This window comes from Ictidomys tridecemlineatus, chromosome 10 (assembly GCF_052094955.1).
Source record: "Ictidomys tridecemlineatus isolate mIctTri1 chromosome 10, mIctTri1.hap1, whole genome shotgun sequence".
NCBI classification, from domain to species: domain Eukaryota; kingdom Metazoa; phylum Chordata; class Mammalia; order Rodentia; family Sciuridae; genus Ictidomys; species Ictidomys tridecemlineatus.
In genome coordinates, this window is record NC_135486.1 from 35,345,761 (window position 1) to 35,489,939 (window position 144,179).

General features: G+C 38.4%; 4 protein-coding genes and 3 long non-coding RNA genes across 19 annotated transcripts in view; 5 read left to right on the forward strand and 2 right to left on the reverse strand.

Annotated features, from left to right (window-relative positions):
* The first annotated feature begins 12,388 nt into the window (after positions 1 to 12,388).
* On the forward strand, positions 12,389 to 17,796 carry LOC120887542 (apolipoprotein R-like). Its single transcript, XM_040278141.2, has 4 exons — positions 12,389 to 12,616; positions 15,647 to 15,817; positions 16,795 to 16,970; positions 17,484 to 17,796. The coding sequence occupies exons 1-4, from the start codon at positions 12,532 to 12,534 to the stop codon at positions 17,655 to 17,657; spliced, it is 606 nt and encodes a 201-aa protein (XP_040134075.1). The 5' UTR covers positions 12,389 to 12,531; the 3' UTR covers positions 17,658 to 17,796.
* Positions 15,775 to 64,248, reverse strand: LOC144367202 (uncharacterized). The gene is made up of 3 exons (XR_013426506.1): positions 64,029 to 64,248; positions 20,914 to 21,017; positions 15,775 to 15,906 (listed from the first exon to the last, which is right to left on the reverse strand). It is a non-coding gene; the product is annotated as an uncharacterized LOC144367202 (long non-coding RNA).
* LOC101965159 (apolipoprotein R) lies at positions 50,012 to 54,628 on the forward strand. The gene is made up of 4 exons (XM_013360386.4): positions 50,012 to 50,250; positions 52,423 to 52,593; positions 53,547 to 53,722; positions 54,336 to 54,628. Exons 1-4 carry the CDS (start codon positions 50,166 to 50,168, stop codon positions 54,489 to 54,491), a joined length of 588 nt encoding a protein of 195 aa, XP_013215840.1. The 5' UTR covers positions 50,012 to 50,165; the 3' UTR covers positions 54,492 to 54,628.
* Positions 64,249 to 90,197: 25,949 nt separating the features above from the next.
* LOC144367204 (uncharacterized) lies at positions 90,198 to 112,733 on the reverse strand. Of its 2 annotated transcripts, none has more exons than XR_013426508.1 (2): positions 112,473 to 112,733; positions 90,198 to 94,702 (listed from the first exon to the last, which is right to left on the reverse strand). It is a non-coding gene; the product is annotated as an uncharacterized LOC144367204 (long non-coding RNA). The 2 variants fall into 2 exon arrangements; XR_013426507.1 differs by having other exon boundaries at positions 98,340 to 112,733.
* A 50-nt stretch (positions 112,734 to 112,783) lies between these two features.
* On the forward strand, positions 112,784 to 132,548 carry Cd55 (CD55 molecule (Cromer blood group)). Of its 12 annotated transcripts, none has more exons than XM_040277192.2 (12): positions 112,784 to 113,022; positions 113,744 to 113,929; positions 116,570 to 116,761; positions 117,294 to 117,393; positions 118,726 to 118,811; positions 120,195 to 120,383; positions 123,373 to 123,588; positions 124,603 to 124,686; positions 125,252 to 125,272; positions 128,667 to 128,739; positions 130,698 to 130,803; positions 131,664 to 131,831. In XM_040277192.2, the coding sequence occupies exons 1-11, from the start codon at positions 112,932 to 112,934 to the stop codon at positions 130,798 to 130,800; spliced, it is 1,341 nt and encodes a 446-aa protein (XP_040133126.1). In that variant the 5' UTR covers positions 112,784 to 112,931; the 3' UTR covers positions 130,801 to 130,803; positions 131,664 to 131,831. The 12 variants fall into 12 exon arrangements, with proteins under 12 accessions (XP_040133126.1, XP_040133131.1, XP_040133124.1 ...); XM_040277197.2 differs by lacking the exon at positions 130,698 to 130,803 and adding an exon at positions 131,369 to 131,399; XM_040277190.2 differs by lacking the exon at positions 130,698 to 130,803 and having other exon boundaries at positions 131,664 to 132,548.
* Positions 123,594 to 124,598, forward strand: LOC144367241 (uncharacterized; the record flags this gene model as incomplete). The annotated part of the gene is made up of 1 exon (XM_078022896.1): positions 123,594 to 124,598. A coding segment is annotated over one exon (1,005 nt), but the record flags the coding sequence as incomplete, so codon positions are not given.
* A 4,562-nt stretch (positions 132,549 to 137,110) lies between the features above and the next one.
* Positions 137,111 to 144,179, forward strand: part of LOC144367205 (uncharacterized) — a 9,464-nt gene continuing 2,395 nt past the window's right edge. Inside the window, exon 1 of the long non-coding RNA XR_013426509.1 lies at positions 137,111 to 144,179. This exon is cut by the window's right edge and continues 440 nt beyond it. This is a non-coding gene — a long non-coding RNA (uncharacterized LOC144367205).

Here is a 144,179-nt window from a genome sequence, read left to right on the forward strand (position 1 = left end):
CAGGCTTCCCAGGGTGGGTGGAGGAGTTAGAAAGTGGGATGCAGGATGCAGGGGGCCAGAAAGATTTTGCTTCTGAGCCTCTTTCCTTCAGTTGGAAGTATTCAGCATGCCAAGGCCATTCTTGGTAATATTGTGTTCTGAGCCTTAACAGAACCTAAACTAGCAGTAAAATGATAGTGAAAATAAAAAAGTTAGAAGAAATAGAAGCATCAAAAATTAACCCCAAATAAGTTTAAAACTAAATGAGCCAACTCCATAAAACTATTAAAACAAAACATGGGAGAAGGGGATCCAAGATGGCGGTCCAGAGTGGGGCAGCATTCTGTGTCGCTCTGTGACCTGGGACTCAATTTATGAGAACACTGTTTCTCTGTGAGCAAAATTCCTGCTCCCACATGGCCACCATGCCTGTCCAGGGCTCCAGGTCTCAGCATCAGAGTAGGTCTCCCAACTACTTGCCCACACAGGACTATTGGGTGCCCCAGCGAGACCATCAGCACCCACCCAGAACTTTCAGCCAACCACCTGAGCAGAAATCACCAACACTACTCCCACGCAGGACATCCGGCAGCTTCACACACACACACACACGAATTCTGGCACCACTCCCACGTGGACCCCATCTACCAACATGGGCCTCCCTCGGTCGCAGCCATGTTGGGTCTCTGCAGCATCAGAGATAGTCCCCTATGCACGGTAGCATGCCTGCACCTGGGAACCTGACACTCTGAAGACAGCCGAAACCACACAGTGCATGCCACAGAGCTCTCTCTGAACACATTGTCCATGTCCAATCCCATCACCCAGCTCCCCCCACCTGACCCAACACCCCATCGCTGAAAGCAGCCACCTCCATCTGGGGCCACCTTCATCACCATCTTCCATGGGAGTAACTCCCAGTTTGGAGTTCTGGCTGGCCAGGTACCCAGTTTCTAACTCTCCCATTCCCCCATTCCTTCCATACCCTGGCACAGTGACACCCTGGTTAACTTCACCACCCTGAGGCTGAAGATGATATTGCTGGTTTTCCGTGATGAGCCCTGCTTCCCCACATGTTGAAGTTTGAACATTAGAGAAGCACACCGAGGCAAGCAAATGAAGCAGGGTTTATTTAAAAAGGGGTAACACAGACTTCTCCCTATGAAGAAAGAAGAAGGGGCCATAGCTGGTATCCTGGTATCCCACAAAGCGAGGGTTCGGCCCTTTTTATATGTCCTAGGCTTCCTTTGTTCTCCTGCCTTTCCCCATATCTTTCTCCTTTGTGAGAAGGTGACTAGGCCCAGGAAGGCTCAGTGGGATGGCCAAAAGGTGGGAAATAGGTGGGCTGAAGGGGGAAGGGCAGGATGGAGTAGACATGGACACGGTAACAACCTTATAGCTCCCTGTAGGGCAGGGAGATTCTTGGGACAGGTTACCTTGGCTACAGGTTGGGGCAGGTTCTTGATAAAATCTCTCAGTCTCCAACTTCCCAGACTCACTCAAAATTGGCCTCCTTGACCTGACCTGCTTTGATTTACCTATCTACACTGACTGCCTGTCTAATTCTGGCTTCAAAGATACCAGCTAACAACAGACAACCCCACCTATTGGATGAGAAGGGAAGCAGGAAAGATACTGATCTCCAACCAAAACAATCCTGTTTCTTCCTTCAAGATATTTTTTCCTCCTCTCCCTATTTTCCCACCATCACATCCGCAACATATGTGAAACCAAGGACTTTGTAAGAATTAGGATTTTAAGGACTGGGATGTTGGAATAGTATAATACAGCTGTGTTGTATATGTGTGTGTGTGTATATATATATATATTTTTTTCTTTTATCCCACCAATTTCTACTATTTTAACATTTTTTATTTTTCTCAATATATATGTGTGTTTGTTTTATGTACTCTACTGTCTTCCCACTTACTTGTCTACCCAAAATTACTCCCTCTCCCTTCTCCTGATACTAATCTTCCTCTTTAGATTTCTCTTTCACACTACCTAAGATATAACAACTCTAAATCCTCACCTCCTGCCTCCTCAGCATATCATCCTACTCCTCGCCCCCAGTTCTTTGTCTACTATCAGAAATTGTAAACTCTTTTATAAACCCACTGTATAGATTGTAGATAATAATTGAGTTTACCATTTCTGTACATTGTGACCAAACTGTAAATGTCTTACTAGCAAACATTTGTTTCTAGGGTGTACACTGTTTATATTGGGATCTGATAACATTGTTCTATACCTCAAGGGAGAGGTATTGGATCACTACCGGGGCACTATAATCCTATAAGGTAAAAACAGACATCTGGGTAGGTCACACCCAAGGGCGCAGTAAGAGAAGGGGATGAATAGTATATTACAGCGTATTGTGTATGTGTGTGTGTATATACATATATTTATGTATATATACACATATTTCCATAAAAGATTCTACCCTAAACAGGGCAAGGGGTTATATTACAAAGGGACAGGTGAGCACAGCTTCACCCATGGGGCTGTAGCAAGACACACCCATGCACAAGACACCCGACTCTCAACCCAAGAAGGGTGGGGAAAGCTCTGCCACATTTCTGTGACTGAGCGCCTCAGCACCCAGCCTGGGAGTGTGACCCAGTCACGTGCAAAGTGGGTCTCCCACACTTGCTAATCCCTTGCCCCCTCCCTTTCCATCCTACCCCTCTTCCTTATCTAGAATTCATCTAGTCCTCCCATGCTCCCCCTCCCTACCCAACTATGAGTCAGCCTCCTTATATCAGAGAAAACATTCAGCATTTGTTTTTTGGGGATTGGCTAACTTCACTTAGCATTATCTTCTCCAACGCCAACCATTTACCTGCAAATTCCATGATTTCATTCTCTTTTATTGCTGAGTAAAATTCCATTGTGTATATATGTCACATTTTTTTAAATCCATTCATCCACTGAAAGGCCTCTAGGTTGGCTCCATAGTTGAGCTATTGTGAATTGTGCTACTAAGCCGAGTTCTTTTAACAGAAAAACGTTGAACAGACGTCAGATCACACACTCCCCCAGGAGCTCCAAGGGGGCTCCACCAAAGCTCTGCTCTCCACAAGAAAGGGAAAGTGGCAGCCTGGCCATCCCTGGGCTGTGGAAGTTCTCTGGCCCAACTCGCTTCTAAATGACCTTGGTTGCTGCTCTGCTGGATTCTGTTCTTAGTGAGTAGTAGGGTGACAGGCCGGACGGTCACTAGTCGGTCACAGCACAATGAGTTCCTTGCACAACTACTTTCAAAGATGCCTAACAGATATCCTTCATGTACACCATGGGGCATATATGTGACCTGGAGTTTAGGGAAATTTGCTATAAACCCACTGTATAGATTGTAGATAATAATTGAGTTTACCATTTCTGTACATTGTGACCAAACTGTAAATGTCTTACATTTACACAAATCCCACAAATAGGCGCTTCATAGATGTTCTTGATATTCTCTTTAAGAGCTTCCTCTCTAGCAATCTACAAACAATTCAACCTCAAGCAATCATGACTTGGAATAAATATATATTACCTGCCAACCCGACCATCAAGAATGCTCAGTACTTGTGTGGGTATGCAGAATGTAGGGCAGGTGGGGATAATCTGCTGGGCCTCTAAAAGGGAATTTAGTACTTTAATTCTTGCTAAGGAAGTCGAATTAAATTTTTATTTCCCAAGAGTTTGGCACAATGTGGTGCTTCTGAAAAAAAATCTTCATTTTTGAGTACGCAATCTATTCAAAACTCAAACGTCAAAAAAAAAATGTAAACAAAATGGCTTCTTTTAGTCTCAGACTCCTGAAACAATTAAACTTACATAATGCTTTTTATTAGTAAAACAAATGTTTTGACTAAGGCAAGTTAGATGGCATGACATAGACATCTGGATTCTGAGATGTGGGCAATCAGAGAATAATGAAATTCCGTTCTATTCACCTATTTTTTGACATATTATCATTTATTCAGGGAAGGATGGATATAATCTTCTTTGACTTTTTTATTACTCTTGATGTTGTCATTAATTTTTTGGTGATCACTTGCTGTATTCATTTACCTCTGGGGACAATGAGAAGGATGTGAAAGAGGAAAACAGTCCTTGGTCTGAAAATCTTACTATTCAAACAATGAGATGCCATTTTCCAAGACATAATGTTTGGCCTGACTGTGAACACTTGCTAGAGGAAAGTCTCTCCCAATTCCTTTTCATAGACCAGTCCTCAGGTCAATCTCACTTTTGCCTGTTATTCCTCTCAGAATGTACCCCCTCCTCTAGGTTTATGGGGATTTTGTTTGTTTTGTTTGTTTTGTTTTTGGTACCAGTGATTGAACTCTGGGGCACTTGACCGCTGAGCCACATCCCCAGCCCTATTTTGTATTTTATTTAGAGACAGGGTCTCACTGAGTTGCTTAATGCCCCACTTTTGCTTAGGCTGGCTTTGAACTTGTGACCATCCTGCCTCAGCCTACCAAATCACCGGGATTATAGGCTTGCGCCACTGCGCCTGGCTCCCTACTCCTTTCTTTCAGTCACCTTTAGGAAGTTTTCAGAAGACTGTGAACATGTGGCCATAAACATAAAATTCATGCAAAATCTCCAAACCCAGAGTAGATGAAAATAGCCCTGGAAATATATAAACTGTCTCTAGAGATTGAACAATTAGAACAAGAAAAAATAAGTGGATGAATACTAATCAAAATTTTCCAAGAAAGAGGAAGCAGAGGGGTCATTTTTGCCTCTCAATCAATATATGGAAACTTCATTCAGCAATTCTACTCTTCCTTGAGCACCATGTTTCTGGGCTTGGAGAATTTAATTGATTATCATCATTGAAAATGGGTAATTATTGACTATCTTGCAGCTGTGGCTCCAATGTCTACTTAACTCACTGTGCTGGTTAAATAATCATCCATCAAATATCAGTTTGCCTGTGTTGTCATCTTAGCATGTCACATAAATATTGCACACCCAGTTCACAAATCTGCTGCTTACATTGCCTGGAATTAACGTTATGTCCTTTAGAAAGGATGAAAGCTAGAAAATTCATAATGTTCCAGCCACCACCTTCCCCTGTTGCTTTTACTGCACATCTCTTCTGTCCAGAACCTGCCTCTCTGTGCCTTCAGGGAAAAGGTCCCAAAATTTAATGGATTTTCAAAGTAAACACGCCTTTGTAATTAAAAACCAGAGAAAAAAAGAACCTCATTGAAATTTCATTGGTACTTGGTGCCCCCTTGTGGTCACTCTACTCCACCCCTGTCAAGACTTGAATTCTCACTTGTAGCAGTTTTACATGTTATTGCACTTTATATAAAAGGAATCATACATTATGCATCCTTTCACTCATATCTTTTTTCTAAATCTTATATTTGTGAGACTTATCCATATTGCATGTACTCAAAGGCATTCATTCCATTTCTATTTATATAACATTCCAATCTGGAATATGCCACTATTTACTTGCTTATAATATTGGGATAGACATTTGGGTTATTTGGGGGGTTGTTTTGGATATTATTAATAGTGCTTCTATGAAAATTTTTGTACATGTCTTTTGTTGAACATATATATTTACATACATAAAGGATGAACTGGTTGGGTCATAAGGAGTGCAGTGTACGTATGTGTTCAGCACATTGCAAAATGGTTCCAGGAAACTGCACTCACACATGCATTTCTCCACCCATCCATGGGCTGTGTGTGTGAGCACAAGAGGGGACTGGACTGACCTTGCTGCTCTGACTGGGCTGTGCGACATATGTATCCTTTTTGCTAGCTCAGCCTAGGATCCCCACACAGCACCTGAGATGGGTGTGACTTTCCAAGATGTCAGCCAAACTGCTAACCACAAGATATCACCAAGCAAGACTCCACCCTCCAAAACCAACCCTTTGTCCTATTTGGATGGAATGTTCTATTGAACAGCTCTCCCCAGTTAAAAAAAAAAAAAAACAGGGTTCGGGGTGTGCTCTCTCTCTCTCTCTTGCCTGCATCTCTTGCCTTCCTTTTGGGAGCTGGGGCAGAGGAGCCATCACTGCACTCCAAAAAGGTATTTTCTGTGTCTGTGTGGTTTTTCCTCGATAGCCCAATTCACCTGGAGTGACTCTGACTGATTCAGTCGTGTGTCATGGCACAAGCAGAAAGTGAGCATTCTATGCAACACTTACTGTTGTTCATGCTTTTCCTTCCTTAGAAAGGATTAAAGTGTTCTCAAACAGTATTTTAAATTTGTTCTTCCACCATGACAAGTGAGGTTGAATGATATTTCATAGATTCGTTGACTGTTTAGAGATTCCTTTGCTGTGAATTTCTAGTTCAAATCTTCTACATTTTTCTTGTGCAGCATTTGTCTCGCTCAAATTCATTTGTCATAATTTTAATACAGTCTAGATTAAATTCCTTTGTGAGATATGCATTGCAAATTCCTTTGACAATCCTATGGCATGTCTTTTAACTTCAATACGACTTTTATAATGCGTGTTTTATAAACACGAATTCCCAGTTTTAATGTTGTACAAAATGCCAAGTGTTTCCCCTTTGATTAATATTTTCTGGGGGATTCTATTAAAGAAATCTATACTTACTTAAATATAACACATACATTTACTCATGTTTTCTTTTAGGATTATTTCATAATTTTAATTTTGCATTTCCGTCTATGGTCCACCTAGAATTACTATGGTATGAAGCAAAGGACCAAGATTCATTTCTTCCTTACAAATATGCAATTGATTTGGCCTTCCATTGTCATTTCTCTGTAGAGTCACTTTGTCATAAGTCAATTGAGGACATATATTGGGGTTTTGTTACTTGATTCTGCATTGTCAATTCTTGATGAATTTGGTTAGCTATACAAATGCCACAATGCCAAAGATGGCGGGCCAGTGGAAGGCAGCATTCTGTGTCACTTCAAGTCCTGGGATGAAAGCAGTGAGAATATTGTTTCTCTGCAAGTGATATTCCTGCTCCTGTGCAGGAATCATGGCCACCATGCCCATGCAGGGCTCCAGGCCTCGGTGTGAGACTAAGTCTCCCAACTACTGGCCCACAAAGGACTACTAGGAGCCCAAGGGAGACCATCGGCATTAGCACCTGCAGAACTTGTGGCCACCCACCTGAGCAGAAATCCCAGTTGCCGCTCCCATGCAGGACACCCAGCAGCTACCCATGTACAGGAACTCTGGCCACCACTCCCGTGTGGACCCCCATCTACCAATGTGGGGCTCCCCTGGTGGCTGCCATCTCGGACTCTGCAGCAACAGAGATAGTCCCCTATGTGCGGTAGCATGCCTGCACCTGGGAACCTCACACAGGCTCTGAAGACAGCCGAAACCACACACTGCATGCCACAGAGCTCTCTCTGAACACATTGTCCACGTCCAATGCCATCACCCAGCTCCCCACCACCTGACAGGACACCCCATGGCTGAAAGCAGCCACCTACATTTGGGGCCACTTTCATCACCATCTTTGGTGGGGGCCACTCCCAGTTTGGAACTCTGGCTGGCCAGGTACCCAGTTTCTAACTCCCTCTTCTCCCCAGCAGCCACCAACCTGGCACAGTGACATCCTGGTTACCTTCACCATCCTGAGGGCAGAGATAGCAGCTAACAACAGAGGACCCCACCTACTGGATGAGAAGGGAAGCAGGAAAGATACTGATCTCCAGCCAAAACAATCCTTGTTTCTTTCTTGGAGATTTTTTTCCGCCTTCTTCCTTTTCTCCCGCCCTCACATTTCCAACACATGTGGAACCAAGTACTTTGTGTGAATTAGAATTTTGAGGTCTGGGACGTCTGAATAGTCTATGACAGTTGTGTTGTATATTCTTTTTTTTTTCCTCAAATTTTTACTATTATAACATTTTTTATTTTTTTTAAGATATATGTGTGTTTGTTTTATGTACTCTACTGTCTTCCCACTTACTTGTCTACCCAAAATTACTTCCTGTCTATTCTCCTGCTATTAACCTTTTTCTTTAGATTTTTTCTTCCACACTTCCAGGGATATAATAACTCTATGTCCTCACCTCCTACCTCCTCAGCATATCATCCCACATCTCACCCCCAGTTCTTCATCCACCATCAGAAACTGAAAACTCTTTTATAAACCTACTGAGTATATTATAGATAATAATTAAATTCACCATTTCTGTACATGGTGACCAAACTGTAAACATATCAATTGCAAATAATTGTTTTTAAGGTTGTATATTGTTTATATTTGGATCTGTTAACATTGTCCTATACCTCAAAGGAGAGGTATTGGAAATCTACAGGGACACTATAAGTCTCTAGGGTAAAAATAGTAACCTTGGATCCACAGTGCTAGAAGGGCAGAAAAGACAAGGGAGAAAAGTGCCCCAAACAAATCAAGATACCACATTATTAGAATCCATGGCCAACACAGCAGAAGAAGTGATAGAAAAGGATGTACATAATTAAAATGATCTGTGAATTAAAGGATGATATAAGAGAGCAAACACAGGCAGCAAAAGATCATTCAACAAAGAGTTACATAAACAAATAAAGAAAGCAAAAGATTGCTTCAATAGGGAGATAGAGGCTCTAAAAAGAAACCTCAGAAATCCTTGAAATGAGAGAAACAATAAACCAAATTAAAAGTTCAATTGAAAGCATCACCAATAGATTAGACCACTTGGAAGACAGGATCTTAGACAATGAAGACAAAGTATATAATCTTGAAAAGAATGTGGACCACACAGTGAAGATGGTAAGAAACCATGAGCAGAACATTCCAGAAGTATGGGATAGCATAAAAAAGACCAAATTTAAGAGCTATTGGGATAGAGAAAGACATAGAGTTCCAAACCAAAGGAATGAACAATCTATTCAATGAAATAATATCAGGAAAATTTCCAAACATCAAGAATGAATTGGAAAACCAAATTTCAATGGCTTACAGGACACCAAATATACAAAAACAGATCCACACCAAGGCACATTATAATGAAATGCTTAACATACAGAATAAGGAGAGAATATTAAAAACCATGAGAGAGGAGGAAACCAATTAGGTCATGTGCAGATTTTTCAAACAGACCCTGAAAGCTAGAAGATCCTGGAAAAACATATATCAAGCTCTGAAAGAAAATGGGTGCCAACCAAGAATCCATTTCTGCCCTTCATTTCTCTATCTTTCTATGTGTCTGTCTGTCTGTTTATTTATCTCTCCCTATCAATTGGTACTCTATTCCCATGGATAGAACCTACAGTTCCATATGAAATAGAATTGGTGATCACAGCAGCCCTTATCTTATTATTGATTTCATGAGGAAATCTTTTACTCGTTTACCTTTATGTAGGATGTCAATCATAGGTACTTTGTAGAAACTCTTAATAAGATTGCAGAAGTTCCCTTCCATTTATAATTTTCAAAGGATTTTTCTTTTCTCATGAACGTGTGTTGAGATTTATCAAATGCTTCTTCTGCATCTATTGTTCAAAAACATTTTTCAGGTCATGGAGAGAATGCTTTCATGTTATTTGTTGCAGTATAATAAATCCCAAACCTACAACTTAAAATAGTAACACTATTACTTTATTCATAAATGAAACTTGAGCAGCGTCTGGTGGGTGATGACTTTGCTCTACTCAGCATCATCTGCAGTGATATCAAAACTGGGGACTGGAATCTTCTAGAGATGGGCTGACTCACTAGCAGGTCTGATACCTGAGTTGGAAAACTCCACAAACTGTGGACTAGTCCCCAGGGGTCCACAGCCATCTCCATCTTTATGTGATATCTGCCCTTGTTCTCACTAGTTGGGCCACTTCAGGAATCTCCTACTACCAGCTGCTATTTTAGAAGATATAGTGTCTATATGGGTTGAAACTCCAGTCCACATGGTATCTTTTCTCAGTTGCCTGGTCATTCAATAGGCCATCCACTGTCTTCTAAGGTCAGTTCCTTCTGTGGTATGGGATAGCAGGTAAGACAGTGAAGCTCCTGAACACCTGTCCATTGACTTTCTTTTTGCTTTTATCGAGTGAATTTCTTGATCAAAGGCAATGCTGTGTGTTCTACCATGACAGGGAACAGGCATTTAGTAAGCCCACAGATGGCATGTCTGGAAGAAGCCTGGCCTCAAGGATGTAAGTCCAAATCCAGATTAATACCTCCTTCTACAAAGGCAAATCACTCTCTGCCATGATATCAGCTGATTGACCAGACTCCTTGAATGTGATGCCATAATGGATTTCAGTAGATTAAAATGCCTGCTTTTATTCCCAGCAGGAAAGATATCTCTGTCGCATGTTCTACACTCTCTGCCTGAAGTTACCTGAGCAATAAGTTCCTGCAAAGGCAACTTACCAAACCGCATTCATTTTTCTGCTCTTCCATTTTTTCACCCCTTTTCTTTTAATGGTGCATTGTGGGATTACCTCTCAGATAAATTTCTTGAATTCAAGTCATTTCAAGAGCTGCTTTATGGCAGACTAGAGCAAATAGCAGCACCTTTTCCATTGATATCTTTTGCTCACTTAGATGAGTCCTGATATGATCCTTTATGGTGAGTTGGGCTATTGGAAGAGCATTTCATCCCTCAAGATCTTAACCCCATTCCTGTCCTTCTGCACTTTAAGAAAAAAAACCCTATTATTATTATTATTATTATTATTATTATTATTATTATTTCTTTTTGTGGAGGTTTCTAACTCAAGTATCAGAGCAGGAATTTCTGAAGTAAATATGTCATAATGATCATTGTAGTCTCAAACTCCTCTTTAATTTATGGGGATACTAGGGCCTGAGTTATTGGGACTGCTGGTTAAACCACACGGTTCCTGATAGATGTTATGTGGTTTGGGTTTCCTGATAGAGCAGACAGTCTACAGTCTTTCCCATCATACTAGAAGCAGAGTGTTCCTAGGAATATACTCTCGTAAGTGACGGGCTTAGGGTCACATAAAAGAAACCTTTGTAGTCTGATTCAGTGAAAACCAGTTTTTCATACTGGAAAGAATTTAGGACTTGATCCAGACTTAGAATCTGACCTAGCCATTGATGAAAAAGATATTAGGAAGTGTACTTAGTCATTCTGAATTAGTTTCCTCATCTGTAAAATGTGACTAGTAATTCCGATGCTATAATGTTTTAAGAAATTAAGTGCAATAATTTAGTAAGTTTAGAACATGATTAATAAGCAAGAGCTATGTTTTTAAAATGATTTTCTGTACAATTATTTAGATGTCATTTTTTTTCTCTGACATACTCTTATTTATTTTAGTTCTTCCTTATAAAACGAAGGGACCACATGATGTGTTTAATTGCTTTTCTTTCTCTCTAGACAGTTTGAAATTTATTTGCACGGTCACCAATATTCCTGAGGAGTCCAGTCATTTACTTATGGGGAATGTTCCTCTTTATTTCTGAGAGCTAAGCATTTGGTTGTTACATCCCTTTTGCACTCATGACAGGTCAACTTGGTGTCAAGGTCATTGTCGGACATTTTCTAGTGTTCACTATCATCTCAGGATAAATATCTGTGTATTTCCAAGTAACCAATATCTATAGCATGTTCAAAGAGCAAAACATGAAGTGCAGGTTGATAACTCCCTCTCCTGCTTCATGGCGACTAAAATAATCTGGGCATAAGACCCAGGTAGCTCTTTAGCAGACCAGCTTTAACACAAATTGTTATTAATGAACTAAGACTTGGGGTTAACAAATATGTCTTCTATAACTCTCTTCATGCTTTTACCAGAAGAATAAGTCTAGTATGGAAGGTTCTTCCCTCTGACCCAGCACTACTGAAAATTTCTTAAAATTGTCATGAAACTTTCTCCATTAATTATGCCCCATACTCCACCTCTTTACTTTTCCATGCATGCTTTATCTGACTCTCAGAAATTTCCCTTTACCTTCCAACTAGGCTGATTAATTTGGTGCAATAAGTACTTCAGGAAACACATACCTATTGAGAGAATAATTGTTTTTACTGAACTTCTGCCTTTTCATAATTTTAAATTTGTATGCATTCTCTAATCTAATTAGGCTGTGAAATGTTTAGGGGCCACACTTAGCTATGAACCTTTTCCTATCCCATTTTCCTACTGGGAATTCACACACAACTGAAGAGCTGACACCTACAGGAAATGGTGCAGAACATGTCTCCCTCAGCATCTCAGCCTCCTCCCTGAGGAACCTGCCTCACCCACCCTGCCTCGACTACCTGGAGAGAAATGAGGTACATGTGGAAATAACAACTCAATGAGTGCTCATATTGCCGGGGGAGAAAATCTTGGGGGTGTGAGTATAAATTGCTACAGAATCCCAGAGAGCCCTCAAGTGGAATTCACATTATTCTCCCTCGGGTTTATTGGATGGCTTGGATCGGGTTCCGTCTTGTACCTGGTCTTCTCAATTCTGCCCCTCCTCTTCAGTGACTCACTATTGTGACCTTGCCAGGACTTAGTTCCTTGACTCAGGCGCCAGTGTGCTAGTGGTTTAGAGCTTCAACTTTAGTCTGATTCAGGGCATCTGAGAACGCTGAGCCCCGGTGCTCTGCCTCTGAGTTTCTGTATAATGCCCTCTAAATTCCAGAGAATTTTTTCAGCACTATGGCTCCCTGGGGTCCTGTCTCTGTTGTGGTGCCCACCTGTCCTGTGTGGTGAGTACAGAACTGTGAGAAAGAGCAGATAGTTTAAATCAATATCCAGAGAATTCTGATTAAGAATTAACCAAATGGCTCTAAATCAGTACAATTTTGGATAAAGACAATGAAGTACATTATCAAGAAATGCATTTAAATAGTTTTATTCCTTTCAATATGGGCTATAATTACTTGAAAAGCTTACAAATCCTTGAGGAAATGATCTAGCAGAAAAAAATTAATTTTTTGTGTAAGCGTATGATATTTAAATGAATACTCATAAATATAGAAGTTAATTTTTCTGTAGGCTCTACTTCTTTTGCATTAAGGATTGTGCAGAACATATTCATCATTGAGAAAGTAAAATTTTAAGTTATTATAAATAATGAGTTCATTTACTAGAGTAAAATTACAAGGCATTGCATAAACTGATTATATTGTTTAAGTGTGGGGTATTGAGTTATAATTTAGAGAAGAATTGTCCCTAACTGATAAATACTGAAAGGGCTTGTGAGGACCTACGGGTCCCACTAGGATAGAACTGGTTATAAATACATGTAATTGTTTTTATTTATAAACAGAAGTATGGTAAGAAAAAGTAGTATTTCTTATTTTTCTGATATTTATTTTTAAGAGAAAAATTACTAAGCATATTAAAAATATTTACATACATATCCCTTATGCTATCTATCACAGCATTTAAAGTAGATCATTTTATATTGGATTTCAAACTCACCCAACAGAGAAGAAAATATTGCATCAATAGCTTTGTGGGTTCCTATGGAGACTACCGTTCATATTCAAGTAATAGAGGGTATTCTCCAATTCTGATGATGAAAGAATTAAATGCCAAGCCTTTGGAGTCTTTTTGTGTCTCTTTGTCATAGAGACAATTTGTCAGGATTTTTAGGGCCCCAGAACGCCACGATTCTATGTTGTCCAGACTTTGAACTTTTCTAATATCGCAGAGTGACTTCAGAGCTATTTTCCTAAGGATGGCATAAGAGTATTTTACATTGAAAGATTTTTACACCCAAATAAATTTTGTTTTAAGGGAAAATTAAGGTTAGGTAAAATAATTCCTTTACTCTGGATGATTCTGCTGTCTTGGGAATTCAGACAGCCGAATCTGCTATTCTTCCAAAGCCCTTATCCAGTCTAACCCTCATGGTCTTCCCTGAGCCACAACCCCTTGACCTTCCAGCACTCCTCTTCCTTACTAAGTCAGGGAAGGAAGAATACATCCAACAGGTCACAGAGTGGCATGATGCTTGAGGTTTCTCTGCATTTATCCTTCACCCTTCCACTCCCTCAATATGCCACCTTATCCTGGTCCATAGCCCTTAACCCAAATTAGTGTAAGTTATCCCCAAATTAGGGTCCATTTGGTTTCTGAGCTTGCTTCCTTTTCTTGCACCAATACCAACTTTCTGTGGTCTCTAAGCCTTTGCTCAGACTACTACCTTGGCATGAATACCTGCCATATCTCACCCATTTAAGCAGTTTTATCTAAACCTCAGAATATACTTCCATACTCGACTAGGAAATGTTATCTTATCCTTTTCTCCCTTTGTGCATTATTTCTCCTTCCTTTCTTCCTTCCTTTCTTCCTTCCTTCCTTCCTTCCTTCCTTCCTTCCTTCCTTCCTTCCTTCCTTCCTTCCTTCCTTCCTTCCACTTTTCTTGCTGGCCACCTTTGTCTTTGGACCCATATTGTGGTTTTACTATTCATGTGGTCATTTCTTATTTTCTTACATTATGACAATGGTATGGCTTGTTGAGTGCTGAACAGACTTATGTGGATGAATTACAGAAATATTTTTTGTATTAATTCAGAAAAAAAGGCTTTTTCTATTAAATGTGTTTCATTTGATGTTTAGGAAATTCCATTTGTGAACCTGAGACTGGTACATAGGTGCACACTTATTTTGGACCTTCAATGTCAAGAACAAAGATATACAGAGACTGGACACATATTCCCTGTTCTCCCTGTAGTTGGATATGAGATGTAATAAGTAGTTGGATACAATATGTAATCTCTTCCTAATAACTGTTGTAGAAGCTCGGAGAAATAAATAATGACTGTTTACTGGAGAAGTTAGAGAACCCTTCATAGAACAAATGGGCCTTGAGGGGCAGAGAAAGAAAGAAGAACAGCATCTAGGTAGGAGAGAAGATATGAGCACAGGTAGAGATTTGGAAATTTGATGACATACTTGGGACCAACGGCTAGATGAATCAATTAACCTAGGAAAAAGACACCTATAAAAATAGTGATCTTTAAGGTTGAGGTATCTATGAGAAAGTCCAGGAAAGCTTTTTCTAAATATTAATGTGCTGGAAAATGTTTTTAAATTTTTGTTTCTACTAAATTTATACTTCGGAAACAATCGTTACTTGGTTTCAACTCTAAGAGGGAATCTTACAAAGTGCTTCACCTGACATTCCTATTCCTCTGTTTTCTTAGCTTTCTCATGCAGTGTCTGTGGCTCCTGACAGTGGTCCCTTTCAGAGAGGTGCTCGGCACCTTGTCTTCTTTACTATTCCAATGTGCAGGTTGCCATTTTTATTCCTCTTATGAGCTCTCCTTTAAAAGCCAGTATCTTCTTGGTGGAGGTGCATGGTCAGCTTTGATTGGGCAACCAGGACTCAGGCATTGCGGATTGATTTAACATCTTTACAGTTTCTCATGGATGAGCACCTTTACCTTTATCCTGAAACAGATTAACCATGCCCCTGGTAGGATATGATTTAGGGCTGAATCCAGTCTTCATGCTAAAAATGGTTCCTAAACAAGGTGAAGTTGGGTAGATACATGAACCAACTGAACAAAAGGGAGCCTTAGGGCTCCCAGCTCTAACCTTGCTAGTTCCTCAGGCCGAGGCTCACAGGAGGGCAGCACAAGTGTACTGGTTTGGCCAAGTGATCTTATAGGAGGGGAAGTTGGAAGGACAAAGTGAAGCCTTCTAGGAACTACACAAACCCTGGGATGTGCTGTTTTGCACATTCTAGAAATTCACACTCTCTCACTTTCATGTCTCATCATCAGGTTGCAATTTTCCACCTAGCATTGCCCACGGACGTCACAAACGAGTTATTTCATACAATTTCTTCAAATATGAGATTGCATATGAATGTGATAAAGGATACCGACTGGTTGGACCAGCAAAACTCTCCTGCAGTTCTTCTCGGTGGTCACCGGAAGCCCCTCAGTGTAAAGGTAACTCAGCTCTCTCCTCAGCCCATGACAAATTCTGGTGGAGCTGTCGTGAGACAATCAAGATGAACGTCCTTCCGTATGAGAGGCAGCTATGAAAACATTTGATTTGATTTGATTTATTTAAAATAATATATGCATACGGTACAACATGCACAAAGCACAAAGAACCTACACAAATATGCCTCCCCTCCACTTTTTTCTCCAAGTCACAAAGTTGAACCTCGAACAAAGTTGGCTCTTGCTCTTGGTTTCTCTTATATATTTCCTGATTTCAGAAGCATCATTTTTTATGCACGAGTGTACCTGTGGTCCTGAGAAGAATCTTCAAGGAAACTTGTTCAAACATGAATGTAGGCTCTCCTGGAATAATTCCAAATTTCATAAAGCGATAGATATTTCCATCAGAGTTATACACAGGATACCACCTGCTATGATGCAGGTGTGTATGTGAGAGAGGGACTTCTGGTTCACAGGTTATCGGGGGTCAGGAGGAGTCACGATGAAGTCTGACTTTTGCAGGCATCACTTATTGGCCAGCATTGTCTCCATTGCACATGGAATAAGAAGCAAGAGGGGAAATTTGAAACAGGCTGTGAGGGAGAGCTACTTTGATAGTTAAGAACCTGGGGTCAAATATATTTATTTACCTTTCATCCCTTTATTAAAAAATCTCTATGACCTAGGGCAAGTTTCTTACCCTCTCTGTATCTCAACTTTCTCCTAGATAAAAATGGAAATACAACAGTACTCATTTCATAGGGTTATTGTGAGACCTAAATGAGACAGTCACATAAGGTACTTAACGTGAATCTGATTGGTGGCTATGCTTAATAACAATAATATCATTGTTACAAAAATGGAAAAAAAGAACAATTAGCACCTAAACAAAGTTCATTCTTATTATTGTCTACCATTGTTATTATCATATCTTTTTTTCTTAGATTTACAGATTGCCTAAAAATGTGTTTCCATTATAGCTCTCTGTTTGAAACCAGAGATTGAAAATGGGAAGCTGTCTGTGGATAAGAATCAGTTTCTTGAAATGGAAAGTGTCACCATCCAGTGTGACTCTGGCTTTCGAGTGGTGGGTAGCCCAAGGATCACCTGCTCACAAAACAGAACCTGGCACCCGGAGGTGCCTGAGTGTGAGTGGGTAAGTGGCACAATTCAAGGAAATTCTGTGCTGTCGAACTATAGAAATGGTGGCCCCCACCAAGCTCTCTCCCAGCCAGTAATGCTAATATCTGGCTTTTCAGGATTCCTTTCTGAGTCATTCAAAAAGCTCTTTGTTTTTACCTTGAAGCACCTTTAGGAGTGGTAAGTTTTCCAGTCCTTGAGAATGGGAAACACTAAACCCCATAGAGAGCAGGGCTCATGGACCCAAGAGTACTGACTCCACCCTATGGACTTTCTAGAGACCACACAATATACTATTGTTCTCCTTCTGGATGGTCAGCAGAAATAGCCTCTGCCCCTTTTATCTGGGCAGCAATCTCAGAATGTACCTGTGTTTTCTGGGAAGACTTTGGTGGGCCCCAACACGATTTCTGGTTTTCCCTGCTCTACCACCAGTCAGGGATTGTCTTGGTTCTGAGCATCAGGATGTACCTCCTCATGGTTTGGTGAGATGATTCTTTACCACGCCCACCATCTCTGTCTCTTTCAGGAGGTCCCTGAAGGCTGCGAGCAAGTACTTTCTGGCAGAAAACTCATGCAGCGTCTCCCAAGCCCAGAGGATGTGAAAGTGGCCCTGGAAATGTATAAGCTGTCTCTGGAGACGGAACTACTAGAGTTACAGAGACACAAAGCAAGACAATCTGTTCTGGAGACACCGCTGTAATTTTCCCAAAATAAATAGAAAAAAAGATGGCTGACTGGCTTGCTGCCTGTCAGTTCAATGTGAATCACTTCAGTTTAGCAATCCTACTATGTCTTTGACACCAATATTCAAGAAATTAAATATTCTTATATCAGAACTACTTCATCTTTGTGGTCATTTAAGATCCCAACAAATGATTATCCCAAACAATCCCATTATATAGCTTAATGTTTTTATTTACTGTGTAGACCTAAGAAGTATGTAATTGGGGGTCACACCTAGGTGACCCTGGACTCCACAGTTCCACATGTGCTCATCACTCAGGCCTCCAGGACACAGATTGAATGTCAATGCACCCTAACCCCTGTCTACTCCTCCCCACTTTAGAGAGTCATACCTCCTTGAACTCACGCCGCCTCTTTCACTCCCACCACATCTCAACTTCCATAATGGGGATTTGCATCTGGGTCTGACCTCCTTCTTCCCACCCCAGGGAGGGAACTCCAAAGGACAAATAGGTGTGAAGCCCACAGGTCAGCCACCTCCTGTTCCCAAATCTTCCATTCTATTTGGTCACCACTTGCCTTAATATTAAAATGTATTCTTGAGCAACCTTTGCACACATGAGGAGAAACCCCAACCCGGTGCCAACCTCCTTCACGTCTCTGGGTACCCTGGAGACTTGTATTTCTTCCAGGCATCACTCCCTCGGCCTCTTACTGCCTCTGAAGTCTCTTTTGCCTTCCTGTGCCAGCACCTTCTGCTGCCTCTTCTCTCCTTTATGCAGAAATCTGGAGATCATTAGTCTCTTTGACTTAATTCCCCCAAGCATAGTAAAAGGGGGCCATGGTTTCGCAGGCTTCACTGAACTTCAGATGTGATGTTGTGGCTTGAAGGGCTAGAGAATCCCACCCACCATAGAAGGTATCAACCCATGATCTTAAGAGCCACAACCTACAAGGCTGCAGGAATGCCTTTGATGTTCATCTTTGGGTTTTCCTGAGACAATAAGTGGTGGGCCACTAGTTTCTTTGGAAGGTGGCTCTAGAAAGCACCTGAGTGACTGGATAGCAGGGAAACATGGAAAGGTAACAAGAAACCACTATGGAGGGGGCTGCTGCTGTTGCTAACAGAGCCTCGGTCATGCTGTCAACCCTCAGGGAGTGTGTGCATCCATGGCAACTTGCCCTCCTGATCTTGAGGACCTGGGTGTTTCCCTCCCTGACTGGTCAAGAGCTGCTCCAGCAGCCCTGACCCCCAGGCACAGGGGACTCACACTGTGCACCAGCAAAGCAGGCTCTGGGGACAGGGATCACCCTCAGGCAGAGGCACTGATAGCCAGTGGTGCCCATGGCTATATGCAGTGACCTCCAGGGTAGGCCAAGGGCACAGGAGCAGGGCAGAGAGGGCCTCCTCTACAGTCGCCTTCTCTGTGTGGTCTATTGATTGACATGCTGTTCCAGCCCACCACGCTCTCCCTGCACAGATCTCATTTCCCTTGTCAGATCCTGGGGTCATTAGGCCTTTTCTTTCCCCTGACACAATCGCTTCACTTTGTAGAGTGAGCTGTGTAGTTTCTCATCTCACATTGTGCTCTGGGCCCAATAAAAAATTTATCAAAGCGGCCTACAAAACAACTTAATTAAAATTTACTGGCAAGTCAACAGTCTACTGTAACAAACTTGATTCCCCATCTTTGCTTTTTTTTTTTTTTTTTTCTGAGCAAGAGGATGTATCATGAGCTTCCTTGGCACCTCAGACCTCCTCCTTATCTTAGTACCCGAGATTGAATTAGGGGCCCTTGACCACTGAGCCACATTTCCAGCCCTATTTTGTATTTTACTTAGAGACAGGGTCTCACTGAGTTGTTTAGCGCCTTGCTTTTGCTGAGGCTGGCTTTGAACTCTTTATCCTCCTGTCTCAGCCTCCCAAGCTGCTGAGATTACAGGCCTGCGCCATCACACCTGGCTTCAGACTTTCTCTTATTAGGATCTTCATTTCTTCTCAATGTTTAAATGCCTTGTGAAGTGTAATTTTCACCCTTTGAACATTATATATCAAAAATATGATATAAAAAAGTGAATGGCGGCTGGGGTTGTGGCTCAGTGGTAGAGTGCTGGCCTAGCACATGTGAGGCCCTGGGTTCAATCCTCAGCGCCACATAAAGTTAAATAAATAAAGGTACTGTGTCCAGCTGCAACTAAAAAAAATTTTTAAAAAACCAAGAGTGGATGAAACTATTTATGGTGGAGGAAATTGTTCATCTTATTGCTCATTAATACAAGGAAGGAGGTGATTCTGGAGATTTTACACTAAAATTTTTGAATAAATTTTAGAATGCACAGAAAAATAACCACCATTGGCTTCACCAGGAGGTGGGCAGATATACTACTTTCAAAAAACTGAATTGCCAGCACAGATTTCCAATAGCAGGAGCTGCACAGTTGTAAACAAAGGCAGTGAAATGTGTATCCACTGTGCCTGTGTCTGTGGCTTCTTGCAGTGCTTGTCCTTATCTGCTTCCAGTGACTGGAGGAGAGGACACTGGCCAGTTAATCAGGGTTAGATGTGGATAGGAATCTGTTGCTGTTCCCCTCACTCACTCTTGCTAATTCTCACTCACCTTCTCCCACCAAGAGTGACCACCCCCTCTTCTCCCTCTTCTTTCACCACACCTCACCAAGGAAAGTCTTCATTCATTAAATAAAACTTTTAAATGTTAACTTCTTTTTTACCTCCTTTTTAAGTGCTAATAGAATTGGTTTTATATCTTTAGTAATCTTTAAGTATTTCAGTGCTCATTTACATTAGAAGAAATGTTTTTCGAAGAGTGGAATGAAAACCTAATTTGTAATTTATATTACCATATCATTATCTTTTGCATGCAAAAAACTCACTGAGTTCCTTGAGGTGAGGTAACAAGATAATTGATATTTTAAGTAGATTATATATTCAGACATCCTTGGTGGATTGTTGTGTGTATATTCAAAAATTTTTGCAGATATGTGATTAATCAAGTGGGGGAAGAAGAAGAAAGAGAAGGAGAAAGAGAAGGAGGAGAAGGAGGAGGGGGGAGGAAGAGGAAGAGGAAGAAGAAGAAGAAGAGGAAGAAGGAGGAGGAAGAGAAGGGAAGAAGAAGAAAAGGAGAAGGAGGAGGAGGGGGGAAGAAGAAGGGAGAAGAAGAAGATCTCATGAGGGAAACTATAAAGAGGTATCATATGGACATGGGACAGTTATGTCATCCAAAGGGCAAAAGATCTGTGATATTGATAAATACCTTCCATCATCCAGGGAAAGTGAGGTCTTCCGGGCGGTGTTAATTACCTTACTTCCGGGACTCTGTAAGAGGTCAGAGTAGCTGTCCATGGTTCTGGTAAAAACCTGGGCAAAACAGCAAAGAGTGAGGAGGGGAGGTTGCCCAGGGGTGCTGAAGTGGAGGGGCCCCAGTGACACTGACAGGACATGGGGAGTGTCTGCTATGCCACACACCATGCCACACACCATGCAATGGATGCTCTCAGGTCTGTAAACTCAGCATAGTACTCTGTCTTTGTTTCTAGGATATTGTTCTCCTCTTTCTTGATTTATTTCCTTATTTTATTGGAGCAGGAGTTGCCTAAGAAATGATGCACAGGAAGTAAAATATTGAACTTGTGCATATTTGAAACTCTCTTAGTCCTCACACCTGACTGATAATAATGGCTGGGTGTAGAAAACCGAGTTAAAATAATTTTCTTTTACGGAAGATCTTTGCTTTATGGTTTCTAATATCTCAATGGAAGAGTCAGAAGCCATTTTAATTCCTGATTGCATAAGAGTGTTTAAATCCTTTCTCTTGAACAAAGAAGCTAAGCATCTCTTATTCTGAGAAATTTTGATGCTACAGTTTGTTCAGTCATTTTCTCTTCAGGTTTCTTATTTATTTTGAAATGTTTTTTTTCTTTTATAAAGCATTTTTTGTTGTGTATGTTTGAGGTTTACAACATAGTTTGAAATACTTATACATAGCAAAATATTTACTATAGTGAAGCAGAATAACACACTTGTCTTCTCATATAGTTACTTTTGGTGTGTGACAAGAACAGCTCAAATCTACTTATTTAATAAAAACATAGATTATAACACAATTTCTTTTCTTTTTTTTGTTGTGTGGGGTGGGGGGGGTACCAGGTATTGAACTCCTTTCCCCTCCTCCTCCTCCTCCTCCTCCTCCTCCTCCTCCTCCTCCTCCTCTTTGTATTCTTCTTATTCTTCTTCATATTCTTCTTCTTCTTTTTGGTCCCGGGTACCAGGGAATGAATCCAGGGGCACTTAACCACTAAGCCACATCCCCAGACCTTTCTATTATTTATTTTGAGACAGGTGCTCACTAAGTTGCTTAAGGCCTTGCTATGTTGCTGAGGCTGAACTTGAATTTTTGATCCTGCTGCTTTAGCCTCCTGAGTTGCTGAGATTATAGGTGTGTGCCACCATGCCTGGTGATGATAGTTATTTTGAGTACTTTTTTAAAAATGGTACAACATCTTTATTTTTTTTAAGCATCAGAAATTTATTGGTTGCTCAAAACATTACGTTGATCTTGACATATCATATATCATACATTTTGAGTACTTTTTTATTTAGGATATTTTTCAGTCTTCTTTGGAGAAATGGCTATTCAGATTCTTTGCCCATTTTTTCAGTTAGCCTATTTGTCTTTCTGTGTTGAGTTATAAGAGTTCTCTAATATAAATTTAGGTACTGACCTCTTATCAGATATGTAGTTTGCAAATATTTTTCCTAGTCTATATGTTGCCTTTTCTTTTTTCATTATTTCCTTTGCTATACAGAAAATTTTTAGTTTAAGGTAGTCCCCTTTACTTATTTTTGCTTTTGTAGCTTGTGCTTTTGGTATGATATCCAGAAATCATTGTTAAAGCCAATAGAAAAAAACATAAAAAATTGATAAACCTAAAAAAGATGGTGGAATGAGATTTACATCATTACCTTAACATATAGTATCTTCTAGGATTTTTATAGTTTCAGATCTTTCATTTAGATATGTTATTTATTTTTAATTGATTTTTTGTGTATGTGGTAAGTTAAGGGTCCAGTTTCATTCCTTTGCATATGGAAATCCTGTTTTCCAACACCATTAATGAAAGAGACTACCATTTCCCCATTGTACCCTCTTCCTTCTTAATGTCCTTGTTGAAAGTTAGGCTTGGATTTATTTCTGGGCTCTGCATTCTGTTTCATTAGTCTTTAGATTTGTTATTGTTTCCTATTTGTTGGTCTTTGTTCCAAAAAGCTGCTTGGGACGCATAACATCTTTCCCATAGCAATGACTTCTGTGCCTTGCCCCGAGAGCCCAGTGAAATGGTTATGACCCTAGTACTCATATCTACATGATGCCATCATACCCAAGGAACAGAGACTCTGCCTTTGCATGAAGACTGCACTCAAGCAGGTGGAGTAGCCAAGCCCATTCATGCTTGTTATCAGCCTAGTACACTGCTTCAAGAATAACTGAGCTTTGGTCGAAGGATTAACCATGATCGTAATACCCTGCCTCTGAGACTATGTACTCTAGTTTAGCAGAGAAGCGATGGACACTTACTACTTGAATGATTTGGTGCCTTGGTTTCAGGAAACTAAAGATTTTACCAATGGCAATACCTATGACCCTAGTGCTCAGTTTACATGGTGCCTCTCCTTTCTCCCAAGAAAACATAGCCTTGGATGATCTGTATCATCCCGTGTTCTGGGCTGAAAAACCACAACAGAAACTTAGCAGTTGAGTAGAAAAATCAATGATATATTCAAGGGTATAAAAAGAAGATGAATTTCCAGCCTAGATATTATACCCAGATAAGCTATCTTTCAGAAATGAAGAAAAAATAGTCTTTCCCAGACAAGCAAAAGTTGAGAGAATGTATCACCATTAGGCTAGATCCACACTTTAGATCAAATGAATCTAACAAGGTTATATAAAACTTTCCATCCATCTGGGCTGGGGATGTGGCTCAAGCGGTAGCGTGCTTGCCTGGCATGCACGTGGCGCTGGGTTTGATCCTTAGCACCACATACAAATAAAGATGTTATGTCTGCCGAAAACTAAAAAATAAATATTAAAAAATTCTCGCTCTCTCTCTCTCTTTTAAAAAAAACTTTCCATCCCAAAATAGCAGAATATACATTCTTTTCTAGCATGCAAGGAACATTCTTCAGGATAAACCATATATTAGCCCAAAAAACAAGTCTTAACAAATTCACAACTAAATCTATTGCAGGAAAAATCTTGGAACATTCACAAATACGCAGACATAAACCAACCAGCTCCAAATAATTAGTGGATAAAAGGAGAAATCAAATAGGAAATTATGAAATATTTTGAGACAAATGAAAATGGTAATAACATATCAAAACTTACAAGAAGCGAGGGCTGGGGTTGTGGCTCAGCGATAGAGCACTAGCCTCACATTGTGAGTCACTGGTTCGATCCTCAGCACCACATAAAAATAAATACACAAAATATCTGTATTTTTCCATCTAAAACTAAAAAAAAATTAAAAAAACTTTTAAGATGCGGTAAAAATAGTTCTAAAAGTGAAGCTAATAACAATAAATGCATATATTAAAAAGGAGAAAGAACCCAAGTAGTTAGCCTAACATTATGCTTCAAGGATCTAGGAAAGAAAGAAGCAAACTACACTCAAACTTAATAAAATAAAGGAAGAAAATTGAGAATATCAGAACAGAAATAAATCATATAGAGAAAAAACATAAAAAAATTAATAAAGCCTAAAAAGATGGTGGAATGAGATGAACATCATTACCTTAAGCACATGAAGACATGAATGGTACGAATATATGTTGTATACAACCAGAGATATGAAAAATTGTGCTCTCTATGTGTAATATGAATTGTAATGCATTCTGCTGTCATATAATAACAAATTAGAATAAAAAAATTAGAAAAAGAAAACCAAGAACAAATAATAAATAAAGTATATAGTTGACATTTGTTAAACTTTGTACCCTGAAAACTAAGAATACATTTTTTTAAATGTCAAATAAAGCATTTGTAAAAATAGACCAAAAAATTGATAAAACTAAGAATTATTTCTTTGAAAAAGCAAACAAAATTGACAAACTCCTACTTAAACTAAGAAATAAATAGAGAAGACTCAAAATCAGAAATAAAAGTGAGGCATTACAATAAATACCTCAGAAATAAAAAATCATAAGGTACAATTATGAAAAATTACTTGCCAAATATCTGGTTAACAAAAGAAAATTGGTAAATTCCTAGAAAAATAAAACCTACCAAGACTGAATCAGGAGAAAACAGAAAGCATGAACAGACCACTAACAAAGAAACCAAAGAAGTAACCAAAAATCTTTTCACAAAACCAGAACCAGATGGATGCACTGCTGAATTCTACCAAGTACTCAAAGAAGAATTATTAGTTTTTTTAACCTTTATTTATTTATTTTTATGTGGTATTGAGGATTGAACCTAGTGCCTCACACATGCTAGGCAAGCATTTTACCACTGAGCCACAACCCCAGCCTATTAGTTCTTTTTTCTTTTATTTAAAAAGTTATACTGGTCAGTTATTGGACCTCTTTGTCAATCTTCTAATTTTTCTACATTTTTCTCTGCTGCGTATATCATCATATTTGTCTCATCCTCCTCCATGTCCTTTGAGACTATTTCCTGTCTTTGTGGTTTTTTAATCATTTTATTAACTGAAATGTTTCCTTCATTTTAAAAATATATTCTGCTCTTTATGAATACAATGTTAACTCACGTTAATCAGAGGATGTTAATAGTTTCTTTGGAAGTTCTATTCTGGTCTCTTGAACTTCTATTAATGATGATTCTAGGTTGAATGTTCATTATCTGAGTCAGTAATGAACTTGAGCTGATTCAAGTCCTGTGGACACAAGGACATTAGTCAGTGAGCTATTTATTCTTTTGGGGAGTTGTAGCAGAGATTATTAATTGTTCCTCATTATCCATTTTCTCATACTTGCTTCAAGCAATACCACTAAAACTCAGCAAGGAATGCATTTGGCTGCTCAGCTAGATCCTGCCTTGAAGCAACCTCCCATTGTGTGCAACTTCCTAGTCCCTTTCTTAAAAAGGAAGTTGCTTGCCTTCCACTTCCTCTTGAACCTTGCTGAGGGCTGAAATGCTGATAGAATGTTAGTGAGCCAGCTTCTGCCATGCTGAGGACAATGTCCTAAGGGATGCTGAAGTATCAAAGAGGAAGGAACCTGACCCCTGGCTGACTTTGTCATCTGAGTCAGAGTTACTGATCAATCTGAACACACTTCTGTCTCTGGACAGTTCATGAGAGAGGTGTAAGTTTCTGCCTGGCTAGCCATTGTGTTGTTGGATGTGTTCATTATGGAAGCTTAGATTATTGAAACAAATTCAGAAGGATCCCTAAATACCAGTTTTTATTAGTATCTCCTCTGTTGCGGTCTAGTTTCTCCAGAGGGGGATCCTCCAGTTCCCTGCTTGCTTATTTATTAACTTGGATTTCTGCCACAGTATGAGGAGATTACTGCTTCTATATTCTTGTTGAACTCTGCTTCACTCTTTGCCCTTCAGCTTGTTTCTGCACACTACTTTTGCACTGTCAACAGTGATCTGTACCAGTTAAACACATACTGATGTATTCCTGCCCTCTGTTTTCCCCCAGTGATTTATATGTTCCTCCATGACAATCCTAGAATGTCTTGTTTATTATGACTTTATAATAAGTTTTCAAATAAGGAAGTGAGAGTTCTTCAACTTTTATTTCTTTTGCAAAATTGTTCTGGCTATTCTAGGTCCTTGTCATATTCATGCACATTTTAGAAACCATTTGTGATTTTTTATGTAAACACTGAATGAGAATTAGATAGGGATTCTTTGACTGTAAATCAACATGGAGATGTTTTTCATCTTAATAATGGTTTTCAATCCATGAACATGGTATGTCACTCCATGTATTCAGGTTTTCTTTGATATTTTCATGAATGTTTTGGAGTTTTCATATCAACATACCATATAGAGATCATATCTTTATTTAAATTTTACACTTTAAAGGAATTATATATAGATTCACGGAAAGTTGCAGAGTAGCAGAAAAATGTCCATGTTCTCTTCACTCAGTTCCAATCCCGTGGTCCCATTTATCAAACTATAATATAGTATCAAACTTCTGTAAACTGATAGTATATATGATTAGTTCTATGATATTTTATCAAATGTACAGACTCATGTAATCATCACAGCAATCAAGATATTCACCACAAAGATACCCTTTAAACTACCTCTTTATAGTCACACCCACCCTTCTCCCTGGCTTTTCACCCCTAACTCTGGCATTAAGTAATCTTTTCCTTTATATAGTTTGACATTTTGAAATTGGAAAATCTCATTTTGAAAAATGATCACCTGGCGGGTTTACAGAACTAATGGATCATTGGAGATGACCATGAATTCTTTTATTGCTTTGTCCTTGTAACTTCTATTTTAATTGAGTCACAGTAATATTTTCTGTTTTCAGGTACCAAAGACAGCTCAGACCCAAAAAATCTCAAAAAAAAAAATTGCTGAAGTCAATTACTGAAGGTCCCGATAAGGAAGAACTGGAGTATTACTACCTGTTGCAATAGTTCTTTTCTCATATGATCATGTCTTCACTTTCAGTCTGAGAAGCAGTGAATAAACTTTTCAAGAAAATAGAAAGTCCTCAGCAAGGTAAAAGGTGAGATATCATACTTGTCTATTAGAATGACTGACCTTAGTCTTTGGATTTTTCATTCTTGATTTCTTTTTATTGCACATCAAGCAATACCCAGGTTGGCTAGTCCTTGCCTTTAGGAACATCAGAATCTATTAGCTTTCTTCATAGACTCCTGCATGTCAAGACATCCCACTCTACCCCATCCCCTCTCCCAGCTGCATCCCTACCTATTGGCCTATTCCATTATCCTTAAGGAAGCATTCATTCTAATGATCATGCAAGTGCAGAATCAGCACTTCCACAATCCTGAGAATGAATACCTTCTTAAACTTTTGCAGACTAGCTACATTTCTTGTATCACCCAAGTCCTGATTCTGCTGTTCAGTAGAGCATTTTTTCTACCTTCCCTGCTTTTGAAGATAAATTGCTGCCACTTAACTCTGCTGTTCTTGAATTGGCTGCCAAGTTAGGTAGTAGAATCTCCTACTATAAGGTTCACCCTTCAGGGGCTAGCCACTATTGAGATTCACAATGATGTTGTCCCTGCCATCACTGGTACATTCATGACTGCCTCAGTAAATGGTACATCTTAGGGTTCTCATGAAGAAAATGGCTGTTGGGTCTTATGATCTTAAAAAATAAGTCATTACAACATGTCTATTTCTCTGAGCATTTAATGGCTTTCTACTTAGTCTTCCATGGCAGTCTGACATCTCTACCCAATTTAATGTTGACTATCATTTTTCTATGCTTCCAAAAGTCTTCCAGCAATATTTAAGAACTGACTCCCAGAGTACCTATTATGGTACTAAATCCTGTGCTATGGGCAAGTGTACCCATGCTGACAGACTCTGCCTAAATCCAGCTTTATGATCCACTCGCAGGAATACTCTCCAGTTCCTGCAAACAAGTGCTAGGTCCTTCAGCTCCTGAGTTTAGTTTTCTTCTGTCTAGCAGAACCAGCATTTTCTCAGTCAGTTCAGGCTGAGAGTTGACCCCAGTTATTGGTTTTAATGTATTTCCTAAATATTCTTGTTCCAAATATGAACAAGAATATTTTTTTTTCATCAAAAAAGAAGAGGGGGAGGAGGAGGAGGAAGAGGAGGAGGGGGGAAGAGGAGGGGGAGGGGGAGGAGGAGGAGGGATTTTTTTTCTTTTTTAAATACATTACACAGTATGGCAAATATGGTAAACTATAATGTATTATATATAAGGACCTTGAATTATAGTAGGAAATTTGCCAGTGCTAAGGATTCAACCTTTACTGAAAGGCTATTTTTTTTTTTTTGTGGTTAGGTTCTGAGCCTGTTTTTTTTTTTTTTTTTCTTGCATGATTCCCCTCCTGCCCCCAACTCTCCAGCTCCTAAGATTAAGAATTTCTTTAAATACTAGGAGATCTTTCAGGTTTCACACTTGGATTTGACTTGTGATTGACTCCTGGAGTCTTCATTGTTGCCCCGTCAGCCAATTTCATAATTCTTATAATGATTATGTCAAGTGGGGGGGTCTCTCACCAGTCTACCTATCACCAGCAATGGATGATTGAGTGCCAGTTAGCTGGTAGTTTGCCATCTAGGCCAATTTTTGGTTCAAACTGTCTTTAGTCGGTTTCTCTAGAAGGGATACAGGAGCATGTGAATTTTTTGAGGATATACTGTTCAGAAAAAAGCAGACAAATAATATTAAGGACATGAAGTGGCAAGATGAGGAGGGAAAAAGAGCTGATTCAGGAAAAGCATACCCTTTGTGAAACTATGAAACAAGAAGCTTGAAGGCTCAGGAATGTAAACAGCACCAGATTCATCCAGACCTGAATCCAAGGATCAGGGCTTTTGAACCCCAATACCAGTCTAGCATTGATTGCTCCTAAAGGGGTAATACATAACTTCCTAGGTAATGCCATCCCAGGGCTCTGGGGACTATCACAGGAATAGTCTGCTAACTGCAGCATCAGCAGCACCTGGAGAGTGGGCATTCCACTAAACCCCAACAGTGTTGGTGTACTACCAAGTGACCTGGTCAGTGTCCTGACAGGTGTCCATTATTGTCTAACACTTGAAAATTATTTTGGTATAAAAGAAATTTGGATTTGGGGTCAATCTTGGGTTTAGAATTCAGTTTAACTACTAATTATGTAAGAAGTTTGAGGCAGTTTATTTAATTCTATTTGAAATTGTTTCCTCATCTATGCAATGTGGAAAATCAGAGCCATGTCACAAGGTTTTCTGAGATTAATTATAATAATTTATATAAAGTTCTGGTTCGGTGCATGTTTAAAATTGAAACCAGGTTCATAGAGTCTTTGGTTAATCATTTAAATTATTTCCCTTCGTTGTGGTTTCTCTCTCTTTTTTTTCAAATTCTTCTTTCTAAAAAAAGTAACCATTTAGTGAATTCATTTTTCATTTTTTTGTCTTCTCTCTTTAGGAAGTTTAACTTTGTTTTCATCAATATTCCAAAGAAAATTGCTCAGCTATATTTGGTAATTTTATTTACTTATTGAGAAATTAGCATTCTGACTCTTATTGTTAGGAAGCAGTCATTGCAATTTAGCTGAGTGGTGCAGATCACTGTAGGCCAAGATCTGGAGCTGACTCTGTTGTTTGGATAACTATTTTTGTCTCTTCCAAACACAGACAATCACCATTGGTAGGTAAGGTATAGAATTCAGATAGACTATTTCATCTCTCTTACTTTAGGAGACTAAATTTAAGAACTGGTTTATCTGATAGCTAAGCAGTTCCAGATGGTTAAGGAAACTTAGTCGTGGGATAACTATCCATAAACCAGCAAGTATGCTTTTAAAAACTTGTCTTTTCGGGACTGGGATTGTGGCTCAGTGGTAAGCACTTGCCTAGCATGTGTGAGGCACTGGGTTTGATCTTCAGAACCACATAAAAAATAAATAAATAAAATAAATAAAGATTTTGTGTCCATATACAACTAAAAAAGAAATTCTAAACAAACTTGTCTTTTCATGCTTTGAGACAAAATTCCAGGCTACAATTTCATCCACTGTCATTCAGACATTCTAAAAGCCATAATAAATCTCTTTCTTCTGAATTCATCATCTCCAACCATTTAAGTTTCCATGCAAGTATATTTTTATGCAAGCATGGATTAGAATAGTTCACAGACTATATGGTATCATGTAGTGAATAATATTATTTTGTGCTTTAGATACAGAAATTCAGGAAAAGAAGCTCCCATTGAAGTATTACAAGAATAATTGTTATTTGGGCTAGATTTTTCAGTATTTTAACAATTTTAACAACTTACTGCATTCTGGCAAGGACTTCAGGAAAAGAATTTTAACTTTTTGAATTTTTTTTTTTTTAAATCCAATTCATGCCTCTGATTGAGAAACCACTTCTCTGGGCAGGCACTGCTTCTCAGCATGGGCCTTCTCTCATGCTATGACTTCTGATTCCTGTGGAGCTCACCACATATCCTGTGCATCCTAAGTCCCAGTCCCTTTTGCCTTTTACTCTTGTTGAGTTGGAATTGTGTTTACAACCAATCATGTTTACAATCGTGTTTACCTCTCCCCCTGTCCCAGCTGAATGGCGATGAAGTCCGGGAGTTATAACAATAAATAGGAACAGAGTCCCAGAGGCCTCTTGCATAAAGCTACAGACTCTTCTCAAAAGAAGGGGCCACACCAGCTTGCCCCCATGGGAGCTATGCTCAGCACCTGTTCTTCAGGTCACTCTCTTTGACCTTCCTTCTCCATCAGGGACACATTGCAGGGACCTTGCTAAAGTCGTTACTTGTCTTTAGAACCAGTTCAATTGTAATTTTTCATCTTTGTGATTCCAGGGATCTGACAATGCTGAGCCCCAGTGATTCTGGACTCATGAGATTCTGCACCATGTCTCCCAAGTTGCAGAGTATTTTCCCAGCATGGTGACTCTTCAGAGTCTCAACTTTAATGCTGTGCCCTATGTTTGTGTGGCGAGTACAGTGGTTAGTTCTCCAAAATACAGAGAAAAATCCCCAATGACACCTTCATCAAATGGAGTCAAATTGAGGTAAGTTAGAAGATTTCTGAGAGAGTAAAATGAACTATGTAATTAATAAAAATGGAGGAGTTTTAAAATGTTAAGGACATTGTTTTAATTCAGATAGAGGCTGTAATTACGCCCAGAATAACATAGTATTCACATACAAAAATCTTCACAGGAGGCTGCTTTAGAAATGAAAACCCTTTCATTTTCAAATCAGTTTCTTATATTTAAATGAATGCTCCTAAATGCCTAAAACACATTTTATTTTTCAATTAGGTTAATTATACTATCTAAAATTTTTGTTACAATAATTAGAAAAAAATTCTATTCCTAAAACAAAAATATTCTGTTATTGCACATAATAAGTTAATGTTATAGTGTGAAAACAAAGGACACTTCTGTAACTCTTAGGCTTTATATAAGTGTAAGTCATTGCTGTTAACATGGAAGGAAATTTTTACAAATGTATAAGAAATGTATAGGAATAAAAGAACTTGCCAAACTGGTTGAAGAGATGTCAGTGGGTATGAAAATTAATTGTTATTATATTTATATCTAAATAAAAATGTCTTTTCAGTAAAGTGAGATTTTTCTCTTTCATTAGTCAATCATGTTTCTGAGAGAATTAATATCTATAACAAATAAAATTATGTATAACCTATTACCTAAAACACTTAGCATCAAAATGTAGGATTGAATAGTTTAGGGGGAAATTCTGATCCTAAACTTATAACTGGAGTGACGGAGGGAGACCTTATCAAATTTGCCAACAAGTCTTCCAGATATTTCTCCACTTCTCAACTTATCTTTCCTTTTCTTTTCTGTTTCATCAAATCTTCCCATGACTTAAAATCCCAACTCATTGAAAGGGCAATTAAAGTCTACCAACCCCAACCCCACTTTCTGATCCCACTCCCTACTTCTCCTGCAAAAATGGCCTTCTGATGAGTTTCTCATTGTCTCAGTAGAGTCTGCTTCTCCCATTTTATCCACTATTCAACTTCTATCCATCCTGCAATGTACTCTGCAAAGCCTTTCCTTGATGCCCTGGTCTTCTGTTCTGTTACCACCTTTTCCTACAGAACTGTTCTCTGTCCTGATCTTCTGGAACTTGTGTGACTAATGTTATTTATTCATGTGGCTGTAACTTACCTTAAATACCTTAAGTAGAGGAAACAGTGCTTAACCTGACCTGACTCCTGGCATCATGGATGTTTGAAATTTGCCCCTTTTCCTGTGAGAATTCCTTGTGTGTGTGTTGGACAGGGAGATTCTTCACCATCTTTGAGGATCTGGTGACTATAATTCCCTGGGTGTGGTCAAACCCGTCTGATTCTGATTGACCACTTGCTCTTTTCTATCCTAAATAGCTGGGAATTCCCAGAGCATTTGCTTGTTTGCTGTTGTTTTTTACAGAGGTCGTCCTCCTTACAGTGGGTTGTTTTTGAAGACAATCCACTGTAACAGATCTTGTTATAGCCTTAATCTCTAGTCCACAAGAAGAACACTCACATCCTTCCTTCCAAGTAATGTCAGGAATGTAGGCCAATCTCAAAGCAACATAGATCTTTATTGGTTCTCAAATACCAGAGTCACTAAAGAGCCTATCTTTTATATTTTAGGTTTTCCCAGGAGGAGTCTAACACCAGTACACTGTGTTCCCATTCAAATTGAAAGGGGACAGACATATTGGGCTTTTTCAGTGAGCTCCTTGAACTCCTCTCTTTTGATGTAAAAGACAGATGCACCTGCACATTGGCTTCACCTGAGGTGATGCGGTAGTATTCGCAGGATAATAAAAACTTCACTCCAAAGAAACTTCCCCAAATACTCTAATTCCTGACCTTTCAATGTCTTTGATTTGGGCGAGGGAATTCAGAATTCTTTAACTGGTTCTGAGCCACCTACTCCATCAAGTATAGAGTGTTCTTTGACTTAAAAAGTAATCAAAATTGTTACTTCAGCCAAAACTTCCATTTTACAACCATTTAAAATCCAATAATGCCACCTAAGATAACTACCCAATGAGTGCTAGAGCACAAAATAGTAGCGTTTGAGAAAGTATCAGTGGATTTTGAATTGATACAAACCTTAATATAACCTGTTGGACAGGCTCAAAATGACTGTAGTTAGGCTCCCTTGCTGAAGCTTCATCATTTTATTGTGTAGTTAAGGTCATAAATACTCTGATTCAGCTTAAGTACTCAAGGTCATAAACATCTGCTTGTGAACATGTACCCATTAATGTAACCTGTTGGCAGTGTGCTTTCTTTGTCTGGTCTGCAAATAAAACAAGCCCATAGAAATGACTTGGTGGGTGGGGCTGGCTAAGAGCTATTGCTGCCTCTAAATAAGAAATGACTACCATCCCAACTGTGTCTCCCATCTTCTTTCAACTTCTTGGAGCCTCAAACCTTGCTTCCCAGGCCTGAGCCACTTCACCAACACAACAAATCCCCACATTGGATTTATGTCGCTGGCACTTAGTAGCTACTAAGAGCAATAGCTTATAAACTTAATAGCTTAGTGCAATTTAAATTTCTGCTCTTCGAAATGTGTGTTGTATAGAATGAATATATACTAATGCTAATTCACAGTTATTATTAGGATTAAATAATATATACAAACAATGCTTAGAAATGTGCATTTTGTATTTGCTTTATTTGTTTGAAGTATCTGTTATTTCCACTAGAGTTCATGCATGCTGCAACTTTTTCATAATGAAGTTGACCTCATAGGAGATCTCAGGTTGACCACTGAGGCAGGTCATGGTCGTATTTTCTTACCACTCTGCTAACAGCAACTCAAGGAACTAATTTCCCATCTCAGCGTCCAGGTAGCATAAGGAGATATTAAGATTATAAGAACAAATACTACGTACTTAGGATACAGATACATCCACCTTTTAAGATACTGTAGCTTTGAAAACCCAAACTTGAGGACCCAAATACCCAAGTTTAAGTTCATAATTATGCCACTTAAAAGTTATGCAACTTCAGAAAAATCATATGAATTATCTGAACCTAATATTCTCTCTGGCAAAATGGGGATAATAACAGCATTTCAAATTGTACTTACAGTGATATATAGCATGCAAAACATTATTATTAATCTTATTGTTGTAATAATAAAATAAATGGAAGAAAAAAAAGAAAGCTGGACATTTGGGTATAATTTATCAGTGTTTCTCATGCCTCAATATTCTTTATTATTGTAGTATCTTGTCCTGAGAACCAATGGCTGATCAAAATTGTTTTTCTCATGCCTCTGTGTCTAAAGCTAGAGAAAGAAAATAGAAAGCTATTTATGAATAAGGATCCATATTTTGAGCATGAAGTCATATATAGTTTGAGTGTGGCTATGATGTGGTCAGTCCCCAAAGCATCACTTGCTCAGAGAACACAGCCTGATACCCAGAGATTCTTAAATGTGAGTGGGTAAGTGGCACATATTTCAGGATATCCTATGACATTCTAAAAATGATTGCCTCCTCTAGAACACTGTGTCAGCCAATGCCGATGAGATCTGACTTTTGTTAGGATTGTTTTCTGGAAAAATCATAGAATTTGCATTATCACCCTGAACCTGCTTTAGTAAGTCACTAAGGAAAATTCTAATGATTTCATTCAAGAATGGACCAATCCCCTAGAAGAAAAGTTCTCATAGATCCAAGTCACCTGGTCCAAACCTGATTTTTTTCTACAAATGCTCCATTTCAGAGGGGGCCATTAAAATCACTTCCTAATGCTCTTCTTCTATCCTTTAACTGTACTTCAGGGTATACCTGATCCTTGGAAATGCCCTTTTTTTCTGAACTAACTTTACCCTACATCTTCTCTAACTCATCCTGACTTGCCTCCTCCAAGTCTTCTCACCCTATTTGATTGCTGGTATTTCTCTGGAGCAAGTTCTCATTTCCACTTAATATCTAAGGTTTGTTTGGTTTTCTTGGCATCATTAATAACAAGTTTGAAAGGGTCTGAAAGCCTGAACGATGTTTAGCCCAAGTATGACTCTTGGATGTACCCAAATTCATTCTGATCACTCAAATAAAATGGTTTTACTGTCTTTCTTAAGTCAGATTACTCAGAAACAGAGAAATATGGAAGAGAGTTTATATGTACATAATTTATTAAGGAAGAGCTACCAAGAGAAATAGGAGAGAGAGTAAGCAGGGCTGGAAAGTGAAGGGACCTTGCAATGCCACCAGGCCATGTCCTATGGAGGTGAGGGCTAGTGGAACTTCATCTCAAAGTGGAACTTTGGACTATAAATTATACCTGAGTTTGCCCCCATTTGAGCGAAAGGAACTGGGCTTTCATTCTGCTGGACCATTCCATCACTGACAAAGGAACACCCTGAGGATTATTAATAAGCCCTAAAGCCACCCAGCTGTCTTGGTACGTGGGCAAAGCTATCCAGCAGCCTGAGGGGAGGCCCCTCAAGGGAGCAGCAGGTGTGGCCACCGCAAAGGAAAGCACAGAAGCCCGCAGAGCAGTGCACAGAAATAGCACAAGGGAACTGAGAAGGGCCATCCATGGGCAGAGCTCTTCAGGGCTCATCCACGTGTCCCCCATAAATCTCTGGGTATTTTTAGAGGCTTCTACGTCTGACAGTTACCACTTCTTCCAACTTTTGCCTCCACCAAAAATACCATTCTTAGTCATGCTCAGTTTTTGTGGTTTGCCTCTGATTCTCTACTGCATTTCTGGCACCAGCGTCCCTTGAAACCTCCCACTATTCACTGGTTCCGCAGGAAACCGTTTGCCTTTAAATTGCAGAATTGCAGATCTTCACTTTGCTGATCTCTTTTATTATTTTGATTCCAAGTTTTCTTTTTTCTTAGTTTGTTTCCCATTTCTTCTGGTACAGATCCTTCAGATGGTCTCTAATAAATCTTTGAGTCTTTAACATGTCTTAATGTTTTTCTCTTCCTTCCAAATTATTAGAGGCTTTGGGTCCGGAGTCTGGTTCTCTCAGCATTTGAAAGCACATCTCACATTGTGGTGTGATATTCTGACCCTGAATGCAGTGTTGTGGCTCTCTCTTGCTGGAATTTCAGTATCTTTATCCCTGTGACCTTGCCTTAGGATGTTTCTCATGCATTGATCTGGGCACTGACAACTTTTTTGGGGGAAACCCATGTACTTCAGAGAATGGAAGATCTTGTATTTTTTTTTCTGTTACTTTCTTTTTCTATTGTTTGTTTTATTTGTGTACGTGTGTGTATGTGCGTGTGTGTGTGCGTGTGTGATGGGCTGATTTGAAAATTAGCCCAGATGTACCTCATTTTGTTCAGTCACCTCACCCTGTGTGAAATTGCCCCCCCCTCTTCCTCATGAGTCCACTCCCATAGAAACTAACACCTCCACCCCCACCTATTTGCACCCTGAGCATAATATCCTTGCTCTGTGGGCAAGATTGTTTTTCTGAAAATATGACTATAGGACTCTTTTTTTGTAACTTTCTATTTGTATGAGATGTACCTTACGATTATGATTGCTTCTCCTGCACCCCGCAACCCTGCTTTGTGGTGTTAGGCCTTATAACATGTTCCTGCCCCCCAAATCGGGGTTGAGGGTTGCAGAACTGCTTGGTTCTCTGCACACTCGCCCTGGCCAGAAATAAAGCTGTTGTCTTTACCTTCAGAGGACCTGGAGAATTATTTGGAAATTTGGGAACAGCGCCTTAACACGTGTATGCGTTTCTCCCTGGAACTCCTTTTAGTAAAATACTGAATCCAACCTTACTTCTCTCTCCTTCTTTTTTGTTCTACTGTTTGGGAGACTTCCTTGACCTTGTATTCAGAGACTTTTCATTGAAGTTTAAATTTTATTCTATCATTTAAATTTCTAATGACTTGTGCTTGTTCTCTACATGTTTTTTTAAAGTGGTATTCTGTTTTTTCTTCATGGATACCATGTCATTTTCCATGTTCCTGAGAACAACACCTGAGGGGTATTAGTTAAGGCATTCCAAGCTTGCTGCTGGTGTTAAGAAGTAGGGAGGGGAGCAGAATAAAATAGACATTATTATTGCTGTATGTATATAGGTGACTGTATGACCAATGTGATTCTGCAACCTGTACAATCAGAAAAATGAGAAATTATACCCCATTTGACTCAAATGTATGAATTGTCAATATCATTGTACTGTCATGTGTAAGTAATAAAAAAAAAGAAGTGGAATACTAAAATACTGATTGAATCTCTGTGTGTATGAGCGAGGTGTCTCTAGTGAACTGTAGCATGATTGGTCATCAAGCAGTTTTAACTATTGTATATTTGTTTTATTTTTAATTGGGACATATCTTTACAGATCTTTTCTTTGGAGCTGCTTAATACCTGCTGAGAATAATTCTGGGATCTCTTCCCTGTTGACCTATCGGCTTTATTTTCATATCTTGAGTTTCTACAACTTGTGTCTACCATGTAGGATGAAGATATTAGTGCTTCTAGTTTTATGACCAACCTGACTTTCCTTTCTGCCTGTCAGAATAGTTTCATGACCTTAAAGCAGGCAAATATTTTTTTTTATTTATAATGACAAAGTAAACATTATTCATAAGGAAGTTATAAATTATTCACTTAAAATAATCATTCTGTTTACTTAAAGACACCACCAACTTCTTCAAAGATGTACAGATGTTCAATAAACACATGAAAAGGTATCCAGAAGAATTATTCATGAGGGAAACACAAATCAAACCCACAATGCACACCAATTCCCACTCACTAGGATGGCTATAATTTGTTTTAATGGGAAATAGTAAGTATTGAGAGGATGTGGAGAAATCGGAACACTCACATGTTGCTGATAATAATGTAAAATGCTGTAGTTACTGTGAAGATGTTTGGCAGTTCCTCAAAAAATTTACCATATAATCCAGCATTTCATTCTTAGATATCAGGAGAATTGAAAGTGTGTTCTTGGGTACATTTGTATGTGAATGCTTGTAGCAGCATTCATAGCATGTTATTCATAACAGTCTAAAAGTGAAAAACCCTTAACTGACAAATGGATAAACAAATGGAGTACAATCAATAGAAAATAATAGCCATAAAAACAAATGAAGTTGCCAGAAACTTTCCCATACTCTTCTGCCCTGGACTTTTTTCTTATTTCAGTCATCCTCTGCTCAGCCATCTAACCAAGGAGCCAGCTGGCCAACCTCTGCTGAATGTGGGGAATCTACTCCAGCAGTGGATATGGGGGGTACCAACTACCCAGCCTATGTCTAAAACACCACTGGCTTGCTCTCCCTCCCCATTCTCCTGAATTCTCCACTTCTCCCATATATTCACTGGCCCCATCTTCTCCTCCCTCCTTCACCTGAATTCGGTCCTTTATAAATGTGTTATCTTGCAAGGAACATTCTCCTCTTTCCTGACTGGAAAACTCTTCCTGCTTTCTTAAGACCTGGTTCAAAGTCACCTCCTCTCTGCCATATTCATCTATTCTTCATCAGGTCTCCCCCTCACCATTGCTCTGTGTATGGCCTCCTTTTCTACAAAATGATAAACTCTATTTTATAGTTAGGGAAGCTGTGGTCTGTAAAGCCTAAGTGACGGACTCCAGTTCAAGTAAAAAGACAAACAAAAGCAAAGTACTTATACACGCTACAACGTAGATGAATGCATCATGCAAAAGGAATAAAAGCTCATCACAAAAGACCACATCATGTTTGATTTAGTATTATGAATTATCCAGAATAGGTCAGTCCACAGAGATGGAAGGTAGATCCATAATTGCTGAGGGATAGAAGGAAGGAGGAATGAAATGTGACTGTTAAAGGGCTTAGGGTTTCTTTCTGGGGTGGTGAGAATGTTCTGAAATTAGAAGTGGTTTGCACAACATATAAATGGTGGATTTCATGCTGTGCCAATTATACTCAAAAAGGAAAAAAAACCCTGATATGAGCTGATTAATTATGTTCTCCATAAAATTCATATGTTGAAATCTTAACTGCTTGCATCTCACAATATTGGCTATTCAGAGATAAAGTCTTTAAAAGAGGAGACTGAGTTAAGGGTGGTCTTTAAGGTGGTCCTAATCCTATCTGACTGGTGTATATAAGAATAGGAAATTTATTTATTTATTTATTTATTTATTTATTTATTTTGTTTGTTTGTTTGTTTGTTTTGGTATGGGGACAGAACCCAGGGGCACTTTACCACTGAGCCACATCTCCAGTCCTTTTGAGATTTTATTTTCAGGCAGGGTCTCACTAAGTTGCTGAAGGTTTTGCTAAGTTGCTGAAACTGCCCTTGAACTTGTGGTCCTTCTGCCCCAGCCTCCTGAGTAGCTGGGATTACAGGCATGGGCCATTATGCCTGGCAGAAAAGGAAATTTGGGCAGTGGTGAAGAGGTGGAACCAGACATGTCCACACACAGAGGGATGGTCACGTGAAGACACAGCAAGAAGGCAGCCATCTGCAAGTCAAGGAGAGAGGAGGCCTCAGAAGAAAGCAAGCCTGCTGACCCCTAGACCTCAGGCTTCCAGTTTCCAGAAGAGTGAAAAAATAAATCTCTGTTGTTTAAGTCATGCAGTCTGTTTTGAGGGTCCAAGCACACTGATAAAAACTAGTAAGAAAGCAGAAAGGGAATCACTGTCTGGGAAGCAGTATTTATAACACTTAGGACTAAAGACTTACATATTCAAAGCACATATGAAAGCACATGTTCATAGGAATACATAGATAGAAGGAAGATCCATAGTCGCTGAGTGATGGAAAGAGGGGGAATGAAACTGACTGTTAAAGGGCATGAGGTTTCTTTTTGAGGTGATAAAAATCTTCTGGAATCAGATAGTAGTGATATGCTCTTCATAGGTAGTTTATATGTGTATTTCAAATACATAAGAAATAAAATAATCATCCCATCAACAGAATGGATAAAAAGCCTGAAAAGCCTTCCTCAAAATATATCTAAATGACCTATCTCCATGAAAAATTGATTGACTTCATTAGTCATCAGGGAAATTAAAATTTAAACCACAGTACAATTTCACTACATTCCAAGAAATATGGCTAAAATAATAAAACCCCAAGGGTTAGCAAGAATATATTGCTGTCACTCTGAAAAGCTTCTGGGGAAATTGGTCAAACTGCCTTGCAAAATTCTTGAGCAGTAATTGCAAAGCTGAACATGTGCCTATTCATGACACAGTGATTCCACCCCACAGGACTAATTACTCCTAAGAAATGCATACTTCCATTCTACAGGGATGTGTGTTAGAATGCCAATGGCATATCTGTTTTCCACAGCTCCAAAATGAAAACTACCAAAAACTTGTGACAAAGGATAAATTAATTGTGATGAGTCACATCATAAAATACACCACAACCATGGAATAAATAATTACATGGATGAATTTTAAAACATAAGATGTGAAGTGAAAGACACCAGGCACAAAAAAAAATACATATAGCTTTGTTTCATTTATGCAATGTACAAACACAGGCCCACGCACTGCATGGAGTTCAAAGTCAGAAGAGAAATTCCTTGGGGCATGGGCGGCTCCGGAGGGCTTTGAAGGTGCTGGCAATGCCTCTTCCTTCAATGATGTTAGGGGATTATTATTAGCTCCATACCTGAGGGATTTCATTTTTCTGTATATACACCATATATACAAAGTATACATCAATGAAAATTAAATAAGAAATTGGAAAGAAGTGGCTCTTCTAGACCCTAGTGATCTGGGGGATGATGGTAGGTTTTCCCATGGCTTACAGCAAGCTTATCAATAATGCATTCAGATAAACCTTGCTCACAACAGAAATTGTTTATGTTGGCTGTCATGTTTTTGTCTTTTACAGCCACATCCGATATCCCCGGGGCTACTAAGCCATTAGTTATATGAAATGTTGTAATACAAATCTGGGACACCAGAAGTTTCATTTATGGGGTTTTGGCTCCCTCTGCTGGCTCACCAATTTTCACAAGTGCAGAAAAACGATCCCAGAAGATTAGCTTTTCCTGTTGGTGTTATGTCTACAGCATTCGGGGATTATTTCATTGAGCCAGATCCTCGGCAGTGGTGAGATCCGCTTCCTATCATACCTCTCAAGTCTAGCCCTTTCAAAACTCGCATGACAAGATCACCTGGAATTCATAAAGTCCTTCATCTCACCTTCGTTATTCCAACTCTTTCCTAACAGAGAGACATATACGGGGGGTGGTGTCTTTGTATCAATCCCACTGTTATCCAAGGAGAGTATTTAGAGTAGTGACAAATGTCAAGAGGTTCTGTTCAAAGGGAAGTTCAGATGCTTAGGTAAGTCAAATCCTTTGTTTATCTAACAAACCCAGAAATACAGAAGGGGATCTTCAAAGTCTGGATATAGGGCAGAGATATCAGCCAGATTTTCCAAGTTAGGTAGAAGTCAAGTTCTCAGCTTTTAAAGTCTTCTCAGAGGATTCATAGTTGAGATTATTTTGCCTTCAAAGGCTGAAGCAGTTCTATATGCTGGCTGCTCATGAGAGAGACTCACCTGGGCCAGGTGTACCTCATCAATATATGAAAGGACCACAGGTGTAACAACAGCCTTTTTCACTAACACAGCCCACCCCCTGAGCACATTCCTGAAATGGAATAAGGGTAAGCTGTTCAGACATCTTTTGCCTCAGACTAATTAGGGCCCGTCCTGTATTTACTCTCTCCATCAAGACTGAAAGCCACAGGTTTCTCACCGATTCCCTTTATGATTCGGTTGCTTCTTCCTTTGAAATGTTGTATTTTATTTTATTTTTGCAACCAATATGTAACTTATGCTTTATTATTTTATTCTTAGCATCATCTTTAGGGCATTATAATTATATGTAGTATTTGGATGTCTTTTGACAGAATTATACGTACGAGTAATTTTCATTTTCATTCCCCCTCTCTTTTTCTCCCCTCCTCTGTCCCCCTTTTTTTTCTCTTCTACTGGTCTTCCTTTCACTCCTTTATGAATTTATTTTTGTTTGGTACTTTCTACATATACATAAAGGAAAATTCCCTTTGGTATATTAATAAATGTATATATTGATGTTTGATTTGTTCCATATTTCTTTCCCTTACCTTCCTTCCTCCGTTTCATTCTCCTACTTCTACTCCCACTGATCTTCCCTATATCTTTAAGATGTCCGATTCCTTCTTCTACTTTCTTCTTTCCCTTATTTTGTTTTAGCTTCCACATAAAAGAAAAAAATTTGACCCTTGATTTTTCTAAGTCTGTCTTATGCAATGTTTTTGAGAGACTAATAAAGGTCTATGATAGGACTGTGGGATTATTTATATAATATATGAATTTGTTTTTTAAAATTTAAAGTACTCCAATTCTGACAATTCTTGGATCCAAAATGGAACCCATCAGTTCTTTGGTTCTTTTACTTCTTTTCTTCACCTTTTTACCAAGCAGAGTTATATGTCTTCAAGCAATTACATTTCACAGTAACTGAAGAAGGAGAATGAATATGGAGATCAACAGCGGAATCTAAATATGCCCCTAATTCTGTTATTTCTAAGCACATCTACTACTGTCACCCTGCCTTAGCAACACCATCACTTCTAGACTAGATCATCTCAGTCCGGCTTCTGCTCTGGGCCCCACATATCAGTCATGGAGAGCCGATGTGGCCATTCTCCGACTCATCTTGATTAATTTCCCTTCACACATTAAATTTCACTCAAATCCCTACATGATCTGGTCTCTGTGTACCACCCCAACACCATCAGCCACTCTTTGCCCAGCTCATGGTTCTAGCCATACTGGCTTAGGGAGGCTTTCTCTGCTTACCCCTTCTATTGCTTCAAAGATGTTGGTATACTTTCTTGGACCTCTGTTGTTTCTGATAAGAAGTCAGCAGTTATTCAACGTATTCTCTGTATGTAAGTACTGTTTTGTTCTGGATGCTTTCAAAATTTTCTATAATTTTCAGCCGTTCAACTATGATGTTCTCAGACATGATATCCTTCACATTTATTCTACTTGAGTATCATTGAACAACTAGAATTTGTAAATATATTTTTTTCCAAAGTTTGAGAAATTTTGGATCATGATTTTTTTCAAATAATGTTTCTATTTTATTCAATCTTCCCTCTCATTATGGGACTCCAGTTGCATGTATGACCTTTTTTGACATTGTTCAGTAAGACTGAGACTCTTTCTTAAAAAATATTTTCTCTCTCTTTCTCAGATTGGATTGTTTCTATTGATTTATCCTTAAGTTCATTGACTTTCCTAACATTCCCATTCTACTGCTAAGTTGTTCTAGTGATATTTTTATTTTAAAGATTGCACTTTTTAGATTCAGAATTTTCTTTTAATGCTTTTTTAAATCTGTTTGCCATGATTTTTATCTTTCTATTCATTATCAATCATATATACCTTTCCATCACTAAGCATATCTATAACAGCTGTTTAAAAACCCTTCTCTGGTATTGTGATGCTTCCTGCTTCACTCTTGCTAAGGATTGCTTTGGCTATTCTGGGTCTCTTATTTTTACAAATGAATTTTATGATTGCTTTTTCTATTTCTATAAGAAATGTTGTTAAGATTTTAATTGGAATTGCATTAAATCTGTATAACACTTTTGGTAATATGGTCACAATGTCAGACCTTAAGCTAAGCTACAGAGCTATAGTAATAAAAATAGCATGGTATTGGTACCAAAATAGACATGTAGAACAATGGTACAGAATAGAAGACACAGAGACAAACCCATATAAATACAGTTGTCTTGTACTAGACAATGGTGCTGAAAACACATTGGCAAAAAGGTAGCCTCTTCAAAAAATGGTGCTGGGAAAATTGGAATTCCATATGAAGCAAAATGAAATTAAACCACTATCTCTCACTATACAGAAAATTCAACTCAAAGTGGATCAAGGATCTAGGGATTAGACCAGAGACCCTGCACTTTATAGAGGAAAAAGTAGGCCCAAATCTTCATCATGTTGGATTAGGTCCTGACTTCCTTAACCAGACTCCTAAAGTGCAAGATATTAAAATCAAGAATTAATAAATGGGATAGATTCAAACTAAAAAGCTTCTTCTCAGCAAAGGAAACAATCAATAATGTGAAGAGAGAGCCCTCAGATTGGGAGAACATCTTTACTATACATACATCAGATAGAGCAATAATTTCCAGGATATATAAAACACTAAAAAAAATAAATAACCCAATCAATAAATGGGCTAAGGAACTGAACAGACACTTCTCAGAAGAAGGTATACAATCAATCAACAAATATATAAAAAATGTTCAACTTTTCTAGTAATTTAGAGAAATGCAAATCAAAACTACTCTAAGATTTCTTCTCACCCCAGTTATTAAGAATACAAGCAACAATAAGTGTTGGTGAGGATGTGGGGGAAAAGGCACACTCATACATTGCTGGTGGGACTGCAAATTGGTGCAACAACTCTGGAAAGCAGTATGGAGATTCCTTAGAAAACCTGGAATGGAACCACCATTTGAACCAGCTATCCCACTCCTCAGTCTATACCCAAAGGACTTAAAAATCAGCATACTATGGTGATGTAGCCACATCAATGTTCAGCATTAAAAGAGAATAAAATTATGGCATTTGCAGATAAGTGGATGGAGTTGAGGAATATCATGCTAAGCAAAGAAAGCCAATCCCAAACAACCAAAGGCTGAATGTTCTCACTAATAAGTGGATGCTGATCCATAATAGGGGTGGGAGGGTGTGGGAAGAATGGAGAAACTTTAAACAAAGCAGGAGAGGGAAGTGGAGGTGGGGGTAGGAAATACAGTGGAATGAGATGGACATCATTACCCTAGGTACATGTATGACTGCACATATGATGATACTCTACATCATGTACAACCAGAGAATTGAAAAATTGTTCTCCATTTGTGCACAATGAATTGAAATGCATTCCACTCTCAAATACAAGATAACAAATTTTTTTTTAAAAAAAAGGGGAAAAAAAACCTTTTATGCTAATTTCAACATTTGGATCCTCTTAAGAAAAATCTCATTGATTTTCTTTCTCTTAAGAATGATTCCATTTTTCTAGCTTCTTCACATGTCTAGTTATTTTTTATTGTATCTTGGACATTGTAAATGGATTCTATTATATTACTCCCAAGGTAAACCGCTTTTCTTGTTTCACTTTTTTTGTTTAAACAAACAATTGACTTAGTTGTACCCAAACTGAAAACTCTCTCTTGCGTAGCAGCTCAAATCTCAATTCAGTTCTTTTACTTTGGGCTGGACTGATTCAGCCTGTAGTGCTCATGGGTAATTCAGAGATCAGCCAGAGATTGGAGCAGAGCTGACACATAATGCTATGGTTTGTCTCTACCAAAACTCGTGTTAAGAGTTGGTTCCAATAAAGTCGTGTTGAGAGGTGATGGACATTTGATTCAGGGAGGACTCACCCTCACGAAAGGATGAATGCTGTGTGGTAAATGTGAGTCCTTACTCTCATGGGACTGGATTAATTACCAGGAGAACACATTCTTACACAGCAAAGTTACTCCTTGTGTTTTGTCTTTCCCACACATGCATTCTTGCCCTTCTGCCTTCCATCATGAGTTGAAGAAGCAAGTAGCCCTAACCAGATGCAGCCACTCCATCTTGGACATACCAGTCTCCAGAACTATGAGCTAAATCAATGGACTTAGATACATAGGATGGGTTCCCCTTTTCTAGGCTTTTTAACTTCTGGGTTCCTCCTTCATTTTCCAGTGGTTGCTGCTGCCCCAAGTATTTTCTGTTTCTTCAGTTTGGAAAGGCTATGGATTTTCTACAAAAGTTTTAGCCATCCCACATTATGCCAGCTTCTATTTTCCCTCAAAGCTAAAAGGCATAACAAATGGGGACTCTCTTTAAGCGATTCCTTTCTCCCAAGAGTTATCACTCCTCTAGAACACATTTGTTTTCATTCACTCCTGGTCCCTTCAGGGAGAATTTTTGTTATTTTCTTACTTATCATATTCAGAGTTTATAATTGTTATCTGTTTTTTTAGTTGTTGATGGGCCTTTATTTTATTTGCTTATTTATATGTGGTGCTGGGAATCGAACCAAGTGCCTCACACATTCGAGGCAAGCACTCTACCACTGAGCTACAACTCCAGTCCCTATAATTGTTATCTTGGGAGAGCAGAGCCAGAAACTTACACAGCTGTATTGATAATGGACCTTCCCAGGAGCATATTCAATGTATATATATATATATATATACATATATATATATACATACATATATATATATATATATATATATATATACATACATATATACACACACACATAGATAGATATGTGTATATATATATATATATATATATATATATACACATAGAAATAGGTGTGTGTATATATATTTATGTGTGTGTGTGTGCTGAGTTACATACTTAGCCATTTTTATGCTTTATTTTGAGACAAGATCTTGTTGAGTTGCTTAGGGCCTTGCTAAATTGCTAAGGCTGGCCTCCAACTTGGGATCCTTTTAACTCAGCCTCTTGAGTTGCTGGAATTACAGGCATGCACCATCACACCCAGTTCATATCAATCTTTCGTACTTGTGGATATTATGTTCTGTCTTCAGAGAAAGTTTTCTCCCTGAATATTTGCATGACTCACTCCCTTACTCAAGTCAGGTCCTTTATCAAATGTCCCTTGTTCTGACAGGTTTTCTTGGACTGTATTACCTAACATATGCTGTCCAGCCCACATACACATTACTTTCTAGTACTTTGCATTCCTTTCTTCTGAGTACTTCTAGTCCTGACCTATGCTATGCATTAATTCATTTTTTTGTTGATATTTATATTCCTTACTAGACTATAAGCTCCATGAACATGGGAATTTTTGTTTGCTTTTGGTGTTTTTGGCATCACAAGCACAAAGAATAAAACTTGGCTCATAGCAAGTGCTCAGTAAATATTTGTTCCATGACTAGTTCGTGCTAGACACATAAAAATACATCCATACACAATATGTTCAACTAATTTTTTACAAATGTGAAGATGCAAATCAATGGAGAAAGGATAGTTTTTTGGCAAATTGTACTAGAGCAACTAGACATCTGTAGACCATAAATAAATAAATAAATAAATATTGATCCAAACCTCACATCTTATATAAAAATCAACTCAAAATGAGTCCTGTACTTAAATGCTAAATATAAAACTAAAGGGAAATTTAGGAGATAAAGACACAGGAGAAAAATCTAGGACATTCAAGAATTATATATAAAGTACAAAACTTTTCAAAAAAAAAGATGGAAATCTTGAAGTACAGGATAAGGGAAGATGAATTATTTTTTTATTTAAAATACTGTGTGTTTGTGTGTGTGCATGTGTGTATACATATATAATTTGAATTTTGGAAAAGGTACCCCAGCTTACCAAGTTAAGTTGGCATTGTATAGAAATTCACAGACATATTGGTCTAGAAATGTTAAACTTAATTTTTTTTCCATTTGTATAGGGGTAACACACTATATTAAGTATGTAAGATCTTATCTATGTGGGTTTGATTACAGAAACTAATAAAGTATTCTCTAAATAATAAAAAAATAAATAAAAGTACTACACTACATTCATAACCACGGAACACTGCTCAGCAGTAGAAAGGAAAAGAAGATTGATAATCAGAAAAAAACTTGAGTATCAGTAAATGAGGAGCTTGGATTGGATCAGCGATTGTGTCAGCCATCAATGTTTACTCATCTAGTAGCTCTTTCTTTGGTACCAGGGATTGAGCTACAGCCCAGGCCTTTTTTATATCTTATTTAGTGATGGGGTGTAGCTGAGTTGCTTAGGTCCTTGCTAAATTGCTGAGGCTGGCTTTGAACTCATGATCCTCCTGCCTCAGCCTCCTGAGCTGCTGGGTTACAGGCTTGCACCACCAAGTCCAGCTTGATCCAGTAGTTCTTGATTTGTCCTTTTGTGATAGTATGGAAGGAGGAAGCAGTGTTTCTGCTTTATAGATATTAACATTTCCTATCTTTTCTGACTCTACTAAACACGTATTTTTTCTTTTGTTGTTGTTGTTTTGTTTTGTTTTGACCGTTATTTATATTATTTGAAAGTATTAACAGGGTGCAGTGAGTGGTGCCTCCTGTAATCCCAGCTACTCAGGAGGCTGAGGCAGGAGGATGGCAAGTTCAAGGCCAGCCTCAGCAACCTAGTGAGACCCTGTCTCAAAACAAAAACTAAAAAAGGTCAGGGGAGTAGCTCAGAGGTTGAGAGGCTCTGGATTCAACCCACTGCTCCCTCTTTTAACCTATAGAAATGAGACCAACGTGTGCTTCATTAGACAACATGGTGAATCATGGATAACAAACAGTATAAGTTTCAGTATAAATCTGAATGTATCTAGTTCAGATCCTGTCTGGCTCAGACACTTATTACTTGTGGGCAAGTAATACTTAACCTTTTTGGAAAGGAGGTTTTAAATCATGGAATGATTCTAAGTCTAAACAGAATCATTTAGAGAAAGCTCTTAGACCATAGTAGGTGCTTAATAGGTAGAAGGAGTCATTTGAAATAGTCTTCTATTGAATGTTTTAGTTTGCTTGCTTCTACTTAATGTTCTGTGATTGTTTTGGGTACTCTTTCTAAAGTTAATTCACAATGAAATTTATTTGTTCTCCTTCTCCCAGGGAATGCTGCAATTTAACCATGTCATAATTAATATTGCATCATGACCTACCCAGTTATTTCTGGTAAGTACATTTTGAACTCCTGTAGCTGTCTTTGCAGAGCTGAACTGGGAGAGAAGGTCATTTGCAGGCATTTTTCCAAACTCATCTTCTTTTAGTAAGCATCAGCATATCTTTCAGTATCACTTCCCATGGAAGGTAACAATTATGCTCTGAAACATCTTTCACTGCTTTTGCTGTCAGAGACCACACCAGGTGATTCTTACAGTCTTGGGGACTCTTCCTCCCTCCATGGTTAAAAGGATGACATGGTGGCTAATACCAGCTGTTCCCATGTGTGCTGCTGAATGCATTTCATGGTGTCAGGTGTCACTGTTTCCTCTTTTAATCTATGGAAATAGGACCAACATGTGCTCCATTAGACAACGTGGTGAATCACGGTAACAAAAAGCAATGTCCCACTCAGGACCATCTGAGCGGTTTTGTTAGTCCTGTCTGTATTTTTAAATTCTGTTCATATTTCTCATTCCCCAGGACGCTCCAGAACTTCTCTGAGAAAAAATTTCTGTTTTTTCCCACCATCTTTGGTTCTGTTTTTTAATGTCATCCTTGTAAAAGTCACAGCCCATTCCTGAGTAGGCAGTCCTTTGCAGACGTGCCTTTCTCTCCCACTGCAGTGTCCAGATTCTAAGGGAACCTCAGACTGCGCTTTATTTTCCTCCAGGTCTGCTTGAGGGTGGCTGAGACCACTCACTTTAAACCAAAGCGCCCCCCTCTTTATTTGTCACTCGGGAAACAAATGCCTTATATCTCTTTGAAATCCCGCTCCTGCAGTGAAAAGAGAGGGTCACATTCTAAATTACCCTCAGAGCTCCACCATGTTCCTTGCTCCACTATCAGAACCTGGATGCTAGAACTGAGGTTTCCAGGGGCCTTTGACTCCACTGATTTGAGGAAACCCAATTCCGCTCCCTTCCCCTAAGCTTCCTCCTAATTCAGAGCTCACTCTTGACCCAGTTTCCCCCACGGGTTAGCTGCTGCTGACTGTTGTACAGCTCGCCTCCAACTTGGCAGGTGCTACTGCAAATTTGCTCTTTCCTCCAGATACTTCAGGCAGAATCTGCAACCTCTTTTGAGCTTCTGTTGGTTGGAAGGAACACAGACCATGAGGCTCTTGCCAGGGAGCTGTTCCCTGTCTCCGTGTTTCCTGGGGGCTCTGACCTTGCTCCTTTGCCTGTCCAGCCTACATGGTGAGTGAGATGATTGCTGGGGTCCCAGGAAAGCATGAGGGACAAGAACAATCAATGCAAATGTGGTAGCCTCTTCATTCCGTATTGGAAAACTAAAGACCCAGTCAAATTGTAGTCACTGACATCAATGTATGAGAGATAAAACAAATAATTATATTGATGCCAATACTTTAACAATAAATTAACTATTAATGGTATAATAAATAATTTACTAATTTCCATCTTAATAATGGAAAGGTTTAACTACAAAATATTTTTTCAAAGCTTCTGATACTTTAGGGTACGTGTTATTCCCATTACAACAGAAAAAAAAAAACAAAGAATAAAACTTAGTTTGTATACTTTCCTGGGAATATAGCCTAATAAACAGGTAAGAATAAACTGCAAGAACTTCATTTTGTTCCATATAAATATAAATACAAAAGGGCTTCAAATTCCTTTGTTTTAAAAATGAGTTAATTATCCCTTGCTTTACACATGGTTTCTAATTGGTTTTTAGTTTTTGCCATCTGTAAAGCAAAAGTGAAATAATTATTGTTGTCACAAATTCTAAGGAAATTAACTGGAATCTGAATTTATAAGGTACATGTATAAAAGTTCTCTGTATATCATAAGACATTATATAAACATAAGGTTTTATTGTTGCAGTTTAGTGAGTCATTTTTATTATTAAAGTGTTGAAAGTAATTTTTTCCCTGTGATTCTCTTCTTTAAAAAAAAATGCAGAAACACGGAATATTCTTGGAGTTGATGGATGGGAAGGTGCTTGGGGATTCTGGGTTTGTAGCCCTTACAAGTGTTAATAAAGACCAATGTCTAATTGCAAATGTTTCTTGAAAAAGATGCCTCTGTTGCTTTATATCTAAAGGTCCTTCATTGTCCACAACTAGCACAGACTCTTAGCAGAGTCATGTTGTGAAGGGCATGGACCCCGTGTGGGGGCAAACTACACTGCTTCTCCCTGTGTGACCTCGGGAAAGCTGCTTCACCTCTCTGTGCTTGTTTTCTTGTTTGTGAGATGGGATAATAATAATGGTTACTTAATGGGGTTGTTTGGGGGAAATTACATGAACTGGTATTTGTTAGATGCTTAAAACATCGCCTTGCATGGCCTTGTGTTCACACACACATTTTGTTAAATATTTTAAAATTATTGAAAATAGAAGAGCTCTATACTGGGAAAGCAATTTCCCCCTCCCCCCAAATACACACATACATGCCCACTATCCATAATTCTCAGCCGCTTCACGACATAAGAAGTGACATCTCCATTTTCAATTATGCTACGTTATTTCATAAGCAAAGAAATTAATTAGGAGGGGTGAAAGTCTACCAACAAATCCCCTTAGACTCTAGCTTGGATCTTGACTATCCAACAGGTCCCTGCGTTAACGGCTGTGTCCTCTAGGTGGTGCTATTGAGAGGCAGTGGATGTTCAAGAGGCGGGGCCTGGCAGGAGGTCTTGCAGTCCCGGGGTGTGCCCTGAAAGGGGCTGTGGGGCCCCAGCCTCCGCCTCCGCCTTGGCCTCTGCCTTGGCCTCTGCCTCGCCTTCTTACACTTCCCTGGCGTTGAGTTGAGAGGTTTTGCTCTGCCACCCCACGGTACTTCCTCCCGGATGTGCTGCCTCGCTATAGACCTAAAAGCAATAAGTCCACCTGATGAGGGGAACCTCTGAAACTGTTGGCCTAAATTCACACTTGGACACCTTTTTTTTTTTTTTTTTTTTTTTTTTTGGTACCGGGTATTATTGAACCCCAGGGCGCTTAACCAGTGAGTCCCAGCCCCAGCCCCAGTCTGTACTTTATTTAGAGACAGAGTCTCACTGAGTTGCTTAGTGCCTTGCTTTTGCTGAGGCTGGCTTTGAACTCGTGATCCTACTGTCTCAGCCTCCCCAGCCGCTGGGATTACAGGTGTGTGCCGCTGCGCGCGGCTCCCAGTCCTTTTTTTATAATTTATTTAGAGACAGTCTCACTAAGTTGCTGAGGCTGGCTTTGAACTTGTGATCCTCCTGCCTCAGCCTCCAGGAGTCGCTGGGATTACAGGGGAGCATCACCACGCCCAGCAAATTAATTATCTTAGGTATTACTGAAGGGAAAAGCTGGCTAACGGTACCTTAGTAATGAGTCAGAAAATTTTGTCTCTCCCTCTCTCTCCCTCGGTCTCCCACTCAAGGCTGCAGTCCCCCTCCTAGGATTGCTCACGGGCACTATAGGTATACCAGTGGGGTCCTATCGCTCAGCACCGTGGTGCAGTATGAATGCAAGGAAGGATATGCTCTCCTAGGAGCAGCTGAAATCTCCTGCCGGTTTTCAGGATGGTCGCCTCCAGCTCCTCGATGTAAAGGTAATCAAACTCCCAGCAGAGCACTGTGAAGCAGGTAGAGCCTGCAGAGTGGTTCAGAAGTGACTCAGAGAGAACAGGTCCTGCCGGCCAGAGTCATTGTGAGTTCACACTTGGTCATGGTTCTATTTCAAACATCCAGGAAATAGCACTCTTGTGTTCTTAGTCAGTTCAGAACCTTTCAGGAGACAGTGGCCTCCCTATCGGGGTCACCAGGCTATTTTGGAAGAATAAACAAAATGTCCATAAAGTTATTTCCATCATTTCACTATTTTTTTTTTTTTTGGGTACTGAGGATTGAACCAAGGGGTGCTTAACCACTGAGCCACATCCCCAGCCCTCTTTAATATTTTATTTAAAGACAGGGTCTCTCTGAGTTCCTAAGTGCCTCCTAAATTGCTGAGGCAATACTTTACCTTTGAACTCATGATCCTCCTGCCTCATCCTCCCAATCCGCTAGGATTACAGGCGAGCACCACCATACCTGGTCCCATCATTTCACTCTCAACAACTCCACGACCTAAGTTGCTGTCACTGCTTTCATTATATACAGGAGAGAACCAAGGCAAGAAGAGAAGTCCTGCAGCACAGAGAGTCCAAAACCTGGAATTAGGTCTCCTGGGTTCACTCAGGCTGTGCTACTTACAAGTGCTCTGTATGACTTGGGACAAGGCAATTAGCTTCTCCATACCTCCGTTCTCTCTGTAACGGGCACCCTCATAGTCTCTCTCTCTCACAGGGTGGCTGGAGGTTACATGAAAGATGCACCTGAAGTGCTTGGCACATAGTTGACATGTAGCAAGTGCTCAGTAAATGCTAGCTAGTAACAATCTTGGCAGAGCTGGTGGTGGTGGCCATGGCAACAGAGTTGGAAGACTCCTTTAATTGATTTTCAGTGTCCAAACGTGTATTCTCTAAGAGAAACGAGGTGCTAAGTTAATGTGTTTTGATTGCAGCTCTGTGCCTAAAACCGAAGATACCCAGTGGAAAGCTATCTGTGGAGAAGGATCAGTATATCAGCCCTGAAGCTGTCACCATCCAGTGTGACCCTGGCTACAAGATGATTGGCTCCCCATTTATCTCTTGCTCAGAAAACAGATCTTGGAGCCCGGCTGTGCCTAAGTGTGAAAGGGTGAATGATACTCCTTCAATGAACTTTATGTCATATGACACCTTATAACAAATTCCAAGTGAGATGGTTTATAAAATAGGAGGAGTAATGTGTCCTAAGGGATGGTCTCAGTTGTCTGGGTTAGCATATGTGGTGTTTATAGGACAGAATCTGTCCACTTTGAAGCATGGTGATGCGTCTGTATTGGTAGCAAGTTGATTGCACTTGTTTTTCAGCAGGCCAGCCCAGGTGGACAGGAGAGTAGTAATAACCAAGGACCTTGGTTAATAATATTCTTCCTTGACCCCAGGAAGCATTTTTGTCTAACATCTGCCATGCTTTTGCTCCATTTCTGTTTGGTCAGCGGAACTAGCATGCCAAGTGTGCTTTCAGACATTTTTGGAATTACCATGAGCTCCAACTCCCTCTCTGCTTGAGTTGATGGTAATGATTACCTAAGGACTGAGCTCTCCGAGAAATATTTACTAGGTTCCAAAGTATTTTTCCTGGAGTTTCCTACACACTCATCTTGGCACTCACCTTGCAGCCTACCCCCTATCATCCTAAAAGAAGCACAGGCCTTTCCAAAGAAGGGGAAATTTTGCAAATTCACTGTTCTGGTTTTCTTTTTCAGGAAGCCCCTGAAGATCGTGACATAGTGCTGGCAGGCAAAAACCTCTTAGAGTGTCTCCCAAACCCCAGGGACTCCAGAGTGGCCCTGGAGTTACATAAACTGTCCCTGGAGATTGAAAAACTGGAGCGAGAGAGAGAAAAGGAGAAAATCATTTAAATGATACATTATACCTCTTTTCCTGATACAGGATTTGCTTTTCTGTACAGTGCTCGAAAGAAAACCTCAGCTTATCAACTCTACTTAAGCTTCGTCACTTATTGCAATAAATAATGTGGGTAAAACTTGCTGATGTACAGTGACCCTGGAATGTGGAATTATTGATAATTTATATCACTATCACTCTGCTTGAGTTTTTACACTACTGGATGTGGCAGGCCAGCTAAATTAAATAACCACCTATAAAGTTTAGTTTGTCCTCACTGTCATTTGGATGTCAATGTCACATAATATGTGTGCCCTGCACAAGTCCACTTCCTAAAGTTAGTTGAGTTTCTTTTCCATTTTAATAAATCCCTGTGGTTGTGAAGGGCAACGCATTCCCTGACAATGTTCCTGTGATCCTCTCTTTCCAGACACCAGGTGCAGAGTTAGTAAATCCCATTCCTTAGTTTATGAATACCTCTCTCCCTCTTCTTCCTTTATCTCTTGATTATTGTCCCCATCTCCCTCTCTCTGCCCTCCCACCCCCTCCAATGTATTTGGTAAATGTCCTTAAATATGCACATCCCTCATTACGTTTCTGACTCCCAAGTGCCACATAAAAGGCCAAAATATGTGTTTCCCAAGTTTTGTTTACTCATTCCCCTAGTGATCACCATCTAGGTGGCCTCCAGCTCCCCTTTTCCACAAATGACTCTGTGATGAATGTCTTTATATGTGTCTCTTTACAAAACTACGTGAGGCCTTCTTTGGATTTATATCCCCAGAAGGAGCCGCAGTATCAGTTTACTTCTCTGTGCTGAAGAGTGTTTTTCTCTCTATACTCATAAAGCTAGAGAGTATTTTTGCCTCACTGATTTTTACCATTTTCATATTTTTACCATTCTTTTTAATATCTGGAGAATCTGCTGTGAAATTACTTGTCGCTTTCCTTATATTGCTAATTCACGTCTTCTCTCTATTTTCTCTTCCTGGTCAGTCTGGCTATCAGTTTGTCAATCTTGTTGATCTTCTCAAAAAAAAAAAATGAGCTTTTAGTTTGATTTGCTCTGTTGTTTTTATCTTAGCGGCTTCATTGTTTTTTTTTCTTTGATCTATTTAATTTTTTCTGCTTATTTTGGGCTTAGTTATCTTCTTCCATTGGAAACCAATGGTAAAATATGGCCACAGATGCTTCCTGTCCTTGTATCCATATCCTTAATAGTTTCTCTCCTTAGAAAGAGAGTCTTAGAAGGAGAGTCTTTCTTCATTTCTTGAATTTGAACCACTTTATCCACTTTATGGAACTTGGTGCTCATCCCCAAGTTACTAAACCTGATTTATCCTTAGAGGTGGTGAAAGTCACATGGCCCTGCTTTGCCCCAGCTGATAGCCATCCAACTGTCAGACGCACGAGTGAGACCATCAGACTAGACAGTCCCCAGGCAATTCACAAACTTACCCTGAGCATGTAAGCCAGTCTGAGACCAGCTGAGCCTGTGCCATACCACATCTTGCCCAAAAGAATCTTCATTTTTTGTTTTGTTTTGTTTTGGGGGGGTACTGAGGATTGAATCAGGGGCACACGACCACTGAGCCACATCCTCAGCCCTCTTTTGTATTTTATTTAGAAACAGGATCTCACTGAGTTGCTCAGTATCTTGATTTTGCTAAGGCTGGCTTTGAACTCATAATTCTCCTGCCTTAGCCTCCCGAGGCACTGGGATTACAGGTGTGCACCACAGTGCCCAGCCAGAATAATCTTTGTTTGAATAAATAGTTGTTTCAGAGTACTAAATTTGGAGATTATTTTGCAGCGAATTCAATCAAAACACCCTTCTAATTTGCTCGTAGTTTGTTAGACTGAGTCACAGAAAGGATTGCTGTGGCATGCAATACTCATTATATGTGAGATAGATTCACCTTACCAAGAACTGATGGAGGCTTTGTCACATGGAATAATTCACTTTTTATTGTTTTATTGAGGTGGGAGTAAGTGTGGTCTTTGTGGTAGACTAGACCAAAAAAAAAAAATCGTTTTTTTTTTTTTTTTTAAATGACAAGCCCTTGAAGGGAGAGGGAAAGGCAGGTCCTCACACCATGCAGTCTTTCCAGGAGGTGGCAATCAGATGTGGGTGATCCTCCATCAGTACGTAAATGAGAATGGTAAGGAAGTGTGACAGAGGCTGGTTCCCCTCATGTTGCCAGAGACCCTTTGATACCAAGGAGACTCTGGGGTAGGACTGGGATGGGCTTTGGAAGCCAGAGTGAGGATCTTTCCAGCAATGAATCAGACCAAGCAAGGAAGCAAGGAAACACAAGGGATTTACCTGCAGCACTCTAGGAGAATGTGTTTTCAGAGTTGCAGCAATGAGGGTTATGTCTCAAATTAACTTTTATTTATGTCTTCCTTCAATTTCTTTGAGGGAGAAACATGTAACAAATTTGTTAGGGTAAGCAATAATTTTTGGAGGAAAGTGGGAAAGGATAAAGAAAATTTTTATCAGGAAAAGTTGATCAGAGAGGATGGGGATTGTTAAGGTAGCAGGCACAAATATCCATGAGAGACACATCTCTGAGTTCAAGCAAAGAAGATAGAGAGTGTCTGTCCGGCTGCTCTTCTGCCAGGTTCAGCAGGCAGAGTCACTTGAATAGAGGTTTTATATCTTTCTTTTTAAAGGATAACTTTTTTAAACCTTTATTTTATTTATTTATTTGTATGTGGTGCTGAGGAGTGAACCCAGGGCCTCACACGTGCAAGGCAAGCGCTCTACCACTGAGCCACAACCCCAGCCCTTATGTCTTTTTTAACAAGGAACATCTTGGGCGCAGCAGACTAGAATTGACCTTGGGTGCAGATGACTGGGTAACAGCGAACTTGCAGGGGAGGGAGGAGGGCGTTTATGGGTCTTAAGTTTCTTTTTCTTGGCAGTTTATAAGTTTTGGTTCTGAGTTCCAGAACCAAAATGGAGTTACCATGTCTAGGGACCTAACAGGGACAACACTTATACAGAGTGTATATCTGGAGCATCGACCTCTGGAAGGGTCACTGAGTCCTCAATATGAACCCTAAGTGGGGAGATCAATGAGGAAGCCCACAAGACCCCATGGGTAGCTACACAGTATGCAAAGCAGTCCTTCCTTGTACTAGTTGGAATGAGCTATATGTTTTAGTCAGCTTAATTGCTCCTGTGACTAAAAGACCCAAGCAGCACATTTATAGAGGAAGAAAAGTTTATTAGAGGGCTCACAGTTTCAGAGGTCCCAATCCACAGACAACAGGCTCCATTCCTCGGGGCTCCAGGTGAGGCAGAACATCATGGTGGAAGAATGTAGTGGAGGGAAACAGCTCACATGATGATCAGAAAGAAGAGAGACAAAGAGACTCCACTTGCCAGACACAAATAGATACCCCAAAGTCACACCCCAATTCTCTACCTCCTCCAGCCACATCCCACCTGCCTTCAGTTACCACTCAGTTAATCCCATCAGGTGATTAATTCACTGATTGTGTTAAAGCTGTCACAACCAATCATTTCTTCTCTGAAATTTCTTTCATTGTCTCACACATGAGCTTTTGAGGACACCTCACCTCCGAACAGTAACATCAATTTTACTATCACAGCAGAGAATTTGCAAATCTCTGGGATTTTAAAAATAAAGGCTTATTTCTCATTAACATCACATGCCCATCTTGGACTGGGAGGGCATAGAGGTGGACTCTGCTCCGGAACCCACACAGAGGAAAACTCCGCTTCAGGGGGAAGACATATGACGTTCCTGTGTCAGTTCTATAAGACCCTTGCTATATGACCCTTGTAAATGCCATCCACACTTTACTAGCAAAAGCAAAATGCTTTAAGAGAACTTTAAAGGAAAGGTAGAAGAACAGTCCCACTATGTGCCTAAAACCGAGAAGAATCAGAATCATTGGGAAACCACACTGACTACCACAGTGGGACTACAGAATTTCCAGCAAAAGCTATGCAACTGTGTATCTTCATCTTTTAGGTTTCTTGTGAATGTCAATCAAGGGCAGTTTCTTGGCTGATTAGCACAGAAAACAGAGCCTATTATTCCAAACATAGATGTAGGAACAGAGGTGACTGAGTCAGTAGGATATAAGGACCAAGAGATGCAGTTGGGAGGGCACAGCCTTACCTAGAGCCATTCAAACTAAGCTTATCTATAATAACAACAAGCTGAAGACAATCACATGTTAATCAATAGAGATTTAGTGATCAAATTTAATCTCTATTGATTTAAACCAATCATTGGTTTAAATATGATGTGCTTAGACTGGGATTCATTCATTCATTTACTTGCTAAATGTTCATAGAGTACCTGCTATGTGTCAGGTACCAAAGATATAGCAGTGAGCATTAAAAGGCCACTAAAATCCTAGTTAGAGTTAAGTTGTACTCTGTGTATGTATAAAATGTCAAAATACACTCTACTGTCATGCATAAACAAAAGGGAGCAAAGAAAGTCACTAAAATGAAAAACAACAATCAAAAAGGATGATTCATGTTTGCATGTATTGGTATAGAAAGATATCTAAAATGCACAAGGTGAAAAAAGTTTGTGGCAGAACAGCATGTATCATATGATCCCATTTGTGTGAGAATTTTTTGGGAAATTCTTAGGAAGGGAAAGTATTAATTTGGAACTTGATGTTCTTATATGTTATTTGCAAACTAAGCATGTTTTGATATACAACATAGATAATAGGTAATATTATTATATTTTATTTTTATCTTTATAACAATAATAGAAAAGATGACTACAAAATAATTTTAAAGAATAACAAAAATTATATTTGGCTGCTAAAGAAAGGACAGAGAAAAGGCCTCAGGTTAATGGACAAATGGGCTACAGAAGACAGAGGGAGGATGAGGAGAGGAGACTGGGGTGAGAAAAATAGTGAAAGATGTTCCTGATGAAGCCATAGGTGAAGAGATTCAGGGCTCAGTTGGGAGAAAATGAGTTCAGATAGAAGGATTGGCATCTCTGACTTACGGGGAAGAAAAGGAAAAAGTGGGGGTTGATACTCTTTGGTTCTCTATCAGGTGTCTTTTATGTTGGCATTTATGTTCTCACAGAGGCAGGAGGGGAGGTCACCTTCCCAAAGAGAGAGAAGTGGAGAAGTCTGCATTTCAAGAAAGGTGAGGGTCCAGGTGGAATTAGTAGCCATAAACATACTACTCTGCTTAATTTTATGTTTTCTTTTTCCCACAACTCTGTTGGCATGGAATGATAGATTCCTGATTAATTTAAGGCTTGAGATTTTGTTAGATGACTAATGAATGGATAAAAGGTCAGGGAAGTTTAGGATATCTATCCAAAAGGTTGAAACGGTGCACCATGGACTCAGCTAGAGAGGAAAGAAATGAAAAAAAAAATGTGGCTGAAAGATAATGGTATTGAAGAAAAAGTGTTCAATGGCAAGAGATTATTAAGAATGAAACAACTTGAAAGACAAAAGTTTGTGGTCAGAGAATCAGGTATCAGAATTTTACACACTTTACCCAGGAACAGACCTGGGTAGGGACAAAGTCTAGGGAGGCCATTGCAGTAGAGAGAACATCAGAGCCCAGTGAGGAGGAGAATGTCACTGGAGGTGTGGGACTCAAGGGACTGAAATCAGGCCATGGCTGGGGAAATTTCCTGACCTTGGCCCTGGTAGTTAGGAAGCCATGACAAGGGGCAGGGATGAATATAGAGTGGTGGCAGGGAAGGGGGTTGTATTTGGCAAGCATAATTTAGTTCTTCCTGAGTCCCTGGGCAGACTGCTATTTATTGTCATCCAAATCCCTGTGTGACATCTAATAATGATCCCTGCCTTAGCTGCTGCCTCCTGGGACCTAAAATTCTATCACTGACCTGACTGATCTTTGCCCCAGAGTGAGAGCTTAGATATCTAAAACCTCTGCTTCTTTCGGGCTGCCATTTGGTAGATCTAGTTTATGGCCACTGTCTCTTCACTGCCCTTGGAAAATATGGTACCAAGAGAGGACCAAGCCTAGCCTCTCTAGAAGGAAGCAACCCTTGAGGGCTAATTAGCTGCTGTTCTGCTGGAGGTATTTTCTGTCTTATGCAGGCCGTGCTTTGTTTAGCCTCCCAATTCTCCTTCTTGTCTACCCCCAAGGGCTGCAGAATTTGCATTGGAGAGTCATCCAAAATAATTGCAAGGCTTATTGTACAATTTTTACCTTTTATGAGTAGTATGGGTTCTTGGGATGACTGGGAGAGATGGAATTATAATATCTGACTTCACATGGAAGATGGAAAAAAAAATGTGTTCATGCACATGAAACCTAACTTCCAGCTCCCAAGCACAGAATGGTGAACACTATTCCCAGGCATGTGTAGCCTGAGGTCTTGGCTAATGTTATCTTTTCTTATTTCAACTGTTCCAGCACTGGGGCCTTCTGGGAAACTGGGGCAGCATGAAGCATCCCCCCCCCAAAAAAAAAAAAAAACTCCTGATCAATTCAGAAAGATTTCAGACATGTCACTCAGAGTCATGGGTATGAGTTTATTATATTTGAAGGAAAGAGAGAAAAGGGACACTCTCAACGGAGAGAGTGGGTCCTTTCAAAGAGAGAGGGACAGCATGCCTCTCTTGCACTCTAGTTTTATTGGGGTCCCAGGGAAGTTTCCAGAGTCCTTCCAAGTTCCATCTCTTGACTTTTAACTGACAGTAGGATGACATCAGACTTTCAAGTCCCCTCTGCCATGACAACTCTAGATCACTTTGGCCCATGCTGACCAGTTCTAATTGGAACCTGTACTTATAGATTTCATGGTTGGGGGACTTATCCTTATCTCCCTGAGTTCCAGGATCTAGGCTATATAACAGAAGTTCCCCTCCTGCAGGATAACTTGTAGTCTCCTTATTAGCATTTTGGAAACTGTATTTGTCCTGCAGATCATAGGTAGTTTGCTGAGGAATGGAATATGCTCTGTCCACTTAAGCCAGGCAGGGCTGCAGATAAATTGCTATTTTAAAAGAGAAAGTGTGTGAGGTCAGCACAGTGGGCCTGTTTTATAGAATTATTCTCTTAAGAGAGCAGTAGAATAGAGGAAAGGGACCAGGTGAAGGGAGGAGGAGAAGGAAGGGGGAAATACTGGAAAATGGCATTGCCAAATTATATTATTATATTGTGTGTATTTACAAACATGTAACAACAAATCCCACCATTAGGTACAACTATAATGCACCAAAATTAAGATGTGAAAAAAATTCTAATTAAAAAATAGAATACTTCCTTTAACCTCATGTTCCCCCTGTTTTCTCCTATCACTACCAAAGTGAAGAGAATTTTGTAATCTTTTTTTTTAGGGGGGGGGGGAGAGAGAGACAGAGAGAGAGAGACAGAGAGAGAGAGAGAGAGAGAGAGAGAGAGAGAGAGAGAGAGAGAATATTTTTTAATTTTTATTTTTCAGTTTTCGGTGGACACAACATCTTTATTTTATTTTATGTGGTGCTGAGGATTGAACCCAGTGCCCCGTGCATGCCAGGTGAGCGCTCTACCGCTTGAGCCACATCTCCAGCCCCCGAGAATTTTGGTAATCTTGAATCTAACTGCTTCCCCAGAATTTATACAAGGAAATCAAAGCATTATGGTGAACTGCAAACTGAGCAAGGCCTATTGGGTTTCTGGTGTGCCATGACTGATAGCCTTGATTTCACCACCAATTATGACCATGTAGCCAGGCTAGGAATGCACGCACCAGGTCTGCTGAAGTGTCCCAGGAAAAGTACCACACTAGCTTTCATAATAAGGCAAGTCCCCTCAAGCTTATAATACCAGTTTAGGGAAACAGACTCAAGAGATGCCCTGGTAGCTACAGTATTTGACCTCAGTTTACTATTCAGCTTTATCATTTGAAAGTCAAATAGCTCCAAACTTTCTGCAAAGCAATCTCTTACCTCCTGATTACCACAACTCAGACTAGCAATGTCGGTAATGTGCAAAAAGAATGTCATTTAGATCCATAGTCATTAGTGAACATGGATTTTTAAAATATAAATAGGTATTCTAGATGTATCTCAGGGTGGAAAGTCTCTTTATCTGCATTATATGAGGATTCTATCATTCAGTTGAAGAAAAAAATATTATACGTGTATTGTTATAATATATCCTATATATGTACTATTGTGATTAATGACTATTAAAGACATTGATTGAATGTACAATGAAAAAATCTTTTAAATATTTGAATAAATAGGAAAATAGTTGGACAGTTAATGTAAAGTATTAAGAATGCATTATTCAGATAACATTAGAGAAAACAAAAATTTTCAGCCAACAAGCATCTAATAAAATTAAATAATTATACAACACAGAATAATGGGTTAGACTGTATCAAAGTTATAACTTTTCTATAATTGTCTAATAAACTGGCACACATTGTATTAAAGGTAATGAACTTTAATATCTGTGTTGAGTCATATTATATTATATTATTTTATTTAGGCCACTATACTTTTAAGAAAAGGTTCCATAGGAACTCACCAAAGCAGAATGAGCAGCAGAATGTCAATATTCTCACCTTACAATTTGACAAAGAAGAAAAACTTCCAAATTATATATAGCATTCATGATAAATTGTCATCATTATGAATACAATAAATTATTATCAGATATATGAAGGAAAGAAGAAATTGTAAAGAACAAACAAAATATTCCCCAACTACCTTATTCTTCCTCTACCCTTGATTGATTAAAAGCTAGATCTGTGTCAAGAATAAGCAGCAGAGTAACCATCTGAGTAATCAGGCGACCCCGAGTTTAGTAATTCCTGTACCTACAGGAGAATTCTAAATACTACAAATGGGATACTGAATTTTCATAATATACTTGCACTAATTATTAAACTGCTTAGAGTAAAATTTCTATTTTTTCCAAGTTCATTTCTTGATACTAATAGCAAGCTTTGGGCACCTCTTTGCATAAATATACTTTAATATTTGGCCTTAAGGTATTAGGCCAAAGTGAATATTTGATTTTACCCTGTAAGTACACTTTTCAAAATGGTACTCTTCTAACTTAAACTAAACTTCAAGCTTTTCCAGGCATAGGTCATTGTGTGTGTGTGTGTGTATGTGTGTATGTATTTATATATATACACACACACACATATATATATATTTATACACACACTCATATATGTATATATACATATATATATGTGTATATATATATATATATATGTGTGTGTGTGTGTGTGTGTGTGTGTGTGTATGTAGCTTTGATGGGCTTTATTTTTATTTATTTTTATGTGGTGCTGAGGATTGAACCCAGTGTCTCATGCTTGCTAGGTAAGCCCTCTACCACTGAGCCACAACCCCAGCCTAGGCATAGGTCATTCTACCTCCAGGGCCACCTTGTCACTTGCATAACTTCTCCTCCCATGGCTCAGAATTTACATCAAGTTTCCTTTTGTTAAAAACTTGCATTTATTGTACATGTTGAAGAGGTATCCTATTATGTTTTGCTGCACATACACATAGTGAAATAATTACTGTAGTCAAACAGATCTACTTACCCCTCTTCTTCCATAGTTACTTTTCTCTGTGAGCAGTGAGGGCACTTAAATCTACTCTCTTAGCAAATGTTCAGTATACAACAAGATATTAACTATAGTCTTCATACTATACATTAAATCTCTAGACTTATTATCTGACCTAACTGCAAATTTGTGCCCTTTGACCTACTTCTCCCCAATACCTCCCTCTCCCACCCCTGGTAACTTCTGGTCTGTTGTGTTTCTATTTAAAACTCCTAAAGGAAAACAGGGAAAAGCTCCTTGAGGTTGGCCTTGGCAATGAACTTTTGGATATCACATCAAAGATTCAGGCAACAAAAACAAAAATAACAAAGTGTGACTAAATCAAACTAAAAGGTTTCTGCACAGAAATAATCCACAGAAGAAAAAAAGCAGCCTTCATCTGGGGGAAGAGATTTGCAAACCACATTTCTGATAAAGGGCTTACACTTGAATTATGTAAGGAATGCTTGTAACTCAACAGTGAAAATTTTTTAAAAATCCAATTAAAAGAAGAATAACAGAATTGAATAGACATTTCTCCAAATAAGAGAGACAAATGGAAACAGCATCACTAATCAGGAAAGTGTAAATCCAAAACCCACCTTATCCCTGTTAGGATGAATGTCATCAAAAAGGCAAGAGTATGAAGAAAAGGGACCCCATATACTCTGTTGGTGGCAATGGAAATTGGCACATGAAAACAGTATGATGATTTCTCAAGAAATTAGAAAAAAAAATTAGAACTACCATTTGACCAGTCAATCTCTACACTGAAATATACACCCAAAGGAAATGCAATCTGAACCTTGTAGAGATGTCTTCATTCCCACATTTAGCGCAATATTATTCATAATACTCAGCTTATTTATCAAGGAATGGACGGATAAAGAATTCATGCTGCACAGACAATGGTATACTATTCAGTATTGAAAAATAGACCCAGCCATTTTCAACAGCACAGGTGAACCTAGAGAATATTACATTCAGTGAAATAAGCCAGACACAGAGAAACAAATATTGTGTGATCTTACTTATATGTGGAATGTAAAACACAAAGATCCCCTTTAAAAACCACCTTCACTGTTCTCCATATCTGTCCACCAAATAATCACACAAAATGAAGCAAATTAACTCTGGAATAGTTCCTCACTGCTGCCCACTGTGTAGGCTACAACAGTTAGGGTCCACTTGCCAGCAAAAGTGTGTTCTCTACATCATCTTTATCCTCTCCCACAGAACACATGGATTTTATATACAGAAGTGTTTTCATCCTCCCCATCTCACCAAACGAGTGAGTACCACTTAAACCACCACTTCTTTAAAACCTAACAGAACTTTCTGAAAAACCATCAGAATATTTACCAAAAGGTCAGAGAATAACATAAAGCACATTCGTTTATCCACTGAGAACTGGAGGGGAGGAACCAGTTAGAAGGCTCACAGACTCTTCTCTTCATACATAGGCAGACTGCAACTCTGGGAAACCCAGAGAGTTCATTCCGCATCTGTTCTTATAACACACTGAAATCAGAGTACAGCAAGTAAGACACTCACCTGGGGCATAAAACTTAAAGGGGGAATCCAAATTTCAGTAATGAAGATAATATTTTAATGCAGTATTTTTTTTGGGGGGGGGTGGTACTGGGGATTGAACTCAGGGGCACTCCACCACTGAGTCACATCCCCAGCCCTATTTTATATTTTAGAGACAGGGTCTCACTAAGTTGCTTAGCACCTTGCTTTCACTGAACTGGCTTTGTACTCACAATCCTCCTGCCTCAGCCTCTGGAGCCACTGGGATTACAGGTGTGCACCACCGCACCTGGTTAATGCAGTATTTTTAAAAATTAAATCATTGGCAAAAAGGCATAATGAATGCCTCTATAAGAAAAGTGCAAAGTAAACCCTCCCATTATTTTCCTATAACACCTTGATTTTCCCTCTGTAGCTTTTATGATTTATATGTATTTATTTCTCTATACTTCTATGTGTCTCCAACCTCAGCCTGCACCAGCAGAATATAAGCTCCACTAGTACAGGCACGGATTTCTTGTCCCTCCGAGATCCAGCCCACAACACGTGTCATTTTTCTCATTCCTAAAAGTGAAAGCACAAGCAGATCACACTCATTCTCTAAGTAATTCAAAATAATAAACACTAGCTAGTATTTAAAAAGATTAAAAGAACAAATGCTCAGGATATGTCATCATCTAGAAGAAATGAATCCACCATCCTTTGTCTCCATGGAGATTTCTGGGTGATATGAACCTGTGCTGCTGGACATGGGACACTAGCCAGATGACAAACCCTTTATTTGGCAGTGAGAATTCTGAAACCATATCAACACGATATAACACTGTTGCTGGGGACAAGTGATTTAAAGTATTATCTAAACTTAAACATGCTAAATATACTTCCAAAGACATTCCCTGGTTTGGAAAATAACACCAATAAAAATAAATAAATCTAATAAAATCTAAAGAGAGAACACAAACATTGTAGAAGCAGGAAATCCTTTTTGGAACATGAAAGCCAGCAATAGAAGATCCCCTAAAAGTATTTCAAACAATATTTGATAATTACATCCATAAAAGTGACCACTACCCTTTATGAACATGACTGATGAAAATCAAATGAAAGATAATTCCAAATATATTAGTACATTTCAGTGTGATGTTCTGCATGCAGACTCTGTGATCTATTGTTAATGCAACCCCTGGTTTCCCCACCTACTTGCTGTGCATCCTGATCCCTTTGTGTCTCCATCTCCTTATTCATAAAATGAGGATTTAAAAATATTATCTAGTTCATAAGATTGTGGCTAGGAGTTTGTGAAGGTGTGAATTCCAAACCTCTCACACACGTAGACAGTCTATGATGGCGTCTGTTCAACTCTATCTTCTGAAGGCCTTTTAAAAAAATGGTAAGAGTAGAACTAAACAGTGTTTGGATTAAGCAGGATAACAAATATGATGACCTTCAGACACACATAAATAATAACTATTGGCTATGATGATGATGGTGAGAATGTAAGGGATATTAATCTTATAAATTATAACAATATTCTGACATATATTTTTGTTATTAGAAGTTAAATTCTCTCCCATTTTCTAAATAAAAATACTAAATAAACTAAATGGCCAAATATGCTATTGCCATAAATAATTATTGGACCACAATTTATATAACAACTTAGGGTGGCACCAGTTATTCAATCCCCCACATATCTCATTTTGGACCAGTATGCTCAGAGACCTGATGGCTCTATGACAGGTCTAATCACTACTCCAGCCAGATAGCATACCTAATGTAGGAGAAAGGAGGTACAGCAGCTGGCTGGCCCCAAATGTATGTCAGTCTTGACAGTTATAGTGGATGTTTGTTGTGGCATGACTCACACAGTAGCAAATAGCTAATACGTTCAAAAAGTGATAGGCTGCCTTCCCTGATATATCTCTGGATATGCAGAGATATGTCCACAGCTCTGGAAGGGGGTGGACAAGGTCAGCTTCCCCACAAGAGACAGGGATAAGACAAGAAAGGGTGTCCTGTCTGCCTGCGGATGTGTAGGTAGTGAGGCAAGGCTAGAGATGTGAAACTGGGCAGCAAGAGGCCTTCAGAAGATAGAGTTGAACAGACGCCATCATAGACTGTCTACGTGTGTGAGAGGTTTGGAATTCGCCCTATAGTTTCCTGGAAGTCATTAAACAACTTAAAAGGGAGGAAACATTAAATTAGATATACAATTTAGAATGATTTTTCTTCCAAGTCCTGCCTAAAGGATGGATTCTTTGGGACAAGAAGAAGAAAATTAGTTACAAAATTTTTATAACAGTTATGTAAAAACGTACAATAAATTAGAATAAAATATATAAAAATAGTTATATGAAAGAATCGATGAAGCCAGGTACCTGGCACACACCTGTAAGCCCAGCTACTTGGGAGGCTGAGGCAGGAGGATCATAAGTTGGAGACCAGCCTGGGCAATTTAGCAAGACCTTGCCTCAAAATAAAAAAATAAAAAGGGATGGGAATGAACCTGAGTGATAGAGCAGCCCTGGGTTCAATCCAGGGGGAAAAGAAAGAAAATAAAAAAGAAAGACCTAAAGAAAAGAAAGGATTGATTCTGGTTATTCTAATAACTAGAATTTTATTAAAATAAACACAAATTATAAACAAACTCAGTAACTCTCTAAATTGTGGGTTAAGCGATGGGGAAAGAGGATTTAAAGGAACAACAAAAAAAGAAGGACTTCAACTCTTCCTGAAAATGTCTCATTATCAGAATAGACACCTCATTAGGGAGTGGATTAACAAGTCAGTTCCAGAAACAGACACAGAACTAAATAAATAAATAAATAAATAAAATAAAACTAAACTAAAAAGAACAGCATACTGCAGGGACACAGCCACATCAATGTTATAGCAGCACAATTCACAACAACTAAACTGTGGAGCCAATCTAGATGCCCTTCAGTAGATGAATGGATAAAAAAAAGTGGCATATATACACAATGGAATTTTACTCAGCAATAAAAGAGAATAAAATCATTGGCATTTTCAGGTAAATGGATGACACTGGAGAAGATAATGCTAAGTGAAGTTAGCCAATCCCCAAAAAACCAAATGCTGAATGTTTTCTCTGATATAAGGAGGCTGACTCATAGTGAGGTAGGGAGGGGGAGCATGGGAGGAATAGATGAATTATAGATAGGGAAGAGGGGTGGGAGGGAAAGGGAGGGGGCAGGGGATTAGCAAGGATGGTGGAATGTGATGGACATCGTTATCCAAAGTACATGTGTGAAGACACAAATTGGGTGTCAACCTACTTTATATACAAACAGAGATATGAAAAATTGTGGTATATATGTGCAATAAGAATTGTGATGCAAAAAAGTACATGTATAAAGACATGAATTGGCGTGAACACACTTTATATACAAAGATATGAAAAATTGTGCTCTATGTGTGTAATAAGAATTGTAATGCATTCCGCTGTCATGCATTTAAAAACATAAAATCAATTAAATAGAAAAAAATAATTTTAAAGGAAGAAGAAAAATAGGATGATATAAAAGTTAGAGTTAGGGTCAAACACAGCCTACTTTGGGTTGTGGAATGTTTTAAAGTCAAGGAAAGGCAGTTGATAGTTGGTAATAATGGAGAGACAAGGAAGTCAAAGAAAGGAAATAAGAGGGGGCGCATTTTGTGAGCTAAGAGTGAGGCCCTGGGGCATGGCCACAGACCGAAATAACCCCAGGAAAATCTGGGGCATCTGCCTGTCAGGTGAGATGGCTCAAGCAGGGCCCAGGGCAGCTTGTGGCTGAACTATAGCCAGAAGTCATTAAGTGGCTGCTGGGGGAAGGATCTTTGGATTTCAACAGATGACTTCAGGAAAACCAGCAACCTTTTGTCTTGAGAAAGGCATGAACTACAGGAAAAAGAAAAGAGAAAGAACAGGGGATTTATGTTACAATCCTAGGGGGGGAAATGATCAATCATATATTTTCTTGCCATTGCCTGGGGCTCTGTCTCCATGAAAGCTGCTTATCTCAGAACCTGGACCTCCTCCCTTCTTACCGAGGTCCCAACCCTCCCTTATAAGGGATCCTATGATTCAGCAGTCAGAACAGAGGAGAGGAGACACCCTGGAACTAAGGGCGGTTTCCCTGATGTTGTTTTCCTTGGCTCTTCCCTATTTTAGACACTGACCACCACCTAATAGTGCTGCCTCTGGTGTCCCTCTTGGGTGGCCTCTACTACACGGCTGCCCTGGTCCCAGCAGCCACAGTTCCCACCCTGCTGGAGGCTTCTGTTCCATACATTTGCTTAGCAATCCCCTCCAGTGGGATCCCCAGTTCTCTGCAGTCCCAGGGGATGAACATTTCCTTCTTTACAAAGTGTCACATCCTTTAAATCCAGTTTAGGTAATCCAAACACTCAGTGGTCATCTCTCTTTTGATCCCTAAAAAGTTGCTTTGCTTTTTAAAAAGATCCAGCTCCTTCTATCTAGGAATAAATTCCCCTAGTGAATGAGTGTGAGTGAGGGATATTAGTTTTAAACCATCCTGAGACACAACTTGAGCAAAGTCAAGGGCAGCCATCATCTTCCTGTGTAGGATTTAAACACAGGCCTCTGGGAAACTTACTCTCAGTTGCAGTCACTAACATTTACTCTAAGGGACTAAATGGTCTGTCTTGATGTCCCAGAGTCCAACCAAAATACATAAATCATATCACACTATACCTTTTGATTTTTAAGCAACAACAAAACTCTAGTGGGAAATGGATGTTAATTGGATGTTAAAGTATGATAGGTGCTATAAAAATTAAGCCCTTATATTTCAAAGGCGTAATGCGAAGGGGGTTGTCTTTCTTTTGTAAAGTCTGAAATGGTTGTTCCTGATCAGTTAGTTCTCTTCCAGGCAGTGATTTGAACCCTCAGGTTCCTGTTTTTGTGTTTCCGCTGTTGTCAGCACATGACATTCAAAGTCACAGTATTTATCTTCATAGGGCCAGAAAAGGAAAGAGTGGATATAGAGAAGGTTGAGCTATTTCTTACCACCTCTCCTTGGACGTAGCACCCCTCATCTATCCTCCTGTTCACTTTTCTGTGAAGCTCTCAGAGCTGTTGTTTCATAGCTCTAGATGCTTTCTAAAGATGGAATGACAGGCCTTTGATGGGCAGCTCTCTCTCTCTGCAGAACATCTAGTGAGTCATAATTTTGTGATTCTGGATCTTTTCTCAGGAGTAGAGTAGTCTGGGACCAAGTGCAGAGAATATAGATACACACTAGGGTGATCCTATGGCAGTTGGTGGGTAGAACTGCCTATTGGGAAATTTCATAGGCATCTCAATTTAACATGTTACCAAAGGAGCCCTTTGTCTTCTGTCTGCCATGTCCAGCCTGTACCCACCAATTCTCTCTTCTCCCTGTCATGACCATGATCATAAGTAGCATCATCAACTACCATAGTCCAACTACCGATAGCATCATCAACTACCCATACTAAGAATCCTGGGGACCAGTTTTGATTTCTTCTTCTCTTTTGGATTCTCATTTTACTCTATTCTCAAATGTTGTTGATTCTGCTTCCAAAATACATTTGCAATACCCCCACTTCTCCTTCTCTCCTGCCATTTCTCCATTCTGAGCCACAATCATCTCTGATCTACAATAGCCTCTCAGTAGTTCTCCCTTCTACTCTTATCCCTTTTCATTTATTTTATACAGAACAGACCAGGAGATTTTTCCAAAATGTAAATTTTATCACATTAATCTGCTGCTTGAAATCCCAAGTAACCTTCCCTTGTGTCTAGAACAAATTCTAAACCTCATAGCATGGACTCTTGGATTTCATAGGCTCAGAATCCTCTCCAACCTTCCAACCTTATCCAGAGCCTCTTTCATGCTTGCTCCTATCACAATGGCTTCTTCTGTCTGCAAGGACTCCTAGCTATTTCCTATCATAGGCCCTGCATATAGCCTTTTGATCCTGCCTTGTAGTCATTTACCATTCATTATTTGGATAATTCTCTATTTAAAAAAACAACAACAACAACTGAATACTACCTATCCATCCCTCACAAAAAGCTTAAATGCCACTTCCTCAGAATACTTCATGACTCTCTCAGTCTAAAGTGGATCCCCCATTTTTCTCTCCTTAGAAAGCATCTAGAGCTATAGATCTTCATTTATAATTAGGTATTTCTTATAATTTTATACTCATTTGTACATTATTTGTTTAATATGTCTCATTAGTTAAGCTGTAAATTTCAGGAAGGCAGAGATCACATCTGTTTTCTTCCTGAGCCAGAACCCATCTCTTAGCACAATACCTGGTACATAGTGAGTGCTCAAAATTTTCCTGTCTAAAGAATGAATGGATGTGTGGATAACAGGGAAATACTGGAAAATATGAAGTTGGAGTTAATAGGCAACTGTGTAACTATGAAAGCTTGAGTGGAAAAACTGATTAAGCCATTGGAGATCCAGGTAATAGTCAAAAGCTGGTTCATGGTTGTGGGTATTGGTTCAGGAGGCATCTCCTGCAGGTACAAAGATACAAAGAAATGAGGGGCTGGCTCAAGAGGGAATGTGGAGGTGGAGTTTCAGGGATTTGAGAGATTGGGTTCAGTGGAGATGTGCTGGTGAGAAATGCAGAGCAGGGGAGGATCAAGTAAGTTGAGAAACAGGAATTTGACATAAAGGTATGGAGGAGGTCCCCAGGGTAAAGGCACACACAGAGTGCTTTCTAAAGTTTATTCCATGAAACAAATAACAATAGCAGGAATCTGGATGGATAAAAAGATGGGAGAGGAAATGTCAATGCTAAACCTCATCCAGATCATGGATTTATAGTCAGTAGATCAGTAAATGTAGGGCTCAAGGGTTGGAGGGAGTTTTAGGAAGAACTGGGCTGAGAGGCAGAAGAAGATGTCAGTTTCCCCTGCACCAGGAAACAAGTGGGAGCAAGAGGCAGGGATTTCCCAAGAGGTCAGCCAGGCATGAAGCATCAAGATACCGGGTTCCTGTCTTGTCTGTAAGATAAGAAGGAATAAAAGCCAAATGTTTGACCCGGGTGTGGTCCTGCCAGCAAACCAGGCAGACAGCAGAGTTGGAGTCCCTCAGATCCTCATGAAGGGAAAGCAGGGAGATACTTTCAGTTGGTTGTTTGGGGTCTTGTCCTTCAGGCTGTAGGAGTCGTGAACAGGGAGGAAGGGAACCGAAGACTTGAGCAGTAAGTATTCTGGGAGCAAAGCCCAGCACAGAGGAAGAAAAGAGGCAATTGGAACAAAGCCTGCTGATTCCAGGAGATTCAGGTGGGTGGCAGGGAAGTGACAATTTGATGGATTTGCCCGCGTAGGTGTAGCTTTTTCCAAATATACAATCCTCCCATTTGATTAGATATTTGGCTAGGCAACACATGTTTTCTAGGAGTGTTCCTTTTTCAGTGAATAGAAAATACTTTGTTCTTGTCTGAACTCATGTTCATGAACTCTGCAGGGTCAACAGATCAAAAGACCATATCCTGCTTTTCCCTGTTGGGTCAACAGGCCAGGGGACCACATCCTGCTTTTCTCAGCTTTAGAGGTTCACCAGAGAACCATGCGCATTCACCTCGGTTCTTAAGGAGGACCAAGCTCTTGTCACGCTCCTTTTCCAGCCTGTTAGCTTCCTGACATTTGTCATGCAGTTGGAATGACTGAACTTAGAATGACAAAGATATCCACACTCAGCTATGACCAAATTGTTCAACCCTCTGTCTTAGTACCTTGAGTCTGGCCATTGCAAGTCCAATTTCCCCAGGACTCATCTAACATTATCAAACAAATTCAGGGCTCTGTGTAAGTTTGGGCATGCTGATCTCAGAGATCAAAGGGAAAAAAACTTGAGGGGTGGAAATCTTAAACAAATAAATCAGTGGGAATCATTTTATACGAAAATTACAGTAGTGGAAAAGTCATCAAGCCTCTTTGCTTTAATCACCCTCTAATGACATCAATTCACTGATGAGTTTCTGGGAAAGGAAAAGCTAGGTAATTCCCAATGTTAATTTGCAGGTAAGGGACAGCTTATCCTGTTTAAAACAGGGCCAGGTACAGATCTGGAGCTGTAGCTATCTCCTCACTCACTCTCACTATATAAACATGGAAATGTTATGTAATCAATCATTTGTGATATTGAACCTCTACAGAATGAAGGTATCTTCTGCTGTAGGGGTTTAGAGAAATCTCACCTGAAGAGTAGGATCATCCTTAGCATCAATCGCTTGGCTAAAATACATATTTCTCCAGGCAGAATGTAGAAGGAGGTCCTGCTGGTGCTAGCTGGGGATGGAGAGGAGGCCCTCTTGGTTGCAGGAACTTTTGTGTCTTCTCACCTTGACCTTAATGTGGTCAAGATGTCTAGGAGTTGAATTGTTAGGATGTTGAGCTGATTCCTTCTTTAGGAAACTGAACCAGAACTTTGGAAGTAAGAACACAGGTAGAAAGCCGTACACTCATGTGAGCCATTTAAGATGAAGTAAAACCATCACAGAGGCAGTGTACGATAGGCCAAGGTATATAGCAGCATGCATAAAATCAGAAAATTTTGGTTTATATGCAAGATTTTTCTCTTTGTTTTGTTTGGTGTTTAGATAAACTATTCTGAAAGTTCTGATCTGGTTTAGCTATGCTAAGGGGAGGAAACAAAGAGATGAGTTGGTGTTCACTCTTTGGTTAAAATTAAAGGATACAGATTTCAATGAGGGGTCAATATAGGATGGTAAAATAATCAAGCCTCAGGCAGAAGGTGGATGGCAGGAGATATAGAGGCAAGCCTGGATGTTGGGCTTCATTTGAAGATTCTTTTACAAAATAAAAGTGGGGCATTTCCTTTTACCAGGGGTCTGATTCTCCCTTCCCAGCCAAAAATCCTGGTCTCAGGACTGAGGCTCCTTGCTGACTGTTAGCTGTTTTCATCCCAGAATCTTAGATCACCAAACAGCTGGGTGAGAGAGAGGACCTCTCCCTTTTAAAATAAAGCAGCCCTGAGTGATTTGGGCCTTAATATTTTCCCTCTTATTTCTCTAAAAAAATGAGAACTGGCCTCATAAATACTCATGTCAAATAAGAACAGTATTATTGTGCATCTGGAATGGGCTAATGCTTGAATTTCTGCCATTAATAATATATTTGTGTTAATCATCACTCTTTTTCTGCATCATTTTTAAAATTTTTTTTCTTCATGGGGAAACTTATCAAGTCATATTTGTTTCGAGAAACAAAATGCTTTTTGTTTTTTTTTTGTTTGTTTGTTTTGTTTTTGAAGTCAGGAATAGTATTAAATAATTGGTCAATTTATGGTGGAGAAAGCAATGGGGGCAGGATTAGAAGAGTGGGTGTGTAAGAGACGCTTAGGACAAACTTGACCTAGTCCTGTCTACCTGGAACTGGTCATGGTTGAGTTGTTTTACTAGATTTTTTTTTTTTTCAGTTTATAAAGGAGAATGACCTTTAGCACTACAATCAGAATGACATAGGAACAGTACCATTTAACAATCTTTCCATGCCAAGTTTTATCAAATTCATGATACTTCACTGTATTATCTGTTTTGCTTTGTTTTCAATGTCATGTGAAGTTGGGAAATTTCCCCTGAAGGTTGTTGGCAGGTTGCAGAATGAGGGTGTCAGGAGCCAGCAGTGTTTCTTGCCGAGGCCAGGACTGGTCCACTCTCTCTAGGCAACACCTGCTTGATCTTACTACAGTGAGTCTTGTGGAGATTAAAACCCAGAAACAAACAACAACAAAACCCAGTTGACGAGTTGGATTCTGGAGGTAAACTGTGGAGGGACTTGTTTTAGTCTGATGGGACTGACAGAGGAGAAGGGAGGAAAAGTTGTTCATTAATTAAACCAGCATTTAATGAATGCTTATTATGGGCTTATTGAAGCAGGTGTCACCACGACATAAATAAAAAGCTAAAACAAGGCCTCCACCCTCTAACAGCCAGAACAATTTGGAAAGACAAGACATCAATAACAGAATAACAAGGTGGACAATTAGAACTTTTTGGTTAAATGTCAGTGCAGTGCATTGGGCCAGTTTGGGACCAGGAGAGACCATTTTAGATATAAGGCTGCATGTGGAGAAGGTAGAATTTTGTCATTGAATCTTAAACTTAATAATTGCCTCTTCCCCATAGGTGTGCCAAAGAATTTTGAATATAGCAACTTTTTGAGCCCCCTTCCCATTAATTCTACTATAGACAGAACAGAAGCCTCACGGCCCTCCTGTGGCTATGGAGGGTCAATGGGATTGGAGGACCAACATTACTCCTAACTGATATGATTATTTTACCTTTACTGAGTTCTACGAATGCTCATGTCAGAGAGAAATATTTTTGTGTGTTTTGAGGAGTGTTTAGATAGAACGCAGCAAAAATCTGTCTTTGTGACTGGGATTGTGATTAGATCCAGCTGCAGATTTCCCATCTCAGCTTCGTCCAGCTATGCATTGAGCTCAGCCAAAGGCATTTTGTGGTGTCTCTTCTCATAGCTGGGAGTGAACACCAGACACTTCTCTCCATTCCTCAGTTTTTCCCATGTGAAACTGCACGGACTTGAGCCTGCCAAAAGAATGCTTTCCAGATGTTGTGAATAAATATGCAGAAAAGGAACACATCAATGTCTTGAGATTTCAAAGTGTAGTGGAACCAAGAAATGGGAATTCTAAGGATATAAAGGATGAAAACAAAATACGAAAGACATAGAACAATGGCTGACAGAATGCCTGTGAACTTTCCCTTTCCCCTAGAACAGCAATTACTATATGGGAGGCAATGGTCTCAGTAGTAACTCAGTTCTTAGCTGTGCACCTATCTTTTATCTTCCCATGTTGCCTTCTCTGTAGTTATAAGAAATGCATGTAGGAGTCTGAGTTATTCACATGTGTGTAATAAGTATCCAGCAGGACCATTTTATAAGCACTTTTCCTTAAGCAACAGTAGACCTTGTGCCTCTCTCTCCACTTTCACCAGCAACTCCCATTGCCTTTCTGTAATACTGTTGGCAAACCCCAGAGATGAAAGAACTGAGCTACTGTGAGATGCCTGGTTTAAAGGACATGACTGCAAATTGGTGCAAGCACTCTGGAAAGCAGTATGGAGATATCTCAGAAAACTTGGATAGAACCACCAGTTGACCCAGTTATCCCACTCCTCGGTTTGTATCCAAAGGACTTAAAATCAGCACACTATAGTGACACAGCCACATAAATATTTATAGCAGCTCAACTCACAATAGCTAAACTATAAAACCAGCCTCGGTGCCTTTCAATAGATAATGGATAAAGAAAATGTGGTATATGTACACAATGGAATATTACTCAGCCTCAAAGAGAATTGAAATTACAGCATTTGCCAGTAAATGGATGGAACTGGAGAATATCATTGTAAGTAAACCAAACCAATCCCAGAAAACCAAAGGCTGAATGTTCTCTCTGATATGTGGATGCTAACTCACAATAAGGGGGTGGGATAGGGAAGAATATAAGTAGTTTGGATTAGACAAAGGAGAATGAAGGGAAGGGAGGGGGAATGGGAATAGGAAAGATGGCAGAATGAATTGGATATACTTTCCTATGTTCATATACGAATACACAATCAGTGTAATTCCCCATCATGGATAACCAGAAGAATGGAAAATTGTACTCCATGTAGGTATAATATGTCAAAATACATGTAAAACCAAAAAGAACAAATTTTTAAAATCTCACACAGTAAGTAAGTAAGTAAATAAATAAATAAATAAATGGACATGGCTGTTTTTGGCAGGATCTGTCCTCTCCTAAAGCTTTCCACCTTAAGTAGTGTGGTAAGGGATTTCTCAGGCAGGCAGCAAGAAGTTTCCACTAGACTGAAAAATCTTAACTGAATCAGAGAAATGGAAGGATGTGGTTGGTGGTTGGCCAGTAATTTCTTTCTGGCTCCGAGGCAATAGTAAACAGCTTTCCATTTCTGGCAGTAAAAGTTCATTTTCCAAAATAAATCTTCGTAAAGTATTTATACACGCACAACATGGGTGTGTCTCTCCCTTAAATTCCCTTACTCATTTCTTCTCCTTACTCATCCCTTTTGGATTTTGGTATATTCGTTTTAAAGGATCATAAATAAAAAACAAACCTTCTCTATGCACTTGCCATAAATGTCACAGATCCTTATTTATGAGAAAGTTGTTTTTTCCCCCACAGATTTTCATCTGATTTACAACTTAAAAGGGATATGCTTAGCAATAATTGTCTTTGGGTGGACTGGTAATATTTGAGGACACCAGAGATGGAAGGAGGTTGGTATTTCTGCTCTGAAATGATTATATCTTGACTTTGCACCTGCTATGCTTAAATTAATAATAAAGGGGAAGTTTTAGTATCATTAGTGAATGTAGCTGCCTTCTGGCTCTTACCTAATAATGCTTGTAGACTTTCAACAAAATTCATGTGCAAAGTAGCCACTTCGTTGTAGGATGGGAAGAGATTCCAAAGTCATTTTTGGGCTGTTAGCACAGATGAATAGTTGTTACCTGGTGTTTGCGAATTGTATTATGCTCATTGCTAAAGACTGGATGGACTGGGGCATTTAAAGATGGTCTCAGCATTACATTATACAATCCTTCCTACAGTCCTGGAGCAACAGATTATTTATCATTTAGCAAGTTGGTGCTAAAAAATATGTTCAGTACCATCCAAGACCATTTTTTGGGGAAAATTATTTTTTGTTGTTTGGTATTGGAGATTGAATCCAGGGGTGCTTTAGCACTGAGCCACATTCCATAGCCCTTTCTATCTTAAGACAGAATCTCTTTAAGTTGCCCAGGTTGGCCTCAAATTTATGATCCTTTTGTCTCAGCCTCCCTAGCTGCTGGGATTACCGATGTATATACCACAATGCCTATGCAAAAAAAATTCTTTAAACCACAGAACAGTTTATGAATCTTGATATATCTAAAGTTTTTTTTTTTTTTAAAGAAACTGTGCTGGTTAATACTGGTATTATGCCTTTCTGCACTCTGTAGTAAAGGTCATTAACTAAATGTGATGATGTTGATGATTCAGGGAATCATCAAATTTGTGCTGTTAGCAGTCACACTTGAAATTGATACCCTACTCCCCTAAACACTCAAACACACATATGGCACATTTGAGTCCATTGCAAGAGTTCAAACCCATATATCAACTTTAGGTTAATTGATGACAAAAAAAAAAAAAAAAACAAAAACCTTGCTTCTATCTCCCTTAAATCTTCTAATCAGGCTGCTGCTGAGCAACCTTTGAGGATCCCAAGGGCTGGAGCAGCCAGCTGGGGTAGGTACGCCATTTGGCATATACACCATGGGACTCTACAAAGCAGCCCAGCTATAATTCCCCAAGTGGAAGTCCAAGAGGGAAAGGGGAAATAAATAGACCTCACTTAAAGTACATGCTAACCAGTCGTATCTCCCTTTGGAAGAAACCAGCTCAAAATGTCCCTGGGAATTACTGAAGTTAAGAATTCAGAAGTCAACCCATAAGGGTACAGCAAACATAGGGGTAAAATTTGACTGAAATGCTCTTAACATAACCAAAATTGTTGCCCAAATAGGCAATCTTCTGGAGGAAAGTTTTACAGGTGTGGTCTGAGTTAATGGGGGATTGAAAGTTTGGCCTTTAAAACAATTGTTCCCAGTGGTGACCATCTCATGAGCCAGGTTGAGGGTTGCTAAGCAATGAAAGGAAACAAAAGGCAAGTTCCAAGAAGTTCATTAAAATCTACAGCTGCAAGGCTTTACTCTAATGTTCTCCACCCCAGTGGAAAAGACACCCGGTCAGAACTGACCCCTCTTTTCTCTCTAGTCCTGTACTCCACCCTCCCTCCACTGACTCTGTTCACAGTGTTAACTTTAGCATGGAATGCATTTGGCTTTTAGTATATCTACATATTTCCCAATTAAATCACTGGCCTTTTTCAAGGTAGGTTTTATTCGTCTTTTTATCAGTTTAGTGCTGAAAACAATCTCTTCCTATAAATGCTAGGTTGACCGTGAATTGAAGGCTAACTTCAAATTAATGATCTCTGCCCAGTGATGTTCTGACCTTCCTTTAAGACTTATCTCAAATGCTCTCTCTTTTAAGAAGGCTTTTCTTATCTCTGAGGTGCTCTCATTTCTCTCTGAATCCCTACAGAAACTTGTGTACCTCTTTCATGACATTTATTTTGCATTGGAGTGTAGCCACTATAGTTTGACCTTAACCATGTTCTTGTTCAGGACAGGAAACAGGTCTTACTTGGCTCCAGATCAAAAAAGATTTTCCACCATCATTTCTAACCCCATGCCCCCTCCCTTCCCATCCCACCCCTCTGCCCTATCTAGAGTTTGTCTATTCCTCCCATGCTCCACCCCTCCCTATCCCACTAGGAATCAGCCTCCTTATATCAGAGAAAACATTCAGCATTTGGTTTTTTGGGGATTGGCTAACTTCACTTAGCATTATCTTCTCTAATTCCATCCATTTACCTGCAAATGCCATGATTTTATTCTCTCTATTGCTGAGTAATATTCCATTGTGTATATATGCCACATTTTTTAATCGGGCATCTAGGTTGGTTCCAGAGTTTAGCTATTGTGAATTGTGCTGCTATAAACATGGATGTGGCTATGTCCTTGTAGTATGCTGTTTTAAAATCCTTTGGGTATAGATTGAGGAGAGAAATAGCTGGGTCAAATAGTGGTTCCATTCCCAATTTTCTAAGAAACCTCCACAAAGTACATGTATGAAGACACAAATTGGTGTGAATATACTTTGTATATAACCAGAGATATGAAAAATTGTACTCTGTATGTGTAATAATAATTGTAATGCATTCCACTGTCATATATAGATTTAAAAAATTAATTAAAAAAGATTTTTCTTTCTCCTTCATTTATCCTACATATATAAGTGAGCATCATCTGATGTAAATATTCTATTTTGGAACAGGTGATATAAAGCAAATGAAATAAATATGACTTTTATTCTCTTAGTGCTTTAAAGCCTCAGGGGGAGTTTGAACAAATAAATAGGAAATTACAGCTCAGTGCTTTGATCAGGAGCTATATAGACCATGATCTCACTGGACCTGATTCAAGGAATCAGCGAAGACCTGCATGAGGTCGTGACGTGCTCAGATCTACAGAATGAAGGACATGCATACTCAAAGGCCAGAAAGTAGGAAAGACCTTGATAAAGTAAAGGAACCAGAAGTTCAGAGGTTCAAACAGGCTCAAGTGAAGAAGGCTTTAAATTTAATCCTATTATTCCCTCTAGAAAACTGAAATCTTTGGAAGTATAAACTCATATAAACTGAAATCTAAACTTCATATAAACTGAAATCTATAACATATAAAATTGGGAAACCCCAAGATCATATATATGGCTAAGCTAGCAAGGGACTCGTGTATTCTGCCCCCAAGATTAGCTCTCTTCCCAGTAAATATTTCTATCTCTGTCTTTCTTTCAATATCAAGCTTCTCTTTTACAAGGAAACCTATTGGTGCAGAAAATAAACATATACAAGTATTTGATGTACTTAATGTCTCCCTTCATCATTCATATATTTATTCTATGTTCTAGTTCAAAAATTACCTCTGATTGTTCATTCTTTAGTAAGAAAAAACAGAAGCCCAAGAGTGACTCCTGGGATTTTTCCACAGTAAGTTGGCTCTCGATATGTGAGGAGCAATTCCATAGTCTGTGAACACATACATCCTCATGTGACTTGGACAAAGTTAGCCTTAGGGAACCAGCATTTAGAAGACTTTTGATTTGCTCATCTACAAAGTTTCAATGAGGAAGGAAGAAATGCAACTACAAATAGGGTGACCATTTAATTTAGCATCCTAAATGGCACACGGTGACAATAAAAGAGAAAACTGTTCATAATTATGCTGAGAAAACAGGTGTAAACTGGTACCACTCAGGTAGGTTGGGAAACATACCCACATTCTACATAACTAAAGAGCTTTCATAGACTTAGACACCTTAATGTTTAGGGTTCTTCGTTTCTTTTTCTCTATTTCAGATCACTTTTTGCAGAGAAGGTACTCTACAAATAGTAGATGTTTGGAGACTATTGTTAACTATACCCTAGAAACCACTTCTCTAGAACTTGGGCATTACATCAATCATTATGAAATTTCTAAATTCTGGGAACAATTTTCATGAGTGTTCGTAAGTGCCTCACACCTTGGGTGAGCTTAAATGCCTAACACTAACTAGATCAGCATCCTCTAACAGACCTTTCTGCAAGGATGGAATGTTCTATATATGCCCCACTCTATGTAGTAGCCACTAACCACATGGATTATTGAGGACTTGAAACATGACTCCTATGACAAGGAAGTAAAATCTAAACTTTATATAATTTTCATTAATTTAAAAGTACATTTAAATAGCTAAAAGTAGCCAGCCAATTAGCATACTGAGCAATGTATCTATAGAAGACCAAGTAAAAAGGGCAACATGAGACAGAACAATCTTTTGTTTTCCCAGTAGGCCAAGGTCTCAGCCTTTCCTTTTATTTTACTCCAACTCAGGAAACAGTTTTATTTTTATTAAATTTAGGGAAAGGAAGGACCATAAATATACAGGTATCAATAGTATTTGCAAAGGAGAACCCTGATATTTATCAATTCTCCTTGAAACACTAGGGAAAGCATGTATACTAACACATTTATGATGCAATCACAGGACTTATTCATTCAGGTGTTCTTCATACACATGCTTTAAAGAAATCCAAAAATTTTAAAGTAAGTCTTATTTCTGCCAGAGGCGTCTACAAAGGGATTTTTTTTTTTTTTGTATTAGGAATTGAACCCAATGATACTCAACCACAGAGCCACATCCCCAGACCTTTGTGTTTTGTTTTTGTTTTTTTTAAGAGAGAGTGAGAGAGAGAGAGAGAATTTTATATATATATATATATATTTTAGTTTGCAGCAGGCACAACATCTTTGTATGTGGTGCTGAGGATTGAACCTGGGCCGTATGTATGCCAGGCGAGCGCGCTACCGCTTGAGCCACATCCCTAGCCCACCTTTGTGTTTTTTTATTGTGAGTCAAGGCCTCACTAAATTGCTGAGGCTGGCTTTGAACTTGCAATCCTCCTTCCACAAACCTCCCCAGCTGTTGGGATTAGAGGTGTGCACCATCACACCAGGCCCATAAAGGGATCTTGCGGCCCCAAAGCTGTATCTCCAACATTTTATTCCTCATAATGCAAAATGGATAAGACATGAAACAATTTACGCTAGAATTCCCATCTCATCAAATGTTTCCTTCTGTTCTATCCTGGCATTAAACTTTCTGTATCTCTTCAATGTCCCTTATTACTTTCTGCTTTGTATTACCTGTGTAAATAGTAGTAAAGAGCAAGAAGTGAGTACCAAGGAGAACAGGTATATCTTCCATCTCCTACTGGTATTTTGAGGACAAGGACCTTATTTTCCACACCATCAGGTATAGTTCTTATAGTTCTTTGCACACAGTAGTTGCTCAAGAAATTTTTGTTTATTTGTAAATGTGTTGTAGAGTTAACCACTTCTGTAAAAATTAAGCTGCTAGAACAGAAAATGAGATAAGGTAAATTATTTTACAGAAAGCCTGCTGTCAGAAGAGTTGTAGGAATTCAAGAGTGCCTCCCAGTTATATTCCTCATAGATCAGTACTGCGGATATAATAACTGATCATAAATTTGAGGGGGTGCTAAGACCATTTCTTTTCTCCTAGGATTGCAATCTGGCATAATTCTTTTGGAAAGCAATATGGAAATTGATAGCAAAAGTTTTTGATGTAATATTGCTATACTGGACACTTCATCCCTATTATTTGTAACTATTAAAGCATGATTCACATATGAAAGCTGTACATATTCAATATATATATAACTTGATATGTTTGAAGAGACGTTCACACCTGTGAAACCATCACCACAATCATTGCCATAAACATACTATTGCCTCCAAAACTTTCCTCCCACCTCTTTATCATTGCGTGTGTGTACATGTGTGGAGTGAGTGACAGGGGACGGGGGAGGGATAAGATCACTTAACATAAGACCCACTGAGCAAGTTCTTAAGCATATATTGTAAACTACAGGCACTGTGTTGTGCAATAGATCTGTAAGACTTATTCATCTTGTATTTACATTTCCACCAACCAGTGCACCTGAAATTTTGTACCCTTTGCCTAATACCTCCCTATTCCCCTTAACCCTACCCCTTGGCTACTGCCATTCTGTTCTGTGCTTTTATGGGATTAGATTAGATTTCTCATGTAAGTGGTACCATGTAGTATTTGTCCTTCTGTGTCTGGCTTATTTCACTTAGCATGATGTCCTCCAAGTTCACCCATGTTATTGCAAATAGCAAGATTTCCTTTTTTTCTCCCAAAGGCTGAGTAATATTCTAATGTCTGTATACACCATTTTGTTTATCTCTTCATTTGTTAATATGTATTTAGGCTGCTTTTATATCTCTATTCAGTTCCTTTGCCCAATTTTTAATCAGGTTATTTGGGGGTTTTGTTTTATTGCTATGGAGTTTCAGGAATTCCTTCTATGTTTTGGATATTAACCCTTTGTTTAGTACATATAATCCAATCCATAGATTACCTTTGCATGTTGATGGTTTGGCTTTGCAGAAGACGTTAGGTTGCTCTAGTCCAACTCATCTATTTTTTGGTCGTTTGCTTGCTTTTGTTTTTCAGACTGATATAATAATAATAATAGTTTATTGTTTGAAAAGTACCTGGAGGTTGGGAGGAGAGAAAAATCAATTTTGATGGGTAAGATCAGAGAAGGTATGATAGGAAAAGTACCAGTTGGGACCTGACCAGTGATGTTTTTGTTGCCTGTGCTTTTCAGTCTCATGTCTGAGAAATCATTACCAAGACCAATGTTGTGGAGTTTCTCCTACAGTGTTTTATTCAAGGTTTCATGGTTTCATGTACGTCTCTAATACATTATGAGTTACTTTTGTGTGTAAGATAAGGGTCCACCAGTGAAATAATTTAAATTTAGGGAAAATGCATGTTTGAGGTTCATCTCTGCTTAATCTATAGTAAACTGGATAAAAACCTAAGCATCCAGTAATAAGAGAATTATTAATAAATCATTGGCCAAATAGAAATAAACTATTGTATGGTTATTTTAGTAGTTAATACTGATGTAAGAATGTTCACAACATAATAATAAGTTAAAAAAATATAAGAAAAAAGGTCAGAAGGGAATACAGCAAGACACTGTTATGGTTTGGATCTGAAATGTTCAAAAGCTTGTGTGTTGAAGATCAGTCCCCCAAGCAACAATTCATAGGTGGAAATTTGGGGAAGTGATTGGATCTTGAGGGCTCTGACCTCATCAATGAGTTAGTCCATTGATGAATTCACAACTTAATGGGCTTTTGGAAACTTTAGGAGATGGGACCTAGCTGGAGAAATTAGCTCACTGGGGGCTATATCTTGATCCCAGCTCCTTTCTCTTGCCGGTCTCTTTCCTTCTTGCTCACATACACCCTACTATCATGTGCTGCCTCATCACAGTCCCAAAACAAGGGAGCAAAGTGACCATGGACTAAAACCTCTGAACCCATGAGCCCAAATAAATCTTTCCTCTTTTAAGTTTTTTGTCTCGGGTATTTTGTCACAGTAACAGAAAGGAAACATAGATCTTGAGGGGTCACTTTTGATGATTCAATTAAAAGTGACTTTTTTTTATTATTACTTAAGCTTTTCTTGAATTTTATTATCAAATCTCTACTACAGAAACACTGAACAAAAGGGGGAACAAGTAAGGGTAAAAAGTAAGTTTTTGCCCTTTTTTAATCCTTTATATTTTTCAAGTTTACTTAATGTCAGTATTATGAAATCCATATTAGCATGTGATATGTAATTCTGACATTGTTTATTTTAAAGGAAATTCTAACCAAGACTTACAGAAAAGTTCAAAATTCTAGAAAGCTAGACACTCCTAGATGACATTTTTGGGTTTTTTTTTCCACCTTTTTTATTGGTGTATTATAATTGTACACAATGGTGGGATTGTTACATATTCATACATAAACACAATCTAACAAGATCATCTGGTCAATATAATTCTCCACTGTTTTCCCCTTCCTCTTCCCTCCTCCCTCCCACTTGTTCTTTTTCTTTACTGACATCCCTTTGATTTTCATGAGATCACCCAGCTTTTGTTTTTTATTTTATTTTTCTTTCTTTTTTTTGTGTGTGTGTGGGGGGTGGGGGGAAGTAGGAGGTAGCTGGCCACTCCAACATGGCATGACCACTTACCAATCCAATATCTTGTTTTGGCTGAATAGGCTGAAATCCAAGATTTTTATGGCTGCATAAGTGAGGACTGATCAGGGGTCAGTTCCAAATGAAAAAGCCAAAAATACTCATATAAAAGTATCTCAATTTTTATATGTATTGATTCTAAAAATATGTGTTTTGCAAAAGAATCCATACTAGCTCTCTTAGGAAAACTATCGCCAGTATCAATAATGGGATCAGGGATGGGTTTATTTATATTATTATGTGGAATATACTCCTGCATAAGTTGTTATCATCATGCCTCCCTTTGAAAAACTCTGATTGTTTTTCTGATCAGCAGATTTAAAAAGTGGTCAGTATTTGTGTTGGATGTGGAAGATAAGAAAAAAGAAACAGCAAGTGGGAGAAAGTGGAAAGTTGGAAAAGTCCAGATATGGTTGTGTAGGTAATGCAGCTCTCGGACAGTGTGATTTAAAATCGGAATTGGAGTAAGTGCACACTTCACTACACACAGCAGATAATCAAGACACGCTGAATGAATTTAAAAGCATAGAGTTCATATTTTACCTACTTAGACTATTTGGCTTTCAGGATTTTTCTTCAGGATCATGCCTTTTCTAACAAGCAGCAATTTAAGAAGTACTGGTTGAAAAGGAGCTAATTGTAGAAAAACCTGAGAAAGATACAAACACAGTCTTTTCCTGGAGGATTTGCCATTTAAAACCACAACTGCTTTTAATGCCAGGTATCCTTGGTGGCCAGCGCCTGTGAAAGCACAGAAGCTGCATAGAGTAGGGTTCAAGTGCTCCCTGAGGGCGTGGCTCATAGCTTTCCACTCATTATGGAATCAAGTGTTGAGAGCCAGTCTCCTGTCTGAACTGATTGCAGTGCCCCACCACAGAGAGGGAGAGAGAATCTGCACAGTATAAATTGGAAGACACTTGGATGATGATTGCATTTAAGGGGTGGGCCTTTTAAAAAAAAAAAATTCATTCCAAGAATATATTTAAATATATTCAGGAAGCGGGCTTTCAACCTGAAATGGTATTTTAAGGCCAGTAACAAGTTTGAGAAAGGAGATATAAGATGAAATATATTATATTATATTATATATATATATATATATATATATATATATATATATATATATATATTAGATGAAATTTCTCTTGCAGTATCCTTAGAGTATGAGATGTATGATAGTTTTTCAGGGCTCACAGTGGGTGTCAGTAGTACCAGAGGCCCTTTCTTCCTTTGCTGCTTCTGAGTTTTCCTGCACCCATCCCCGAGGTCCTTAGATAATGCATTGGTGGTTGTAATTATGTCTAACATTTCAAAAGCACTTTTAACTAAATCAAGCATGATTGCATGGAAAAACAAGGCTTCAGTGCCCAAGAAATTTGAGTGTGATCTCTACTCTGCTACTTCCTAATTGTGTGCTTAGAGGCAGCTGCTTAACCTCTGACCCTGAGCTTCTGTCTGTGGATCAGTGTTACCCACTTCTAAGAACTGTTGTACACAGTAGCCTCATAGCTGGTGTACAGTAATCTCAAGGTGCAATTTAGATGTTGTTTTCTGTTCAGCAAACAGTATATTTCAGGTCTTTATTTGATCCTTAATATAGGCTCTTTCTTTTATACTTATCTTTACAATTTAGGTAGGTAAGCCCCCAAAGTTGGGAATACAGTATAATGAGCAAGCCTAAGATTGAATAAAAACAAGATCAAACAATAGGAATAACAATAAATAGCACCAGAGGCCAAGGAAGAAACAGGTCACAGGGGTGAGACCCTCTCAAACCTCCTATTTCCTTTAATTCTCATAGAAGTTCTGTGATGGGGACAAAAGTAATCAACACATTCAACGAACTGGAAAAACCAAAGCACAGATGGCGTCCAGCTCCATTTCAGCAGCTGTAGAAGGAAGTGATGGGATTAAGAAAATCCCGAAGTTCCTTTCAGGGCTGTGATTGTATTATTCTTTGACTTTCCTACAGTAAGCCTAGGAGATAATGTGAGATTTGGTTCTACAACTCACATTTCTTCATTCTCAGTCCAGGACTTTGTGATGGGCCAGATGGTGCTGGGGAAGTAGAAAACTATTGCTTCTAAGGAAGCAGTGTTTGCAGCATCCAGCTGTGCAAAAATGTCCTCCTTTCTGCCTCTACTACAGGTAGCATTTTCATATGGGCTTAATGTCTCAGCAGATGGCTTTAGTGATGCCTTTTTAAGTGTGCTCACACTGAAGGTTGATTCCCAGCCTCATACACCTGAGTCCTTCACTCTTTGCCTGTACCCAGCTCCAATGTGCTCGCTGGAGTCTGTTTACATCTCTTCCAGACTGCTTCCTACTCAAGCTCTTCCTCATGCCAGAGGAAACACAGCTCTCCACTTCTTTCTTTTTATTTGTCTATTCTATTAAAAGAAATTAGTATTGCTTTCCAAAATAAATATTTAAACTTGAAGTTCCACTCTTCTGTCACAAACAAGACACCCGAGCAAAGAACAAATTACACACGTAGAATATTCAAGGGGAAAGCCAAGTGTTTTTATTCATGGGTGTGCCACTGTGGACTTTCTGGTTGACTTCTTTAGGCTCTGGTTTGATCTGAAGTCCAAAGTGGCCTCAGCTCCCCAAAGACCTGACGGCCTTATTTTGTTCCAAGAGACAATGCCATAGCAATGTCATGTTTGCCTGGTTACAAGGACTTCCACAGAGGCCAGCATATTCCTGGCAAGGTTTTTAGCAAGCACTGAAATAACCACAACATCTCTATGATTTGATTCGGAATGCTTTTACTTAATGAATCTGGATACAGATAGGAAATCCTGATTATATGCATAAAGGAAAATATATTTCACCTACTTTTTAAACATTGGATAAATTACATCTGCATTAAAGGTAAAATAATTGTTTGGAGATGTACCAAGCCATCTTTAAAAAATTCACTACTTTGTTATATTTTATTATATTTACCACCTATTCTTATGGCCTTCACTGAGCATTGAGAATATAATTGGTAAGGAAGGAATGTTACACGATGCATGATCTTCACGTGGATGCTGCAAATACTATGATGGATCCTAACATATACTATATACTGAAAAAAATCAGAAGTTTTGAGTATGTGTTTGGGATTTAGATTCTTTTAATTAAAAAAATCTGTGACCTAACCAAATAATTAGCTTCTTCCTAATTCAAGTGGTAAAAATCATAACATCTTCAATGTGTTATTCTGAATTATTGTATGATTATGGCTAGGGTCAGGTGAATCTATGTGTGAATACACCACATACAGTACTTGCCACTTAATAGTGTCAAAGTTTATGAAATCTGGCCTTACTGAACTTAATATACTGAAAGACAAGCATGAGACGTTTCTTGGATGATAAAAGTACTGAAGAACAACTGAAAGACACTTAGGAGAAACCTGGAAGAAGAGAGTAGAGAGGAAAGTGAGTTCCAATAAGGGATTTTAAGAAGTCTGTGAATCTTCAGATTTGGTGAAACCATTTTTGATAGAACAAATTAATAAACTGATATTTATAAAAGCATGTGGGTGCTATTGTGATTAATAAACTCAAATGAATTTAAAAGTATTTTAACTGCATGATAGCTTCTCATTACATATTTTTTTTCAATGATTAGCTGGCATTTATATGTTTTGGTTTAAAGAATAAAAAGTCAGAATTTAATCTTATAGCAAAAAGATTGATTTATTTCCACAAAGTTAAAAAATTTAAATTTGTTTTTAGCTATACATGACAATAGAATGTATTTTGACATATAATATATACATGGAGTATAACCCATTCCAATTAGGATGCCATTCTTGTGGTTCTATATAATGTGGAGTTACTTGTTGTATATTGATTTATGAGCAAAGGAAAGTTAAGTTGATTGATTTTGTCTTTCCTATTCCCATCCTCCCACATTTCCCTTCATTCTCCTTTCTTTAATCCATTGAACTTCTATTCTTCCCCTCCCTAATCTCCCTTATTATAGATTACCAGCCATATATCAGAGAAAACATTCGACCTTTGGTTTTTTGGGACTGGCTTATTTCATTTAGCATGATATTCTCCAGTTCCATTCATTTACTGGCATCATTACATATTTTTTAACCTAAGGATACTAAAAAATAAAACTACCATTTATATTAGGATCCAGGTTTGTACATTCAAAAAGGGTTATGATACTTAGGTTGGAAACCACTGGTTCAGATTAATGGCTACTGAGGGACTGGGTGCCTTACCTAGAGTAAGATCTAGTATGCTGACTCAAGAAACTCCTTGAGTAGGGTTATGACAGTCTGTTTCCCAGTAAATCCAATAACACATTTTCATAATAGCATGTACAAATTGTATTCTAATTTACATATTTGCATATAAACATTTTAACTCTCCCATAGCCATGATGTCACATCAATTATTATTTTTTTTAAAAAAGCAACTGCATATAGGGTCACATGTGGAATTGAGGCCAAAAATCATCCTTTTCTGAAACTTCAGATGAACTGTAAATTGACAGAGTAAAACATTAACAAAATAGAGATGTTAAAAAGTGCATAGCTTTGAAGAGAAATCCCTCTTCAGCGAGGATGGTTCTCTGTCTCTCTTCCAGAGATGGGCTTAGCTAGTTCTTCTGAGATTAAAAAGTTGCTTGCTTGTTTTGCACAGGTCCTTGGAGGCCACAGTGGGAATTTCTTGTCTTATAGTTAGAGCACCCAACAGCTCTGGGCTCTATTATCATGTGGAATGCTATTACTCCTTCTCTCTGTTCTTATTAGTTAGGCATTGAAATGAATTACTGCCTTCTAAAATTGTAAGCTTCTTGAACAGGGTGTGTTCATACACTAGCAGGGAGGGGTTAGTCTGCATAGATTACAGTAACATTAATTATGTTAACATTAGTTTGGCTCCTGTTGTTAAAATACATATTAATTTGCTATTACATATAGAATTTGCAGTAAGTGCCAGGAATACAGCACTCTACAGGAATGAGAGATGCATGACATGATCCACACTTATTCTGTGAGTCACGAGCAGACCAAAAATTTCAAGACCAAGAATAAATGGGCAATGAAGGAGTCTCACTTGAACTCCAAAGGGACCAACCGAGAGGCTAAAGAAAAGGAGATGAAGACAAGGATTGCCAGCATCTGTCAGAAGAAAATACAAAACATACCTATTAAACAGCTAAGGCAAAATCAAGGTTGAGACTGTCTCAGTTTAGATCTTCTTTTTTCTGTTGCTCAAACACTTAGTAAAATCTTAACAGCTTTCAAACTTTGTTCTACGTCTTAGACTAGCAGAGCAAGACAGATGTAACCTCTTCCCTCCCTAACCTGACAACTGTACCTTCTAGCCATGTCCACACGTGCATTGCCTGGGGACTGGGAACTAAAGTCCATGGCCAGACCAAACCTCAAAGGTGGGGTGGATGTTAAAATGGTGATGTGGATATTCACATGGCAAAGGTTTGAGGAAGCCAAGGCAGCCCCTAGGTAGGATGTCCCTACAGGTCAGGGACCAGTGCTCTTGAATGGGATCTGTCCCTATGGTCACCTCTTGAAATTTAACGTTTTTCTTTTCTCTTGAAAAATGGTTACAATTATATGTATCCAAGAGTTTTTGTTATTATTTTATTGTTATTTAGTTTGTTTGTTTTTAGTTTCCACTGATACAAGAGGATCTCTACCACCAAGTCTTCAGAAAACTGATGTATCAGGATAGTTTTATGTGATAAGATGACAAGGAATAAATGAATGGAGAAGTTGCAAATAAAAATTGGTGCCCCACATTCACTCTTCTGCTAAAATAATGCATGACTTTGAGGAGTGATTTGAAGTTGAAAGTGGGGAACAAACATGGAGTTTTTATTTCCTAGTAAAAACCATGGAACTGCTGACATTGGGTTGTTCAGTGTTTTGTTTTTTAATTTTTTTATTTCTTACATACATGACAATAGTGGAATGCATTACAATCATAATTATCCATTCACAGCACAATTCTTCATAACTCTGTATATAAAGTATGCTCATACCAAATTATGCCATTATACATGAGCTCTCATTTTTTTTTGCATTACAATTCTTAATACACTTTTTTTTTCTTTTAGAGAAATTTAAATAGAAAATGAATGAGCATGCATTTCAGGGGGTGGCCAGTGGTGCAGCGAGTTTGTTTTGGCGGAGTTGGGAAAGGTGAGGAAAAGCAACCGATGCAGAGAAATAACCTTCAAGAGCCTAAGAAACAAACCCTTCCTTCCCTTGCAACACCAGCAAAGGGAACCTTTTTTTTTTTTTGGTGGGGGGTATTGGGGATTGAACCCAGGGGTGCTCAACCACTGAGCCACATCCCCAGCCCTTTCTATTTTTTATTTTAAGACAGTCTTTGCTAAGTTGCTCAGGGCCTCACTAAGTTTCTGATGCTCACCTTGAATATGCCATCCTCTTGCCTCAGCCTCCCTAGCTGTTGGGATTACAGGCATGCATTCACCATGCCCAGTCAACAAAGGGAACCTTGAAGAGGGTTTGTGAAGAGGGCCGATGCTGGCCCTACATGTATTAATGATAGAGGAAAATCTACCATGGAGGGTCAGGGAAAGGTCGGTGGTTGGAGACTTGAGAAGGGTGGGAGTCAGGTGGGGTGGAGGGTGCAACAGAGCTGATGAAGAAGCACAGGCAGTGAGTGTTCAGCTCAGATGGGTTCATACGCATTTGCTCATCCTGCTTTCTCCAGCAGATGGTCTAAGAAGAAAAGAGTAAGTTTGGTTTGTCCAGCTTTGGTATTTTGTCAGGCAGGTAGAACGAAGAACAAGAAGACAAGAGAGTGAAGGGCATTGGCAATAAGGAGGGAGGAGAGACGGGTCATGGCTATCCATCAGGAGAAGGAATGAGGACAACCACTGAGGGAAAGAGTAAGTGAGGACTCCATGAATTACAGGTCTCATGGGGACACTGAGGAACAGCAGACTGGGGGATGACAGGCTGAGAGCAACGGTGAAGGGTGATGCTCAAGGAGTCTGATGTCTGAAATGCATTTTCAGAGTTGGAGCGATTCCAGGCAAGGACAAGTGCCAGGGTGTGCCTGAGAATGAGCGGCTGGAGTAGAGGAGGTCACTGGAAATGAGTAAGACAAGGAAATGTGCTCAGTGTCAGACGTGGGTATGACGTCATTCTGAAGAATGGGTGGATGCTGTGGAAAGGAAGGCCACTGCCAATGCTGTCAGTGAATCAAGAGCAGTGGTAAAGGGAGGTCGCCAGCTAACGACAAGCCGCAGGCTAGGGCTAGCACTGCTCAAGGAACTAGCTCCAGATGGGGACATTCTTTACAACAGGGTGGAGGAGAAATGATTTGAAGTTGACCATGTGGAAAAAATGTAGCATTTTTATTTCCTAATAGAAAGCAATGGGTTGGTGAGGTGGGCTTGGAATTATTTTTTTCTTTTAGAAAATTTTAAATAGAAAATGAATTAGCACCTTCTAAGTGGCAAGTAGTTTGTTCTCATGCTTGCAAAATCTCTCTAAGTCATATGTCCTGCTCCTTGAGTTTACGTTAATTCTGGGCATTCCATGTTGAGCAATTCGCTTGTTTGCAGAGTGCTATAATATATTTCATATTATGACGGAGCACATAAGGTGCCACACCCAGATCTTGTGTTTTACAATTCCCAGGAAAGTCTGATAGATACTTTATCATTCATGTACAGTTAAGGGATCTGTTATTTATTCTTTTATTATCATAAGCCCATGTTATGTATGCAATCCCTGCAACAGAGATTGCTAGTAAAAGGAAATAAAATTGAACAAAATAGCTATCCTCAGCAGCTTTTTAACCACTCTTTCCTATTTTATTGAGCATATCTTATATGTCATACACTGCATTAGTTGCTAGGAATATAAAAATTATTAATCCTTTACCATTGCCCTTGAGAGGCCATAGTCTAGCCATATGAGCAAATAATTGCCAATCTTTGTTAAGTGCTACAATAGCATACAGTGCAGTGCCTGGGGAAAGGTCACTGCAGGCTTCCTGAGGCTGACAAGAGTTAACCTGCTTTCTGAAATAACAGGCATTAGAAGCATATGTAGGGGAAAGGCATCACAGGAAAAGGACAAAGTAGTGGGTGTAAATAGAGCACAGAATACAGGAAAGAGGAAATAGTCCATCCAGGCTTTAGCATGGGGTATATAGAGAGAAGAAACTGGTGATACTCAGGGGAAAGTAGACAGGAAGAAGATCCTGAGGATCTTAGATGCCATAGTTAAAGGGTTTAGTTCTATATAAAAAGTCAAGACTATATAGGAGTGAAAATAAATCTTTTTGGATGGTATTGTTAGGAATCTGGACTGGGAATGAACTTGTGTGAGGGCAGGGGGAATTCAAGGCCGGAAGGTCAAGTAAGAGTTTATCACAAGAGACCAAGAAAAAAACGAGCTGATGTTGAAAGAAAAAAAGAGAGAAAATACAAAATGTTTAGAAGATACAATTCATGGAAGTTGGTGAATGAAAGATAAGCTGGGAATGAGGGAAAAGTACAGAAATTCTATACAGAGACTGCCCACATTTACATGGTGTGTTGTTTTATATCGATTATAAGACACAGTGGAGAAAACAGAATTCTGGTTGGGGGACGAAGAAGAGGTCTGAGTAGCTGGTTAGGGAGGAAGATGAAAACAGCATTCTTACAGGATGGATTTGAGATGGATCTGAGGATTCCCAGTGGTGGTCTCAGTTAAAGTAGTTGGTTATGCAAGTCTGGACCTCAGCAGACAGCTCAGCTGAAAGTTTGGAAGTCAGTGTCTAGAAGTTCGCCAAGGCCACAACAGTAGATGATTACCTAAAGAGAAGGTACGGAGCACAGGATTCAGTCTGAAAGACTCAGGATGAGATTTATAGCATCCCCAAAGCAGTCACAAATGATATTATTTTTTCCTTTAAATTCTATCCTGGTCCTTTAAAAATGATCTCTGTGGAAAGAAAAGGTATGGTTTCCCTACCAACACAAAAGGGACTAAAATGAGTTACACTGTAGAGAGTCAGATATTGTACAATCAACACGGATGAGAGAAAACAGGAAGGGTTGAAAACATGCACCAGTCGTATCTGAAGAAAGCAACTCCTTCCCAGGTTGTGAACTAGGGAAAACACACCCCAAGTGTAACCAACTCTGATATTTCAAGAGGAACTATAAACATGTTGTTTTACAGGAAATTTTCATGTAATCAAAAAAAACTGTGTATAAATTCATTTATTCAATAAAATTTATTGTGCAATTAAATCTGGAGATTTTGCAGTGAACAAGATCTGGAGATCTTGAGGTCATTAGTGACCCAGATCTGCAGGATCTGGAGATTTTGCAGTGAACAAGAGACAAATGTCCTTTCCCTGAGTGAAGCCTAGAATCAATTGTGGAAACACATATAATAAACTAAATGGGTAAAACATACAGTCTGTTTGGGTGGAGAGGAAAGCACTGAAGAAATATCAATGGGGGTGTGGGATAGATAATGTTGGAGTGGGCTGTTCCATGAAAAATAATGGGAAAGAAAGCCCTTGTCAAAACATGGAGTAAAAGCCTTAGAAAAGTAAAGACATGAACCACACTGACAATTTTTTCATATCCATATAAAGAGAAGACAGGAAAGTCAAAGTCTCTGGGTCAAAGTCTCTTGCCCAAGGAGCTCAAAAAGCCAGTGTAGTCAAAATAGTGAGACTCAGAAGAAGAGTCTGGGGAGGTGGAGTCATAGAAATATAGGAGGTCAGTGGAATGAGATGGACATCATTACCCTAGCTACATGTATGATTGCATACATGGTAAGACACTAGCTACATCATGTACAACCAGAGAAATGAAAAGTTGTGCTGTGATTGTGTACAATGAATCAAAATGCATTCTGCTGTCATGTATACCTAATGTAAATAAATAAAAAATAAAAAGAAATAATGGAGATCAGAATTCTACAGGTCTTGTCAGCATTGTGAGGGTTGGAGCTTGTATTCTGGATGAATAGGAAGCCTCTCACATTTGGGGCAGAAGAGTGAGTCTGGGCTTGCTGTGCAGAATAAGGCAAGGGACAGAGACGCCAGAAGAAGACTCCACTGAAGTAACTCAGGCTAGAAATACTGGCTGCTTGGATAAGACTGGTTGGCTACAGGAACAGGGCAGAGAAAAGGTCAACTGTGGTCCATTTTTGAAGACAGAGACAATAGTTATGTGGAGGAGAGTGAGAGAAAAATGAGACATCAACAACTCTAAGGATTTTGGCCTGAACTGGATCAAGGATGTAACTGGGTTACCATTCATAAATATAGGAAAAACTGTGATGTTGGGGGGAGTATAAAAAAATCAGAGCTCTTTTTTTTTTTTTTAACTTGCTGGATTGGAAATGTCTATTAGATCTCCCAGTGGACTCGTCCACTGGGCAACTAGATCAATATGTTTGGAATTCCACGGGGGTGATCCAGACTAGACATCAAATTTGAGACATTATAGCATCTAATGTCATAGATTGGATATAATCAGGGAAGTGAGTGCCAACAAGATGAAGGACCTCTATTTGGAATTGAGGGAGAAGAGGAGGCAGCAAAGCCTACTGAGAAGTTGCAGCCAGTGAAATAGGAGAAACCCCAAGAAAATGATGTCTTCAGGAGAAGAAAGTGCTTAAAAGAGAAGGAAGTGGTCAACTGGGACATATGCTGCTGTGGGTCCCAAGAAATGAGCACTTAGCAACGTGAGGATCATTAGTGACCCAGATGAGAGCATTTTAGTGCAGTAATGGGCAGAAGGGTTCCCAAGAATCATAGCACTCAAAAGGTTCAAGAAGCAGCAGGAAAATTAGGCCCAGTAAGTATTCATAAATCTGCTGAAGAGTTCTTACAAAGTAAGAAATGGGGCAGTGGCTGAAAGGAGAAGTGGTCCAAAAAGAGGAATCTTGTTTCTTTAAAGATCAGAGAAAGATGTGCGTGTGTGTTTGCAAGAAAAAAAAAAGAAAATACCATGAAAAAACTCATGATGCAGATGAGAGGAGAGAATTTTTGGAAAAATGTCCTGGAGTAGCAGGAGGGGACCCAGCACTGGAGCAGAGAGGCTGGATCCCAGACAATTACCGACACATGTGCTGGCTGCAGCAGGAACATTGCTCCTTTGAACCTCTGCATGAGGCTTCTGCTCATCCTGAAAAGACACTGGATGTTGTGGCTCCTCTACAGCAGAAAAGGCTTCATTTAGAAACTCTGAAAATGACCAGTGTTCACATTTTCTTCAGTGAAAACTTGCAAATTAAAAGATGCTTTCCATGATGAGTGGGACTTTGAAAAAAATCATATGTGCTGGAAATGTGTGCATTGGGAATGAAGAAATAAAGATTAAAGTCTTGACTGCTTTTAAACTGTACCTAGTGAATCCACAATAGAGCTACTTATATTTTAAAAAATATTTTAGTGTTAGTCCATGAGGAATGTGTAGCTTCATCATTTCAGCAACTAGATTAAAGCCACTGACATCTCTCAATCTGATTTTTCTGCTAATTGCATGCTAATATCAACTCAGGAAAAAAAAATCCTACTTTGGGAGCTCCTTGTGGAAAGTTAGATTCCGATCACATATCTGAAATGGTGAAAACTTTCTTTGTCAAACAGAGCCTCAACTGGAAGTTAATATGTTAGTGCTTCGTGCACAGATTGGGCACTGCGATCCTTGGCAACCCTTCTGGACTGGCTGCTTTCCAGAAGGAAGAAGCCTGCCCAAGTGTCAAGGTGCCCACTGCTTAACCGGAAAGCACTGGTGTCAAATGACCAGTGATCTTAGTTCCTGGAATAAAGTAACTAATAAACAGTTATCAAATTAATGAATTAAAAATTAGTTCTGCCTATCATCAGAAACATTGCCATCTCCAGCAGAACTCAGATCGTGAATGAGCATTTTGTCAAGGGATTTCATTAATTAACAACCATGGGTAGAATCTGAAGATTTTCTTTTATAACTTACAAGTGAACTGGCTTGCAGAGGGACAGGATTGTGCTTTGTTGCATTTTAGATGACAGAAAAAAAAACCTGATTATCCAGTCCATTTAAAAGGAAAAAATGGATCCACAACTTGCTTTATTTGCTGCATATTGCTATCCTAAGGACAAAACAGATTTTTTTTTTTCCAACTTAAGCCTCTGTTCTCCACTTCTCACTGACAGGTCCAGTTTTTCAAAGTTCCTAACTAGATGCTGAACAAATACTAACTTATAAAGAAATCTCCGCCTTTAAGTGGTAATAGAGAACATCACATGAAATGATTAAGAATATATACATATCTCAATATCTTAATGTGTGTGTAGATATATATACTCTCACTTTCTCCACACACATACACACGCTTTTTCATTTTTATTTTTTCAAAATGCTGTTTCACTAAAATGATAGTAAAGGAATTTTTAAAAACACAAAAGGGTGACAACAGCAAAGGACGTGTGACAATGGCTACCTGTTTGGCCAAGGGTAGGGAGCTGAACCTCCTGCTGCAGCCAGTCATTTATGGAGCAGAACCGTAGAGAGGCTGAGAAACTGGAGTCACCAAGTGCCTCTGAAGATGAGGATGGGGACGGAACAGAAAGCAGGGTCAGCTGAAGGTCTGCAAGAAGTGGAGAGATCTGAAGGACGCTTCCTGTATGCAGAACAGGTAGGTGACTGTCCTCCTCTACCTTGAAGGAGGCAAGGGGTAGCTCCTGACTCCTGAATGCCAGAGAGTGGAAGAGCAGAGGTGAGAAGGAAAAATACTGAAAGGTGAGAACCTGGTTTCCTTTCTCCATGAGACTCCAGACTGTTGGTAGCCAGGCCTATCATACCTCTCTGTTCCACACTCGCCACGACTTTAGAAGACTCCTTTCTAGAGACATGAGTGAGTCTGTGAGAAAATGCTCTCAGACGACAATAGACAGTGTCATTCCCTACCCTGTCAAGTTTGCTATCCAGTCACCCTATGCTTGTGCCAACAAGGAAAGCAGTGAAGGCTATACACTCACAGCTTGCAAATAGCTTTTTGAGCCTGAGTCCTAAATATTAAAACAAAGGCATGCACTGTAAGACATTGGGGAAGCTCCCACCATGAAAAACAGAGGCTCAAACTTACAAATAAATGCAGACACAAAGAAAATCAGACAAAAAATAGATAATGCAGGAGGAGGAGGAGGAGGAGGAAAAGATGAAGAGGAGGAGAAGGAGAGGGAGGAGGGGGAGGGAAAAGGGGGAGGAAAGGAGGGAGGAGAAAACACCCCACTAACAAAACTGCATAACTGATACAGTCAGATACAAAATAACATTTTATATATATGTATGTGTGTGTGTGTGTATACACACAAATATGGACATATACACACACACAAATGCATGTATATATTTGTGAAATGAGAAAAGGATGCTAATTTTAAAAGATTATTCAAAGAATAAGAGCTCATGGAAATTAAAAATATCATAGCAATAAAACTACAATAGGACTGGATGAAACAGTTGAGAAACAATTAAAAATAAATGACAGAGATAAAACAATAGAAAAGACACAATGATTGGAGAACTAATAGGAGTTTCAGGACTGATAATCTGAAACAAGACATCAAAAGATTAAAAGGAGAATATTTCCCCCAAATGGGAGACATGAATCTCTAGACTGAATGATCAAGCACAGGGAATGAAAAAAGATGAACTCAAGGCACATGTGATAAAAGTTCAGAGTCCCAAGGTTAGAGAAGAAACTAAAAACTGGAGAAGAAAAATTAATCAAAAATAAAGAATCTGGAACAAGAATGAAACCCAATTCTGAAAATAAGCAATTCTCAAAACAAGCAATTCTCAAGACAACAGTGAAGAAATGCCTATAAAATTATAATGAAAAAGATCTTAACTTTTTATTTAAACAGACTTATAATAAAGTTTATGGACAGCATAAAGACTATTAAACATTAAAAAATACTTAAAAAGAACCAGGTGTGGTGGCACAAACCTATAATCCCAGTGACTCAGGAGGCTGAGGCAGGAGGATTGCAAGTGTGAGGCCAGTCTCAGCAATTTAGCAAGGCCCTAAGCAATTTGGGGAGACCCTTTCTCAAAATAAAAAATTAAAAAAGCTGGGAACATAGCTCAGTTGTAAAGCATCCCTGGGTTCTGTCCCCAGTAACAACAACAAACAAACAAACAAAAACCTCACAAAATTAAAAAAGGAAATTACCTTCCCTTCCATGCCTGTTTTTAGTAACTGTTTGGAGGACATACACCATCAAAATGAGAAACAAAAAAAGTCAGACAAACATCCAAGAAAAGGGACTCCATGTTGAACAATAACAAGAGGCAAGCATGGTATGATAATCAGGATGATGGTAAAGGTACCCAGATAAGAGAAGTCTGGACTGGGGGCAGGTGAGGGGACTATTAGAGGTCTTTACAGAAGGGAGAAGAAAAAATGTCTAATGTCTTTGACTATAGTTTAAGAAAATGTGTGGCTCTATACACAAAGTTAGCAGAGGTCCATAGAAAAGTTGGAGCAAACAATCCAATGAGGCCACTATCATCTGCAATAAATATTAAAAAGCTGCTAAGAAAAGGGAGATTTAATAATGCACCACATACCAATTTGATAACAATGTTTACAAAGTACTAACAACACAGGCACTGAACGTTAATTTGTAAAGGGTAATATAACTATATGGGGTCATGGAGAGAGATAGGAAGCATGGGGGGCAGGTGGCAGTGTAGATCGTTAAATTCTAATCTATAATAGGAAGTAAACTGATAATATCTAAAATTAATAAAATATAGTAGGACAAAGAATGGAGATATAAGGTATATAACTAAAAGTACAGGTGGAAATACTGAATATTGCTAACTTTGGGGGAGATGCTGGGTCAGGAACTCCTGTTTCATGTATTTAAATCCTACTTGGCTTTTTTTGTGTGTATGTGTGGTGCTGGGGATTGAACCCAGGGTCTTGTGCATGCAAGGCAAGCACTCCACCAACTGTGCTATATCCCCAGCCCCTACTTGGCTTTTTAAATTGCCTGTGTGCACTTCACATGCACACGCACACACACACAAAACACTTATAAAGTCATGTGCAATACAAATTATTGGATACATTTAGCAAAACAATATATATATACAGCACACATACATCACAGAATATTAATATATTCACCGAGATTTTCCATCTTGGGATATATAGGTAGTCTCATTAATAAAGTAGTCAACAAATACAGATAGCTTTACTCACTGTTTCTCTGTAAAATATTTTCTAAAGAAATACTAAATATAATTCTTACATGTAAATAATGTGTGTGTGTGTGTTACTAGGGATTAAACCAGGGCATTGTGGTGATAAACAAGCATTCTACCACTGAAATTACATCCCCAGCCCTTAAAATATTAAGGTAGGGCTTCACTAAGTTACCCAGGCTGTCCTTGAACTCTAGATCCCCCTGCCGTAGCCTTCTGAGTCCATGGGATTACGGCACCATGGTGCCCAACCTGATAAATAATTTCTAATCCGTACTATGATAGCTTATATTTAATTGGTGTTACATGCATACCAGTCTCTGTCCATGTTATTTCCTTATCTTACCTTACTTAAGGCTATGAGACAAATACTATTATTATCTGTATTTTTTAATGAGAAGACTGAGACCCACTAAAATGAAATCATTTATCTGGGTCATGGAGCTCCATAGAGATGGAGGCAGAATTGCACTGTAACAGAAGACTTGAAAGTCTGTGCTGTTACCTACTCAAATTGCTTCATAATCTAGTTGAGGAAAGAACAAAATATAGTAGGACAAAGAAACGACCGACCTTCTAGGATTTAAGGCACAACTCAATTTTTAAAAAGAAATATTGTAAATAAATGCAAGCATTCTTTAGGAAAGATCCACCTGTTACTGTGGGAGCTCAGAAGACAGGGAGAACCCCTCAGGCCAATGGCCCGAGGAAAGCATTTACCTGGACCAAGCTGGGGGACAGGGCACTCCTTATGAGTGAGTCAAGATGGCCACGTGGTAACCTGCAGCACTCCAGAGAGTACAGAGGTATTTTGCAAGTTTTGTTCATCTACAAATGAGATCAGGAAGAGCAAGGCAGGAAAGGTCTGATACCAACTCTAAAGGGTCTTGACAGTAGGCAAAGAAGCCTGGACTTCACCCAGTGGAAATGGAAGTTAACTGCTGAGCATGTGAGAGCCTAATCTGGATTCAGAATCACTTGACCAGAGAAAAACAAGTAAGGGCTTCTTGTTGTGACAGCCGAGATTCATCAAGATCTCAGAGGACACTGGGATGAGTGATGGCAGGAAGAAGGGGATGGACCTGGTTGGGAAGGCCCACCCACCAGGGCATCTAAAAGCAACTTGCATTTTATGTTCTCTACCAAAGAGAAAGATTTTTTACAAAAATAGAACAGACACAATCAAAAGGGAATGTATTACTCTACTTCTGTCTGCTTTTAAAAAATAAGTCTCTAAATTCAAAGAAATACAACCCAGAATACAAAATACTTTCTTATTGTGGTCATGAAGCAGCCAAAAGGATTTCTTTGAAAGTGAAAGGAAGACTTCTAGATGTAATAGTAATACATGTTCAATATGAGAAATTAATAAAAATCGAAAGAGGAAAAATCCATGAACTTATCTCCTTATCCATAGTTAATATTTTGAAATTTTTTTCAATATTTTCTATGTTATAACTGTTCCATGCCCAAACACAGTTAAAGCTATTATATGTAGACTATATTATTCTTATCTTGAATGATTAACATTTTAATAAAACACTTAATATTCCATTACAAATTTATTTGTATACATAATTCCTAACAATTGCTTAATATTAAGTAAAGTAAGCATATGTACCAAAAGATTTCAAAACATTCCTCTCCAATTGCATAGGTAAGCTCATTCTTGTGTGGCTAGGGAGGAATGCAGGGCCTCAAACATGCTAGGCATGTGCTCTACCCGTGAGCTACACCCCAGCCCTAAGTACACTTGAAATTCAGTTTATATACATGTAACATCTATTTGCTTAAAATCTGTTTTCTGTATTGTAGATTAACTCTTTTAGCTATTTTCCAGATATTTTTTTCTTATTGTGGATTAACCCCAGAGATGCTTTACCACCTCTGCCTTTTTTAGTTTTTTATTTCAAGACGGGGTTCACTAAGTTGCTCAGAGCCTCACTAAGCTGCTTGGGACTCGCTGAAGTGCTGAGGCTGGCCTCAGACTTGTGATCCTCCTGCCTCAGCCTCCCAAGTCACTGGGATTTCAGGACTGTACCACCATAGCTAGTTCCAGATGAAAATCTTTTAAGAAAAAAACAATGCTAATTTAAAAAGTAACCAGTTTAAACAAAACTTCTCTGTAAGAGGGGATAAAATAGCTAAACTATAAAACTTCAGAGGGGCAACACAAAGACCATTTTAAACCACACACCTGCTCTTAAGGGCAACTAGTAATGACATATAGGGCTATTTGAGTGTGATATATCCTCACCAGTTCTCATGTTGAGGTTCAGACTCCAGAGGAACAGTACTGAGAGGGGGTGGGACCTTTAAGAGGTAACTAGGTCATGGGGACTCACATTCACACAGAATTATCATGAGTGGACTCTTTAAGGTGAACCTGGCACCTCTCCTCACTCTCTTATAAACATACTTCTCTTCTGTACATACTTTCTTGCCCTTTCACCTTTCTACCATGTACAAAGTGGCACAAAGACCTCACCAGGAGCCAAGCAGATGCTGGCAATATGCTCATGAATTTCCCTAACTACAGAACAGTGAACCAAAATAAACCTCTTATTTTATAAATTACCCAATCTCAGGCATTTTGTTATAGCAACAGAAAATGGAATAAGCCAAATGCAAAGTAACCATAGTGTAGAAAACATTTAAGGAGGCACAATTAGCGTTGATAATTAACATCAAAAACATACTATAGTTATATTTGTGTATATTGTTAAATTGCATTTAAATTGATTTACATATATACATGTTCAAGTTCATTAGTAAAAGGGACATAGTACATCCTGAAGCGTGTGTATAATTTTCTCTCAATTCATTACTTTTTTAATGTTCTGAATCAATGGAATCTGTAGGCATTGTTACAAAGAGCTATTTGAGCCAGTTGGTATCCATTGACACAGTAAAAATCCTGGTGTAAACCAAATACAGCACCCTTTCAAACAGGCTGCCTTCAGGGCTCTGATTTTTATTTTGAAGTTCATTGTGAAGTGAGCATGGTGTGATGAGCTAAACACAAACATGCAGACAGATGATATGAGGTCAGGCATTCCCCAGTCATTACCAGATGTATGATTTTGGACTTGTTAGATAATGCTTGAAACTCATCTAGAGAATGATAACAACCCCTATCTCATGGAGTCGATTTGAGGACTGAGAAATCAGCTGCTGTGGTTTGAATGTCCCCACCAAAATTCATGCTGACACTTAACATCCAATGTGAATTATTAAAAGGCAGGACCGGGTGGGACCTTTAGGAGATGAATAGTTAATCTCTGCCTCCATAAATGGAGGAGTCCATTTGTGGATTAGTGGATGAATGGTTATCTCAAGAGTGGGTCTGTAATAGAAGCCACTTTGGATCTCTGTCTTATATACGCCCCTCTCAATCTGTGATGTCCTTTACTGTCTCAGGACTCTGCAGAGTCCCCACCAGCAAGAAGGCTCTCAGCCTCCAGAACCATGAGATGAATAAATGTTCATACTTTATGAATTACCCATATATTGTCCTGGCATAAGATTTTAGTGAAGATTCACTATGAGGGGGCGAGGTCATTTAGAGGAGAGCCATAAACCCATCTCATTAGCTCTGAGAGTATGATAACAGCTTTTCAGATAAAGCAGAGAGAGGAGGCAGAGATCAGAACAATGTGGATAATGGAATACTTTGGTCCTATTTGTTTCTCTTTGGAATCAGAAGTTCCTGTAGATGTTCTGGTAATTGGTGAGCACTCTAATTTTTCAATGTGCCTCTCAGAATATGGTAAACAACCAACATTATATTATCTAAATTAAATGGCTAATCCTATATGCTTAAAATTGTTTTTGTCATTTTTGCTAATTTTCTCATCTATATAACAACTCTGTGTTTTGGAAGTGAACAAAATTTACTAATGTTGTCCCTTATAGGTTGAGATCATTTCATTTACAAGGAGGATTTGTCAGCTTTTCATCTTATAATGAAATGCCTGGCACAGGCTGCTTATGAAGAAAAAAGAGGTTTATTTAGCTTACATTTTGAAAGCTGAAAGTCCAAATGGCACAGTGCATTCCTGGTGAGGGCCACCCCTTGTCTGCGTCACCTCATGGCATAGAGATCAACAGAAGGAAGATGCATAGGAATATACAAGTGATTTCATCTCCAACCAGGAGAAGCTGGGTAGGACCAAGCTCTCTCCTTTTATAAACACCCTCTCAAAAGAACGGGGTGGGAGGGGCACAGGGAGGTCACAGAACTACAGAGAGCATACCCCAGTGTCCTAAGGACACCTCTTAAAAGTTCCACAGCTCTTCCCAATCCCGCCTCCCTGAGGACCAAACCTCCAACCACATGAACCTTAGTGGGGCACACAATCAAACCATGTCCAAACCATGGACAAGGTGAGCCCAACTTAAAACTGACCTCCTAAATTAGGGGGCAAAAAAAGAAAAAAAAGTGTATTTGGCAATGCTAACTTTGACAGAAAACTCAGTTGGTTCTATATTGCCACAGCCCATCAAACCCACCACTGAAAACTTTGAACCCACCTAATGATTTTAAAATGTAAATATTTAAAATACAGTTGTCCCTTCGTATCCATGGAGATTTGATTCCAGGACACCCTATGGATACCAAAATCTGTGGGTGCTTAAGTCCCCTTCTATAAAATGACACAGTATTTGCATATAATCTATGTACATCTCTTATACTTTAAATGAATCTAGATTACTTATAATAACCCCTAAACTACTAATGCTATATAAATACTTTTACACTGTATTATTTAAATAATAGCAAGAAAAATGTTTACACATGATCAGTTCAGTATTTTTAATCTACAGTTGGTTTAATCTGTGGGTGAGGAACCCTTGGAATAGAAAGAACTAACTGTATTCTGTTTGATAAGTTTTAATAGATATATACGCATTCTAACCCCTATTCCAGTCAATATATGGAATACTTTTTGTTGTCCCCCAAAAGTTTTGCAGTGAATTTTCCTATTCCTTTATACTCCTTACTCCAGGAACTCATCAATTTGATTTTTATCACCATAAATTCATTTTGCATATTCTAAAGTTTGACATAAATGGAATAATATAGTATATACTTATATGTTTCTAGCTTCCTTTGCTCAGCATGTTTGTGAGATTTGTTTATGTTGCCATGAATATCATTAGTTTGTTGCTTAATCATGATCTATGACATGAAAATTTCCACACTCTCCACCACTCAGCTGCTGATGACCTTTGTCCAATTTGTGACTCTTTCAAATAAAGCTGCCATAAATATCAGGGGCAAGTCTTTGGTATACATATTTTTATTCTTCTTGGCTCCAGACAGAAATGGTTTTGTTGGGTCCTAAAATGTACCTGTTTATCTTTATAATTGATAAAATATTCACCAAAGTGGTTGTTTTCTATATAAACAGACACACACACACACAGAGAGAAAACTCTGACACAATTATTTTTAGATCTTTTCACAGAATGGACTAAGTGACAGAGAGGAGACCCAGTGTTTTGGAAACGGGGAGTGGGGAGGGGGAGCAAGGATTTAACAAAAGTGATGGAGGAGGCTCTACTAGATGGGCCCTGAGGAGACAGGAGTGTTTTCAATAGTAACTGTAATTATTGTTTGTTTCAGACAAACTGCTTTCTCTAGAGCAGGCCATTTGGCTTTAGGAGAAAGTGCAATTTGCCCTGGGGAAATGCTCATCATGCTCATCAATGGCTTTTACTTGACAACTGAAATAAAAGTGCTAGGAAAATAGCAACTAATGAATACTTCTGAGAAACATCAAGGAAACACTTAGCTATAATTATGCATCAAGAGACAAACAAAACATGCATGGTGGAAAGAACATAGTTTTAATGCTATCCAGACCTGGGTTCGAACCTTAGCTTTGCCATTAGCACTGTTTGGTCAAATCACACCCCCTCTGCAGCTCTGGTGCATCATGTGAAAATGGATGTAATAAGAGTCTACTCCTGGAAGATATTGTTATGGTGGTAAAGCAAGGGAAGACCTCAAATTGAGCAGCACATAGTAGGTGCCCTTAAATGCACATTTCTTTCTTCTCCCCTCATCCTGTGAAATTCCAATGAGCTCCTTGGTAAATCTGCTTCTTAATTTGCAAGATCATAAAAATCAAGGAAAATACACTGCAGATGGACAATCAAGGAAAATACACTGCAGATGGACCAACAGTGAACGTACAGAAGCAGTCCAATATTTCAACAATTTCAAATCTTTTGGTAAATGACATAATCTTTGTCAGAAAACAGATTCAACTGGGTGGGGAAAGAATCAGGAGAACAACTGGATGATCTCAACACTATCAGCATCTCCTCTGAAAATCTGGTATTTCTTTCATAGATTTTTCAGACACTAGGTCATGACATGTCCTTTTAAAAGATGATAAATGGGCAAATCTTGAGATAGGAAATGTTCATTCATGTCAGCCAAATTTACATAATTTCTTTTTGTAACTAACCAATATCAAATATGTGTTATAGGCCAAGCAAGGTACCAAAAGCTTTATATACAGAACCTCCTTAATTCCTCCTTTATTCCATTTTAAGTGGAAAATAATTCTAGCCTGAGGAATAGGTAATATGATCACACCTATTTTATAAATGAGGAATTTGTGTCACAGAGCAGTTGAGCATTGGGTCAAACAGAAAGTAAGGAAGCCATGGTATCAAAATTTAAGTCCACATCTGTCCAAATCCAAACTGCCCACTCAGTCCTATGCTATGTCTACACACACACACACACACACACACACACACACACACACACACGTTTTCTTTTTCCTTCCTTTTCCTGCACTTGAGCAGCAACAATTCACTTCAGTCTCAGGAAATTTGAGCTTGACAAAAAAGTGCATGTGCTTATGTGAGTCCAACATCACACTTCCACGGGGGTGGTAAGCCTTTCCTAACATGCAAAGGGAAAGATGACTCCCCGTCAGGTGGAAAGGTCACATGGCACCGGCCACTTTTACTAAATAATGCTGAACCTGCACTTCATGAAAGCAAGAACAAAAGCTGTCTGCTCTAGCCCTTAAGGTACTGCACTCCTGGAAAATAAGACTCCTTTTAAGACATGGGGGTCTGTTCACTTGTTTTCATTTTATTTTTTAAAATAACACTTCACATATTCTGTAAAGCAGAACTGCCTGTATGACAAAAATATCTCACTATGAAGTTTTTGGTTTTCCTTGGCCATTTTAAGTGGAAAATAATTCTAGGCTGAGTTATGAATTCAAATATGAAATAGTCCCTGAGACTCGAGGAACTGACACATAGTATGTGCTGATAGCATGAAGGAAGGTACTGGGTATGGTGTGAGGAGCAGGGAGATTTCCCAGAAGAGTGAGGCACAGTGGCTGGCCCAACAGAGCCCTTGAGGTCCTAAGCCCCAGCTCTGCCCATCTGAGCCCTGTCATTTGGGGTTAGCTCCTTCACTTCCCTAAACACCACAGGCCACTCCTATAGCGAGGGTATGTGGCTCATAGTTTTGTACCTTGGCTTACAGGAAACTGCATTATGTTCTTCACTTTTAACTACCTTCTACTTCCCCTTTACCATTTAGACACTCTAAGGTGGGGCTTCCCCCAGCCTCTGGCCTCTGGGTTTCTGTGTACTACTTTCTCCCTGGGGTTACCACCCCTTAGCCACTTCAAACTCCTACAGTGCATCTTCACACAGACACCTTGCCCAACCCCTTTACCCTCAGCCAGAGTAAAGCCAAATTTGTTATTTCTTCCCTAAGTTATCGCCTGACGCTTGGAATGGACAGTTCTTTTAAACACGGCCCCTCATCCCATAGACTCCAAACCCCCAAGTCATCCTTAGGCTTGTTTTTCTAGTTGCTTATCAAGGCAGTCACCAAATTCTGTTCCTTATCTAATTCAGTTCTTTCTCTGAGACCTCCTTCAGTCAGATCAGGAATGGAAATTCAATGGTTTATAATAATTTTGTCAGTGCTTGTTTGTTTCCTTGTTTTAGGAGTAGCAGGACTTCCTTCATATTGATTTTATTATTATTATTATTATTATTATTATTAATTTTCTTTTTTGCAATGCTAGCGATCAAACCCAAAGTCTTGAGTATGTTAGGCAAGTGCCCTACCACTAAGCTACACCCCCACCCCACAGATTTGTTATTTTAAAAACTGAAATTAAACACACTTCTGTTCTCTCATCTTAATCACCTATCTATGCTATAGTTAACAAAATTGGTTCTTGATACCAGAGTCACTACCTTTCTAGGGTCTTATAAACAATTTCCACATTAATCTATGCTTCTCCACTGGAAATCTCCAACAGTGTTGGAGGCTTTGTATTTAAGGTTCTCTCAAATTTCTGTCTGGCCTGTTTTTCAGCCTCCTCCATTGCTCCAGTTCAGTGCCCTCTGTTCTCCCTAAATTCCCTACTCTTCTTGGAAATTACCTAGCCGTTGCCTGGTCACAAACCTTTGCTCATACCATTCTTATCTCTTTTCCATACTCTTTGCCTTAGCCACATTTGCCACCTGTGGCTGAATCAGCAGGCCTTTAGCCTCTCCCACCCCAATTATCCCGCTCTTTTCTTTCCTTTCTGAACTCCACATCACCTTGGGATGGAATTTTCATAGCATGTATCACATACAACCTCCCTTCTAGACTATGAGTTCTTAACACACATTTTGGACACTTCTGAACACTGACCACTCCACTGATTAGACTTTAGTCTTTGATTAAGTCACTGAGACAAGGGTAAGAGCAGTGCTTCCTTGCTCCTGCCAAAAACCACAGACCGACTTTCTATTTTTCTGTCTTTTTGACCTAATTACATAAACTTACCATTTTGGAATTGGAGAGCTCAATAAGATTTTAATCCCCAAACCTTTTTCATCAATGTTGAAATGAGATGCTGAGGAGACAGTGTACAGTCAGAACACATCACTGGCTTTTGGTAGATGGAATACGAAGGCTAGAAACCACTGTGCACACCAGAAACCCCTGGGTTTCCAAATCACCTCCCCAAATAGTGAACTCAATGTCTTATGCATAGAAGAAATCTTTGCTTATTCCAATACAAAGAACACAGCAGAAGTCTAGGTTGTAGAATCAAATTAGGTTTGGATTTGGGCCTGGTTACTGCACAGATTTTGGTAAAAACAACAGTTTTTCAGTCCGTTTTCTCATCTGCAAAAAGTGAACTGTTTCCTCATTTGCAAAATGTGGACAGTTATCTCCACTTCATAAACCAGTGTTGGTGAAATGATAAGTGTATGAAGTGTTTAGTACACAGGAAATTGAGGCTACAATTTAAAATAATATTAAGTAAGTTATAAATTTGCAGATTTAGTTCTTCTTAATAATGCTTAGATTTTAGCACAGATCTATTTCTAAATTTAGTAAATGTATCACTTATTTCAGTTTTCTTTCCTTTCCTCTCAGAATGTTGTAATTATTTGAGCAGCTGTGTTACTTAAGAGTTCACCACATTATTTCTCGTAAAAGTTCCTTTTCTTTAAAAAAAAAAAAAGTATTTTGAGTATTTTGGAAGGTGAATGCTTAGAGCATTTGGTCCAGCTAAGCAGGGTAACAGAGATGATGTTGTTTGTTCTTTTTGTTTTCTGACACTTTGCTGAGCTCTTTGTTTTATCTGGATAAAAGACCATGGCATTCACTTGATAAACACTTAGAGAGCTTTATCAGGCCTCAGTGTTAACTCTCCTGTTAGCTTCTTAAATGGCCTTGACCTTTTGCTCTTTCCATGATGTTGCCTTACCTTTCTCAAGAAGGCACAAAGATGCAGGGAATAAATGAAGACTGGTAGCACTTCTAAACCACTGCTGTGTTCTAATATACTGTGCTTTATATCAAATATGGGAGTAATAGTAATGTATTTTAACTGCAATTATGAGGGTCACACTAGATGATTTTAAAAGCCCCTCCCCTTCCCTGACTTCTAAACCCCAGAATGTTCAAATACTGGTACTTTCAGGAAAAGCCTCTAGGAACTCCCTTTTAGGGAATTTCTGTAGGACTGCTTCCTGCATTGGGGAACACAGGATTTGGTTTACTAAGTACGCATAAGTCAGAGAAAATACTATTATGAAAAACCGTTTTCTCCTCCCTCTAAAGTTCATACTAACTGTTATTAGTCAGCTTTTCATGACCAAAATACCTGACAAGAACAACTTAGAACAGGAAAAGTTTATTTTGACTCATGATTTCAGAGATAATGTCCATGGTCAGCCATTCCACTGTTCTGGGAAGGAAGTAGCAGAAGAAAGCTGCTGACCTCAAGGCGGCTAGGAACCCAAGAGAGGGGAGAAGACTGGCCCCACCTGCCGACAGTTACCACCCAGTTAGTTCATTCAAAGTAGGATGGACTGATTAGTTTATGGCTCTCAGAATACAATCATTTCACTTCCAAACATTCCTGTATTAACACAGGTGCTTTGGGGAGATACCTCATATCCAAACCAATAAAGAGCTATCAGAAATCACTCCAGAAAAAAACATCATAATAGAATGTAATAAAAACCCTCACAACTGGTCCCAGGACCAAGGCACACTGCCAAGTGAGAGCTGTTTCAGATGAGGTATTTTAGAGTTTAGGGAATCTAAGCTAACTATACCTAGATAAATTATTAAAGGAAACATGTTCTCAAGGTTCTTCTCCAAGAAAATAATTAACCCACCTTTCCATCAATGCACCTTACTGTTTTGGGCAGCAACGTGCGGGGCTGGATCTTTACTTTGGTATCATACAGATCTGAGGTTCTATAGTATCTCAAAGTGGTTGCAAGTGGAACAGTCAAAATAAACCTAATAACCATCTCCCCATTCTGGTTTGACTTGTCTGGGGTGCTTGGCCCTCTGGAACTTTAAAAATCTCATATGATTCGCATGTGTAGCCAGCACTGAAAATTATTGGCTGTTTTTAAAGTTACGTAACAAAATCTCCTCTCAAAACCCACCATCTCACCATTTAGCCTTCTGGTTACTGCTTATAGTCTCTCCCCACACACAGGGTAGTGAATTTCACTCTACACTCAGACTGGAATCATCCCAAAGTGGAATTCAAGAGGTGTCCTTGGTAAACAAAGAGAGCCAGGACAAAGAAAGTGATTTCCACCCAAATACGGTAGAAACAAGGATCATGCCTGTCATATTGCTCTCTAGACTCATTTTCTTGGGTCATTTCCTACTTGAGGTTTTCAGATCACGGGGTGTCCTAGGAGGCGACACCCATCCTTATTTTTCCCACCCTGACGCTGGCATTTGACAGATCTCCCAGAAGAAGCTACCAAAGCCCTGGGCGTGCACTGTTTCTCCGCTGCCAAAGCCTCTGAATTCCACCGCACCTACCGCCCGGCTGGACAGCACTCAGGCGCGCCGAAGGTCCACTTAAATTAATTCAGATTCCAGGGGGACGAAGCCTGCGCCACGGGGACCCCTCCCCTCTCCCGGGTCGCCCCAGGTTTTCTGTTTATTGGGGAAGCTGATATTTACCGGGTGGCAGCCCAAAGCGGGCCCCACCCAGCAGCGGAAAGAGAGGCCTCGCGTCCGGGCCCCTCAGCTCCGCCCTGCGCCGGAACCGCGGCGCGCCTACGCCCCTTGGGGGCGGTGACACGGCCGCGCCCAGCCCCTGTCGTGGTCCCCTACGCCTCACCCGCTGGCGTCACGGAGCCCGAGCTCCGCCCAAGGTGTTAAATTAACTCCTCAGTGCGCCGCGTTCCGCGCCGCCGCTCCCGACTTTCGCGCCGACTCGGCTTCCTGGTTGCGGACGCAGCGGAGTCGCGGCACCGGGCGTCTGTCCCGCGCGCCATGAGCCCCACGCGGCCGAGCGTGCTGCCCGCAGTGCTGCGCCTGCTGTCCCTGCTGCCCCTGCTGCTGCCGACTCCTCCGGGTGTCCGGGGTGAGTGGGACCCGGGAGCCGCCGGAGCCGGCTAAGCTTGTCGGGTATGGGGGAGCGCTTAGGTCTGTCCCGGTGTCTGCGCCGAGGGGCTGCGGACCCGGAAGGGAGCCTGTGGTCCTTGTGTAGTCATTGTTCGGTCACCCTCCACCTTGGGACTCAGACTTCAGACTTCAGACCCAGGGCTCCTGCTGACTTGATCCCCGGGTGGGAAAAGCGTCTCCGCGGTGCTGGCTCCCCGCTGGCTTGGCTTTGGGGACAGGTGTGAAGGGTTGAGGAAGTACTAGCTGGCTTTCAGGAGCAGCCAAACCTGGGGCAACTGAAAGGACTTTCAGAGCATGCATTTTCAACCCTCCAACAAGTCCGCTCTTTAAGGGTGGGAGGCCAAGGAGCTGTCCACTTAAGCCTGTGACACAGCCCAGTGCATTTGTGTCACTTGCTGGGTGTGCCTGGCAACTGCACCAACGTGGACTCACAGTAAATTCCAAACCACTTTTTTTTTTTTTTAAGTAAGAAGGAGGGTTATTTGCTCTCAACTTAGGCTTGAATTAATTGACAAGACGTTAGACCTACCAAGTTCTTGGTATGCCAGTTCAGCTTTGGGCAGAAGTAGAGGTTTCTCAGAAGCCATGGACACTTCCCCTATTCGAAGGAACTCTTGGAAAAGAATATTGCTGGGAACTGAAAAGGAGTATTTCCTTCAGGTCTGCTTCTTCCTCTCTAGGTGACTGCGGCCCTCCGCCAGAAGTGCCTAATGCCCAGCCAATTCTTGGAGGGAGTACCAGTTTTCCTGAGAAAACCGCAATAACATATAAATGCAACGAAGGCTTTGTCAAAATTCCTGGGAACCCAGACTCAGTGGTCTGTCTGTCCAACAATCAATGGTCAGAGTTTATAGAATTCTGTAATCGTAAGTTCTTCATTTCATTTTAGAAAAGTTATGGGAATGGAATGTGTCTTGTTCAGTGTACTATTATATCTCTTTGGAGTGACTGGTAATTGATAGTTTTCTAGCATTATTAAACCCCAGTGTATACTGTGTTGGCATTTCACACACCAGCTAATTGAAGGCATTACTTCCCTGCTTCTTCATTAAGAGGTTTTTTTTTCCCCCTAACACTGCACCTCCCAAATGGGCTAATAGAGAAAGTAAACAATAGGTACTGTTTAGGGAGTAAATTATATGTGAATATATTTGGCAGTTATCTTGAGATGCATACCTAGGTGGTCTATTTTCTTAAATTTCATTTTGTTAAGTAGGACTTAGCAAGTATAGCTCTGAAATGACATTTTAAACTCTCTAAATTTATTTCCAAATCTATTACATACATAACTTTATGTATTAGCCTTGAGATAGTCATGTGTCCCTTAATGATGGAGTTATGTTCTGAGAAATGTGTCTTTGGGCGATTTTGTTATCTGAACAACATAGACTGAACTTAAACAAAGCTTAATAATACAGCTTACTACACACCTGGGCTATGTAGTGTAGCCTGTTAGTCCTAGGAACAAACCTGTACAGCATGTTACTTTACTGAATACTGTAGGGAACTGTAGTACAGTGTTTGTGTGCGTCTAGACATATCCTAACATAGAAAACATTGCAGTAAAAATTAAAATTGGTGCACCTGTATAGGGTTCTTACCATGAATGGAACTTGCAGGACAGGAAGTTGCTCTGGGTGAGTTAGTGAGTGAATAGTGAGTAAATGTGAGTCTTAGGACATTATTATCCCAATACTGAAGACTTTTTAAATTCTGTACACTTAAGACTATGATAAATTTATTTTAAAAAACCTTCAATAATCAATTTACCTTGGCTTACTGTAACTTCTTTATAAACTTTTTAATTTTTTTAACATCGGGATCTCTATGTGTTGCCTAGGCTAACCCCCAGACTCCTGATCTCAGATGATCCTTCTGTCTCAGACGCTTTAGTAGCTGGGACTACAGGCATGTGCCACTATGTCCAGCTTGATTTTTTTTTTTTTTTAACTTTGACGCTTTTATAATAGCACTTAGCTTAAAGCACAAACGACTTGTACAGCTATACAAAATTACTTTTCCTTATTATCTTTTTTCTATTTTTAAGATTATTAATTTTTTTACTTTTTAAAACTTTATGTTAAAAACTAAGGCACAAACACATACATTAGCCCAGGCCTACACAGGGTCTGAATTATCAATATCACTATCTTTACCTTCATATCCTGTCCCAGTGGAAGGTCTTCAGGGGCAGTCACAGGCATGGAGCTATTATATCCTGTGATAAAAAAGAAAAGTAGAAAGAGTATACTTGAAAATAAAAATATAATATAGTAATACATAAACTAACAACAGTCATTCATCAGTATCAAGTTTTATGTACTATGCATAATTACATTTGCTATAAATTTATGCGACTGACAACACAGGATATTTGTTTCCATTGCGTCCCTGCAAACACATGCTGAATGATATTACATTATGATGACTATGACATCACTAAGTGATAGGAAGTTTGGGGCTCTATTATAATCTTATGGGACCACCATTACATATGCAGTCCATGCTTGACTAAAAAATCATTATGGAGTGCATGACTATATACAAGCAAAGATTTAAAAAAAACCAAACACTTAATTCCTGCTTTTCAAAAACTTGGACCAATGGAAACTATAATAAATACAGAAACTGCCACAAATAGTCTTTGAAACCATGTGTGAAATAGGCTCTAACTGTATATTTCTGTCTACTCCTGATAGAAGGTAGTAAGATGAAGCTTCCAATCCTTTGCACGTGCTTTGTGTTTAGTTTATAACCCTTCCACACCTATTGCTTCACCTAATCCTCCAGACATCCCCATGACTTCAGCAGGGACCCTTATTCCTCTCTCACACTTGAGAACACAAGCTCCCACAAGGTAAATAACCCCCTCAAGTCAGCATCTCTAAGGCAAAAGAGCCAAAGTCAAGCTTGGAATTTTGGACTACTAATCCAGTGTCCCTTCCTGTACACCAAGCCTCTTTATAGGCTCACATTTGCCCAGCTGTTTACAGTTTGTGCATAATATACACAATTGGCTTATCAGATCCTTGTTCCCAGGGGTTGTTGTGGAATTAAACGAATTTATATGTGCAAAACTAAGAGTTCAACGAATATTAGCTATTATTGTTGTTGTTCAGAACATTAGGCCAGGGGTCTGGAATATTTGTTATGTATCCCTGTACCTCATATCGTGGTGCTGTGTAATTCCTCAGGGCCATAGCAGGGTAACATAATTATTGAGTCTTAGTACTGTGCCAGGAAACTTAAATGGGTTATATTTATGAAAAGTGGTGTTAGTGATATTTATATATTAGATCTATTTCAAAGGCCTGTGGTAACTAGGAAATGAATGTATTTATGCAAACACCCTTGGTACACCACAAATGCTGTAGTGACATTTTGTCAAATACCATGTACGTATAAAAAAGTAAAGGAAAGGGGAGGAATTTCCTCAAATAATTAAACATAGATTATAAAATAAGGTGATACGACTTTCTTGTTGTTGCTTTTGTTAATTCTTTTAGGTAGCTGTGATGTTCCAACCAGGCTACTTTTTGCATCCCTCAAAAAGGATTATAATATGCAGAATTATTTCCCAGTTGGTTCCACTGTGGAATATGAGTGCCGACCTGGATACATAAGGAACCCTTTTCAGTCTGTAAAACTAACTTGCCTTCAGAATTTAACATGGTCCAAAGCAGCTGAATTTTGTAAAAGTGAGTATAATTTTTAAAAGTGTTCTCACTTATCTGGTGTTGGGGGAAATAGCTCTTCATTTGTGCTGGAACTCTGGGTACGTGTTGTTATTTAGAATAATTCTTAAAACTATGAGAGTCATTTATTTTAAATTAAACAAACTAAGTATTTATGTGTTAGGAGTACTTATTCACTCACAAATTTCACACTTCTTTAATGTGAGCTTCTAGATATGTTGCTTTTTTGAAACTTATCAAAAAAATGAAGGTAGAATTCAGGAACTCTAAGGATTAGATATAGCAGTGGTTTGGATGATAAATTTTGTGCCTGATCATTTTAAAAAATTCTAGTTTTATATTTTATACCTTTTACTACAGTAAAATTAACACATAAAAATTGTATGTATTCAAGGGATACAGTATGATGTTTTAATATACATATGTGTTATGAAATGATGACCACAATCAATCTAATTAACATATCTACCACATGGTTATTTTTTATTGTGTGTGTCTGGATAATTTAATGGAAAAAAATTGTATTTTATTTTAGAAAAATCATGTCCTAATCCTGGAGAACTACGAAATGGTGATATCAATATCACAACTGGCCTATTTTATGGTTCGCCAATCTTCTTCTCATGTCACACAGGGTAAGTTTTGTTATGCTGAAACTCTATGCTTAACAAATAAAGAACAAATTAGTACTTGACATGGAAATCGCTAGATTTGTGACCATTGTTCACAGACTGGTGGCAACCAAAACAACCTCTGTCCTCAAAGATTCTTTATAAGCTCATTACAGTTAAACTTAGTAATAAGAGGTCAAGAAAGGAAATTTTATACCACAAACTTCTCTGAATTCTTAGATTTCATTACATATGTGATTTAAAATAAAATTTTAAATGTGATTGCTAAAGGAAAAAAATTGAGATACGTGGATAATACTTAGAAGTCAGAAGTAGCAATCCTTCATGTATTAAATATGAAGCTAATTTTTAATTGATCTTAATAAGGAATTAGCACCTGAATTTTTCCATATGCAACCAATTTATGAAATATCGTAGGCTAAAAACATTTATCCCTAGTTTGAAAATATTCTTCTAATGTAAATTCTTTTACCTTTCTCTATGGAGGGAAAAGGAATGTACTCATTGAATACCATCAATGCCTTGAATGCAGCTGAAAACTTTACATTCATTTTCTTATTTACTATTTTCAGATTGAATTATGCTCCCTCTTATGTGCACACTCTGTCCCTCCCCCCCTCTTTGCTACCTATATATATATATATATTTTTTAAAGTACTGAGAATTGAACTCAGGGGCACTCTACCACTAAGCCATATCCCCAGCCCTATTTTGTAATTTTCTTTAGAGACAGGGTCTCACTGAGTTGCTTAATGCCTCACCATGCTGAGGCTGGCTTAGAACTTGTAATCCTCCTGCCTCAGCCTCCTGAGCTGCTGGTATTACAGGCCTGAACCACTGCACTTTATAAAATAGTCTTTATAAAATAAAATAAAAAATAGCAGTTTTATTTGTCTATTAAATACAGATGTTAGTTGGGTCATTAAAATCTGAGAAATACTTTGAACCCTTTAACAATAAATGCTTCCACTAGTTCATGAAATCTGTATTGATCTTTTGGAACTTAGAAATATAAATTGTTTAGTCATCTATGTCATTTAAAAATGTTTTCTACATTTTGTGTTTTCTAATATATGCCCCTTGCAAATAAAAAATGTTCTATGTGTCCTACACTTTTTTTTACCCTTAGGCTATACACTTTTTTTTTACCCTTAGGATATCTTATAACTTAGTTTTTTCTTTTCCTTTAAACTTCCCTATGGACTTTTTATCAACTATTGTTTTGTCTCCATCTACTGGTGTAATAAATAATTTTAAAATGATATTCTAGAGAATCTGAGAAAAGCTAAGTATGTGTGGATATATCTTAATTTTTTTCTCCCCTTTTTGTTCTAGGTATAGATTAGTTGGCGAATCTTCTAGTTACTGTACTCTTTTTGACAGAACTCTTAAATGGAGTGAACCATTGCCAGAGTGCGTAGGTAAATCTTTTTTAAAAATCTAAGCAGTCTGTTTTTAGAGTTGAATAATAATGATAAATTACTTCTGCTCGTTAAGAATTATCTACAATGTATATTTCTGGTATCCTTATATTCCAATGGGTATTATTGCTAATTGAAAGACCTTCTCTAGTGATATTTCTTACTTTATTAGCTGTGGGAATAAACTATCAAGCTTCCCTGAGTCTCAGTATTCTTAACTATAGAATGGGAATTAAAAACAAACTTAGGTTTGCATTGTACTTGATCATTTATTATGTAACCATTCCTTCTGAGAGTCAAGTAAGATAGTAGATTTTCCCCCCTGCAATTTTTACAACATAATTAGAGCAATTCTGCTTGTATTTGTTTTACAAATTCAGCTGCTCAATAAGATTTATCTTGAGTCTCTGCGAGTTACTACATACTAAAAATTTTTGCTCTAGAAGTGAAAATATAGTCCTGACACTTAAGATTTTTTACTCTATTCAAAATCATCTGTATATATTTCTGAATTCTCAACTCCTTTCATTTATTGCCATTCCCCTGGAATGAAGAGCTATGCTGTCTTTCCTGTCTTGGAAGAAGGGTACATTTTAGGATTAAACTCAAGTTCCATTTCCTCCCTAAAGTCATTTCTGACTGCCCTATTTTTTGACTCTAACATCCTGTAGCATTGACTTTTTCAAGCTTTGGTTTGATGTGTGGCACATACAAACATTACTGGAATTTTTGGTTTACATGTGTCCTAAATCTAATTTTTTGTATAAATTGATCTCAAGGTTAACATTCATGTTCTATAATATTTGCATTAAGAGCTCCAGATATTCTACCCATTACTTAATAGACATGTACGAGCATCCTTTGTTGATAATGCTGAACTTGTAGGGGGTGGAGGCAGCCAGAGGCTTGACTATGGGGATTTCAATAGATTACCTTTGGTCTCCTGCCCATATTATCCACATGTGTAGTCAAAAGAGAGAATGATGATGAAGCAAAAAGAAATGAATTTATTCACAGTTTGATTCCAAAGCCAAAATAGTATAGAATTTGTATAGTGAACAAAAGCCAAGAACTATTGTTGTAAGTCTGGTTTGTAAATCCTGCTCATCTTCTGGGTCCCTAGTGTGGGGCTGCGGGCAGTTTCCATTCTCGGCATGATATGCAGCTTGGAAAGGTGGCAGGGGGGCAATTAAATGTACTTAACCTGTACTTAAAAGGTACAAGCTGGGTGCTTCTTCTAGATCTTTTAATTTTAAAGTTGGTCCTTTTACAAACTGAGAAAATGATATATTTTGATTTTTAAAAAATCATGTTTTAGTTTTTATTTGTAAAAGTACTTTGCTAGTTATATATTTTTTTAAAAAAATTGTAATTCTTTTTAAGAAATTTACTGTCCAGAACCAATCCAGATTGACAATGGCTATATTCAAGAGGAACAGGAAGTTTACGTATATAGACAGTCTATAACATATGGATGTAATAAAGGATTCAACCTGGTTGGAAAGAGCTCCATTTATTGTACTGTCACAGAAGACGAAGGAGAATGGAGTGACCCACCACCTCAGTGCATAGGTAATCAGTTCACAATAGTTATATTTTTGTTTATTCTTACCCTTAGGCCTATATGTGGGCTATAAAGATTCTATGAACTCTCTTAAGAAATAAATGTAAAATCATATATGTGTGTGTGTGTGTGTGTGTGTGTGTGTGTGTGTGTGTGTGTATATAGCATATTTTCACTTTTCTGTGGGACAGTTTTTTCATCCGATTGTCAGAGGGGACTGTGACTTCCATACACACAGGCAAAAAGAATATAAAATATAAAAGCTTAAGAGACATTTGAAATACGTTAAAATTCTAACTGAGGTTAGAAAGAGAGGAGAGAGGTAGAAAGAGAAAAAGAAGAATGAAGAGGGGAAGGAGAGGAAGTTGGAAGAGAGGGGAAGGGATGAAGGCAAGATATTGAAGAAGATAATGACTGAGAATTTTCTATAACTAATGAAATACACCAGGCACTGATTACTCACTTCTCAGCAAAAAGAATGCAGCCCAAAAGACAATGAAAAGAAAACTGTAAAATACTATAAGAAAATGACTGTTCACCTAGAGTTCTGTACCCAGTGAATTTATCTTTCAAAACTACAAACAAGATATATTTAGACAAAAACTGAGGGAACTTGTCAATGGCATACCAGTCCTTATGAAAACTAAAGGAAATTTTTAAGTAGGATGAAAATAATCCCATGTCATACATGAACATGCAAGAAGAAATGAAGAACACTGACAATGGGTAATGAACACTGACTTCATGAGGGAGTAAAATACTGTGTCTTGTGGGATTTGAATTATATGTAGAATATAATAGAAATAGAACCTCCGACAGAAATAAGGAAGAGGAAGTAAATTCAGTGTAAATGTTCCAAAGTTCTAGATGTACTGAAAAAAGTGGGAAGCGTAATTAATTTGCCTAGTTGGCTTATAGTCTAATGCTAATTGCTAGAGTTGCCACCAAAGAATTCTAAAAGAATGTGTATATCACAAGCATAAAGGAAGGATATTATTTAATCCTGAAGAAAACGAGAGGAAAGGAAACAAATGTAAAATAGATAGCGGTTGAAACCTAAATTCATCAGTAATTGTATTAATTGTAATTTGACTAAGATTGTCAGATTCAAAATAAAACCTAACTATTTACTGTTTACAGGAGACATAGTTGAATGATAAGACAATAAATTGATTGAAAACAATGGGAAATGTACTATACAAACATTAATAAAAACGGTGCAGCTCTGTTAATATCAATGAGTACCTGAAGATTGGACAGTTCATGATAAAGGAATCAATTTGGAAAATCTGCAATTCACAATCTAAAATATGTATGCATTTGAAAAATAGTTTCATTGGATAAGAACAAGAATGGACAGGAAAAAAATAGACAAATCCACAATCGCAGTTGGAAAATTCTACATACTATTTCAGTAGCTAATAGAATGAACATTAAAAATCATTAAGAATATGGAAGATCTGAGCAATAGTTGAGCTTAAATTTATGTGTAAGGATATGGGATCCTCAATGACAGATGGCCCATTTTTTTCAAGTGCACATGAGACCTACACCAAAATTGACCATATAGCTAGGCTTGGAATTAAATGGATTTCAGAAGATTGAAGTTATTCAGAGCATGCATTCCTGAACACAGTGGAATTAAATTATGCATCAATAACAAAAAATAAATAAATTTTCAGAAAATATAACTCCTTTGGTAGTATATAAGTCCTCTGAATCAAAAATAAAAATTAATTCAGTGGAACAAAGAGTTCTTTTTATACACAAGGGTTTTAAAAGGAAAAGTCCATATAAAAACCTTATTTACTCCAATGATGATGACATTATTTGAGTGCTGCTAAGTGCTGTGTTCCTTGCTAAGTATTTTATTGACTTGTCCCTTATATCATCCTGTGATATAGGTAAAGGAAACAAACAAACAAAAAAATAACATATCATCTGAGTACCCAGAATACTGGGTGTGTGATGGGAGGTGGCTGTGGTACTGGCTGATACAACCTGTTGCTTTGGGGACACAGCTGTGTGAAGCAATTTACCAAGTCATTTCCATTCATCTTTACAATGATGTCATGCAATCTACATTAGGTTTTTTGTTTTTGTCTTCATTTTTTATTAATTTATTTTAAAAAATTGACATAATAGTTGTACAATTACATGGAGTACAATGTGATATTTCAATACATGTACAACTGTGCAATGATCAAATCAGAATAATTAGCATCAATTTGTTCTGTTTTTCTCCTCAGTTTACAGAGGAGAAAAGCAAAGCTTAGAGGGATTAGAGAACAAGGGATTAGACCCTTGGCATGTGGTAGAACAAGCCTCTGGCACGGTCTGCACAGCAAGTCTGTATAAACAACCCAGACATTGCCATTTTGTTATTTGTGGTTCTAAGAATATGTCTTTAATGGAAGTTTTTTAATAATTGTTCTTTGGCCTGAAATCTGAAGAGGAACTAAACAGATACATAGAGTTGGTAACTGGTACAAGAGGAAAGGGAATTATTTTTACTCAGACCTATGAATTACTTAAAAAAGAAGTGAAATAGTGAAACCTAACATGTCCTGAAAGCACTGGAAAAAGCAACAGTGCTATGACTGTCTACAGCAGTTCAGTGATAGCATCATGTTGTTCCTTGGCCCTGGCATACAGGAAGGAAGACAGTTTTGGAGAGAAAATAAAGAGAAATGAGAATGAGATCACCACCGACTCCAAATTTGGTTTCCTTTTTCTTCTTTCCCCACACGGAAAAGTTTGAGACCCTCAATATGACCTTAATGTAAATCTGTTTTAGTCACCTATAGGTGTAATTAATATCAGAAGCAAAAACAATGTATTAACTCCTTGCCATATACAGTAAGACTAGATTTCCCCAAAAGTCAGTCTAGGTTTTTGGTGGGGACAGAAAGCCTACAGAACAAGCAATGGCTAATAAAGTTTCACTGGAAAAGCAATATTTCACTAATTTTTTTTCTTAACATTTTTCCTCCACAGGAAAATCCTCAGGTTACAAGCCTTCACCGACAGCTCAGAAGCCCACCACAGTCAGTGTCCCAGGTACAAGAGCACCATCAACACCCCAGAAGCCCACCACAACCAGTGTACCAGGTACAAAGGCCTCACCAACACCTCAGAAAACCACCACAGTAAATATTCCAGCTACAAGAGCCCCACCAACACCTCAGAAGCCCACCACAATCAATGCACCAGGTACAAGAGCCCTACCAACACCTCAGAAGCCCACCACAATCAATGCACCAGGTACAAGAGCCCTACCAACACCTCAGAAGCCCACCACAGTCAATGCACCAGGTACAAGAGCCCTACCAACACCTCAGAAGCCCACCACAGTCAATGCACCAGGTACAAGAGCCCTACCAACACCTCAGAAACCCACCACAGTAAATATTCCAACTACAAGAACTCCACCAACATCTCAGAAGCCTACCACCGTAACTGTTCCAGATACAAAAGCCCCAACACCTCAGAAGCCCACCACAGTAAATGCTGCAGATACAAGAGCCCCACCAACACCTCAGAAACCCACCACAGTAAATGCTCCAGATACAAGAGCCCCACCAACTCCTCAGAGGCCCACCACAGTATATGCTGCAGATACAAGAGCCCCACCAACTCCTCAGAGGCCCACCACAGTAAATGCTGCAGATACAAGAGCCCCACCAACTCCTCAGAGGCCCACCACAGTAAATGCTGCAGATACAAGAGCCCCACCAACTCCTCAGAGGCCCACCACAGTAAATGCTCCAGATACAAGAGCCCCACCAACACCTCAGAAGCCCACCACAGTAAATGCTCCAGATACAAAAGTCCCACCAACGCCTCAGAAACCCACCACAGTAAATGTTCCAGTTACAAGATTCCCAACACATCAGAAGCCCACTACAGTAAATATCCCAGCCTCAGAAGCCCCATTAACTTCTCAGAAACCTACCACAGCAAATAATTCAACCACAAAGACCCCAGCAACAGCTCAGACATTCACTATATCAAATGCTCTGCCTACAAAGACCTCACCAGCTGCCCAGACTCTCCTCATGGCTAATGCTTTTGCTACACAGACCACAACAACCACTCAAAAAGTCTCCACCACAAAAGCTTCATTTACACAGCGTTTTCCAGCAACACGAAAGTCCACTACTTTACATGTCCCAGTGACCCAGGGTCTCAAAAGTACAAAAAGATTCACCTCTGCTCGTATTACAGCTACACAGCGCCCATCTGTTCCCAAAGCAACCACAAGTTTTCATACAACAAGAGTAACAGAAAGAAAAGAAACTTCTCCTTCAGGTCAGTTGGTGCTGTTCTCAAATGTGATCTGATGCACTATGATGAAATGTGAAGCTGACCGAGATTGCAAGATTGAATAGTTTCCAATTTATTGTAGCCAGGCTTTTTCATAATGCTTTTGACTCATTCATAATCATTGATAAATGTAAATAATAAGATGACAAGTTTTGTTAGAATCTGCTGAAAGGAAGTTAGGTTTCTCATAGTTTCTTGATGGTAAGATGGGTTCAGTTGTTATTTACTGTTTGATCTTTTCAAACTTGTTTCTTGCCACCAAGTTAGAGAACCAAATTTAGATGATGTTTGTTTTAGTATTCAATAGCTATCATAACTTAAGTTTATAGTGTTGAATGTCAAACAGATATAGGTGCTGGTATTTATGTTACTTGATTAAGTAAATAATGTATAATTTATAATTATAATTTATAATTATAAAAATTGAAGTTGCTTTTGAGCTTTCAAGTATATTTTATTAATAGCTATGTATTGATATTAAATCTCTAGCAAATCAGATAAAATTTAAAATTTTAAATTTTGTAAATATTTTTTTCTTCTTTCTTTTCAGGTGCTGTCAGTCTTATATATGGTAAGTTTGGCTCCCAGACAGTTAAAAGAAATTGCCATCACTGTGGGATGTACAACCCATATTCCTGGAAGAGAATATTACCTTTTAACTGTCTTAGAAAAACTATCAAAATGCAGTGTTTAGGGGTACCTAAGAGAAAATGGGTAAATGCATTTTATCAACATGTTGTGTGGACACCATTAGGTACTCGATACGTTCCTGTGTATTCCAAGTCATGCTCTTGTTCCAAGGTAATTTTAAGACAACTTCAGATCACAAGGCCAATCAATCAAGTAGTATTGCGTGCCCACTGTCTCAGAGCCTCATTCTAGGAACTTACAAGATGGAAAGGAAACAATTATAAATCAGTTTGTATCCTCAAGTGTTTGTCAATTGATCATAAATTACTTTTTTTACCATTTTTAGATCTCTGTTCTATTCCAGATGAGACAAAAAGTGCTACCTTTGATAACATATTTGTCTTTTCCTCTTCTCTGTCATTTGAAGCAAAGTTCTTTTAAAAAACTGTTCTGTTGCTGTGCAGACATGAGGCCAAAAACATCTGCGTTGCAGTTTATTCTGGCATTTGGTACAGTATTTTCTTTGTATAGACATATTTGATGTTATACATTAACAAAAAATCAATAAACTATAAAGATGGTAAGAGAAATGTTAAGAAACAATACAGCTAGATTTATATACTGATAAGAATGTTCAAGTGACAATACACTTTTACTTTTAAAAAAGTGTTTATTTTTATATTATGTACTTTTTAGCAAAGTTCCCTGTCTTATATATGCATGAATTATCAAGGGACAATAAACCTGAAAACAGATATTTTGTTATTACTAGTATTGTTATTTTATACTGCAAATGCTGGAAGATTTAAAAAGCTAACCAATTTATCTTGAAGGATTCCAACAGTTGGAATTCTTTGTTTATTCTATATTTGAAATAGAAATAAATGTTTTCTAAATGAAAAAACAATCTCATGATTTAATGATTCACTGTTCACAAAAAAATGATGAGTTTTATAGATGACTTTTTTTTTTTTTTTTTTACTTGACCAAGGGCATTCAGTAAAAGTTTGAAGAGCTTTTTTTTTTTTTCTCTGAAGTTCTCAAGGTCTATAATCTGATTTATTTCCCAGGAAACTCTATTCAAGGTTGGTTGTAATTCCAGCTTGTGTTAAAAAATAAAAAGGAGCTCCTTCTTTCTTGACCCAGACATATAGCAGCATTGTGTGTGTGTGTGTGTGTGTGTGTGTGTGTGTGTGTGTGAGAGAGAGAGAGAGAGAGAGAGAGAGAGAGAGAGAGAGAGAGAGAGAGAGAAGAGAGAGAGAGAGAGAGAGATATCTTGGAAGACATAATCCTGATAATTATTTTATTTCTCAGATTAATGTTGTGAATCATTTTAAAGATAAGTAAACTTGTGTTGCAAAGAAATTGCTTTTGATTATACTGCAGTGTAAGTAAATGATGCAGATGATAGAACTTGGGAAATAGTTGATTTTTGTTTTCTATTTAATTGCACTAATGAATCTTCATAGTATTTCCTAATTGCCTTGTAAATGACACTGGCACTATGAATTTTAAAAATATTCTTCTACTGGATCTCTCAATATGTATTTATTCTTTCCTATTCTCTACCAAGGACCTGCTTAGACGCACACCCACATCATCATCTTCCATGAGATTTTAATACTGTTCATTAAATCTATTTATGTACATTTCTATATAACTATACTTTATCTATACTTTATACAGATAAAAACAGTAAGGTTTTTTTTTTTTTTTTTTTTTTTTAACCTACTTGGGATATCACCCCCATATAGTTTCACTAGTTTTTGTGTTTGAAGACAATATTATATAGAAAAAAGAAAAAGAGTTTGTGCTTTGTGCTTTGGATTCAGTCAGACCTTGGTCTGAATCTCTTTTTTTTTATTCAGTAAATATTCAAAGCAAGTAATTAATCTCTCAATTCCAGTTTTCTCATTTATGAGAGAGAATTAAGGTTTCTATAAAAAAGTCTTTGAAGCTTGATGTGATAATGGATTTGAAAACTCTAAGCACAGTGCCAAAAGTTAAATGAATATAGTTTCAAGAAATCATAACACTATGAATTTGATCATTCCCTCTGGCCACACTGAAGAATAAGAGCAGTTTTTAATTCAAGTAATATTTGCATGTTTGCTATGTAGCCAGTACTGTACTGAGATTTTTATATGTGTTAAATTTCTTCTTAGAGTAGTTTTATAATGTAGCATTTTTATATTTTTCAGCTGATAAAACTGTAGTTTCACATAATTTATAACTTATCCAAAGTAACAGAGATAAAAGGAAACTGTCCAGTGAAGGATAGCATTTCTTCCTAGTAATAGGACAAGAGCCTGCACAACTCAAATTAGACAAGGTAGCCTTGACTTTTTTACTAATATTGTTATATTTTCTCCTCTCATTGTGGAAATACCATATTGTGACATTCATAAATTCTTTATGCTCAATTGAAAGAATATTAAAGAAAAAGAGAATACTTGGTGAAATACATATTTTTCTATATCCTTTATCATATACGTATTTACTTATCCTTTACATATCTACTTGACTATGGCATGTATTCCCAATATTCAAATGTAGCCAAAATCTAAGTGTACTTGCAAGACTCTAACATCTTATACAGTTATTTCAAATGAATAATTTGATGATTCAAGAGTTACCACTGTCTTATTGCATGTTTCTTCACCTGAAATTCTTCAGTTCCACTACAATAATTAACCATTCATTACTCAGAGTTAAAAAGTCAGATAATATATAAGAAGTCAGATAGTATAATAATAAAGTTTTTGTGATTGTTGTCATCTGGAAAAGGAATTGTGTGAATTTCTTTTATCTGAAAAATTTGAAGAACCACAGAGACCAAATCTAACAATCATGTCAAGACACATAAAGGGTTTATTTCGTGTTGCTCAGAGGTAGTAATGTTGAGAAAATTTATAAATGTGAAAATTTAATGTAACTTTGACTTTTCTGGGTATCAATATATATTCACCTACAAAATGAGAGTGAACTCCAAAGTGCCTTCTAACTCATTATTCAGTTTATATTTGAACTACTGATGATCAAACATTTAAAAGTAAGCATGGTTATGTTAAACACTTTAGAATCCTCTAAAACCTGTTAAAAAAATTTGTATTTGAGCACTGTGATACTTTATTTTTTTCTCTTTCAAAGAAGACAGGAGAAATAACATGCTGTATTTATTGTTGAATTGTGACATAGGAATCCATATACCAAATGCAAGTCATGTCTCCCTTTTTTTCTTTAACTTGTCTTATAACTACTGTGTGTCATTGTGAAGCCCCAATGAATATGCCATTGTTGTTATTAATTGTGTTACCAAATTTTTTCCCCTCAAGGATTTGTTGCTGCTGCTATAATAATTGGTATCCTAATTCTAGTCAAAATTTTCTGGGACTATGGAAAATCAGGGTGAGCAGAAATTCTGATAATTTTTAAAAAATCTTTTCTTGGCTATTGTTTTTCAGTAAAACTTAATACTGTGCTTAGCTTTATTGTATTTTTGGACATGTTGCCTCTTCATTCCTTCTGTCTGTAATTACTGTCCTGGAGAATAGGTTTTGTGTCTTTTTTCCCCCCTCAGTATATTCTAGGACAGAAACCATATTTCATAGGAAAATGATGGAAAGCCATTGTCTTACTTTGTGATGTCTTAAAATCAATGGACTGTTTTTCTTTTCAGTATAATTTATAATATCTGTGTATTATACAGAAGTAAAAAAATCTAGGAAAAGTTCAACTTCTCACATTCTTAATTTGCCTGTGATGAGGTGTTTTTCTGTACTGTGTATATTAGGTACCAATGTAACCCAAATCAACCCAGCAATTAAGAATGCAGGCCCTGGGTGTGACTGCTCACTTGGTCTATCACTTATGATCTCTGTGACTGTGAGCAACTTAACCTCTCTGTGCCTCAAATTTTCATGTGCAAAGTATCATACCTACCTCATGGGATTGTAAAAAGTATTACTTAAGTTGTCACCTGTAGAGGGTAGAACAAGTTGCTTGGTACATGATACACACTCAGATGTTAAAACAGCAACAGGACAAAAAAAAAATCAGTATTATTCAAAACATCCAATCTGCATTGAATCTACATTTTAACTGTAAATGTCATGGTTGGCTCTGCTGTATCCTGTAGACAGAGTGATTTAAATGTACCTGTTTTGTTTTAGGAATTTAACTGTTCAGAAATCTAATTGTGAAATTCATATAGGCCTGAGTTCTCAGTTGCTTGAATGCCTGTCCTTTCTTTTTTCATTAATTAATATAACAAGTACATTTTAATTTTCTTACTAAATTTCCTTTTTGGTTGATGTGGGCTATCTAATTTTTACCCTTTATGACTTTTTCCTTTCTCCTTAAATTAACAATAGTATCTAAGTATAAAGTATATGAACATTCTTTAAATAAGTATTTCAACCTTTTGGTAAAAATATTTGGCTGGCAGGTCCTAGGGTCAAGGATGGTTAACAGCTTTTACAGATATTTGCTTAGTGTCAATTAAGAAGTCTAGGTACTACCATAGCAAGTGTATTAAGATATATCTTTTTCTAACTTTTAAGAATATGGTTAGAGCCTAGCAAAAACTAGCAGATTGATTCTTAGGCATGTAGAGTGAGTGAAGTTAGAATAGATGCCTGAACACAACTACTTTGGAAGAAATTCAGTCAATTCACCAACCTTATGTACTTATTTGTTCCAGCTCTATTTTTAGAGTGTTATAAATTTATCATGTTATAAATTATCAATTTATAAAGCATTATCAGTTTACCAAAGTTAGTGCTCCATGGGTCAGGAGAGGGTGGCAAGGGATGAGTTTACCAGCTTTCATCAGCATCTTTACATACTTTGGTAAAGCAATTTGCCATGATATTTTACTAGGATGAAAAATGCTGGAATATAGAAGCAGTATTTGTATTGAATTATATTTGGGGATCTTTGCAGTAAACATAATTGCTTAATTTATGAAACAGAGGGAATGTCACACAAACCCATAGCACTTGACCTTTCTTATGTACACTTAAAAAATAATCCACTCACCTTATTTTGAAAGTGTAAGCTGTCAAGGGTAAGAACTGACTTTATACATGCGGGTTATTCTCCAGATTTCATTTTTTTATTTAATTAAAAATTTGAACTTCATTAGGACAGAGGATACAGATAACTAATGTGAAAGTAATAATGTAACTGTATCTAATCATTTTTATGTCTGTCTACCAGAGGGTTTATTTACTTCTTTAAAAGTGTTGGGTTTTTACAATAAATTTTAGTGTCGGGAAGGGAGAGTAAGCAAACGCCTGATTTTGTTCTTTGATTGAAATTTACATTATATAATTCAATTAGTTTTTTCCTTCTTTACTATCCAGCTCTTATAACACATATGAGAACAACAAAGCAGTCAATGTTATGTTTCATAATTTAAGTGAGACTGATGATACCTCAGAAGTCAGACATTCTGATAAATTATAAAAGGTATATATATATGATTTAATAAAAGCACATTTCTGTGTCTTCAAGACAGTGGGCTTAGGGTTTCTGTAGACTCTTAAAGGATAATAGAGTCTTAAGTCTCTATAATAGAGTCTTAAGTCTTTATTATTGCTAGAATTGTTTTTCTTTGTTGAACAAATGACTAACACTAACTCTGTCCTTACTGTGATGCACGTCATCCATTCTTGCATCAGCAGTATGCTCATCATCTCATCCTGAGTCGCACTCTGTTTATTGTACTGATTAGATGCTATGATGCCACAAATACTTGGGAAGGGAACAATGATACATTAAGGCTTAATAACAATGTTTTCATTATGACAATTTGCATCATGAGATGATTGGCCTGTTCCATGTTTGTTTCTCCTGTTGCTTAGTGGCTTTTAGTGTTTAAAAAACCTTATAATATGTGTTAAGATATTTTTTACGAGTCATGCATATGGATCTTAAAAGACACCATTTGTCTTTACACAAAAATTACTTGATGTAAATTTACCTGTGAAATTTTCTGTGTCTAAATCTAATGAATCTTTTCTCTACTTCACAGGTTGTCTATAGGAGATAATCATTGATTTTTGGTATAAATGTATCTTAAATGACTCTAGCTTGGCTACTATTAATCTAAGAAACTAAAAATTGTCATATTTTAATTGTTGCTATAGCTATCAAATTATGCCTGCAGAAGTTATTCGTGCTTTTTAACTTACTAATTTTGCATTTGTTTTGTACCCCCAGTTAACCAACTCTTTTTGCTGCTTTATTACATAGAAACTAAACCTTAAGGTTTATTAGTAGTGAATGAACCATTTTGATTGTAATTTTTTTCTTTTTTTTACTTTCAGGGCACACATGTATAACTTTGACAGTTTTGCTTGTGACGCTAGGAACCATTGGCTATCTGACTTAGCCAAAGAAGAGTTAAAGAAGAAAGTGTACTCATGTACACAGAACACTTGTAGTTTGTTAGAACGTTCTGGAGAAGTGGATACAATAAATGCAGTAGTTCTCTATGTTTTACATGTTATTCTTGGGTTGAAGGTGTATTGGGAATGTTAACAAAGCAAGGACAAAAGAGTGTGTCTGGAATCACGTTCCCAGTATACCTAAGGCCTCTTGAGGATAGAACAACTCCCAGAATGGAGGGTGATCACTTCTAAAAGTGTAGGGACATGTTCAGAGGTTTGTTCCTATTTAGACTGGGAACTTGAAAAAAAGGAAATAACTGTTTTTTTTTTTCACTAGATGTGTTATTTTAATTTAATGAAAAGTAAAAAGTTAAAAATATTAATTGGCTAGCAAAAAACAAACAACAGAATCTAGTGTCTTCTAAACAGAATTGCCAAAAAGAGATGAATCACATTCTAAAATGATCTGATCTGTCAGGAATTTTCATCTCTACTTAGTCTATTACTTGTGAAATGATTAAACTGTAATTTTGTCCTGAGGACAAATATTTTGTTTTGTTTTGTTTTCCCCAGTAAAAGAGAATTGTGAAAATTGTCTTCTTTGATTTAATATCTTTAAAAATACTCTGGAGATCTCATTGACATAAGATTCTATTATTTCTGAAATACGGTGTTTATAGTGAATTGTAAATCTTATTCTTTTGTAATATAAGATTAATTTATTTATATTTATTTATGTCAGTGAACATTTTGGTTTCACATGTAAAACAAGCTATGTAAAGAAATTTATTTTCCTTAAATAGAAATAAATAATTAATCATATTTTTGTCTCATGTAGTATTTGAAATTTATTTTCTTAAATGTGAATATTTTATTTCTCAATAAGAGATTATCTTCCTGCCTCCCAAAAGGAGTTTAGAATATTGTCTTTTGATTATCCTCAGGTGAATCATTTTCAGTTACTTTTAAATTGTACCATATTGTATTTTCTGATTACTGGTATTTTCCTTTTAGTTGATTATTTGTTATTGGTTCTCTTAAAGGCAACACATTAATTTCTGTGTTCTTAATCTGTTCCTGTCATTTGTTGATTACATTTTAAGTGTTTGACTAGACTAGAATATGCATACAACTCTACTAACAAAGATTATGTTTGCTTCATCTATTTTGTCAATGGTAGTAAAAAACTTTAACATAAATTCCACATGCTTCATGAAATTTCTCTGTAAAATACTAAAATATAAATTTTTAATAATAAGGACATTCTCATTCCTAAATGACTCTAGTTTGGCCAGAGTCACGATTAACAATATTAATAATTACTTTCATTAGTTTCTAATATTACAAAATTCTTTATGCTCTTCTAACTGGGAATGGGCAAATATCTACCTACTGATTCATTCCTTTGTTAAATATGAGGGCCTGCTTTGCTATCCTGCAACAACCTGGTACTTCTTAGAGTAGCAAGAACAGCACTGGTTCAGTTATTCCAAATAATACCAGAGCCTACTATGTGCAGGTTACCATCTGTTAGTCTTAGGGTTCCAAAGATAACCGCAATGTCTGTCCTCAAGTTGCGTAAGGTCTACCACAGGAAGAATAAGACTCTATTTACTGAGAGAAAAAATGCAGACTTGAGTTATAGCACATACCTTATAGAACACATTGGGTGCTTAAACTGCTATCTGTTAAGCAAATTAGTGGTGGGTCGGGTGGCATTCGAGACAGGGTGCTAAGCAAGAGAAGAACAAATGGAATTCTAATGGCAGAACTGGGAATGACAGTGAAGCATAATAGAAGTAGGAAGGGCTTGGAAGAGGTTGTGAGTGTTGTACATTCACTGTAGGAGTAAAAAGTATGAAACTTGTGACTCTTTATTCTGCCTTGATCCAAATAAAAGAATCAATAGGAGCAGGTTTATAATATCAAGTATTTCAGATATTGAGGAATAGTGAACTTTGACTATATAATGCTTTGAATTAGCCTGTCTTACTAAGATAAGGGAAAAAGCTAAAAAAAAATAATAATAACATTGGAGGAAATAATAATTTGAGCATTAGGCATTTTGGGGAATACCAAGATATTCTTGTAGGATATATATTTAGAATCTGTTGCATAAAATCTAACAATTTTCTTTTGTCTCCAGGTAATTTGTGAGATTGCACTCTGATTTCCCTCTTGAGACTGATCCTTATTTGATCTGGCAAATTGCTCACCACAGAAATTTGGTATACTAATATGTAACCACTGTTATTCCATAAGTTGAGCATCCCTAATCTTAGAGTCCAAAAGCAAACACTCCATATTGAGCATCAGCGTGGTGTCACAAATGGAAAATTCCACACCTGACCTCCTATGATCAGTCATAGTCAAAATGCAGGCATATACACATTAAAAGTATTGTATAGAATTTCCTTTAGGCTATGTGTATACTATATATATGAAACACAAATGGATTTCATGTTTCAGCTTAGGTCCCATGCCCAAGATACATCATCATGTATATACAAATATTCCAAAACCTGGAAAAATTCAAAAAATTCAAAATCAGAGATGATCCTGGTCCCGATCATTTCAGATAAGGGATATTCAACCTGTATTGATTTGGGGGAGCACTTGAATGTTAGCAGTTTTTTGTCTTCCTTACCACACCTTAGTCCTGTTTTCTTTGGTCAATGTCCAATGTGCGAGTGCCTAATTTTCCACAAACAGCCTTAGCTGTTTCCACCTTGCTTAAACCCCAAAGTAGCCTCTTCCATGAAGTCATTTCCCCCATTGCAGCCTGTTCCAGCAGTGGTGTGTGTCCTTACGTTCATTGGGAGAGATGGTGCAGGCATTGTCCTTGCTCCCCATTGCCATGTCAATCTAGTGTCCACACACTTCTCCTTCACTTTGATAGGACAATTTAATAAAATATCCCATTTTTTCCCTGTAGTTCTTCCTCTTTTGATTCCAAGCAGGTAGAAGATGGTCTTCCTGCCACAGGGAACATCACACAACATGAAAGCAGAACTGCTTGAAGACAATCTTCTTCCTTGCTATCCTCTGACATCCTGCACAATCCTCAAGAACTCAGCTGTTAGGATGGCGGAGAAACAGAACAGGAAGAAGGACGATGCCTGAGATCAGCAGTGACAGGTCCTGATGACAGCCTCCTAGCCAGGCATCCTGACTGTCTCTAATGCAGGGCGGTAAGAGCTTAAAAGTGAGTGATGGAAAGTGGTAGGATTAAAACTGTATTTTGAAGATGGAGCTGGCAGGATTTGTTAAATGATTAGACAAAAGAATTTTTAAAAATGAGACGGAGTTAAGGATGATAACTCAAGTTTTAGCCTGAGAAATAGAAAGGGTAAGATGGCCATCGATTGAGAGTTTTTTTGTAGCAGAAAGATCAGGTGTTTGGTTTTAGATTAAAGTTTGAGAAGCCTTTTAGATATCAAAGTGAAGATATTATATAGGTTGTCAAAAATACAAATCTAAAGTTCCATAGGAGACATCTAAGCCTGGGATAGATATTTGGGAATCAACAGTAAGAGAGAATGTGCCAAGGAACACAGCTAGAGAAAGGAAGATGAAGACTCAGATTTGGGATTAGGGTTACAACATGGAGGTCATTGGTGGCCTTGACCAGAACTCTTTCAATAGAGTGGTTGTAGGTCGAAGCCAAGGTGGAGAGAATGGAGAGGCTTTCATGAAGGCTAGGTGGAGAGAGATTAGAGATAGCCAAAACAGGGTAATATGGACAACTTTTTCAAGAGGTTTTACATAAAAGTCGGGGCACCAGAAGTAAGATGCTCAGTGGAAGACAATGTGAGATTGGAGAGATTTTATTTTGAAATATGTGGAAAATTATATCATGTGATGTTAAATGATGTGAGGGAAATGGGGAAAATTGCTCATGTCCTTGAGGAGTTGGAAGGTGGTCAACTCTTCCATCTTGAAGATGTCCACTGTTTGGCAGAACATGGATTCTGGGGATGGACTACTGGGACTCAAGTCAGAGCCCACTGCCTATCAGCCACATACGTGGAAGAACGTTCCTTGTCTCTTTACCTTTGTTACCTACCTCTGTGGGGTGGGGATGATAGCCCTACCTCCATTATTGGGGAGAAATCAATAAGTTAATAAACAAAGGGCTTAAAATAGTGCCAGCCCCTTAGAAAGTTTTAGCCCTTTTAGTGTACAAGTGGAGAACATGGCCTTAGGAGCAGGAGGGGAGGTAGCGGATGAGGGCGTGGCTCTGGATGGATGGGGGCATGCCACCGTGACTGCTTCTGGGCATTTTCTTCATTTTGCTTCTGTTTCTTCAGTGACACAAAGCAAGGTCATCGCAAGAATAAAGGCACACAAGGAGGTATTGTGGTTTAGGAAAGGAAGAGAAAGAAAGGACTAGATGAAGTCTCAGGAAAAGCAGCCCCATGGATTTAACCAGGATTGTAATGTTCCCAGGTGAATATAAGATAAAGTGAGTGAGGGTGTATACAAGAAAGTGATTAAAATATTGAACCATAGGCTTAACTATGGAGTGGTGAGAAACAGTGAAAAGTTATATAAGATCAGTTTTTCGTAGGTCCTGATGGGGTTTAGATTTGTTAGAATTGGGGTACTAGCAAGAATGAACTGAAATGGTAAGAGGTAGTGCAGGGAAACAGGGATGCCTAAATTAAGACAAAACAGAGAACTGGTGACCAGAAGCCAGAGCTGTCCATACCTATTTTCTCTTCTTTCTGGACCACACAGCTAGCCTTTCTGAGCACACTTGTAGTAAAGGGTGGGCATATAGGACTAAAGTCTAGTCAATTCTCTAGTGAGCAGAGAAGATGTGTGTCATTTCTAGACCTGCCCCTAAAACATTCCTATTCACAGTCCTGCTGCCTCTTTGTCTCTAATGATTCAGTGAAGGTGGATATAGTGAACTAGGAAGTCATGTGTTCAAGATGACATAGCCACAGAAAGGAAGGAGCATGGGTCACTGCCCAGAGGAGAGCTATCTGTTGGTCAGGTACATTCCCTTTAGATACCATATGAGGGAGGAATAAACTTCTGTCATGTTTATATTTTGCAGGTTGGTTAGTAATGTGATTGTAGTTAACATTACCTAAACTAATACAGAAGGCCTACAGTTTTCAGTGATTGAAGGGTTTTGACAGAACCATGATTGTGAGAGGTTGAAATAAAATGCTGCACAGAATTGGGAAACAGGAGGCCATGGAAATCTACATAGATGTTGAAATCACAAAGAAGCATGGGAATTTGTGTCATAGAGAATGGTAGTGAGTTCAGGGCTAAAATATTTAAGAAATGTGGAGTGGTTTAGGGATCTAAAGATAACAGAGAGAGGGGGGGAGGGAGGGAGGGGGAGGGGAGGGGGAGGGGAGGAGAGGAAACAGATACAAATAGTATATCCTCACAACATGAGATTCCAAAAGAAAGAATTCTGTGGAGAAGAAGGCAGATTGGTCTCCAGGTAGCAATGTTGAAAAAAAGAATAGAATATCAATTTCATCTTCAACATGCTGAACATCCCTAACCCCCAAATCTGAAAGCTCCTAAATCTGAAACTTGTTGAGTGCTAACATGATGTTACAGGTAGAAAATTCTAAACCAGGCAATTTTATCTCATGTGTTTCAAAACATTATATGAAATTGCCCTCAGGCTATGTATATAAGGTCATGTTAGTCAGCTTTTCATTACTGTGACAAAAATACCTGACAAAAGCAACTTAAAGGAAAAGTATATTTAGGCTCATGGTTTCAGTGTTTAGTCTGTGGTTGGCAAACTCCATTGCTCTGGGACTGAGATGAAGCAGAGTATCTTGGCAGAAGGTAAAGCACAGCCAAGCTGCTCAGCTCATGGGAGCCAAAAAGCAGAGTGAAAAGATCCAGGAACAAAATCTAATCCCCAAAGGCAGACCTCCAGTGACCTACTTCCTCCAGTCATACAGTTACCTACAGTTACCACCTAGGAATCCATTCAAATTATTAAATCACTCCATGGATTAATCCCCTGATTAGGTTATATCTCCCATGGGCTCTGGCTCTCATAATCTAATCATTTTATCTCTGAACATTCCTGCATTGCCACATGGGCTTTTGAGGGACATCTCATATCCAAACTATAACAAAGGTTCGTATGAAGCATAAATGAATTTTGTGTTTAGACTGGTTCTATCTCGAAGATACCTTGTGTATATGCAAATATTCCAAATTAAAGAAAAGTCCAAAATCTGAAACACATCTGATCTCAAACATTTCAGATGAGGGATACTCAACTTGTGCTATGTAGAGAAAGGGAGAGCAATGAGAGAGATCAGTGCTTATCAGAGATTTGTTTGCAAATTCAAACCCATGGTGTGGCCCTCTTCCGCTTCTCATCTTTGCCATCTTACTAATTTCTGGACACTCAACCATATTTATAAAGGGCTTAGAACCTGGATCACTATCTCCCAGCCATATTCAAACCTGACGATGACTTCCTATTGACCAGAGCGCTTCTTTCTAATACCTTCACCTCTGGTTTTATTGACCTTCTCATCTCCAATAACCTCCTCTGCTCTACCTAAATCACTTATCTCCATGAAACATGTTTTTGCTTCTTAAATCCATTAAGTTCCAGGTCTTCAATTCTGCAGACACTTCAATGAAATTGACACAGGTGCATGACAATAGATGGGAATCATAATCTTGAGCTTATAACTATATATTGCTATATTAAATTATATTCTTATTATATTTCACAAAATCATATATTTAAGTTTTTTATATTTGTTCCACATCTAGACTATTGCTACAAATTCATATAAACATCTCTCTCTCCAGTTTTGTAGTTTAGTGATGCCAGTGTATCCTATTCATCCGTTTCCTCCTGTGCTGATATTTCCTTTTTTCTCATCTAAAGCAACTTTTGTCCCCACTTCAACTTGCTGTGCCTCAGAGGCTGACTGTACTGGGATCTTGGGATAGGCAGAATTGCCACAAGTCCTTTAATTCTTGTTGCTTCTCAAGGACCTCGAAATTTCTCCTTTGTTTCCTTTTTTTAAAAAAAATGACAGAAACTCTATTTTATTTAAATTTTACAGCATTTTTATACAGGAAGTAAGTATATAATCATCTCCATTTTACAAACTAGGAAAATAAACAGAGAGATGCTAAGTGATTTCAATTCTGTCACCAAAGGTGCTTGTCCTTCCTCTTGCTCCTTCTCTCTTCCAGAAGCCACACCTTTTAAAGACCAGCCATTCCAAGCCCCTCCCCTGAAGTCAGGGCTCTGGTCTACCATGACTTCTTTTCAGTATTTTTGTATTTAGGGTAGGCTTTTACTTTCTGGCAATGTTTTTTTGGAGCAATCTGAGGGCTGCAACTAGCTTCCCCTTTTCCTCTTTTATGAAGCCTTTCCTCAGACTGCCCTTGCTCATCACAGAGGCTTTTGGGAGAAGTGTGAGATTGCTGGGCTATTTTTGTTGTTGTTGTTCTCACAGAAATTTGAAGAATGGCCTTGTTCAAAGGTCTAGTTTTTATATGACCACCATATTCTTTTAACGTGGCTGTGGAAAATCTAGTGTAGTCATAAGTAATTAGTGGGAGTGCAAACTGGCCAAGCTCTTTTAGAGGGAATTTTGCAATATTTATGCATTTGACCCAGTAATACCCTTGACCCAGTAATCCCATTTATAGGAATGAACCCTGAAGGTTCTCTTCCAGCCAAAAATGTGCATGTACAAGGTCACTAATCTGACTTTATAATTTTAGAAGATAAGAAATAATTTAAGTACCCATACATAGAAGGTCAGCTCAGTAAACTATATTATACCCAACAATGGAGGTCTATACAGCAACAAAAAAGAACAAGGAATATCTCTATGCACTTTTGTAGAATTGTCTTCAGACTATATTGGTAAATGGATAAAAATCATATGAAAAATACTATAAGAAAGATGAATAAAAAATGTGTACCTGTTCTATTCATTTGTGGAAAAAGAAACAAGGAGGATAAACTACAAACAGTGATGTTGGTTAGATGCAAGAAATGAGCAAGAGTGAGCCAGAAAATGAGAATGGGATATGTTGTGTGATTTTAATTTTATTGTCTTTTCCTCACATATTAAAAATTCAAGTAACTATAAGCAACAAAAAAGGGAAGGAAGAGTAAAAACCATAATGAAATACAAATGAAAATTACTGTTTCAAATGATTAACACAACCACATTTAAAAAGAGTCTGTGAGTTAGAACTAACTTAAGTAACTTCAGAACACATCTTAGTTTTATTATACAATAAAAAGGCTCAAGACAAAAGAGTACATAAAATCATTGGATTCTATTTAGTAAAATTGTTTTTCATAGTAGTATTGGTTAGCAATCCCAACACTACGTTATATGTATTCTAAGGTGGGGCAGATAAGTAAATATATTATGGCTAATGAGAGTCAGCTTTCTTACCATTTTAGAAGAGTTCGAAATAAGGAAAAGAGGAATGTTTACATGAAGACTGTGATATTTAATTGTAACTTGTGTTATAAAAAGGAATTCATTATTTTGAACATAAAAACACATAGATATACACACATGGATTTGTAGAGGGGATAGGGAAATAGATATAAATATGTGTATGCATATCTATGTTGATCAGATTCTCCAAAGAAACAGAACCAGGAGGATGGAAACACACACACACACACACACACACACACACACACACACATACACACACACGATATTTTTCTTGTTTATGGAGACCAAGTAGTTCCATGCAATGATGTTCACATGCTAGAGACCCAGATGAGAGGGTGATGTAATTCTGTCTAAGTTAAAATGTTCTCAAACCAGGGGAACCTAATAGTGTAATTCTCAGTCCAAGGCCTGAGAACCCGCAGTGGGGAAGGGAGCTCTTGCTGGTGCAAGTTCTGGAATCCAAAGCCCTGAGAACCAGGAGTTTGATGTCTGAGGCTGGGAGAAGATGGATGTCCCAAGTCAAGAAGAGAGAGCAAGAATTCACCCTTCTTCCACCATTTTGACCTGTATGAGTGGGTGCTCAATGGATTGGGTAATATGTGCCCACATCGGTGAGGATGATATCCTTTACTTAAGGTCAGTAGAAAACTTCAAAACGAAGATTGGAATCCTAAGAGTTACACATTGAAATATAGATATTTTTGACAACTTAGAAGATTAAAATTAGGTTTAATTAACAAATTCAATAGAAAACCAATAGGGAAAAATCATGGTTACAAAAATTACAGATAAATGCTTGATGTAGTAATATACAAAAAGTTATTGAAAATTGATAAGTCAGTGACAAAATCCAATACAAAATTGAAAGGGATATAAATAGAAAAAAATTAGCAAGAAAAATGAAATAGATCAAGAGTATCTCAAAAGATGTTTAAATTCACTTGTAGAGGAAAAAAGCAGTAGTAACTCTTCACGAGATTATGAAAGGCATAACATCTATTTGGGGAAGGGTATGAGGAATTAGAACAAAAACTAGTAATGAAGGAATTTTTTAAATTCAGGGAATATGTGAAACAACTATTAACATTTTCTTAAAAATTATAAAAACAAACCCTGAAATAAAAATGAAGGTTAAATCATTCCCTTGTTGAAACAATATAAAAACAGCAAGTTTTCACAAATTTGAACATAATGTAATTTCAAGTCAGTTCTGGTAAGTTTTTTTGTTACCCTGGACAGGCTAGAACATCATCAAGTTTTATATATGTGAAAGAAGTAATTCAATTGCATTATTGATTATTTGAAGAGAATTCATTATTTCAAAAAAATTATCAGAATTGAATTTTTAATAGTTAGACTTTTCATAAACTTTACTACTGTACTTTCTTAATAGTGTCTTCCACTTGCAGCCCTACTTTGCTTTCTTCACAATAAAATTCCCCAAAGTTATTATTATCTCTGATTTCTCACCTGCCATTCTCTCTTGAAGAATATCTAATTTGGTCCTCTTTACCATCATCCCAATAAAGCAGTGCTTGTCAAAATCACTGATAACTTCCGTGTTCCCAAGCTTGATGGCCAATTCTCGAGTTTGTTTATCTGTTAATTGTTACATCCCAAAAGAATATAAGTTCTTTGTTTTGTTCACTACTGTGTTCCTAAAATCTATCACAGTTCCCAGCATATAGTCAAGTACAAGCTAACTATTTCCTGAATGAATGCTTATTGACTGTCCTTTGTCATTTCCCATTGTATAATTTTGTCATTTTCTATTGTATAACAACCTTTCTTTAGTGGGGAAAGGAAGAATATTGAAATCTGTTCACGGGTCACATGATGTTTACTTACTAGTTGTTGGTAATTTTTTTAAAAAGAGATGAACTTTAGGCCCACTTTTTATTAAATATATAGTGAATAGGGTGAGTCAATGAGAGTTTTTCCATATTCTTTGTTAACTCCAATCATTTCATAATTTGACTCTGGGCTAGGTGAAAGTCTTTTTGTCTCTGAGGATTCTAGTGTAGTATATTTCCTCATGGAAAATTTTATGATAAAGATCATCTAATACAAAGCTGTCTGTCATTCACTTTTCCTCCTTCCCTTTGAAACACTCAAGCTTTGTTTTTGCAAAGATTTGACTTTGTTGTTATTTCTCTTGTTATTTCCCACCAAGTCCTTCCTACCCAACAGTACTTCCGACCTCCACCTTGCTCTATTTTTTTTATTGAGGTAGTGTTTTTGTTTTTTTTCTTGCTTATTTTCTGTGTCCCCCTCCCCCCACTAGAACACAAGCTCTGTGAGTCACTCTGTGCTCATCATTGCCAAATTCATCATGTCTAGAAAAGTATCTGGCATGTTATTGGCTCATAATGTATGGATCTACTTAAATATCAGAAGTTATGTGTATCCAGTAAGGGCTAAGATTAGGATAAAGGTATAAATTATCCACAATTGCTTTCTTTGCATGGAAACAAAACAAAAATTCCAGCTGTGCATCCATTAAGCGTTGTTGCATATATTACACATGCATTCTGTTCAATGGTATTCATTTTTTTAAAAATGAAAGAAATTAATTTTTGTATCTGCCTTCTTTTGTTTAATCTATGGGATTTGTTCTAAATCTTTTCTGGAGGATCATGGATTATTTTTAATTTTGTGGCCCTCTTTGGTTTTTCACAATAATGTTTCCTTTTTGTTTATTTACAAGGTAAGCATAGAATGAATTCTGTAAGAGGAGCAATGTGTGTGTCTTAATGGGGAAAAGATGATTGGTGAGGATGCAGGTATGTGTGTAGTTCATGGTGGCTGTAGTTTTCTAAGTGAATTAAAGGGAGAATTATCACATGAATCTAGAACATGGCTGGAAAATATATGATGTTTTAGTAGACCAAAGACAAGATATGGTAGTCTTATGAAAACTTAAAAACCTTTAGAACAATGTTAGATGCCAATTTAAGATTTGTAACCATTAGTTCATAGTGAAAGCAGTCAATCCTGCCTTGTAGATTTTTTCCCAGCAATGTACGGCTACCAATAAGAATAGATGCTGAGTTCATCCAAAGTTGAGGCATTTGTATGTTGGAGAGAAATCAAGATGAATAATATAAGCAAATGTACAGGAGAGATTATGATGAACCAATCAAAACTGTGCAAGAAGAGTGTGGTAAAAGGGGACCAAGGGATGGTGAATAAATTTTGGGGGTGAATTGATTGACAACTTGTTCAGGTCAAAACATTTTTCTTGGGCTGTGGAATGCTTCAACAGATGAACTGTAAGTTTAAGAGGTAGTGGGTATAAGATACCTGAAATCATCAGAGGTTTAGAGTCAAGGAAGTATAAAGCCGGAGGTTGAAGGAATTGTCTGAGTGAATGGTAAGATCTTGGAGGTTTCCCTTGATAGCCTGTCAAATCATGCATGTCTTGACTTCATCTCTCACTTCAGATATATCTTATGCTGCCTTATCTTAGCTCAGTAAATTTGAGTCACTTGGGTCTTCTCTTAGTTCTTTCCTTTCTTGGAGCATTCACACTAGATGCTGGTTTTATTCTGTAAATTCCCATCTTAAAGACCTTCTATGATCTGCCTCCCTCACCCATATCCTACCCACACATTTTACATCTCTCCTTTCTTTGTCTCTCAATTTATGTTGTATCAAAAGCATGTTTTTCCACATCATATTATATTCCTCGATACTCATACCACATTATCATTCTTCATTGTTATAATTATGTTTTTAAATATTTTAGACATTAGTGGGCCTTTGTTTTGTTCATTTATTTACATGTGGTGCTGAGAATCAAACACAGTGCCTCACACATGCTAGGAAAGCACTCTACCACTGAGCCACAACCCCAACTCCATAATTATATTTTGCTTTAACACTTAACTGTAAACTCCACAAAGGTAAGAATCATATTTATTCTATTTGGCATAGTATTTCTACACTTTTAGTATGCTGAAAGGGTATACTATATGGGTGCTTAATGTAGAAGAATAAGCAA

Excerpts from the sequence above, each read along its gene's own strand:
- Cd55 (XM_040277189.2), top strand. The coding sequence starts at position 112,932 with ATGAGCCCCACGCGGCCGAGCGTGCTGCCCGCAGTGCTGCGCCTGCTG. Across the intron at positions 117,394-118,725 it reads TTCTTCTCATGTCACACAGG|GTATAGATTAGTTGGCGAAT; the intron begins GTAAGTTTTGTT and ends TTTTTGTTCTAG. Across the intron at positions 118,812-120,194 it reads ACCATTGCCAGAGTGCGTAG|AAATTTACTGTCCAGAACCA; the intron begins GTAAATCTTTTT and ends ATTCTTTTTAAG.
- LOC101965159 (XM_013360386.4), top strand. The coding sequence starts at position 50,166 with ATGAGGCTCTTGCCAGGGAGCTGTTCCCTGTCTCCGTGTTTCCTGGGG. Across the intron at positions 50,251-52,422 it reads TTGCCTGTCCAGCCTACATG|GCTGCAGTCCCCCTCCTAGG; the intron begins GTGAGTGAGATG and ends CTCCCACTCAAG. Across the intron at positions 52,594-53,546 it reads TCCAGCTCCTCGATGTAAAG|CTCTGTGCCTAAAACCGAAG; the intron begins GTAATCAAACTC and ends TTTTGATTGCAG.
- LOC120887542 (XM_040278141.2), top strand. The coding sequence starts at position 12,532 with ATGCCCTCTAAATTCCAGAGAATTTTTTCAGCACTATGGCTCCCTGGG. Across the intron at positions 15,818-16,794 it reads GGAAGCCCCTCAGTGTAAAG|CTCTCTGTTTGAAACCAGAG; the intron begins GTAACTCAGCTC and ends TTTCCATTATAG. Across the intron at positions 16,971-17,483 it reads AGGTGCCTGAGTGTGAGTGG|GAGGTCCCTGAAGGCTGCGA; the intron begins GTAAGTGGCACA and ends TGTCTCTTTCAG.